Source organism: Panthera tigris, chromosome B2 (genome assembly GCF_018350195.1).
Source record: "Panthera tigris isolate Pti1 chromosome B2, P.tigris_Pti1_mat1.1, whole genome shotgun sequence".
Taxonomy (NCBI): Eukaryota; Metazoa; Chordata; class Mammalia; order Carnivora; family Felidae; genus Panthera; species Panthera tigris.
In genome coordinates, this window is record NC_056664.1 from 103705853 (window position 1) to 103850031 (window position 144179).

The 144179-nt window shown below is 37.7% G+C and overlaps 1 protein-coding gene across 1 annotated transcript; it reads right to left on the minus strand.

Annotated features, from left to right (window-relative positions):
* Positions 1 to 4104: 4104 nt before the first annotated feature.
* Positions 4105 to 107671, minus strand: FRK (fyn related Src family tyrosine kinase). Its single transcript, XM_007078706.3, has 8 exons — positions 106807 to 107671; positions 59422 to 59543; positions 23347 to 23510; positions 21498 to 21666; positions 16789 to 16947; positions 6874 to 7055; positions 5610 to 5775; positions 4105 to 5221 (listed from the first exon to the last, which is right to left on the minus strand). The coding sequence occupies exons 1-8, from the start codon at positions 107175 to 107177 to the stop codon at positions 5010 to 5012; spliced, it is 1545 nt and encodes a 514-aa protein (XP_007078768.2). The 5' UTR covers positions 107178 to 107671; the 3' UTR covers positions 4105 to 5009.
* Between the last annotated feature and the right edge of the window lie 36508 nt (positions 107672 to 144179).

Genomic DNA, 144179 nt, shown 5'->3' on the forward strand with positions numbered 1-144179 from the left:
TGTATCTTCTGGGTACAAGGATTCGATTGCCAACATGAGACCCACCAGGGCTCTCATTTCCACTGCCAGTACAGCTGACAGCGTCAGAGCTGGGGGCCTCTCCGTCAGCCTGAGTCTCTGACAAAGGTCACATGAAGCAGCTGACCTGCAGTGAGTATGTGGCATAAGCAAGGTCTATTTCCTAGATTCATAGACTTACTTTCCCCATCATATAAACGTAAGCTCTTTTAATGCAGCCGACTGAGGAAACATTTTAAATACTATAAAACACATTAAATTTATGTCATGGGTCCACAACCAGCTTGACCTCTGAAACAGTGAAGTCAATTTTTAAAAGTCAAGTTAAAAATAATCAGTTACAGGGGTGCATGGGTGGTTCAGTCGGTAAGCTTCCCACTCTCCATTTTGGCTCAGGTCTTGATCTCACAGTTGGTGAGTTCAAGCCCCACGTGAGGCTCTGCACTGACAGCCTAGAGCCTTCTTGGGATTCTCTCTCACCCTCTCTCTCTGTCCTTTCCCGCTCACACTCTCTCTCTCAAAAGAAATAAAATAAACATTTTAAAAAAATAATAGTCATTTCCAGTGTAAATAAAGATAGAACACTTAGATTAAAATATATTTTCAAGAAAAGCCTTTGCCTTAATATTTTAAAGAACAGAGAAATAGAAATTTAAAAAAAATTAGTTGCATTTGAATCAAGATAAGTAACGGCATTGTAACAAGTGGCACAATTAAAAGAAGGTATTTTTTTTTTAATTTTTCTTTTCTTTTTAAATAGGTTCCATGCCCAATGTGGGGGTTGAACTCATGACCCTGAGGTCAAGAGTTGCATGCTCTACTGACTCAACCAGTCAGGCACTGCTAAAAGAAGTCTTTTTTATCCTTCTTGTTGCATACATAAATGAATCATGTATAAATACACTCACATGTAATTGTGCAATATAAGTATTATTAAAGGGTATAATGTAGAAATACTCATTTCTTTAGAGACAAATACCTCACAGTGGCACCTTCAAAGTATAGAATCGGGCTAATCGGCTTTGTTTACCACTTTCTGAATCTATTATTAAATGCAGATTTTGAAAAACAATTAAAAGCCATAATATCCTTTGCTCTGAAATTGTGTGGACCATAAAAGTTAAATGTGATTTGGTTAATATCAAACAACTTTACCTTTCACATATAGTACAATATAAGCTCTGTTCTAAAATCTCAGAGAATTATTACAAGACAACGTTTAGCTTCTTCCAAGCCAAGCAATTTTAGTTGCTTTTAACCATTTTTCCCTAACATATGATTTCAGGGCTATTATGTTATATGACTTGAATCCCCTGCACAGAAATATACATAACTAGATCCTTAGCGTATGTTTGAGATTTGTTACCCTTTTCTGGAAGAGCCAATTATTTTCCATGAGGATGAAAAAGATGTTACATTGAAGTCTGTTACTTCAGATGACTAACAGATAAACTACCCAGGCAAGAAGAGAAAATGGAAATAATTGGGTGTTTCTTTCCTTATAACTTAATCTTATAACTCCTATGTAGACAGTACCATATGAGTGCAGACTGAAGTTAAACTTGTAACAGGCTCTGATATTCAGAATTTGTGTGCTATTTTTATTCTTCAATTTATGTCTAAATATAATAAATAATTTAAGAGATTTACCACCACTTCCTTAATATAAAAAAGGAAGAATCTTAAGGAGTTTAATGGGGCAGTGTAGGCAGTAAAAAGATGACACTATGAAAATTAAAATATTGCTGGAGCCACGGATTTAAAAGATTTATAAGTATTCTCTCTTCACCAAGCTTCCCACCAGCTTTTTTTTTTTTTAATCCTACAACACTAAAATTTTGGATCATGTTGGAGACTATAGACCGGAACTTCTCCATAATGATGCCAAGGAAATACAAAAACATCTCCAGATGAGCCCACAGGCAATTCCAATATCCAGGTATAAACCTCATTTATTATTTTTTTTAAGAGTGGACTTTTCCAACAGGAGAACACAATAACACAATTTGAGTAAGTACCTACATTATCACCATTCCAGTTCACATAATGTGTCTTTGCAAAGAGTCCTAAAAAGTCATCACAAACACACTATAAGACAGGCTTTTGGTCCAGAAACCATATGCTCAACCAGACTATGAGAAACCTTATTGCAGATAGGGCATATGTTTGACAAAGCCATGGATCACCAGCTGGGCCCTGCTTCCTCAAGGAAGCTCTAGCTGTGTGACATTATGGCATCCTTCCAAGGGCAAGGGTTCCCTCTGGGCCATCAGAGAATCAAAAGAGTGTAGGCCCCTTGTGGTTGAGTTGACCCATGTAGTCCCATGCAGACATGTGTTGTGAGTACATGTTGTGAGTTGGCCTAGCCTGATAACTTCCCCACACTTGTTCTTCAGTGTCCTTTAAGACTCCCCCACAGCCCAGTTTGTAGATTGCTGGTCACTTTGATTTTACTTTTTTTTGATGATACAATATTCAGGTTCCACAACTATTAGGAATCCATTCTGTGCCTCTTTTGACCTAAGGTAATGTAAACCTATTTCCTTTCTAACCTTCTTAAAAGACGTTTAATGGAATTTTGAATTTTTCCTATTGCAAAAATTCTTAGGCTTTTGTCAAAGGAGATTTGAAATACCACATGAAATGATGTACTCACATCCCTCACCACCACCTCCAAATAACTGAATTACATAAATAAAACATTACATAGAAAGTGCTTTGCTACAATTTATGGGAGGTAAATTTAACAAGAACTGGCTCATTGTAGGAAAATTCAACTTATCTTTTCCTGATCTTTTTATTCTATACAGGAAAAGAAATTTATGTCAGCTTAAAAAAAATCTATTACTGCTTCTCATAACTGAATCCGTTATTTTTCTCTATGATCCATCAGGCAAAAACAAGAATAATAGATTGCTTTGACAGAACCTTGAACATAAATGTCTCTAAGAATCAAATGTAGTAAGTAAAATGGGTTTCAGGTGTTATTAAAACGAGAGGATAACCTTCTTTATATGTTTCAAAATCAGATCTTACTTAGAAATTTATATAAGACAAATTATATAGTAGTTGAATTTTCACAATTAGACTCTGACTTTAAATAAAGTTGTCTTATACATAGTCAATTGATTTAAATAATTAGTGCTGACCTTAGCTTACAACTATTTTCTATTTATAAAAAAGTCAAAAGTCTCTATTATTGTTAGCTCTACATGACCCATTTTAGTCAGAGAAGTTTGAATGTCTGTATATACACCTACTTAAATCTCTGGGGATTTTCTCCTTAATGGATACCTACCCAGCATCTAATTTTATTCAGATAAGTCAACCTCCCAACTTGTCTCCAGAAAAAATGGTCACATTCCCAGCTTGAGTGGCACAACTTCTGCCAAGCCAATCAGCACATAACATTTACGTTAAGTCTATCATTCATCCAGGGAAGGGCATATGACCCCGATTTGCCTGAACATAAAAAGAATGGTTTTTATGCACGCTAAAAATGCATAGAGAGATATTTCCCATTTTCTGGATGAGGAGAAAAGAGCAGGGAGCCCCAGCTGCTACCAAGCCATCTGTGACTATGAGAATGAGGACAACGCTGGTGACACAGGAGAGGATGGGAATAACATGAGTCCTGTCAACATCGCTAAAGTGCTAGCGGTCAGGTACCTAGAGCCCTCTCTACCTCCAGCCTTCCAGTCGGAGCTCACACATAGTGCTTCATCCACTTTGAATGTGGGTTTCTGTGATGGTTTAAATATGCTCCTCTTCTGCTTTAAAGATGAGAAAATATACTCGAAATCTTCTGTTTCCTCATGGCTTGTTTCATTCATATTACTTTATGGCAGAAGATCTTTGTATATCTCCTTGATTTTGAAACTACCTTTGAGAACCCTCCCTCATCATCTAATGAAGCACAAAATTTGATACACCCATTGCTTAAGAAGACAGTAACATTCTTACAAAGGTTAATGCCATTTAAGATGAGTAAAAACCCATTTGTCTTACCAGACAAAAATACAGTTTCATAACCAAGGTCAGACATTATTTCTAGCCTCTAGATCTAAAACCAAGCTTGACCTATATTGTAGTTAATTTAAAACTCCAGCCTATATGTCATAGGCCCATTTTTTAAAAATTATTCAGAAACCCAAGCTATAGCAATCCTACTACTCTCTTCTCATTTTCCTAAACTATTTTATACTCATTTCTCGATTTCGCGGGCTATTAGATGTTTTTCACCTATTTCCAGAGATAATAACTCATCTGCCTTGCAATCTGATTCTTAACATTAGGAGATTAAAACTAATGTAGATGATTCTCAGATGACACATACTGAGGTAAAGAAAAATCCCATGATTTCCTTCTACAAAATGTGAGAAATTTTAATTCTTTTTCTCAACAGCTGCTTCATTATTTTATGCATAGGAAAAAAAAAATATGTGCAATTACTCCAAGTACAATCAAGTCATCTAACATGGCTTTACCATCATTGTAGTTACAGGATATTTTAAAAGAGAAAAAAAAAATCTCAAAGCACAGGTCCTGCTGTGCAGCAAAGCAATCAGATTCCTTCATAATAACATCCTGATGGGATTCAGCAAACCGAGGAATAATGAATAACCACTTTAATCAGTAAACAGGAAAATGCTACAACAGTCACTGAGTAAAAATTGACTATCATCTGTTGATCCTCTTGATAGGTGATTCAAACAATAAATACAAATGTAAGTATTTTTAAAAAAGAAAAATAACTGGATTTAGTGTGCTTGATTTTGCCAGACAGTGATAAAATATCATCATAGACTGTCCAGCAGTGTGGGCCAGTCGATAAAATGAACATATAATCTTTTTCATAATACATGGCCAAGTTGACCCTATCACTTGAATGTGTCAAGGTAAGCTCTTTTCACAGTTGATTAATAAGCTTTATTTCTGGACTGATTATTGAACTTTTTTGCTACTTCATTATTTAATGTTCCTTTCCGTGTTCATCTTACGAAGTTATTTGCCTCTGAATATGAAAATTCTGTTTCATAATAGTCTTCAAGTTTCCATTGCAATGTCTCAAAGGTTGGCCGTTCTTTAGGCTCTGCATTCCAGCATTCCAACATGATGTTGTAGAATTCTTGTGGACAGTTAGGTGGTTGAGGGAGTCTGTAGTTTTGACCCAACAACTGGATTACCTGAGCACCTGTCATGCCTAAATAATACAGAATGGGACCAACAAAAGACAAGTTAAAGATCAGGGTCTTAAATTCAGAGATAATTATACTCCAGATTACAAAGCAAACTGATTTCCTTGGTGAGACTATGAGGTCTACCATCCCCTTCCCAGACTGCAGAGATTAAACTAAATCTTGCAGCAAATAATGTCTATAAGACTGCAATTTAAGAGCAAAGGATACAGAGGCAATAAACCACCTCATTAATGCAAATCATCATCATCAAATTTTATCTATTATGCTCCCACAGGCACATGGTGTGGTCAGCCTCATAACTCTGCCCGCTAAGCCTGGCCAAAACAGTTAAAGTCACACCTAAGTAAGTGACCTGCAGCAGAAAGGCCCATTTCAGGATTAATTACTCACCACTATAAGGTATTTTGCCATAAGTAATGATTTCATAAAGAAGGATTCCAAATGACCACACATCGGACTTAATGCTGAATTTATTAGCACGAATGGCTTCAGGTGCAGTCCACTTCACTGGCAGCTTTACTTCGTGTTTGGATTCATAGATGTCTTCGTTATCTACCTGTTAATGCATTTAGGAATCAAGCCACATTCCAGTGATATATATATATTTTTTTTTTTTCTACCCTCATTGATCTGTAACCTGCTTCACATTAAAATTTAGCGGGAAAAGATTCAAAATGAGCTTAGGTCAATTGATGATTACAGTAGCAAATTCCAAATCTGGCTTATAAGACTGAGGAATCTATGAGAAGTTATTAATGCAATGTCATATAAGGGCCTACTATGTGCTAAAAATAGCATTGGCAGGAGCACTCTACTACACTTGAGAGAATTCATGTGTGATGGTATTTAGCAACTGGTCTTCAGCAAATAAAAAAAGAACAACAAAAAAATAATGAAAGCAAAGCCTGTCTGTTTTCAAACTTACTGCTGGTATTGAAGAGCCGAGTTTAATAATTACCACATTACCACTTTCTAATACTGAAAAGTAGGATCCAAATGATTTAAATTAATATATCAACTCACTGGGGTTCTAATTAATTTATCAAAAAAAGAGATGATGAATTCATGAAGATCAAAAAAGAATCACTTATATGTTGTGTTTCATGTTCCACATCCATATTTTTAGGGCACAATGTAGAAATTGAAAATGAGGAGAAAAACACCTAATACTATATCTCTTATATAAGTTTCTTTTGGCCTGATGTCATGAAATGAGGGGAGGGGCGGAATTAAAAAGCCAATGATTACTGAAGAATTCTGGCAGCATGAAATTTTAGTTGGCATAAAGTAAGCAAAGGGGGATGGGGTAACTATAGAAAATGTGATGCCTTTTGTAAGGAAAACAGAGACAGCCAGCCAGAGGCTTACTGGTACTGAAAAATGGATCATTACTTCAGCCACAAACTTAATCACATACTTTCCCATCTGGGTGGGCATCATTTTCTCTGTTTTTTTCTCCTTGGTGAAGAAATAGAAACAGCAGGTAGTTTATCTGTAAGGCTTTAGGCTACCACACAACTGTGGACAAAGATTGTGGACCACACAACTTGGACAAAGATTATTTTGAAGAATAACAGCAAATCTATTAGACTACTAGTATGTTGTTAGTCTTTTAACCCATGACAAAACCTAAATAGAACAAAACAAAATTCACCTTAAAAACCCTTGCAAGTCCAAAATCTGCAACTTTGTAGATATTATGTTCACCAACAAGGACATTTCTGGCAGCCAGATCTCTATGGATGTAGTTCTGGGACTCCAAATAAGCCATTCCAGAGGCAACCTGTGCTGCCATGTCTACCTGCTGGGTCAGGTGGATTTTTGTTCCAGCATCATCTGAGCAATAAGAGAAAGTCAAAGGTTTACTTTGGAGAACATTTGAATTATTAAAGTGAATTCTGAGAATGACGATGAATGAGCTACCAGTGGGCTTAAGTGCCATAGCACCGATCTGTTGAGCAAGAAACATAATACAAACTATTCATTTCCTGTGAAGGGCAACAATTTTCAAAGTCCAAACACATTCCAAGGCTGTGGCCCTCCCTCCCCTAAAGGAACACTACACTGAGAAAGAAACAGCAGTATCACATGATTCAAACACAGCTATAAATACCTGAAAGAGTCCAGGTATTGTCATTTTCCATAGCACGCACCACTGACTCATCTCTTCATGGAAATTATTTACTTGGTTGCCTCTAGATTTCCTTCAAACATTGCACAGTTTGTTTTAGTCCTTGACGCTATAAAATAATGCTAATTTGCATGGCTGAGCCAATGAAAATTTCTCATTCTTCCATCATATTGTTCTTAGAAATCAGTTCAGTAACAAAAATGAAGACTCTATCAGTAGTTATAAAATGTGTGTGTTACATTTGTACTTCATTAAGCTTGATGCACTTTTTTCGTTTCCCTTTTTAAGCCTGTTAATCCTAGAGATGGTTTGCTCATCTCTCCAGGCATGGACATGCCTTTGATAGACACAGTTTCTCCCACTACTCATAATCAGAAAATTATGCAGGAGAGTCAGTTTGGCCATTAGTAGAGAGGTTAGTTTTACTATGTGGGGACTTTGTGCAATGCGGTCAGCCATCCTGGATACTGTTTAGCTGCTCTACTGGTTAGTAGATGTCTTCAGATTTCTGGAGAATTAAAAGGTCTCATATAAATCCAAACTGTCATCATCCCTGACCGAATAAGCCAAATATTACCAAAAGTGCGTTGGATTCATGGTCAAGAGTCTTAGGCACAACTTCTGACTTGAGAGGCAACTATAGCTCAGGTGTTGGAAAACTGGCTTGAAGTTAGAGTACCAGAATCTGGATCAGGGCTTTCACAGGGCTCACATTTCTTCCTAACCTTAGGCAAGCCGCTTAACACTCCTGTGCCTCAGTGTTTCCATCTATGTTGTGGTAATTGTAATTACCTTATGGTATTGGTTGTTAAAATGAGTTAATATATGTAAGGCACTTAAAGCAGAGCCGGGCACCTAGAAAGAACCAGGTAAACCCTACCTGTTTTTATTCTCATTGCTGCTGCCTAACTGGAATTAAACAGTTTAAGCTTTGTCACGGTAGAGATACATATGGATTACTCAAACGGAAATGTCTAAATGAAGACATGCACAAGGGTCTGGAGCTCAGGAGAGAGCACGCAGCTAAAGATGTCAACTTAACAATCACAGTTGATGAGTAGGAGTTAAACATTAAACGTGGGCGAGACTGCTGGGAAGTGACAGAATCATGAGAAACATCAACATTTAGGGTGGGCAGAGGAAGATAAATCTGCACGAAAACTGAGAGGAATCAGTTAAAAGAATGAAAGAAGAACCAGAAGAGAACACCCTAACAGTCAAAGGTTTTGAGAAGGTCACCACCGTTGCCAAATTCCACAAGTAAGCCCAGCAAGGTAAGAACTGAATGCCTTAGTGGCAGGATGAACAACTTCACTGGAGATGGGGGACAAGGGGTTGAGGGCAGAACGGAAGCTGAGGACATGGAGACAGCAGGAGGAGATGTCAACTTCCAAACCCTAGTCAAGAAAGGAAGACAACAAAAGAGTTGGCAGTTGGCAGAGGAAAGTGTGAATCATGGGAAAGTGATTATCAAGAAATTCATGACTGTGAACGGCTGTCAATGATATGGGACTTAGGGAGTTTCTGGAGTGCTAGCCATGTTCTCACTCTTGATTTATGCAGTGGCTATACCATTATTTACTTGCTCACTCTTAAGTAATGATAAATTATGCCCTATGATGTGTGCTCTTTCCATAATGTATGCTATCTTTTCAATAAAAAATGAAATAAACAGAGTTGAGGAGATTTTTTTTTAACGGTGAAGACCTAAGCACAGTGTGTGTATGTGTATGTGTCGGTAAATACATGTTTATTTTTTAATGCAAGCAGCATATTTTTTTTATTTATTTTTATTTTATTTTATTTTTTAGAGAGAGAGAGAGAGAGAGCACGCGCAAATGAGAGAGAGGGGTAGAGGAAGACAGAGAGAGAATCTTAAGCAGGCTCCACACTCACCATGGAGCCCAACGTGGGGCTCAATTCCACAACCATGAGATCACGACCTGGGCTGAAATCAAGAGTCAGATGCTTAAATAAATGAGCCACCCAGGCACCCCTGCAAGCAGTATATTTAAATAGGATATGCGGTGAAACTAACTTCTCACTGATCCATTTGTCCTCTTCTTCCTGGGCAAACACAGAGGACTATATTCCCCATCTTCCCTAGCAGTTAAATTGGATCGTGCCACTAGTTCCGTGCACTGCAATGCGTGCAAGAGAGGATGTCCGTCACTTACAGGCCTAATCCTTAAAATCTCCCGCAGTTTTGTAGCTAGAAGAAATACATTTTGAAATGGCAGAGCCACATGATGAAAGGAGTCTAAATCCCTACGTCACCATCTAAGGAGTGCCACTCAGAAGAGCAGTGTGATGCATATCAAAAATGCATATTTTTACGGCAATGTGCAGAATGAACCTGGACCACTTTCTTACACCACACACACAAATAAACTCAAAATGGATGAAAGACCTAACCATAAGACAGGAAGCCATCAAAACCCTAGAGGAGGCAGGCGCCTGGGTGGCTCCATCAGTTTAATGTCCGACTTTAGTTCAGGTCATGATCTCATGGTTCATGGGCTCAAGCCCTGTGTCAGGTTCTGTGCTGACAGCTCAGAGCCTGGAGCCTGCTTCAGATTCTGTGTCTCCCTCTCTGCCCCTCCCCCCATGTATGCTCTGTCACTTTCTGTCTCTCTCAAAAAAAGAAAAAAAAATTTTTTTATTTTTTAAATCCTAGAGGACAAAACAGGCAACAGCCTCCTTGATCTCGGCCACAGCAACTTCTTACTTGACGTGTCTCCAGAGGCAAGGGAAACAAAAGCAAAAATGAACTACTGGGACCTCATCAAGATAAAAAAAATTCTACACAGCAAAGGAAACAATCAGCAAAACTAAAAGGCAACCAACGGAATAGAAGATATTTGCAAATGACATATCAGATTAAGGGCTAGTATCCGAAATCTATAAAGAACTTATCAAGCTCAACACCCAAAAAACAAAGAGTGCAGTGAAAAAATGGACAAAAGAGATGGACACTTTTCCAAAGAAGACATCCAGATGGCCAACTGACACATGAAAAAATGCTCAACATCACTCATCATCAGGGAAATACAAATCTAAACTACAATGAGATACCATCTCACACCTGTCAGGATGGCTAAAATTAACAACTCAAGAAACAACAGATGCTGGTGAGGATGCAGAGAAAGAGGAACCCTTTTGCACTGCTGGTGAGAATGTAAACTGGTGCAGCCACTCTGGAAAACAGTATGGGCGTTCCTCAAAAAATTAAAAATAGAACTACCCTATGACCCAGCAATTGCACTACTAGGCATTTATCCAAGGGATACAGGTGTGCTGTTTCGAAGGGGCACATGCACCCCCATGTTTATAGCAGCACTATCAACAATAGCCAAATTACAGGGAGAGCCCAAATGTCCATTGACTGATGAATGGATAAAGAAGATGTGGCAGGGGCGCCTGGGTGGCGCAGTCAGTTAAGCGTCCGACTTCAGCCAGGTCACGATCTCGCGGTCCGTGAGTTCGAGCCCCGAGTCAGGCTCTGGGCTGATGGCTCAGAGCCTGGAGCCTGTTTCCGATTCTGTGTCTCCCTCTCTCTCTGCCCCTCCCCCGTTCATGCTCTGTCTCTCTCTGTCCCAAAAATAAATAAAAAACGTTGGGAAAAAAAAAAAAAAGAAGATGTGGCATATATATATATATATATATATATATATATATAATGAAATATTAGTTGGTGATCAAAAAGAATGAAATCTTGCCATTTGCAATGACGTGGATGGAACTAGAGGGTATTACGCTAAGCAAGTCAGAGCAAGACAAATATAGGATTTCACTCATGTGGAATTTAAGAAACAAAACAGATGAACACAGGGGAAAGGAAGCAAAAACAAGATACAAACAGAGAGGGAGACAAACCATAAGAGAACAAACAGGGTTGCTGGCGGGGTGTTGGGTAGGGGGATGGGCTAAATGGGTAATGGGCATTAAAGAGGCCACTTGTTGGGATGAACGCTGGGTGTTATATGTAAATAATGGATCCCTGAATTCTATTCCTGAAACCATTATTATACTATATGTTTACCAACTTGGATTTAAATTTTTTTAAATGCATATCTTTGTCACATCACTAAATTTTTTGAATTGTATGTTATAGCAGCTAACATTGATTCTTCAGTGTAAAATGAGATGTAAGCAAAACAACAAAACATAACTTAGTGTGCAGCATAATGGCAAAGCATTGCTGCCATGACAGCCAAAATAGCTATGCCTTTTGATATCAAATTAACTCGATACAAAAAGAAATGTGAAAAAGCCAAGATAAACTGGTGACTAGTCCTAGGCCAAGTGGTAGACAGTTTCTAAAATGGCCCCTAATATTCTCTGCCTCCTGGTATTTGGGCTTTTGTGACATTCCCTTCCGTTTAATGTGGTCTGGACTACTGAGTCACTTTTAACAAATAAAATATGACCAAAATGATGGGGTATTACTTCCAAGATAAGTTATAAAAGACTATGGCTTCATCTTGCAAGAACTCTCCTCTCTCTTGCTCTCTCACTTGCTCAGCCTGATGAAGCCAACTGTCATGGCGAAAGTTGCCCTATGGAGAGGTCCATGTACCAAGGAACATAGGGTAGCTTCCTGCCAACAACCAGCAAGGAACTGACTTCCTCAATCCAACAGCCCTGGAGAAGCCAACTCCTGCCAACAATCACCTGAGTGAGCCTGGAAATAGATCAACTTCCCCTAGAGCCTTCAGATAACTGAAGCACCTGCCAAGACCTTGACTGCAGCCTTGTAAGAAACCCTGAGGTAGAAGACCCAGCTCAGCTGCACCTGGATTCCTGACCACAGAAAATGTAAGATAATAAATGCTTGCTGACTTAAGCCACTAAGTTTTGGGTAATTTTTTGTGCACGATAGATAACGAATACAGATTCATGTTAAGAAAATAATGTCAGTGCTATGCACACGGTTAAAAGCATGGACTACGGAGCCAGATTTCCTGGGTTTGAATTCTGGTTCAACCACCTTGGATAAGTTATAAACTTGTCCAACCTTCAGTTTCTTCCACTATCAAATAGAAATGATAATAATAATAATACTCATTTCATCAGGTCGTTAGAGGAAAGAACGAAGTTAATATTTGTACAACATTTACAAAAATGCCTGGCATATAGTAAGTACTACACAGTGTGGGTTTTTTTTAGAAAAATAAATTGTAAATATATGCACCTCTCCTACCACTATCTCATTTGGTTTTTTAGTACATCACCTCATTTTATACTCACAGCTACATGAAGTAAGTGTTATTACTATTTGCCCCCTTTCATAGGAGTTTCTGCTACTTAGAAGAACAGGTAATAAGTTGTAGAGTGGCGATTCAAGTTCAGGCATGTTTGAGGTTGAAATCTCATGCTCTTAAAAACTATTCTGTACTCCTCCCTAAAACCTACGTTACACATGATTCCTGAGGACCTGAATGTTGGGGCTACAGTTGTAGCCAGCTGAAGGGGATCTTAGTAAAAACGCTCCTGTCTACCTCAGTCCACTTTAGTGAACGGTCCATGAGAATGATGAACAACATGCTGGAGCTTGATTTATTTTAAACAGTATGTATGTATGCAAAAAAAAAATGCAGATATTTATTCTCTTTAAATTTCAGCAGGAAATACTGGACATCAATTACCCTCAATGCTAAAGTTTTTTGGTAAGCCTCTTCTATTTTGGAGAAATTTATTACAAAAAAAATATTCAGCCAAGCTTAGGGTCTACAAAGATGGTTCCATAGAAAACTATGTATGCCATTTCAGCTATCAAATTCAACATCTAATTCTATTACAGTGGATATAAAGTTTTCACTGACCAGCACAATAGTGAAGGAAATCGAGTACTAACATATTTTCTACCCTGAAAGAGTAGAATGGCCTAGGAACTGCCCAGGGGAACCTCAGAACACACTTCTAATGCAACAGTCAGCTGTCAAAACTGATATAAAGGTTCACAATTCTGTGACAATTTACATCCGCAACAAGAAAGTATTTTCAACTATGTTCCATCACTTGAGTCTTTCAGCTTATAATATGTATCATGATGGGCTGTTTAAACGTGGCAGATTCATTTTAAGATCACTTTGTTGAATTTAAGCCCTCTTGATTGGGAAGGGATTGTCTGTAATGAGCATCTCTTCATTATTTCTCATGGCTACTAAGTATCTTAGCAAATGAAGGCCTTGGTAAACTTGACCCTGATAGCCCAATCCAGAATATGACAGGGTTTGTGCTCACCCCTGAGTAAAACACATTAACAAACCACAAAAATTCTCAGTGCCAGAGGAGTTCGTAATTAATAAGTGGATCTTGTCAAGCTGACACCAAGAGTCTCAAGACAAGCTCAACCCCAAGTCCTGATCATATTAGGTTTAGAATAGCCCCAGTTAATCTATCCATTATTTTTTTTTTCATTTATTCGGTCAACACATAATTAGAGCACACTTTCTATGTGCCTGACACTCTTCTATCATTAAAATAAAGAAAAATCTCTGTCTTCAGGGAGTTGTATTTGAGAAGATGCTGACAATAAGCCATATTAAAAAGTCATGCATTGGGATGCCTGGGTGACTCAGTTCAGCATCTGGCTCTTTTTTTTTTTTAAGTTTATTTATTTTGAGAGAGAGGAGGAGAAAGAAAATCCCAAGCACACTCTGCAGTGCAGAGCCCGATGTGAGGCTCAAACCCATGAATTGTGAGATCATGACCTGAGCTGAAGTTGGATGCTTAATCAATTGAGCCACCCAGGTGCCCCAATCATCTGGCTCTTGACTTCGGCTTAGGTCATGATCTCACAGTTTGTGAGTTCAAACCCCACATTATGCTCTACGCTGGCAGTGAAGAGCCTACTTGGGATTCTCTTTCTCTCCCTCTCTCTCTCTGCCCCTCCCCAACTCGTGCACTGTTTCTCTCTCTCTCAAAATAAATAAATAAACTTCTTTAAAAAAGCAATGCACTATATGATGATTAACAGCTAAGAAAAAGGAAAACAAAAAAGCAGAAAAGAGGAATACAAAGAGACAGAAGAGGGAGATTAAATTTTAGAATTCAGAGGTTGACCATTGAAAGACTCACTGTAATGGGAATGTCTGAGGAAAGACTTTTCAGAAGTGAGGAAATGAGTACATGGGTAAGTAATGGGAGGGGGGTGGAATTCAGATAGAGGATGGAAAAAGCACGAAGGGCCTGAAGCAAAGCGCACCTGGAAGATATGAAGAGCAGCAAAGGACAGTGCAGCTGACACAGACTGAACAAGGGAGACACTGGGAGAGATGTGGTCAGTGAGGTAATGGAAAGCTGGGCCATGTAGGACCTTATGGGTTATATAGAGAAAACCAGTGAGTCACAGAAGGCTTTGAGCTGAGGGGGGAACACAATCTGATTTACCTTTTAACAGGCTCTCTCCACCTCCTGTGTTGAGTGGAGACTGAAGGGAGCAAGAACTAAACAAGGGAGACCATTTAAGAGACTGTTGCCTAATCCAGGAAGGAGTTGATGTCAGCTTAGACCAGGGTAGGAGTGCTGAGAGGTGACAAAATCCTGGATATATTTGGAAAGAAGCCAATGGGGTTTTCAGATTAGTTAGATAGAAACTGTGAGAAGTACAGATGATCAAGAGATTAGGCCTGAGTGTTGACATTGTCAAAGACGGGAAGACCACAAGAGTAGCAGATTACTGGGGATACATAAGATCAGTTTTGGACATGGCTGTTTTGAGACTTTTTAATAGACACCTGGAGTAGAAAATTCCAGCTGTTCACAAACATTTTTTTTCCTCCTTGCAACCACTTTAAAGAATTGTACTTCCCTATTCCTTTTGACTTGATTCGACCAAATGAAAAAGGCACAGAAGTTATCTCTGCATCTCCTGGTTGGAACTCGAAGAGCCAGAATGGGATTAGTCCCATCCCTTTCCCTGCCAAGGTGATCAAAACACCTGAGCGACCAACCAATCTATTTTGCACACATAGCATGAGCAAGAAATAAGTGCCTCTGGGATTTGGGAGAGGGGAGTGTTGCTGCATCATACCTATGTTATCCAGAGAACGGTTCAAGTAGAGTAGTCAAGAAAGCAGTTGGATTTATGATTCTGAAGTAATGGAGGGATGTAGTTTCAGGAGTCTTTGATACATAAATATTATTTAACATTGAAACTGACTGTGCTTAGCAAGTAACTGGTGATGTTACAAAATTCCAAGAGGTCTGAGAGATAAGAGAAATCACACAGATGGGAGAAGAACCAAAAAAAAAAAAAAAAAAGATAGGAGGAAAAGCCATTGAGTGAAGTGTCCTGGAGGCCAAATGAAGAGGTATTTCCAAAGGGAAAGAGTGTCCATTGAAATAAATGCTAACAGGTCTGAAGACTGAGAATTGAGTATTAGACTTGAAACTGTGCCCTTGACAAATCATTTTTGTTAAAGATGGACCCAAGATAATGACTGTACTTTTGTCCCAGGGAATAAGGCAAAGGGGGCAATGGCTGAGGTTAGTTTTTCCACGGTGGCTAACATATTCTGATACTGTTAAATTTGAAATCCTTATGCAAAGGAGCTAGGCATAATTTTTAACAGCATTTAACAGGCCCAGGTCCTTTGTTCTTCCCCAGTTTTGCAATTTAATACCGCCAGCTTCACAAGTCACCCTGAAATCAGAGAATACTCTTATCTTTCTAATATCTTTGTTACATTATTCTCACCTCCCTTTACCTCTGCACGTTCTATCAATCCCACTCTGACATTTCAGGAAAGCAATAGAAAAAGTCTCTTTTTTTAAGCATGAATTATTCTCTCAGTACTTGATCTCCACTACTTTGAACATCTCATTTTAATACTCATTATATTGTTGCTTATTAAATTATTCATTTGCAATAAACATCAAAATTTCACAATGCCCTTAAGTCTTCTCTGACTACAGGAAGCAGATGTAGAAATAAAGCAATTGTATATTTCTGCTTTTTAGTCTGAAATTTCTAATGCTGCCTAGCAGTGGAAGTATATTAAACACCAACAAGTATGATGTTAACACTGGCAAAGGAAAAAGAATGAGGGTACCTCTCCCTCTCTTTCCCCAAAAGTATCCCATGTTCCCTAATTCTGAGCCATAGAACAAATTGGCCCGTGACTGATAATGTTCCATTAGTTATTGCAGGAAACAAAGCATCACGCCAAACACCTATTCTTCAATTTTCTACATTACATTTACGTACTCTGATATGTCTGTTGCGAACAATTTGTTCTTCACTACATAAATATTTTCCCTCCCTTTGAGCACACGGTATATATCCTATTAAAAACTAGTTGAGCCATTCATTCTCACAGATATACACATAGTAAATATCCTTTGGGTTATAGAAGGCTTGCTAAATTGACATTTATAGGACTAGTTAAACTAAATCCCTCCTTTCTTCCTTTTATTAAGTCTTTAGCTTACTTTGGAGATATTCCTGCAGACTTCCATGTCTCATCAACTCTGTAATAATATAAATTGGATCTTCTAAAGTGCAAACAGCATAAAGCTGGATAAGCTTTGGATGTCTTAGGTTCTTCATTATCTGTGCCTCCCTCAGGAAGTCATTTGGATCCATTGAACCTGAAACAAGAAGAGGAGGAAATCACTTTCTGTTATTGAGGCATTCCTATCCTCACAGCAGTCTGGTGGGAATCACCAAGATTGCTTCCTGCTTCTCAGTAAAATAAGAGCATTGGTGTCACAAATCTTCAGATTTATCAAAGAAGAGAATCAGTCCACCCAGGGCAACCTAATAACTGATGTGTTGGTGCATCAAGGGTGTGTAATTTATGTGTTATGACCTGTAGGTGAGGAGAGGTTGATTCAGGTCCATATGAGAAATGAAGGAAAAAGGAGAGACTGGCAGTCTAACTGATAAAACAAGGCAAGCAAGTTAAGAGCACGAAAAGAAGGCATTCTATTAACATGAATGCTGGAGGACACTGAATGGTTAATTACTGCAGCCAGAGCTTTTTGGTCCAGGATCCAGGGAAGACTGATAGTTGCCCTGTCCTTGGTACCCACTGTGGGAACAGCTGGATAACAATCCTGAAGCCATGACATTCTGCCATATTTATGTCCTTAATTCTGTAGGGACATATGGTATAGGCCAAATAGAAAATATCCAAGGGCTACACCCAAAACTGAGTGTTTTTTTGCACTAGTCTTTTATGTCTGACTTGAAATTGATCTTCAACATTTTCTCCTATGTTAATACTTCCATAAGTCAGACTCTTAATAGATTAACCAAATGATAAGGGAGAAGTATTGGGACCTATTTTGAAGACTCACCTACAATTAAATTGTATTTTAATGGTTCAACTCTTACCTTGCAAAGTGCCGCGTAGTTAATAACAAAATCTAAGAAGAGGAAGGATACCTGGAGTTTACACTTTACTGATAATTTTCAAAAATCTTTCATTATTTTTAAAGATATGATGTATCAGAAGTATTGCTGTAATTGAAGGAATACTGTCATTTCATATCTCAGTATTCACTATGGATAGTGCAAATATCATTTCCACTGATGCTCAAAGAGACTGTCCCATTCATCAGTATCTCATGATGAAGACTTCACAACTGATATTTGAACCCAGGCATGGATAAGCTTTGACATTCTAAAATAGCAGTCTGACTTATTTATTAATACGAAGTCAAGACGAGTTCCATGTGACTTGCAGATCATTTCACATAAACCATTTAGGCAGTCTAGCCTTTGGTGTTCCCTTGAGAGTCTAGAAGTTCAGAACACAGGCTTGATTAAACTCCAGATTCTGGTCAAATCCTAGCTCACTGGGTAATCTTCAGCGAGTTACCAAACATCTCCAAACTTCACTTCTTCATCTGTATAACATGGCTAATAACCCTACTGATACCATAAAATCATTATCAGGAAATTGCAATAACAGGAACATATATGTTCAATGACTGTAGGCCATTATTTGTATTATTATTAATAAGCATATTCTAGGAAAAACCAAATAGATCAACTGTATTTTTTTCACAGACTGAGGAGAGGAAGGGGCAAGGACTTACTGAGGAAGAATAGAGAAAAATGACCTATTCTCATTTCCATCATGATCTTCTGTACTTCCTCAATTCCATCCCTATCATTGGAATTGGAATTATCTACATAATCAAAGAGGATTAAAATTTCGAATCATAGTGGCAAAATGGAGCTGAGAATAAAAGAGGCACCCAAACCATAATGAAGGACTTTCTTCTTGTTAAATTTAGTTTGGCCTATGGCCAAATATGGATATAGTGGGATTCTTCCCACCACACTCTCAACATAATCTGATTCATTAAGTTTCCAGTGATAATAGTCGCCATTCAGGCAATTTATATACACAATATGTTTCTACTCTAATGCTTTGGTAGCCATCAGATTTGTGAAATGCAGGACACTCGAATCATTGCCAAATCAGACTACCCACAAGACCTGAAAAACCACGGTACATCAGGAGCCTCTGCAGGTGAAGGATGCTTAGAGCACTCCATGGCTACGCTGGTTGCAGCTGACCAGCTACACAGCAGAGACCCAATTTCAAGTCAGCTAGTAATGCAGCATTAAATATTAATTTTTGCCTGTCAAAGCTACTATGGGAGTTGATTTCAGGCTCGTCTTTATTGCGTGGTAGTCTGCTAAGCAATAAATAGCTGCTAAGATTGATTAATGGCCCCAGTGAAGTGAAGACATTTAACCAATCACCAAAGCTGTTTGCTGCTATTACACTGTAAATCAATAATAATTATTCCTGTTGGAGAGAAAACTATCGTGGCGCTTTTTTTTAATATAAGAAAAGTGATTTTTTTTTTTTGTTCTTTTTTGACCTCCAGAAGGCCTTCCTTGGAGAGCAGTGTTAGGATGAATAGCTAGCTACTTCGTTTTGAGAAAAGAATGATTAGATTGAACAATAAAGTTTAGGCTCAAGTGTCAATGAGATTACGATTCAAAATAATATATATGCAGTGATTGTGAAAATCTCGGGTGCTGGAATAGATCATTCTCACCTGGAGTGCTCACACGGCATCAGCCACTTAAAAGTGCTTCTCCATCACTTCATGAGGCAGGTGTAAATGCCTGACAGACGTCCTGCACTAGCGAATCTGCACTTCCGTGGACATCTGTCAGCATCCCCATTGAAGCTAACATTCATTAAGAACTCACTGCATATATTTTATGTACGTTGACTCAATTTGTCCTCATAAAACTCCATGAAGTAGGAACTATTATAATCCCCACTTCCAGATGAGGAGATTCAAAAGATTAATACATTGTCCAGTGTCCCAGAGGGCAGAGGCAAGGTTGAACTCAGTTCTATTTTATACTAAACTTTATGCTCTTACTATTACACCAGAGGGGCCCAGACTTTCTTGGTTCATGGCATCCTCATTGTCTCAGTAACTTTTTTCATGATATGCCCTTAAGCCAAAATGAATACCTAAGAGTTCTATTGATTATTTGGTTACATCAAAGCAACTTTAAAAGTATTTGTGTTCTAACAACTTAATACCCATTTAAAAAAGTAATACAGAGAAATTTTTGTGTGGCTCTTGAATGTGATCCCAGTCACCACCACAAACCCAGTTTCACAAAGATATGATGTCACCAAAGGAATGGTGCTATCCAGCAGCAGCCAGGTGCTCAAGTTCTGCCATCAGGAGGCTTTCAAAACCCTTAAGAATTCTGGTTAAGTAAAGAATGAAGGTCCCCTAGAGAACTAATTTCTAGCCTCTAGTTATTATTCTTACCTATGTTATTAGATGTAGATATGAGGCGACTACAGTAACGCGGTACTTTCTCCCCTGGGGTGTGATGCAATAGTGATAGATGTGAGTTCAGATCCTAGCTCTTCCATTTACTGACCTTATAATAGTAATAATAACAGTAATAACAAAAATTAAAATAAAAAGTTTTTCTTGGTCACTTACTATGAACCAGACATTATTCAAAGCATTTCCACTAATGACCCAGTTTAATCTTCATAATAATCCTGCTGGGTTGGCCTTATTAGTATCCCTTTTTTGCAAATGATAGAACTGAGGCACAGAGCAGTTTAAAATTTACTCAAGATCATATGACTAGTACATTTCAGGAAAGTTACTTAATCTTTTTAAATTTTCTTATCTCACTTTTAAAATGGAAGAGATAATGCCTGCCTGAATAAATATTATTTTAGTACACTCACTCTTAATTTCCACGATAGGAAAAAGGAAGATGGAAGAAAAAATAGTTCCTACATTTCCAAATATGAGGTCTTTTAGATGGACCATTTTACCTTTTAACCATAAACAATTAGTATTTAATAAAATTGTTTCTCCCTGAAGATCTCCAAGGTTCTATTGATTTAAGTATTGTTCTAAGTACTTCCAGTAAAGTCACCTTTTTAAGAGTTTATTTTATTTATTTTAAGAGAGAGAGAGAGAGAAACACGTGTATGCGTGGGGGAGGGGCAGAGAGAGAGGGAGAGAGAATTTTAAGCGGGTTCTGCACTGTCAGCATGAAGCCCGATGCGGGGCTCGAGAACCGTGAGATCATGACCTGAACTAAAATCAAGAGTTGGACACTTAAGCGACTGAGGCACTCAGGCACCCCTAAAGTTAGCATTTTTAACGAAGGCTAGGAAAAAATGTGGAGAGGGACAATCCTAACTCCAGAGAAGAGATGCCTGGTTGAAATCTTGCATTGGGGATATTTTAAGACTTAGCTGATTCCAGGCACATGCTCTTGCCTTTAGAATCTGAAGCATGTTATGCTTTATGGTCACCTGGGCCAGAAAACATGATTACAGTACTTGCTTGGTGCCTGCATTGGCTGTCCCGTGACCTTGCAGACATTCACAGTGGCAAGTTGAGCTTATAAAAATTAACAAATGCTAGGGCATCTGGGTAGCTTAGTCGGTTAAGCATCTGACTCTTGGTTTCAGCTCAGGTCATGATCTCACAGTTTGTGAGTTCGAACCTCACATCAAGCTCTGTGCTGTTAGCACAGAGCCTGGTTGGGATTCTCTCTCCCTTTCTCTCTCCCCCACTCACACTGTCTCTGTCTCTCTCAAAATGAATAAACTTCAAAATAATTTTTTTAATTAACATATGCCATTTAACCTTTGACATTCTCATTCTCATACCTGGTTTTAATGTTTTTACTGCTACTGGAGTGGTGTTGTTCCATAGACCTTCCCATACTTCACCAAACTGACCAGATCCTAATCGCTTCAGAAGCTGTATGGAGTTGCGGTCTATCTCCCACTGGTCCACGGTTTTGTAAGACAAATCAAAAGGCGCTGGTACTTGTACCTATTTCACAGAATAATTAGAAAAACTATAAGAAAAAGATTTAACAATTTTTTGGTTGAAAATAATAGTCTAGGCACTTTTAAAAAGAGAAACCATTTTTAAAACCAAAATATTGTAAATTTTATTCTAATTACATTAAAATGGAAAGCAATTATGGCAGAATCTGTATCATTACCTCTTTGAGCTGATCTCCTCCCTAAATCTTGCTACACGAGGCACCTTGCTGTCCATCTGCCCCACCCCACACCCAATGCCATCCCTGCCTGGGTCTGGCATGGTCTTCCTCTGCCTCTTTGCCTTCCTCAGCCAAGCTAAATCCTCCCAATGTTAAGACCCATTTGAAGTTCCACTTCATCCACAATTACTTCCCAAATTCTTTGGCCTATAGCATTTACCATATGTATCATATACTTTTGCATAATTAAATTTTTCATCTTATTTTGAATTCATTTATTTATTTGTTCATTCATTCATGTACTTGTTCATTTAATAAATAATAATTTTTCAAGCACCAACAAAGTGCCATTCTGTAAACAAAGTAGGCAAGACCCCTGCCCTCCGAGAGTTCATAATCTACTTTACTATCTACCAGAGGAAATTCTTAGCCCCTCCGCCAAGTCATTAGCATTTTGAGTACACAGAAGGTCATTTATGCTTCTTTGTGAACACTTTTCAACAATATTGGTTAAACAGAGTATTTTCTAAGCCATACTTTTGTATCAGGTAAGCTATTCTTAGCATGAGCTTAACCATTCTTGTGGGGTCATTCATACCTATTCCATCCAACATGTAATACTTACACCAAAGTTGCATGTTCACTGGGCAGGATTTAAGTCAATGAATTCCCTACATACTGGACAAAAGTCTTCAGCTTCTAATTGTCCATAATATTTTGGTCAGGCATCACCAGGAAGCTTTCAGTGGACACCCAGGCATAAACCATAGGGCTGGCTGTCCCATGGACAGTACATGAGACCTGAACTCAGACGAGGAGCTGAGGTTTTGCCCCCCTACCATGTAAGTCCACTACATAACTTTAAATCAACTTAGGTAAAACATGCAATAATTGAATACTGATAGATTTAATAAACTCTATAAATGTTGTTCGGCCTGGCCAAACTATTATAACAGTTACTTAAATGATATTTCTATATAGATATTTCAGCCAGATAATGAGCCTAGCAATTTCATATTGATATCCTTGAAGACAGAGCTAAATAAGAATTATATTCCAGCACTTTTTTTCCCTCCAGCCATATGAGTAAGTGCTCCAGTGTCAAGATACCAGATTAATTTCTTGGAGCAAAGGATGAATATTTTCTGGCTTCAATGAGTGCCTAAGGTCAGGAGTTGGCAAACTTTTTCTGAAAAGAACGAGATAGTAAATATTTAGGTCTTTGTGGGCCATAAGGTTTCTGTTGCAACTATTAAATGCTGTTCATACAGAGAAAAATCAAAGGCAATTTTTAAATAAATAAGCATGCTTATGTTCCAGTAAAACTTAATATTTAAAATGTAAGTGTGGGACAGTATTGGCTCATAGGCCATGGTTTCTCTATCCATGCCATAGGTAATCAAATGACTTTTTTTTTCCTGAACGGACATATCACATGACTAATACTCCAGTATCTGAAGGGAAAGAGTTAACCTCAAAATCAACACAGCTTGAAAGCATTTTACCTTTAAGCATGGTTTTCCCAGCCGGACACACAGGCCATCCCTTGTCTTGGTGTAATGGCTCACAAATTCATTCAGTGTTGAAAAGATTCTTCTCTGGGTAAGGAAAAACCCCCCTTCATCCAGTCTTCTGATCCTGTAGTGTTTCACAATCCCTTCATCTAAAACTGGAACCCAAAATAAGTCCTATTAATATACTTCTTGCCAAAACCAAGCAAATCTACTTACTTTGTGGTGATAGTTTCAATGCATGGAATAAAATTTTCATAAATTCTGTTCATTTCTCAACTTTGTTTCAGAAAAGACTTCAGAAAGTTTATAAAGGATATATAGCAAAATAAAAAGGGAAAAGAAATGGGAAACCACATTAAAGGAAATAGAAGATAAAAATAACGGAGTGAGGTCACCACTAAAAATCTAGGCTTTGAGGCCTATTGAACTTGATTAAAACAAGCCATAAAATTGACTTTATCATTCTAAGGGTTCCTGCCTGACTCGGTCAGTAGAGCATGTGTTTCCTGATCTTGGGGTCGTGAGTTCAAGTCCCACTTATAAAAAAAAATTTGACTCTATCATTCTGGCAATGCAAAGAGGGAAATATTGTCAGTTTCAGAAATCACAGCGTTCATAAGATAAAATCACAAAAGTTGTTTAAAAATAGTTCAACTCTTCCTGGCACAGAGACCAGGGAGAATTTTCTCCCATGAGATCCTATGAAGGGGACACTGAAATAGAATAAAACGGTGTCCTCAGGACTATCCGACAATAGCATCAGGAATTCTGCAGGGTCGCTTATTATTCTGTCTCTTAATGCAGGGGTGATAACAGAATGTCCAAGCACAGTTCAATAAAAGCTATTCTACAGGGCCCAAAATAATGCAATCCATGTATACAACATCCCAGCACTATTGCTTGATCCAAGGGCAAGTCTCGTAACAGCCAGTGGAATGAACGGATTGCATACCCTTTTTCAAATCATCTGACTATAGCAGATTTCTTGCTTTTGCCTGCCACCAACAATTCTCCCTTCTTCTTGTAATAGCACCCCAATTTTTTTCAGAGAATCGTTGCTCCTCTGAGAGCATGTGGTCCAGAGATTATCATTGCCAACCTTAAGCCAAGGAATGTACAATCAGAGCCAAGAAGACTCAATTCCAGGACTTGTGCTACAGAGCTGCAGGAAAACAGGAAGAAGTTGTTATGATTGTTGTTTTGGTTTTGTTTCTGTTTAACTGCTAGGAGATTGGACCTACAGGCAAAATCTTGCCCCAGGCAGGGAGAAAGCTTTGCCTGGGAAGTTCTTTCCTTGATATGGAAAGTGAAGCTTAGACCCTGGAGCCAATCACACTGGCTTTTCAGCCTGAAGACTCAGTCACCTTTTTTACTTAAACTAGTAAATTTTTTACTTAAACTTTACTTAAAACTTTTTTACTTAAACTAGTTTTTGCACTTGCATTCAAAAATATTGACTAATACATTTCATAAGCTATTCTTTCACTTAGCCAAGTTATTGGTAAGTATTGAGCAGCATTTACCAGGATACAGATATTCTTAATTCCTTGCTAAATATAAAAATTATACTTTAATAATGGATCATGCTAGAGCAATGCTCTCTTGAAAGAAAAGAAGACTAAGAAAACAGCTCAATCCTAGTTTGGAAGTTTACTGAGGGCATGCCAATAACTAGGGCAAAGTTTTTCTCACAAGAGAATTGGCGCACATCACAATAGCTCAAATAAAAAACAGGCAATATCACACGTTGCCAAGGAAGTCGAGTAAATGGAACTCTCACACACAGATGATAGAAGTGTAATTTTTACAATCACTTTAGAAAACCGTCATGCTCTACTAAAACTGAACACAGTCATACCTATAGTTTAGTAATTCCACTCCAACATATAACCAACAAAATGTACAATACATATACCAAAACACATGTATAAGAATGCTTTTAGCAGTATTATTTCTAAGAGTCTAAACCTGGAAACAATCCAAATGTCCATCAACCATAGAATAGACTAATAAATTATTTTATGTTTGTCTAGGGAATCCTATGCAGATTTGTAAATAAACAAACCATAAATAATAAATGCTCATAAATACCTCATAAATGCTCATCAAACCAAACTTTTATAAATTGTGTATTTTTATTACACATGTCATACATCAATTTAAAATAATTTTAGGGGCACCTGGGTGGCTCAGTCGGTTAAGTGTCTGACTTCGGCTCAGGTCATGATCTCACAGTTCGTGAGTTCAAGCCCCACATCGGGCTCTGTGCTGACAGCCCAGAGCCTGGAGCTTGCTTCAGATTGTCTCCCTCTCTTTCTGCTCCTCCCCCACTCATGCTCTCTCTTGCTCTCTCTCTCTCTCTCTCAAAAATGAATAAACACACAAAAAAATTTTTAAAGAATTTTTTAATGGTTATTTGCTCTAGTTCATGGACAAATAGAACATCAAGTCCCCAAAGTGCTACTTCATGGCACATGCTGAATTATTTCAGTCTAGAAAGTTTTTAAGGTAAATGCTACCTAATTCTCATTTTGGATATCAAATTTTCTCAGTAAAGTATTCAAAGAACACTAATTTTAAGCAAAATAACTTTCTGATAAGCATTGTGAAAAACCTGGTTACAAAAATGTCCTCCTATATAACTGAGTTAATTTTTGATATAAGAATATAGGTTATAAGCCAGAAAGATACAGAGGAATATCAAACATAAATGAAAATTTTTTTGAGTGTGTGATGCTGAATTTGAAGGTAGCCTTTCTATTACATCAACAATACTAATAATGTAACCAACACACCACACAAGCACAACTAATAATGTAATATCTTTTGTTCAATGCTTTTTGAATAATATTGAATAAGAAAGACAGTTCCCTGCACCTAGATGAAAGCTCCAACAGAGCTTTTCTGATCACACTTAATTATAGGTTCAGCTTTCACTTAAAATCACAAATGCAGTCTCAACTCAAGCTTAGATTGCCCAGTCCAAGATATTAATCAAAACACTCTGCTATTCAGTTTAATAGCTAATCTGTCTGTTCAGGTGTACATCAGGCTGAAAGGCAGCAGTGGGAAAGGTAGGTGTGGGTGGCTGTCTTTCTTTCTCTGCCTACAGGTGTTCTTTCCTCATGGCCTTGCCAGCCAGGATTTGAGTATCTAGGGTAAGAGCATAGAGAGGAGGAGATAAAGAATGAGGAAGTTCTTATTGGACTGGCAGAGTCTAAATCAGCTTCAACTCTCAGCCTGGCAGACGTTCAAGCTGATTCTTTTGTCAAGAACACTTATGTAGCCCCCTCCCTCCTAAGAGGCAGGTGTCTGCTAAGCCACCTCTGCCCTAATTGCTTTTCAGCTTCTGCTTCTTTAGCAGTTTACCCTCCACTCCAACGCTTACAGGTCCCCCCTCATTTTCTGGCAGAAGTCCTCTTGAGCAGAACCCAAAACTCCTCCAGACCATTTATCTACAGCTCCCTGGCACTTTTGCTCATGTACAAGGTCCACTTATGGTCTAAGATAACACTCACACATCCTTTACCCCGACAGTTGCTGGGGACTGACTGATGCCACGTGGCACCTCCATCCTACTACTACAGGCTGCTTTAGCCTAGTCAGCCATTGGAGTCAGGCTCGAGTGTTGTATCTGACCAACTGGAGAGAGCAGAGAATAAACTCTCACAGTGGACTTCTCGCTAGGTTTGGGGTTCCACTCATCTCCCTGGGAAGATCAGAGGGACTCATAGCTTTTTCCAAAAGCAAAATGCCTTGATCAAAGCATTCCTCCCTCTTACTATTAGCACCCTTTTAAGATCACTAACAAGCTGAAGGATCCAATAGCTGCAATACCTGTCTTTGACCAACTTCTTGGTAAACTCTGGGTACGGTGATTTGGCATTGGATTTTACTTCCATTGTATCTTCACAGCTATAGTCAAAAATTCCATCTAGCATTCTGTAATACTCACATTCATTGAACCAAATGCTATGCTAAGCACTATAGTACATTATCTCTTTTTACCCTCATAATAGCCATACAAGGTAGACATTAATAGGCCTGTTTTGTAACTCGTAAAAGCAAGTAGTGATATTGCCAGGATTCAAACATGGGGACTTGTGATTCTAAGATTCCTTATAACTGGAGAGTTTCAGATAGTAGATCTAGTTGTCAAATAAGACACATCCAGTTCATGACCGTAAAATCATGTCATCTGTTATGTTAGTATTACATATAACAAATCTAAAGACTCCACCAAAAAATTGTTAGAACTAATGAACAACTATAGTACAGATGCAAGATACAAGTCAATATAAAAAAAAAACCTGTTGTTTTTCTATACACTGATAATAAACTATCAAAAAGAGAAATTAAAATAAAAATCCCCTGGGGCACCTAGGTAGTTCACTTGGTTAAGTGTCCAACTTCAGCTCAGGTCCATGATCTCACAGTTCATGGGTTCGAGCCCCGCTTCAGACTCTGTGCTGACAGTTCAGAGCCTGAAGCCTGCTTTGGATTCTGTGTCCCTCTCTCTCTGCCCCTTCCCCGCTTGCACTCTGTCTCTCTCTGTCTCTCAACAATAAATAAATGTTAATAAATAAATAAATAACATAAAATAAAAATCCCGTTTACAATGGCATCAGCAAGAATAAACTACTTAGAAATAAATTTACCCAAGAAGGTGAAAGATCTGGACTCCAAAAACTGTAAAATATTGATGATGAAATTTGAACATACACATAAGTGGAAGGATATTTCATGCTCATGGATTGGAAGAATTAATACTATTAAAATGTCCATACTACCCAAAGTCTTCCACAGATTCAATGCAATCCCTATCAAAATTCCAGCTGCATTTTTCAGAAATAGAACACACAATCCTAAAATTTGTAGGGAACCATAAAAAACCCTGAATAGCCGAAGCAATTGAGAAAGAACAAAGCTGGACTCATCACACTTCCTGATTTCTTTTTTTTTTTAATATAACATTCTTTTCTATTTTATTTTATTTTTTATTTTTTAAAATTTACATCCAAGTTAGTTAGCATATAGTGCAACAATGACTTCAGGAGTAGATTCCTTAGTGCCCCTTACACATTTAGCCCATTTAGCCCTCCCACGACCCCTCCAGTAACCCTCAGTTTGTTCTCCATATTTATGAGTCTCTTCAGTTTTGTTCCCCTCCCTGTTTTTATATTATTTTTGTTTCCCTTCCCTTATGTTAATCTGTTTTGTCTCTTAAAGTCCTTATATGAGTGAAGTCAAATGATTTTTTGTCTTTCTCTGACTGACTAATTTCACTTAGCATAATACCTTTCAGTTCCATCCACATAGTTGCAAATGGCAAGATTTCATTCTTTTTGATTGCCGACTAATACTCCATTGTATATATATACTACTTCTTCTTTATCCATTCATCTATCGATGGACATTTGGGCTCTTTGCATACTTTGGCTTTTGTTGATAGTGCTGCTATAAACATGGGGGTGCATGTGTCCCTTCGAAACAGCACACCTGTATCCCTTGGATAAATGCCTAGTAGTACAATTGCTGGGTCGTAGGGTAGTTCTATTTCTAATTTTTTGAAGAACCTCCATATTGTTTTCCAGAGTGGCTGCACCAGTTTGCATTCCCACCAACAATGCAAAAGAGACCCTCTTTCTCCGCATCCTCACCAACATCTGTTGTTGCCTGAGTTGTTAATGTTAGCCATTCTGACAGGTGTAAGGTGGTATCTCATTATGGTTTTGATTTGTATTTCCCTGATGATGAGTGAAGTTAAGCATTTTTTCATGTGTCAGTTGGCCACCTGGATGTCTTCTTTGGAGAAGTGTCTATTCGTGTCTTTTGCCCATTTCTTCACTGGATTATTTGTTTTTCGGGTGTTGAGATTGATAAATTCTTTATAGATTTTGGATACTAACCCTTTATCTCATATGTCATTTGCAAATATCTTCTCCCATTCTGTCGGTTGCCTTTTAGTTTTGCTGATTGTTTCCCTCGCTGTGCAGAAGCTTTTTATTTTGATGAGTAAAATAGTAGTTCATTTTTGCTTTTGTTTCCCTTGCCTTCGGAGACGTGTTGAGTAAGAACTTGCTGTGGCCAAGATCAAAGAGGTTTTTGCCTGCTTTCTCCTCGAGGATTTCGATGGCTTCTTTCATCCATTTTGAGTTTATTTTTGTGTCTGGTGTAAGAAAGTGGTCCAGGTTCATTCTTCTGCATGTCACTGTCCAATTTTGCCAGCACCACTTGCTGAAGAGACTGTCTTTATTCGATTGGATATTCTTTCCTGCTTTGTCAAAGATTAGTTGGCCATACATTTGTGGGTCCACTTCTGGGTTCTCTATTCTGTTCCATTGATCTGAGTGTCTGTTCTTGTGCCAGCACCATACTGTCCTAATGATTACAGCTTTGTAGTATAGCTTGAAGTCTGGGATTATGATGCCTCCTGCTTTGGTTTTCTTTTTCAAGATTGCTTTGGCTTTTCAGGGTCTTTTCTGTTTCCATACAAATTTTAGGATTATTTGTTCTAGCTCTGTGAAGAATGCTGGTGTTATTTTGATAGGGATTGCATTGAATATATGTAGATTGCTTTGGGTAGTATCGACATTTTTTTTAAATCTTTTTTTATTTTTGAGACAGAGAGAGACAGAGCATGAGCAGGGGAGGGACAGAGAGAGAGGGAGACACAGAATCTGAAGCAGGCTCCAGGCTCTGAGCTGCCAGCACTGAGCCCTATATGGGGCTGGAACCCACGAACCGCGAGATCATGACCTGAGCCAAAGCTGGACACCCAACCAACTGAGTGAGCCACCCAGGCGCCCTGGGTAGTATCGACATTTTAACAATATTTGTTCTTCCTATCCAGGAGCATGGAACCTTTTTCCATTTTTTTGTGTGTCTTCTTCAATTTCTTTCATAAGCTTTCTATAGTTTTCAGCATATAGATTTTTCACCTCTTTGGTTAGATTTATTCCTAGGTATTTGATGGGTTTTGGTGCAACTGTAAATGGGATCGATTCCTTGATTTCTCTTTCTGTCGCTTCATTGTTGGTGTATAGGAATGCAACCGATTTCTGTGCATTGATTTTATATCCTGCAACTTTGCTGAATTCATGAATCAATTCTAGCAGTTTTTTGGTGAAATCTTTTGGGTTTTCCATATAGAGTATCATGTCATCTTTGAAGAGTGAAAGTTTGACCTCCTCCTGGCCGATTTGGATGCCTTTTATTTCTTTGTGTTGTCTTATTGCAGAGGCTAAGACTTCCAATACTCTGTTGAATAACAGTGGCAAGAGTGGACATCCCTGTCTTCTTCCTGACCTTAGGGGGAAAGCTCTCAGTTTTTCCCCATTGAGGATGATATTAGCATTGGGTCGTTCATATATGGCTTTTATGATCTCGAGGTATGATCCTTCTATCCCTACTTTCTTGAGGGTTTTTATCAAGAAAGGATGCTGTATTTTGTCAAATGCTTTCTCTGCATCTATTGAGAGGATCATTTGGTTCTTGTCCTTTCTTTTATTGATGTGATGAATCACGTTAATTGTTTTGCGGATATTGAACCAGCCCTGCATCCCAGGCATAAATCCCACTTGGTCATGGTGAATAATTTTTTTAATGTATTGTTGGAGCTGGTTGGCTAATATCTTGTTGAGGATTTTTGCATCCATGCTCATCAGGGAAATTGGTCTATAGTTTTCCTTTTTTTTTTTTTTTAAATGTTTATTTGTTTTTGAGAGAGAGAGAGCCAGAGCATGAACAAGGGAGGAGCAGAGAGAGAGGGAGATACAGAATCCGAAGCAGGCTCCAGGCTCTGAGCTGTCAGCACAGAGCCCGACGAGGGGCTCGAACTCACAAACCATGAGATCATGACCTGAGCTGAAGTCAGACGCTTAACTGACTGAGCCACCCAGGCCCCTATAGTTCTCCTTTTTAGTGGGGTCTCTGTCTGGTTTTGGAATCAAGGTAATGCTGGCTTCATAGAAAGAGTTTGGAAGTTTTCCTTCCATTTCTGTTTTTTGGAACACCTTCGAGAGAATAGGTGTGAACGTTTCCTTAAATGTTTGGTAGAATTCCCCTGGAAAGCCATCTGGCCCTGGACTCTTGTTTTTTGGCAGATTGTTAATTACTAATTTGATTTCCTTACTGGTTATGGGTCTGTTCAAATTTTCTATTTCTTCCTGTTTCAGTTTTGGTAGTGTATATGTTTCTAGGAATTTGTCCATTTCTTCCAGATTGCCCATTTTATGGGCATATAATTGCTCATAATATTCTCTTATTATTGTTTGTATTTCTGCTGTGTTGGTTGTGATCTCTCCTCTTTCATTCTTGATTTTATTTATTTGGGTCCTTAACTTTTTCTTTTTGATCAAACGGACTACGGGTTTATCAATTTTGTTAATTCTTTCAAAGAACCAGCTTCTGGTTTCATTGATCTGTTCTATTGTTTTTTTGTTTTGTTTTGTTTTGTTTTTGGTTTCAATAGCATTAATTTCTGCTCTAATCTTTATTATTTCCTGTCTTCTGCTGGTTTTGGATTTTATTTGCTGTTCTTTTTCCAGCTCCTTAAGGCGTAAGGTTAGGTTGTGTATCTGAGATCTTTCTTCCTTCTTTAGGAAGGCCTGGATTGCTATATACTTTCCTCTTATGACCACCTTTGCTGTATCCGAGAGGTTTTGGGTTGTGATGTTACCATTTTCATTGACTTCAATATACTTTTTAATTTCCTCTTTAACTGCTTGGTTAGCCCATTCATCCTTTAGTAGGATGTTCTTCAGTCTCCAAGTATTTGTTACCTTTCCAAATTTTTTCTTGTGGCTGATTTTGAGTTTCATAGCATTGTGGTCTGAAAATATGCACGGTAGGATCTCAATCTTTTTGTACTCACTTAGGGCTGATTTGTGTCCCAGTATATGGTCTATTCTGGAGAACATTCCATGTGCACTGGAGCACACTTCCTGATTTCTAACTATACTACAAGGCTATGGCAATCAAAACAGTATGGCATTTGCATAAAAATAGACACAAGGATCCATGAAACAGAAAAGAGAGCCCAGAAGTAAACCCATGCAGAAATGGTCAACTAGCTTATGACAGACAAAGAAGCCAAAAATATACAATGAGGAAAGTTCTCTTTAATAAATGATGCTAGGAAAATGAACAGGCACATGCAAAGAATGAAACTGGACCCCTACCTTACACCATAGCAAAAATTAATTCAAAAATGGCTGAAAGACTTGAATGTAAGACCAGACACCATAAAACTAGAAGAAAACATACAGGGTAGCCTTGTTGGCATCAGTCTTGGTGATGATTTTTTGGATTTGTCACCAAAAGCAAGGCAACAAAAGCATAAATAAACAAGTGGGACTATATCAAACTAAAAAGCTGTAGAGAAAAGGAAATTAATAACAAAATTAAAAGGTAGCCTATAAAACAGGAAAAATATTTGCAAACTACATATTCAGAATGCATAATGAATTCTTACAAAGCCACATCAAAACAAAACAAAGCCAGTTTAAAAATGGGCAAAGGACCTGCACAGACATTTATCCAAAAAAAAAAAAAAAAAAAAAAAAAAAAAGACAAACAGGGGTCCCTGGGTGGCTCAGTTGGTTAAGCCTCTGACTTCAGCTCAGGTCATGATCTCATGGTCCATGAGTTCAAGCCCTGCATCAGGCTCTGCACTGGCAGCTCAGAGCATGGAGCCTGCTTCAGATTCTGTGTCTCCCTCTCTCTCTGCACCTCCATTGCTTGCATTCTCTGTCTCTCTCAAAAATAAACAAACATTTAAAAAAAAAAAAACTATTTAAAGAAAAAAATGGCTAACAGGTACCAGAAAAGGTGTTCAGCATCATGAATCATCAGGAAAATACAGATCAAAATGACAATGAGACATCACCTCTCAACTGTTAGAATGCTACTATCCAAAAGATAAGAGATACTAAACACTGGGGGGTGTGGAGAAAGAGAACTCTTGTGTTGTGCACTGTTGGTGGGAATGTTAAATGGTGCAGCCACTATGGAGTTTCCTCAAGAAATTAAAAATAGAACTACCCTATGATCCATCAATCCCACTTCTGGGTATATATCCAAAAGAAACACAATCATTATCTCAATGTTCACTGCAGCATTATTCACAATAGACAAGGTATGGAAACAACCTAAATGCATTGACAAATGAATGGATAAAGAAAATGTATACAGCATTAAAAAACAAGGAAATCCTGTCATTTGCAACAACATGGATGAACCTGGAGGGCATGTGCTAAGTGAAATAAGCCAAACAGAGAAAGACAAATACTGAATGGTCACATTCAACATGTGGAAATTTTTTTTTAAAGTTGAACTCATAGAAACAAAGAGGAGAAAAATGGTTGCCAGGAACTGGGGGACAGGGAGAAATAGGGAAGAGGTTGGTAAAGTGTACAGACTTTTAGTTATAAGATAAATAAAGTGTGAGGATCCAAAGTATAACGTGGTCAATATAATTGATAACACTGCATTGTGTAATTGAAATTTGCTGGGACAGTAGAACTTCAACGTTCTCTTACAAAACCAGAAAAGGTAAATATGTGAGGTGATGGATGTATTAATTAACTCAGTGGGAGTAATCCTTTCACAAAGTATATGTATATCAAATCATCATATTGTTCACTTTAATAAATATCTTACAGTTTTGTCAATTTTTCTTCAATAAAACTGAAAAAGAATCCTGTCATCTGCATATACAAAAATCTTGTAGTTTTAGTTTTTTTTTATATAATACAGAGTACATTTAGGTCCTCCCAAAGCCATGTAAGTTTTCCTCCATTTCAATTTTTGAAGTTTCTGCGACACATTCTTGTACCCTCTGCTCTGTCAAGTTACCATTCCCACTGAACATGACTCTTGGGACAATGTTAGTTACCCTGTATAATCATCACCAAGTAGAAGGGTTTTATTAGGATATACAGCAAGGCTCATAACAATTCTTATTAATGGATTAAAAGGTTAACAAAAAAACTCAAAGAGAGCTGTCAACAATATTTGTCCAATTCATTTCTCCACAAAGTAATAAAAATATTAGAAGTAGAAGGGTAGCTAAATATAAAGCATACCTGAAATTTATATAAATGATTGGCCTCAAAAATTCAAGCTTTGCCATTTATCAAAAAGAAAAGTACACAAATTATAGCTGAGACCTCTAGCAAGCCAATAAGTCTATAACGGGAAATGATTGGAAGCAATAAAAAAATTCCCCTCTTCTGAACAAGACAGACAATATCTAGTTTCAAACTGAAGTGGACTATGTGGAAATTAAACGTAAACAGGAATTTCTTCTTAATGCACAACAAAAAATCTAAAAGATCTCCAAGCTAGAGGCTAAAGTCAATAAATGACTGAAGAGTTAAAGTACTCCTTGTGATTTTCTTAATAAGGATGCAAATCACAACGATTGCTATGTGTTTGGCAATTGTTATTGATTATAAAGAAAGCCTAAATAAATGTTTGCCAACTCTGTAAAGGTTTCAACTTGAAGCTGTAAAAGCCAATACTTGAGAGATCCAACACAACAAAAGTAATTTTGTTTAATAGAAAAAGCAATAGAGGGGCGCCTGGGTGGCTTAGTTAGTTAAGCATCCGACTTCAACTCAGGTCATGATCTCATGGTTCAGGAGTTCGAGAACCATGTCGGGCTCTCTGCTATCATCACAGAGCCTACTTCAGATCCTCTGTCTCCCTCTCTCTCTGCCCCTCCCCTATTTTCTCTCTCTCTCTCTCTCTCTCTCAAAAATAAATAAACTTTAAAAAATATTTTGGGGCACCTGGGTGACTCAGTCGGTTGAGCGTCCGACTTCGGCTCAGGTCACGATCTCACAGTTTGTGGGTTTGAGCCCCGCGTCGGGCTCTGTGCTGACCGCTTGCTCAGAGCCTGGAGGCTGTTTCTGATTCTGTGTCTCCTTCTCTCTCTGCCCCTCCCCTGTTCACACTTTGTCTCATTCTGTTTCTCAAAAATAAATAAATGTAAAAAAAAATTTTTTTTAAATAATAAAATAAAAATATTTTAAAAAAGAAAAAAGAAAAAGCAATAAATTGGGAGATGGGAGACCCAGGTCACAATTGAACTTGAAAATGACCAAAAACACCTCAATCTTACCTGGCCTCGGTTTTTCCATCATTAAAATAAAAAAGCTGGCTTTAAGAAATCTCCAAATTTCCAATTGTTTCCACCTTAGTGATCAAACATATCTGACTGTTGATTTCTCTCCTTAAATTCCCATTCTCCTTGATTTCTCTCCTTGAATTCCCATTACTTTTTGTAGCCCTTTGATAAAACAAGTAATTCTCACCTCAGAGCCCTTAACACCACCTTGGATGCTTTTCCTACTAATCTTCTTGTAGCCCACCTCTTCCTTCAGATCTCAGTTTAAATCCTCAGAACCACCTTTGTCCCCCGACCCTATTGAATGTACCTCTCCCAGATCCCTCTAATCACCTTGTTTAATCGTAATAGTATTTATTTAGAATAGATCCATGATGGCAGGGACTCTGCCGTTTTGATCCAAAACCTAACCAGAGCTTGGCACAGAGGAACAACTAACATAAACATCTGCTAAATGAACGAAAAATGATTCACTAACTCTTGAATTTGAAGTGAAATATAAGCTTCTGAAATGTCTGCTGCAAAATTAAATAGGTAATTATACAAATATTTCAAGATAAGACTTCCCTGGAATTTTCTTTTTAAAGGGAGGAAAACACACTTGGCCCCAGAATATACATACTGTTAGAGGACAGACATTCATATTTATATCCATTTTTTTTTGTACATAACACAGAAATAACTGTTCCATCCCCCATATCCAGAATGGATATTTATATAAGGTTCATTCAAGTTTTCAACCTAAATAAGATTAAGAGACCATATATATATATATACATATATATATGTATATATGTATATGTATATATATGTGTGTATATATATATATGTATATATATATACATATATATATACATATATATATATGGTTATGAATATATATATAATATACCTGATTTACAAATTAGACCACAGAAGCTACATCAGAAAAATTCAATACATTTTAGTCTGGATGAAGGCACTTTTCATATTGTATTTTTGAGTAATCAAATCCAAAATATATGATTGTTTTTTAAAAGTGGTTTTAATGTGTTAGGTGAGCCCCAAGTCATCATTTCCAATAAAGATTGAATTCACAGGGTCTCAGAACTAGGGAGAAATGAATTTTCTATTCTTTTTCTGGTTTGCTGTGATCTTTATTATTGAGCCAAACCTATTTCAAATTCCAGAGACTATAAGTGAATGATAATGTTTGTGCCATTCTTACTGTGAATGACGGAGTTCAGACTAGTTAAGCATTCTAAGTAGTTCATCTGCAAAAACCATAAGGCTAACTATAAAATATAATGAAGCCATCAATCAACAAACTCAGGAGCATCATGACTGAATGAATTTAGCTAAAAGGCCAGGCATCCTGAGTTTACATCTTGACTCTCATGTACGCTGTTTGACCTAGGGGAAAATGTTTCACCTGTCAACAGATTAATCTACCAGAACATGTCCAAGAATTAGGATATATTGCAGAGATGTAGGTAAGCATGTAGGAGGAACAGACTAAAGGATTGTTGAATGTTGAAAGAATTCAACTCTTTCTTCCCACTAACTTCTGTAAGGACTGTGGCATAGGTCACGTGATTATTTGGCCACCTTCACATCCAGAGTAACTAATTGTGGGGGGATATGTGTGATATAGATGGAATCTTATGATTTCAGTCCTATTTGCCAGACTCAAATGCTTTTCTTTTTTTTTTTTTTAAGATTATTTACTTTGAGAGAGAGAGAGAGAAGGAGAGAGAGAGAGAGAGAGAGAGGGAGAGAAAACCAGCAGGGGAGGGGCAGAGAGAGAGGAGAAAGAATCGCAAGCAGGTTCTGTGCTGTCAGTGCAGAGCTGGATGTGGGGCTCGAACTAACAAACCGTGAGATCATGGCCTGAGCTGAAATCAAGAGCGATGCTTAACCAGCTGAGTCACCCAAGCGCCCTAAAATGCTTTTCTAAGTGGTGGATGGCAGATACAGAAGTCCAGCTTTCTCCTAATGGCGAGATCCTAGTTGATAGGGCCTCTGATGGTAGAAAAGTGTTTGCTGCTACACAAAGCAGTGCTGCAAGCTTTCATCTAAAAGCACTTTCAGGGAGTTCTGTCCCCGTTCTACCACACCACTAACACATGATTCAGTACATATTACATCATTATGAAATCCAAGATATTCCAAAATTAGGTTTTTTAAAAGACACAACCTCCAGAAATGAGCTTCAGAATGCAATATGAACGTGAAGTTAGAGACTGTCTGCAACACACGAAGACAACCTAGAAGCCCAGTGAAAAATACCAGTAAGATGAGTAGTTTGGCATCTTAACAGGCAAACAAATGGTTGATTGAGCAGATTTTCATTTTTCAGCTGATCTTCTGGCATCATCTGGGCACAGCCTTATTCCTCTTGACTGATAATAATCTGTTCCCATACTGAGTAAAACAATATGACTTAGTTGATTGAACAAAGGATCGAAAATCAAGAACTCACTGCCCTAATCTTATTCCACCAGTGATTTGTTCTTTGACCTTAGGCAAGGAATTTCATTTCAGTTTCCTTATCTAGAAAATGAGAATAATGATCTTATCTATAGACCCCCCCAGGGACCGTTTGAGTGTCATTATTCACAAGGGATGATAGATATATCTAAATGTGCAATGTGTGAGTACTATATTAGAATATCAGTACTATCAAATAGCTTTGTCAACAAAAGAGAGCCACTTAGAAAGTAAAATTTTCCACTCCTTGCACAATAATGATTATGTTACACAGTGACCACCAAACATATTAAGTGAAGAAATTGTTATTAAATCTGTGTGAGAGAGCTCCCGTACTTGCAAACTCCTGCTTATTAGTACTTTTCAAAACTATTATGAAGATAATCACAATAACTCCTCCTATACCATTGCCTCAGAAATCATGCTGACATTGGTCTACACCAATAAGTAAATAGCATTCAATTGACTTATTATATCGTATCCCTATTAAAACAGAATTCAAGACACACACTCATTGTGCACTCTATTTTGTTCTACAGCAGATACAGTAGGATCCCAGTATGAACAGTTTTGAAAGGAGAAAGTACATCTATCTTAAAAGATTTTAAAAAGTATCATGCAGAAGAGTTGTTATCTTCTTTTCTTGGAAAATAAAACACACACAATACAACCAAAGGGAATAAATGGAACTACTTTTTACGCATATGACTCAACTAGTGCGTCCCCAAGGACTTTTGCCTTCCAGCCAGGCATATTTCAGAGTGCTGTGGACATTGGTCAGTAAGTCTATTAAACTGGTAGGTTGAGCTAAGTGAAGACCCATGAAGAAAATGTCTTCATTAGCCGACTCAGAAAAATTTACTACAAGTGCTATTTGAAGATACACCCCAATACTAGGTACCTTTGTAAGTCAAAGGCTACATAATCCGTTACCCTAAACCGTATGTCTGTCCAAATACTTATGACATTTTTGAGGAAAATGTTGGTCTTATCCACAAGACCCTTATGATCCTTCTAAAAGTAAGCCAAACTCCCTTTCAAAGCTGGCTCTTAAATTTTCAGAACAGAACACTAATTTTATTGTTTACACATCTTAAGAAGATGAATATCTGGGGGCGCCTGGCTGGCTCAGTTGGTAGAGCATATGGCTCTTGAGCTCAGGGTTGTGTGTTCAAGCCCCACATTGCACATGGAGCCTACTTGAAAAACCTAACTAACTAACTAACTAAAATAAAAATTAAAAAAAGATGAGTATCTCTTTAAATTAGTAGTACATAATTGTAACATTGAATATGTTGCCAGATGACTGGGAAGTATCTCCCACAGTTTCACGTGAAAATGGCTTTTTGCAGCATCTGATATTGCAGAGAAAGTCTCCAGGAAACGACTCTTTATTCCTCTCGGGACTCTAATGTCTCACTCAATATTATATCTGCAATAAATCACCAGGAATTTACATGCTCGGATTATATTATCTCAGTTTCCTACAGAAAATCTTTCACTGGGTAAGATTTAATATGACATGTGAGCCAGTGCTTCCACTTTTCAAAACTTACCCTAAGGAAATAATCCAAATATTGACATGCATGTATTTAACTGTATCCCTGCTTTGTTCCAGAAAGACTCAAAGGCTTGCATAAATTATCAAAATAAAATAAAATTTAGAATAAGTGGATGAAGGAAATAGGACAAAAGGTGAAGGAAAGGACGATACTCTAGGAACAAGGTTGGTATGCTTTATGTAAGAGGTGCTTTTTACATTCCAATCCATGTTTGCTAGATACGCACCGAAGATTCAACTCTGCATTTCTGGCAGCTCACAGCCATGAGGGAAACAATTCAGTTACCTGATTCCCTGAAGAAAATAGTAACTGTTACTCAAAAACAAAAACAGAAAAACAAAGCCAAAAAAACCACAACCATTCCTGGAATCGAAATGAGAAATTTCTCATTTGGTCCTCACAAAGAAAACACAGAAGATGAAAAAAACAAACAAACAAAACAAAACAAAAGAAACAAATAAACAAAACACAGAAACTGTCATGAGTAACAACAGCAGCAGCATTCTTAATATAAATGCACCAACGCATTGCAAAGGGGTGGCTCTGACAGTGTCCGTTAATGGGGGTCCATTTTCAACCTGAAATTCAACGAAAGCATTTATATGGGAAACCAAATGCAGTTAATCATCCAAAATAGGAAAAGCTATATGTATAAGGATGCTCACTGCAGCATGTTTATAGCACTAAATGACTACTAAATTGTAATAGCTCTGAAAATTGAGAGTTAAAAATATAATCACAAAAATTATGAAGGAACAAGAAGAAATATAATGTGCGAAGGAAATAAGCGGGGTACAAAATTAAGAGAATAGTACAATTGCAAACAGGAGGATACATCTGGCAGCTTACATATCCTGGGGCCTTTAGCGCTAAAGGAACCCTACTGAGGTCCCTGTGAAAACCATAATTGCATATGGGAAAAGATGATTAAATTTGCCAACATGAAAAGATTGCCAGATTTGTGAGTATTTTACACCCTCTGTTTTCCAAACCAACGGAAATAAAGGTACAGTGACTTTAAAATAAAAATGCATACATAATGTTTCCAGCTTTTTTAGAGAGGCAATATAAGAATTAACCCTGTAAGTCAAGACTTAGCTCAAGACTGTCTATTCTGATACTTGATAGTCTTTATATAAAGACCCCCGTGAATTCATTTCTCTTTGAACTTAACGCTTAAAATCATAATGCATCTCTTCCTACATTAAGCCAGTGAGAAACACAATGTGTTCCCCTTTTTGCCTTATCTGCCAGAAAACCCGTGGCTAAACTGACTTCTAAACTGTGATAATTATCTCCCATTAGAGGCTCAGCAAATTCTATTTCTCTGTTCTTTTTCATTGGTTTTGTCTTTTTTATGTTTTGCTGTGTTTGACACTGTGTTTTGGTAGTGTAAGCCAACCTAAAACCTTTTGTAGAAGGAAGCAAACATGCACAAATGAAATGATAATCAAATGAAATGGTGCATCTACTAAACATAAGAAGGAACTTCTAATGGAAAAAAACTGTCCAACAATGGAATAGGCTAATTCTCTAGCTTTCTGATCACGGGAAGTTGGAAGCTCCTTTACAAATTATAAAAAACTCCTCAGGGGCACCTCAGTCGGTTAAATGGTTAAGCATCCGACTTCAGCTCAGGTCATGATCTCACAGCTCATGGGTTCAAACCCCACGTGGGGCTCTGAGCTGACAGCTCGGAGCCTGGAGCCTGCTTTGGATTCTGCCTCTCCCCCTCTCTCTGCCCCTCCCCCACATGCACTCTGTCTCTTTCTCTCTCTCTCAAGACTAAATTTAAATAAATAAATAAATAATAAAAGACTCCTCAGAAAGAACAGTATTAGACTAGTCTTTGCAAATTCTACTAGTCTGTCAACAAAAAGAGAATGTGATATGGGAAAGACAAGACATTTTAAAATTGATTTAGTCTAAATCCCTCTTGTACTGATTGGGCAAAGTCCAAGGTTCCAAAATAAAATCGCTACTTGTTTGCAGGGCTGGAAGCCAAGTCTAGTCATCTGGGGTGCCGGCAAATGACAGTAGAACAGCAAAGCTTTCAACCACTTATTTCCTGTTTCCTGGCTTGTTTGTTTAACAGAGTAGTAATTTACTAATTTCTCAGGAGAATGTTTTAGATCTCAAAGGTTTCTGAATGGTATCTTTCCTTCTCTTCCTTGTGAAAATTCTCTCAAAACCCTCAGGAATCTTTCCCCATGCTGGAGAACTCCTCTTCTCCCTGCTTTCAGTAAGTAGCAGATGTATTAATCTGAGTGAACATCTAAGTCACTGTGGAATGTAGTGAATGATAATTAAAATACCCTGAAATCAATTTGTATCTTCTTGTGAAAATGGGAAGGACTTCTTGTGTATTAGCTGATTTATTTATTCTCATAGCAGAATATGATCTCCTTCCACTTTTTTCATGGTGCTTAGATATGCATGACAACTACTGGTACTTTGCTCATTATTCCTTCACATTTCCAAGAGACAATAGCTCTCATTCTTGGAAATTTCTTCATATTGAATGAGGACCCAGGATATAGGATATGTGCCTGCTGTGCACTTCAGATAAGTATTTGATGATAGTTACACAAGGATCTGTCTGGTTACATTGCACTTGTCATCCTTCGGTGCATACATACTTCAGGTCACGTTAAGGTAAACACTCCACAATACAGACACACCATCCCCTAGTCACAGGCTGCACTTGGAAGGCTGGTCAGTCATCTTCCTAATGACTCACCAGCTCAGGGGTGAAGCAGGTGAACAACTGTGAACACTCAGCATGATCCATCGCTACTCCCAGAAAAAGTTCAAAGCGCATGATCCGGGCCAGGTGCGCCAATGCCTCCATCTTTCCGTGCAAAAGGCAGCGCTTTTTGTGCATAATAAAAAGAGCAATTGGATTTTTATTGAGCATCTGCCTTAAGCAAGCAGTGTGCTCAGTGCTTTTTTTATGTAATATTTTATTTAATCCTCCTAACAACCCTGTGGGATATGGATATTATTTTCATCACATTACTGAGGAGAAACTAAAGTGTACGAAGAGATTAAGTAATTTGCCCCTGGATACAAAGCAGGTAAATATTAGTGCCATGATTCAGAAGCAGGTGATAAAACCCTGAACGCCACTCTCTTACACCAACTGATCCTTACACCAACTGTCTCCCTTGATGGCCAGGCAGCTCTCGAAAGGCAACGCTCACTTTACTTGCTCTGGAAGCAAGTGAATTTGTTGCTACTTCTTAATCATGAGATGATGATAATGCTGCAGATAAGGCCTATTTCTGCAATTGACATCTTTTAAAGGGAAACATAGCTTGAACATTCCCTCCTGGAAACATTGCACTCCATCTAATACCATGATTATTTCTCATTTTTACTGCTTCTCAGGCTTCTGCCCCTCCATCTGCTCCTTCGGCATTGCTCTGACCCAGGACATCGCATAATCTGTCACAACTTGTTCTTTTAATTTTTTTTTTTTAACGTTTGTTTATTTTTGAGACAGAGAGAGACAGAGCATGAACGGGGGAAGGTCAGAGAGAGGGAGACACAGAATCTGAAACAGGCTCCAGGCTCTGAGCTGTCAGCACAGAGCCCGACGCGGGGCTCAAACTCATGGACCCCGAGATCATGACCTGAGCCGAAGTCGGCCGCTTAACCGACTGAGCCACCCAGGCTCCCCTGTCACAACTTGTTCTTGATGTTACTGCAGACATTCAGCTTCCAATGACTATAATGAATATGCAGTGACTCCCAGTCTCTCTCTGCAATGCTGCCTTCACTCTTGCCTTCTAGATCCCTCAGGCACCTCAAATGTACCAAGTCAAAATTTTAACTCCCATTATCTTGCTTCCCAAGTTTCCACCCCAGCTTGAATACTCTGTCTCAGTGAATGGTACTGCCATCCTGAAACCCAGATGGTTAAACTAGAGATGTGGGGGTTACCCTTGTACCCCCTCTCTTCCTGACTTCTCATCTCTGACTGAGCATTGCACCCACCACCACCACCTCGTGGACTGCCCCTCGATTTCTCTCTCCTGGACTATTGGAGCAAGCTCCAACACTGCCCTCCCTGTCTCCAGCCTCACTGTCCATCTGCCACAGTCACCCAAGTAGCCTTCTAAAACCTGAATCTGAACTTGCCATTCTCCTTTTTAAAGCTCTTCAAGTGTTTCCTATTGCTAAGTTCAAATGCCTCAGGAGAGCTTTCTGCTGCACTCTATCTTCAAGGTTTAAATACGTATCTATAGTTTCCTGAATGCACCATACTGTTTCCTTTTTTTTCTCCCCACCCTCCCCAACCATGCTGGTTCCTTTGTTTGTTTGTTTTTTCCTCCCTGCCCCCCTCCAACCATGTTGGCTCCTGTCTGTGCATTTGCACAAACTGTTAACTCCAACTAGAATGCTATTCTATTTATATATTAGACCTAAATTCATGTTTCAAGGCCCTGCCCAGGCATCTCCTACTCCGTTAAGCCTCTGGCCTAAGCAAGCAGAGCAGCTCCCTTGGCCCTTTGTATCTCACTTCTGTTATTGAATTCATTCCACACTATTGTTCCTGTATATTGTTGGGGAGCAAGAATTCCTGTCCCCTCAAATGTCCTTCTAGCTGGACTAAGAATCAAGTTGATATGAGACAGATTAACAGGAGAAAATCAAATTTAAAATAAGCGTGCATATGGGGAGGGGAATCCACACAGACAGGGAAATTCCAAACACAGTCAAGCGAAATCAAGTACATACGTCATTCTGAACTGAAGAGAAGGGGATTGGGGTCTGGGATTGCAGAGGAAAGAAATGCATTTGACAGGGTGATAAGAAGAGCAGATGTTTGGTAATTAGATGTTTGCCCTGCCATACAGATGGGTCACTCAGATAAAATGTGTCTTTGTTAATAACCCTTATTCTGGAAAGGCCCTAATTTAGATTCTTCTGTATGCTTAAAGGAGGGACAAAAGTTTCTCTTGAGCCCACAGGGTCTAAAGTGCCTTCAGCTCAAATAATCCGTATGCCAAAGTGGCACACTCAGTGAGGGGGAGGGAAGCTGTCCTGAATGCTTCAATATTTACACTGTACCTCTTCTACTGGATCTCGAGCCTTTAGGCTGCATTTATTGATACGAGGCATGTCAATGAATCATTCTCTCTTGGCCCTTGCAATGGCTTCCAATAGGTGCAACATACTTCCCCATCACACTGGCTTAGGATGCAGCTATGTGATTCCTTTGGAGTGGGGGCAAACACAACATATGGCACTTCCTAGCAGAAGCTTTAAACAGTCTGAATAGTTTGCCCTCCTCTTCTTTGCTCCACCCCATTTTCTGCTCTCCACCCTGAGAGTGTCATACCCAGACTGCCCCTGCTCCCTCGGCCTGAGTCCCAGAATGAAAGATACATGGAGTTGAACCCAGGTCTGGTACCTCTGACAGAGCCTCACCCACCAACAACCCTCTCGCAAATGAGTAAACCACTGAGTTTAAGGACAAAAACTGACTAACAGAAGACATTTTAAAGAAAGCAGCATGATTTCTGAACAATATTTAAAAGATGTCAAAAGATCCAATTTTGTAGCTAGCCACCCTCACACCAACTTGTGTTGCCTTGGACAAGTAACTTACCCTACTGGTCATCTAATCCCTTCAATTGTACAATGCGTATTTTGACTGGATGATCTGAAAATCCTTTCCTGTCCGAATTCTAACTCTACTATTCTAGCAAGGGACTTTACAGAAATACATATAGTCATCACAACATTGGAATGTGGTGGAGAAAAATGATGATTTCTACCTTCTGAAAGAGAAAAACTAAAACCCAAATTTAAACAGATGGAACCTAAGAATTCTGGAGGTTGATCATTGTGACAAAGGCCCATTCAGGGCAACATGGTGGGTTATACGTGGTCATATGTGATGATAAATGTGCTTGACTTTTGAGGCTCTGCCCTGTTCACTGGGCATCCCTCCCACCCTGATAGCAGCTCCATTATCACACCTAATCCTTGCTTTTTACAACCTAAATTACCAAAGCTAACAAAACAAAATGCTGAAACTACACTGCAAATTTCAAAGAGATGAGAGCAAAACTAGTGTCTTCTTAGGTCCATCCCACCTAGCAATTAGCATACTTTCATGGTCCTGTTGTTATATCACAACATGCTAAATAGTCTGAAGGCTCATTATTGCTTAGGTTTGAATGCTAACGACAATGGCAGATATATATATTGCTTGCCTGGTACCAGGCAGTGTCTTAAGTACCTTACATGTATTGTAGTAACTCATCTAATCCAAAGGACACCACCAAGAGGTAGATGCTATTTTTAATTTCCGTTTTGCTGAACAAGGAACAGAGGCACAGAGAGGTTGAGTGATTTGCCAAAAGCCACCCGGTATAAGAGGAAGAACCCAAACCAAACAACCAGGCTAGAGAGCTCATAATCATAAACCGTAATACCTTTAATGGGAGAATCCAACTGAAGCTCTGATGACCTCATCTTCCCAGCCTAGATATTCTTAGTGTAAAATTATGCTTCCATATTTCTTTCAAATTGTCAGTGTTAGAAGGCAATTTTCATTTCTACTCCAATCCATCATTATTCTGTATAGGAAAACAAAGTGTTTTCCTTGATTTCAACTGTTTGCTTCCTCTTATAGAAACCAGAGTAACACAACAAATATATAGATATCTTTCCGCATCTCCCTTCCACTGCCAACTAGAATGTATGCTTCATGAGGGCAGAGACAATCTTGTTTGCCATTGTAGCTCAGCCTTCTGAATACTAAATGCACACAGTGGGCATTAAGTAAGTATTGAATGAATGAATGAATGAATGAATGAATGAATGAAAAGTTCCTGAAGGCCTGGGTCATCATTTTGTTCAGGATTATACACAGAAGAGATATACAGAAAATGATGCTTACTAAAATTATATAATAATAGGAATATAATTTTTGTTTTTCTCCCTTTACATTTTGCCTCTTCCATATTTAACTTCCAGAAAAATATTTTTAACAGCATCTGCAGGTGATAAGGAGCTAACTCTGCAGAGAGAAGGGATTTAAGAAAGTCTCTGCCCCACTAACACAAATAGGAAAATAAATTTAGTACCTGCCATGCATAGGCTTTTAAGACAACAGAATACTTTCTCAGATTGTAGCTCCTGTGCCAAAATTTCTAACAACTTAATGCAAAGCACGTTTCTCAAATGCATTAGAAATGACTTCATGATTGATGTGATGCTGATAAATAGTTATAAAGTAGCTAAAATACATATATCATTTTAAATATGTAGTTTAAAATTAAAGCTACTAACTTATTAAATTGGATTGTATTTATTTCATTCACTTATTACATCATGAACACATTTTGTGTAACTATCACCACATAGTAACTAGATACCTGAATCATTAAGAAAATTTAAACCTTGGTCAATTTTTTGAAATTAATAAAGTAAAATTATTGCCAGTCGGGGGTGTTTTCATTTATAGCATAGATTGCTAAAGATATTTTAAAGTTGTAAACTTGTTTTCAACTAAAATCAGGTATTCTTTCCTACCCTATAAATTAATGAGTCTTGAAAACTAAAAACAAAACAAAACAAAAATCTCTTGTATTGTTTCCATAATGACATGTTATTTCCTGATGTGCCACAAGAGGGAGCAAAGCCCCAAAGCAAGGGGCTTTGACTGAAAGCCCTCCAATGGCCCAATGTTGTAAAGAGTATAAGCAGACAATAGAAGCCGGCATCGTGTTTTGGTTTTAAAATAAAGGCAGAGGTATAGCCTTCAGCACTGTAGACAGAAGTCTTTGTTTGTATAAACACCATATGAAATACATTGGTTGGGCTTAATTCTACAGGATTTTTTCAAATATTTTTTTGTCACTTAAGAGTAACTAGAAGAAATTGATTACATGCTTAATTTGATTTAAGAATCAGGCAGCCTTGAGATGCAAGCATTTATTTAGTTATTATTTCCCTGAAGTATAAACTGGAAGCAAATGCTCAAGACAAGTGGAAAAGAGAAAGAATTAGAAGGCCTGTGGGTCACAGACTCATTTCCGAAGCCAAGATTCATTTCCTATTCAATCCAGAACTCAACACCATCTCTTCTCAAATGTTCTTCTCTTTGCTTCCTGCTGTCTTCCACTGCTCGACTTTTCTTTTAATCTTTCCTCTTTTTCCCACTTTGAGATCATTAAGTTTATATGTTATCTGGGCCCAAGATCCAGAGAGACCTAGGTTTAAATCTCAGTTCTGGCACTATCATGCTATTCAAAAATAAAACTCATATTGAATTTATCATGATCAAATTTATAATATATACAGTCTACTACCTTGATAGTTATTCAAGCATATGGGTAGTAATGGATGAATAATTTACAGATCTCTACCTTTTTTGTCAAAGGGTTCAAATAATTCCTATCTCAATCTAATGAGCATAATCTGATTTTTTTCAGAGTAGGAAGGTTCTTAACAATGCGCATTATCTGAACAAAAAAAATAATTTTGTGCATAGTATTTTCCATTTACTTCTACTCACTATTGGGTAGTGTTGACTGTTGTCTCATTTCCCTGTAATGCCCTCCCTTATTTATTTATTTATTTATTTATTTACTTACTTACTTATGAGAGAGAGAGAGCATGCATGCATGTACAAGCAGGAGTGGGGGAGAGAGAGAGGGAGAGAATCTCAAGCAGTCTCCACATTCTGCATGGAGCCTTGACTCAGGGTTTGATCCCTCAACCACAGGATCATGACCTGAGCCAAAATCAAGAGTTGGACACTCAACCAACTGAGCCACCCAAGCGTCCCTGCCCTCCTTTATTAATCCAGGAAATAACTGTTCTCTTCTCTTGGTTCTAAAAGTATTTTGCATATAACCGCTTTCTATGCATAATAATCAAATGCTTGTGATAGTGTGAGCTAGCTGTCTGTACAATTATGCCACATAGCATACACAAATTAAAGTTTTATGGTGAATGAATCAATGAATAAATGATTTTTTAAAATTCAAAATATTCCTCCCAATATTTTTTAAATTTGCTTTTCTACATAAAGAAAAGGTGAGGTGAGAAAAAAATTTGTAGCAAACTATTAAAACAATTCAACCTTTAGTAAACATTTATCAAAAAAAATTTTCTACATGCAAGACACTATGCTAAGTCCGAGTACCTTGCTTACAGAAAGTTAAAAAAAAAAAAAAAGGGTTAGGAAGAGAGGAAGTGCAAGGCATGGTCATGTAATAGCTGGTGTTCATCTTGCAGGAAGCACAGTTTGACTAAAAAGAGTATGAAAGATTAGGCTGGGAGACAGCCTTGAGCAGTACTATGAAGGGCTGAAATGTCAAGGTAGATAAGAATTTATGGGCTATGCAAAGGAGAGTTATCAAAGGCTTTGACTCTGCTAGATAAAAGAAACTAATGAGATACAATAACCAAATGCAATGCATAATCCTTTATTGCATCAAAACGCAAATAAATAAAGACGTAGCAAGGACATTTGGAGAGATTTGAGTATATACACTATAATAGATATTGTTCTATCACTGTGAAATTTCTCAAGTTTAATGGTATTATAGTAATGTAAAAGAGTGTCCTTATTCCTAAGACATACATATTGATACTAAAGTTTTTAAAGGGAAGGGATATGATCTCTGTAATTTCTATATATATGTCTATATAAAGAGACATATGAATGGGCGCCTGGGTGGCTCAGTTGGTTAAGTGTCCAACTTCAGCTCAGGTCATGATCTCATGGTTCATGAGTTCGAGCCCCACATTGGGCTCTCTGCTATCCATGCAAAACCCGCTTTAGATCCTCTCTCTCTCTCTCCCTTTTCTCTCTCAAAAATAAATAAACATTTAAAAAGAAAAAGAGGGATATGAGTGATGGGAGAGAAAATAAATGTCACAAAATATTAAAACTGGTGAATTTAGGTAAATATACACAGTTATCTTTTCAACTTTATTGGTAAAGTTGGTGGGGGAAAGAAGGAATACTTTATATGGTGGAGGTTTTCTTTTTCTTTCTGTCTTTCTTTCTTTCTTTCTTTTTTTTTTTTTTTTGGTCTTTTATCAGTGGTTAAATTTTGTTTCTTTTTTTCTTTTTAATTTTTATGTTGATTTTTAGTGCAGAGAAAGAATTCTTAACTCAATTTTCATTCTTTTGAAATTGTTTTTTTCCTGGATGCTGGCAGAATTCTTTGTTTATCTCTGATACTAAATTATTTTGAAAAGATACACTAGGTAGGGATCTTTTTGCGGCAACAATGTGAGTCCTCTTAATTTACAAGCACAGATTTTTTTTTCTTCACCTCAGGAAAATTTTCTTCTACCACATATTTAACTGTTGCTTGCATTTCATTATCCTTATAAATTTCAAGAAATGTCTCCAGTTTGTGCATTATCGTCCCTCACAAATTTTCATCTGTTTTTCTTCTCTGTCCAAGAGCACCTCAACTTTCTCCTTACATTCCTAAAGTGGCAATTTTGTTGTTTGCTATCTCCGATCTATTACCTTTTCATGCTGCTTTTTATGGCTAATTTCATGGAATTTTTATTTGCTTGAATTTTATAACTGCAAATCAAATGCTTTCAAAAAATTTTTCTGTTCCTTTTAGTGAATATCTCATGAGTATGAGTTTTCTCTACATCTTCTGATTACTGTTTATCATCTCTTATACTATCATTTTTTCCTAAACCATGTTTTATAGAAAAAGAAATGGTTCTCTAATCAAGTGATTTTTGGAAACTCTGGGTTGAAAAGTTAAATTTCTTTGCTGTAGAGCTTCTAAGACTTTTACGTGCTTTGTCGAGTCAGGGCTGAGGGAATGTTTTTCAAATGCATTTAACTCCTAAATCTTCTGTTCTATGGACCACTTCTGGCCTATCAAAGACCTCACATTCTGGAACATAAGTTGGGAAAGGTTGTTATTGCATATACAGAATCTCATTACTTCTATTTATTTTTCCCATTATACTCATCGTTGAAAGAAAAAAAAGCTTGGCATTTCAGCAGAAAACATATGCACTGGTCTTCCTCTCCATCCAATTCAATGAGTGTACATTTCTTTCTCTTAGAGCACACACAGGAAGGCTGCTAAAGCACCAAGCCTGTGAACATATTGCCAGTGTTTATCAATTGTTCAGTCCTCGTGGCTTTGCTGGAAGAAAGGTGGATCTCCTCTTGCCCCCTTGCCATTCCTGCTGACAAAGAACAGAATTCAGTCCTTTGTGATCATTACGGACTGATGCTTGTCTCCTCTTCAAATTCGTACATTGGAGCCCTAATCCCCAATTGTGGTGGTGTTAGGAAATGGGCCTTTGAGAGGTGATTAGGTATAGGTGAGGCCATGAAGGTAGAATCCTCATGAAGGGATAGCGCCCTTATAAAGGAGAGGAAGAGACGAGAGCTCACATGCAAAGCCTCTCTCCCTTTCTCTCTCCCCACCATGTGAGAATATAGCAAGAAAGCAGCCGGCTACAAACCAGGAACACTCATCAGACATCGAATCTGCTGGCAGCCTGATCTCGGACGTCCAGCCTCCACAACTGTGAGAAATCAATGCTTGCTGTTTTAAACCACCCAGTCTATGGTAATTTGTGATAGCACACAAAACCGACTAAGACAGTAATGCTGAGTTGTTTGTTTAACCAGAAGAATGCGTGAAAAACACAATCACGAGAGAGCAAAGTTCTCGTTTCTTTCTTTCTATGAGGTTAAATTCACTCAGTTTGCAACACGCTATCATTGTCATCTTCCATCTGTACAACATTTGCTGTGCTGCAAGCAGCTGTCCCATTTGGATGCAGAAAAGGAGGGAACTACACATGGTTGCCAAGGGACAGCCCGAATCCCCTGTCATTCTACTCAGGAGGGCAATGGCTGCCTGGTTTCCTGGTAGCTGCATGTCCTGGCTCTCTAAGACAGAAACACACACTGAGCACAGGTCAAATCATCCCCCCTCCTCCTTCGTCGCTAGCCCTGATCTGATGTGAAAGTCAAAATCTGCTCCTGCCACTTATGTCAGATCATCTACAGTCACACTGAAGTCGGGAGAATATCTACCCAGAGTCTGACAAATTATCGATTGATAGACTCAGTTTCCAGAGCCGCTCTGATTCTGGCTTATGTATGTTCTTGAATAGAAAACAGGAGGATGCTAACTCAAATAATTCTTACCTAGCCACTACCTCCATCTAGAAGTATAAAAATGGGACAAAATATAAATAAGAATACATTTAATGTGGCAACTAATAAAATGAAAAAAAAAAATAACGGAATGGAAGACTTCATGAATTACAAAAAGGAAACAATTTCACCGACCTCCACATGACTTATCAACTTCCTACTTATTTATTTAATATCTGAAATGTATTATTATAAGGTTACATTCAAAAAGCAATAATATGCATCATTTCTTTTATTGTGTTTTCCTCCAAATAGCTCAAAATATTCATACAGAGAGGGTTTTTTTAAATAAATAAAACAAGGTAAGCAAAACCAGAAAAGAAAATGTAGATAAGTTAGTATGTAGTATTCACAGACAAGTGAAAGAAGAATGCTAAAGAACTGTGACTTCTAGAAATGTTAGTCATAGATTTTCAATAGACAAGATTTTTCCATGAGCCAGTGCTCTAGAGAAAAGATTCTTTGTCTATGCATCTCTTTGTGTCTGTATATGTACAGACATAAACACAGATATATGCACTAGATAATAAAATGTTAATTTAACTTTATAGAGTATTTAAAACATTTGAAATATAATTTATCAGTAGTAGTGTTAAGAAAAGGAAATGTTAAGAAATATCATAACTCACAAAAAAAGCCACTTGCTACTACAGGCAATGATATTTGCAATTAAGCTGGATACAACTAAATTATGACTTTAATTAAAAGGCATTTTCTAAGATGGCACCAACATGTTTAAAATTTAATATATTTTATATGAGATACTGGAGTTATTAACATAAAAATTTCTTTCTGCAGCATGTGCACTTTTTAAAAAGCAAAACATCTTTAACCAATATCAAAATGCTCCCAGAATCCATAGAAGTTTCATTGCATAATAAATTCAAGGAGCAATCTTTTCTAACCATTTAATATGGGCTCCTACTTGGGAGATACAATTGTATTTACATTCATGGTTAATAGTAATAGAACTGTTGACACACTCTTGTGGCCACTATGTCCACATTAATTTTAAATGAAGAATGTATGGATAGCTCAGGGGACTGGTAACAAAACACACAGCCTTTTGCCATTGGGCCAGCAACACATTAGAACGAGTCAGCAGATCTCAAAAAGTTTGGGTGCAATAATGGCATCTCAGTGGTCAATGGAAGTGAGTTTGGGTCTGACCCCTATGCCAGCAGAGAGACAGAGGCCACAATAGAAGTGATGTCCTTTTCCAATTTTGTCTGCTCTACAAAAGTCTTATTACCTGGAAACAACTAACCTGTCAAGGTTAGAAATAGTCTGTCTAAAATAAGCCTGAAGCACAGCAAATAAGAGGATTATTTGTGATCTTGCGTGGTCCAGATTTTAGAAGTTTAAGAAAGTGACAATGGTCTTGCTTGTCTTTGTTCCTGGTAGACTATAGCGTAAAGAGGTAAGTATTTGAGCCTCTACTGGCTTTACAAAGTATGTGGCAACTATGGAGATAGAGGAGAAGAATGTACCAAAAGCAAAAAAAAAGTGTCTGTCTTCTGCCCAACGAGTTTATAATCTAGTGTGAGAAGCACATATTTACCTACAGTGTAAGAGTTACTCATAAATATAGATGAATCTTTGAATACGTAAGTTCAATGTGAAGGATACACGCAAGGTCAACATGAAAGGGTACGCATCTTCCCTAATGATGCCACTGTTGTTCTCATTACCTTTTGAATTACCATCAGAATTAATTTATAAGACATGCAGAAATATTGAAAAAGTTACAGCACTTTGTATCCATGGTATCACTCAGGTTACTCATCCATATTATTCAGAAAGTTGCTTGAGATAATTCTGGCCACTTTCAAGTATCAAAGTTGCCCTCAGTGAATGAACACAGAGTTGCCCCAGCTAAGGGCCTTTAACGAAAGTGATACCCTTTCTGTAAGACACTTTTACCATCTGTGCAATACTTTAAGCAATGGCATTCTATTACTTTGAAGAGTGGGGCACCTGGGTGGCTTAGCTGGTCAAGCCTCTGACTGTTGATCTCCACTCAGGTCAGAATCTGACCGTTCATGAGTTCAAGAGTCCCATCAGGCTCTGCACTGACAATGCAGAGCCTGCTGAACATTCTTTCTCTCTCTGCCCCATCTTGCTCTCTCTCTCTCTCTCTCTCTCAAAATAAATAAATAAATTCTAAAAAATGTATTACTTTGAAAGGCAAAACATGTATTTGGTCTAAGTATTTCAGTATATTTACTTTAAAATTAAAATATATCCCAGGGTGCCTGGGTGACTCAGTCAGTTGAGAGTCAGACTCTTGATTTCAGCTCAGGTCACGATCTCCCAGTTCGTGAGTTTGAACCCTGCGTCGGGCTCCACACTGACAGTGCAGAGCCTGCTTGGGATATTTTCTCTCTCTCTTTCTCAAAACAAATAAATAAAACTTTAAATAAATAAATAAAATTAAAAATATGTCCCTACAGAGGCCTATTTTATATTCTGAAGAAGGGACTTCATAGTAATCACAAAGTATCATAAAAGTCATGCATATTCCATGGGACTTACATGTTCACTGTAATGGAAATTTATCCTAGAAGCACTCTGCTCAAATTCAAAAACAAGTCAAAAAAGAGATAGTGGCTACTTGTATGTCCACCATATGTCCATTGCTTCAAACATCTCTAAGCTTTCTTCCCTTGGTCTTCTCCCCTCTCTCCCTGTAAGCCATCTCCTCCTATATACCTCATTTTGACTAAAGTCACATTGTTCCCCCATTACTCAAGTCAGAGGTACAAGAGTCATCCTAATTTTCTGCATCCTGATTGTACCCTACTTCTGATCAACTACCAACTCCCGTCCGTTCCATCTTCTAAATATTTCTCACTTCCGTTTCCTACTCTCCATTCGCCATACCTCTGCCCCGCTTCAGGCTGTCATCGTTGGAGATAAGCAGGACTCTCTAGTAAAGAACCCTAGGAGCTGTTTCTTGATTGTGTGGTGAGGGCCCAATGAGTCGGTTTCACTATCACCCCCTATGGCCAGCAAGAGGGACTGCACCCGACCACAACTTGCAACAGGCCCCATGGTTTCCTCAGACAAAAAATGAGCTGCAGTTTCCCACAGTGCCCAAAGCCCATACGTGCTGGGATTTCCAAATAGCCCTGCAAGTAGTTGATACCCACACTCAGATTGCTTAGCACCAAAGCAAAGACTGCTGTTGTGAGTCCTCAGTGATTCCCACACTTGCCTCATAAGAAAAGGAGAGCAACAGAGGGGCCCTGTGGTTTCTGGGGATACCCTGTGCCAGGGCAGAACCTTGGTGTGACCAGCTGAGCTTGGGTTCCATCGGTCCTCTGTGTCGAATGCTGATGAACTCTGCTGCCTTGCACCTGTGATTGCAAACAGCTGCAAGGGATGCCACCGTATTTGCCCTTACACTCCTCAGACTATCACCTGCAAACCTCATCCCTGGTCAGAAAGGTCAGACCAGGTCACGTTCTGTCTAAAATTTCCCTCTGTAGAATAAGATCCAAATTCTTCACGTGGTCTACAAGGCCCTGAACAGTCTAGCTCCAACCTTCCTTTCCAGGTTCATTTTCTGCCATTCCTTCTCTCCTCTTCTCCATCCCTGCTACACACACACACACACACACACACACACACACACACACACACCAGACATACAACTCCATTCACTTGCCTTGCCAGGAATAATCATTCCCACACTGCTACCTGGTAACAATCATTGGTCCAGAACACACATGCTTCCTCCTCTGTGAAACCTTCTTGCTCCCCCTCAGAGACTGGGCCCCTGTCTCCACTCCTCTCACTAGACAGCTGTACCTTCCTGAAGACTAGGTCCAGGGACTGTGCCTTGCTGCCTTTGCTGCCTTCACCTAGCAGAGGCCTGGCACATGGTAGGCACTCGAATGTTGTTGAAGAAATAAGCAAATGTATAAATAAATGATATCAACTTCTAAATGCATCTCCCTGAATATTGCTGATGAGGTTTTTTTGCCTCGTGTCCTCAATGTAGTCATTTTTCAACTATCTCCAATCTGTTATTGTTTGCTCTTAAAAGGGTTTCATTGACAATGAATCTGGAATTCTCTCTACAACTTTAGAGGTTTTTATATGCAGAGTTGCCTAAGGTAAAATTACAATGTGCAATGCAGAATCTCTTCTGAAAAACCCACCTGCAGCTCAATTTTAGCCTTCAAAGTGTATTTTCCTTAAAGTGTACTTTAAACAGTAATATAAATGCTTACAGAACTCCAAACAGCAAATTAATATTAATGGTAATAACAATAATAATTCCTCTGAAGTACTTGATTGAAGTCAAAAGATAGCCCAACAAGTTGACATGCAATCGAAAATTTATATTTTTCATCAGAAAAACAATTCACTACCAATGACAAATAACAGTAGGGCTACTAAAACTACCTGTCATGCATCTAATGAAGACAGATTCTCTGGCTACCACATATAATATGTAATATCCAAAAGTGCAGCTGTAATTCACAGCTAATTAGTGCCTTGCTGTTAGGAGAAGTGTCATGGCCCTAACTCTCTTTCCAGATCTACTCAGACCTCATCAGAGCCGACAGCCATGCAAGGATCACAACAAACCAATTAGCACCCACCCCAACCTTGGGCCGCTGCTTCAAGCCCGCCCCAGCATCAATAAATCATGCTTCTTCATGAAGCTCTTCTCTGACAGCTGCAAGCCATTGCCGCCCAAGGAATAAAGACAATACTTCTAAGGAAAACTCACGCAGGAAAGACAGAGATAGAAAAGGGGTATTATTGGCCCTCCTTTGGCAGCATAGCAGTCAGCAAAATTGAAGACCATCAATTCAGGCTGATTAAGGGGACAACTGCACTAGAAAATAAATCTATGACGGGTATATCTGAAGGTCCTTAGTGGTAATCAACAGTCAGTAGTTGGGTTGTTTGTTTGTTTGTTTGTTTGTTTTAATGTAGACATATTGAAGACCTTTTCTTTCCATTTTTCTCTTGGATAGCCCTTCTTCTGGCTAATAAGAAAATTTTCCTTTCAGTAGAATATAATGGCCTGCATTTCCTTTGTCCCCCAGTGAATACACAGCAATCAGATAATTCATTTGAAAGACTCTAAATTGTTTGACTTCATTCAAAAAGAATCCATAATGATATGCTGGTTTCCGAGCAAGGCCTACAAAGCTTCCTAAATCCATAAGCAAGCGCTAGAGTATTCTCAGCACATAACAGCCAATATCCTTGTAATTTTGTTCTAAGCCTGTAAAGCTGTTTTGTTCCATAATATTCTACTTAGAAAGTGTTCAGAATAGTCACTGTAGTCTGGGCATTATTCAAAGATATGACTCAGGCAATTCTACTTTTAGTTTGTTTTCCTCATAGAAATATTCTTCTTCTCTGTGTTTAATGCTAATCTAAAACATTTAATCTCGCTTTTAGCCAAATAATGATTACCTAATTTTACATATAAGTATTGGGAAAGCCAAATAAACAAACATGGATACATTTAAATGAGAAATCCTCTTATATCTCTTCTTATCATTAAGCACAGAGATTTCCAAAAGACATGTTTTTCTTCCTCTGAGTAAATATTCTCATGGAAATTTTCAAATATTTATCTATAAGGATGTCCACTATATCGTATTTCATAACAGCAAAATAACTAAAAATAATGAAAATATACAAAATATGAAATAGATTAATACCCATTCAATAGATACCCATTCGATGGAAGATTGCAGGGTTTCTAAAAATAATGATATAGACAAATATTAAAGGACATGCAAAAAATATTCAAGGATACTGAAAGAATAAGAAAAATGGAGCCTAGAACCATTGTGTGCGTTCGTACACATACAAATAGGTGTGTATATACACACACATATTTATATTTATACATATTTTTCTGTACAAGATGATCTCAATTTATTTTCTGAATATGAGTGTGTGTTTGTTTAAATAAATATGTTTAAAGGTTAAGCACAGAAAAAAGCTTGCCAGAAAAGCTATTCAAATATTAAAAATATATCTTCAGAAAGTGATATTTTAGATTATGATATCTTAGATTATTTTAGATAGTTCATATAAAAGTGTTTATACTGCTTTCATGATCAGAAAAAAGTTATTATACCTAGGGGCGCCTGGGTGGCTCAGTCGGTTAAGCGGCCGACTTCGGCTCAGGTCATGATCTCACGGTCTGTGAGTTCGAGCCCCGCGTCAGGCTCTGTGCTGACAGCTCAGAGCCTGGAGCCTGTTTCAGATTCTGTGTCTCCCTCTCTCTCTGCCCCTCCCCTGTTCACGCTCTGTCTCTCTCTGTCTCAAAAATAAATAAACATTAAAAAAAAAAAAAAAGAAAAAGAAAAAAGTTATTATACCTAATAAAATATTCACTTATGTCACCTGGGTATATATAGGTGTGCACTGGTAAGAAGTCACAGGCTGATAGGGCATCAATTCTGAGTGGCTAATGCCCAACCTATATCAGTCATTAAATTCTTTGATTATTACCTTAGATATAAGCAAGATTGGAAAGGTCAGAGGCTCATCCTACTTGGGTACATTTCAAAAATAGTAACCAGAAGAGCATCCTCTAACTAAGTAGGGGTGGAGCTGGAACCAAACGATTTGAGAACACCATATTAACTTGATCCTGGTATAGGCAGGGGCTGAAGGATGGAGCCTCTGAAAAAAAAACTGCCTCAACACCACTGTCCTTAATCCTTTCCAGCTCCAATCCATCTGCCCTAATATTTGGGACTTCCTGGTGTGAGGAAGAAAACTGGGGACCAAACACATATAGTCTGGCCTGAGTTCAGGTCCAATCAAAGTTCCTGGGACACGTGGGCTCAGGGCCTGCTTCACTACTGCACCACGAAGGCCATGCTGACTTCCAGCTCAGTGAGCCAGGCAGGCACAATAAGATATGATAAACATTTACCACAGGGCCGACAGGGATAAAGGAAGGCAAAATCTCTTCCCCCAAAAGGTCTATGTCTAGCTGGAGAAATAGAGTACACACTTTAAAGGGGATAATAACATACAATGGGCCCGGACAATACAGAGGTCAGAGCACAGCAAGGAGAGAAAAAGTCTCATGTGACAGATGAGTCTAAATGGTCTTTAAGAAAGGACATTCAATAGCTTTGCAACCTACACTGAGAGACAGATTCATGAAAGCAGAAACATGCATATTAGCACCTGTAACTATTAAAGATAATTCTCAGGCCTTTCCTCCTTCCTAAGACAATGTAAAGTCAACATGTATTTGACTCTTTAGCTGAAAAACTACATTTGACCAAATTTTACAAGTCAAGGGATTAACCAAATGCATTTGTATCCAACATTTCAATTCATTTTCTATCGACCAGGCAAAGGCAAATGAAATACAAAAATTGAAACTGTATTGTGGAAAGATCAAATTTGACAACAATGTAGTTTCTACTTTTTGCTTATCATTTCCCTAGAAGGAGAAACCCCTAGATAATACAAAAGTGAGAAAATGCAGCCAGACCTATTTAATCTTCATTTCATATGGAAACTTCTAACCATAGTTAGAAACTGTTTGTTAATTTCTATATTGCTCTTGGGTAGTTCAGATTTAATTTTGGTACTTACTATGAAAATAAGAAATAAGGCAAATTTCAAATTAACCTGTCCATGTTCACACAGCAGGTTCATGACTACAGACTCTCAAACCCATATTTAGATCACACAAACAATGCCCATACCTGAAAGGGCAAAATCTCCTTTCTGGCTTTCACTCTCTCTGATTAGAAAGGCACCAGTCTGGTTTTCTGAATATAATAGTTGTTTTTCTGCATCTGTTCTCTTGATTGCTCCAAAGAACCACCTAAAAAGAAACAGATGGAAACTTTAGTTAACCAGTCAACCATTATTTTTTAAAGAACAGGAAGTTTGGCAAGAAGTATTCTAACATCAGAAATGTTTACTCTTCTTTAGTGAAACTATCACAGGTATAAATGGTAGCTTTTGACACTTGAGATGATTTTTCTGGATCTCTGTAACCCTCACCAGGACTCTTTTAAAAATTATAAAATAGGAATTTGGCTGATGCCTGCTACCATGTCCCTACTCACATCTGCATTCTGTCTGAGAGGTTGTGTGTCCTCCTTCTGTCAAATCCAAAGCCTCCAGGGTGGGCCTGCCATCTGAGCCCGCTGGGTTCCATGCTCTACAATTACTCATCATCACCATCAAACTGTTCGCTGCCTCACCCAACACTTTCTAGGTGTTAGGAGGCAAACATTCCAATCAAAGGATTCATACACTTCATATTAAGGTGTAGACAATTAAAAATGTAGTTTTCTGGACATTAATTCCCTCCCCTCATCCATTACTACCTAAACCTACCATAAGATGCAATGATTTTGCATGTTTAGGAGGAATTTATCAAATATAAAGGAAATTTTCATTGGTGGAGAGATTATGTGAAAAAGATACTTCCATCTGGGAAGTGTCTTCTTAGTGCCACCCCCACTTCTTATCTTTACCCTCCTATCCTGAACATTCCAGAAATATGAGTCCGATACTGAACACACAAATGTGTGAATGTGAGCAACCCTGGCAAAGAATTATGGATTTTAACATGAGAGCCAGTCTAAGATGTATGTCAAGTCGGTAGACACCAAGGTGATACTAAGAGGAAGCTGAGAAAATATGCTTTTCACTAATGACCTCCCACTCTAGGGTCAAAAAGTTGAACTTTATCATCTCAGATTTTAGATAAAACATTTATCTGTTCAGGTATCATCTTCTTATTTTTGTTAATGTTTATTTTTGAGAGAGAGAGAGACAGAGTGCAAGTGGGGGAGGAGCAGAAAGAGAGACACAGAATCTGAAGCAGGCTCCAGGCTCTGAGCTGTCAGCACAGACCCCGAGGCAGGGCTCAAACCCACAAACTGTGAGATCATGACCTGAGCCAAAACCGGACACCCAACCGACTAAGCCACCCGGGCACCCCTTCAGGTACCATCTTCTAAAATGTAGACACTCAAAGAGAGAAAATATAGGCTTGAAGGAAGAAATGCAGGCTGTGTGAGGAACTGTAGGCTGTTAGAGGATATACAGGCCATCAGAAATTGGCTCCAATTGGTTTGACATGTCATGGATATTGGGGAGTATCAGTGCACTGAGGGTGATACAATTGGAAGGAAGAGGGGAAAGGAAGTGAAAAGAGAGACCTTAAACTATAATCATTACCTGACAAAGCCAAGGTATTTGTTTACCATTTTGCCAATCAAGTTTCTAATTACACAGTATTAATTATATCAGTCAGGATATACCGGGCTTCATAGGAGTAATGAACAATGCCAAAACATCTCCATGGCTTAAGATGACAAAGATCTGTTTTTCATTCAGCTGCATGTCTACCAAAGGTCACTTGGGGCTCTACTCTGTGTCTATCTCTATGTCTACCAGGGCATTTCCATCTCCATGCTTCCACGATTGCTGAGGCAGGAGATAAAACATGTGGCAAATCACAGGCTGGTTCCTGGAGCTTCTATTTAAAGCTTCTACATAAGAATGAAGCCATTGCAAATAAGTCATATGTTTGTGCCCAAATGCAAAGAGAGTAGGAAATGCAATCCCACTGTTTCCCAGAAGGCAAGAGAGCTGGAATCATTTGGTAGACTACACTAATGACTGGCACACTGATTCAACAGCAAGGACCAAATTGATGTCCACAGACTATTGTTTACCTGACTGAAATTATAGAAGGCATGGAAACATTCCAAGGGGCTATGTAATGAATTCATAGAAAAATTAAAAAATGCACGCTTTTCTACAACTGCAGAAATAAGTCAATAGAATAATGGAATAACAACAACAAAATTAATTAATTAATTAATTTAAAAAAATTTGAACAGACCCAAACACACAAATTAGAGGTAAAAGAATGGATAATTCAGGGGCACCTGGGTGGCTCAGTCGGCTAAGCGTCCGACTTCGGCTCAGGTCATGATCTCACCACTCATGAGTTCAAGCCCCACATCGAGCTATGTGCTGACAGCTCAGAGCCTGGAGCCTGTTTTGGATTCTGTGTCTCCCTCTCTCTCTGACCCTTCCTGGCTCGCAGTGTCTCTCTCTCAAAAATTAAAATAAACATTAAAAAAATTTTTTTTAAGAATGGATTATTCAATAACAAATGCCAGTGCCACAAATAATCCATATGGAAAAAATTAATTGATGCTACCTACAACATACAACATAGTCCTACATAAAGACCTAGTGTAAAAAGCAATCTTTAAAACTCTCTGAGGACACCAGACTAAGGAAGTTTTCTTAGATAAGAGAAAAAGAAAAAGACATAAAAACCTTAAGGGAAAAGATTGATAATATTTCTTACACTACAAAAACTTCAACAACTGAAAGATTACCATGAAACAAAATTAAAATACAAGCCACAGACCTGGAGAAAATATTTGCAAAGTATATAACCAAGAACAGGGATAGTGGTCAGATTACATAGAGACTTATAATCAGTATTTTTAAAAAAAGAGACAAAACAGTAGAAAAATTGGCGTAGCATAATTGTACAGTTCACAGAAAAGGAAAACCCAATTACTAATAAAAATAAGAAAAGAAGCACAGTCTCTATCGGTGCCAATAATTAGGAATATTAGGAATATTAAATATTAAAACAATGAAATGTCACACTTCGAGCTGGACAAAATTTAAAACTTTTACATTCAGGTATTGGAAAAAATGTGAAGCAAGAACCTTCATACAGTACTAGACGCAATATCATCTGGTACAACTACTCCAGAGAGCAATTTGACAATATCTAATAAGGCTACATATTCATATACTATTCAATTTCACTTCTAGATTACACACCATATGTGCTCAAGGAAATAAATCATGACAGCATCACTGAAGAATTCTAGCATTGAAAAATTGGAAACAATCTAAATGTCCACTGTAAGGGAATAGAAAAACAAACTTGGTTATAGATATAAGACAGAATACCACACAGTAATTAAAACAAGTAAATTGTTCAGGGACAAAAGGGAGTTGAAGAATGATACATACTCTTACAATGCCATTTACATAAAGTTTAAGTCAACACATAAAAAACACTACATATTTTTATGGACAGTTGAATGCTTAATGAAAGCTAATAGTTAATAAGTAATAGTATTTTTTTAGTCCATTTCCAGAAATGGCGATGTTTCTTCGCAACAAATATCTTAAGCACATTAGCAACATAGGTCAAATATACTGATCAACCCCAATGCATTTTCCTGATTCTGAGTGCATTAATTATGGCGTCAACATTAAAATGTTTGCTCTAAATGTAAATATTTAAACCTTTACAAGAATTATAATTTATCTAGCAGATTAAATTCTTAGAAGTATGATTATGTCTCATATATCTCATTATTTTCAAGAATAAATATTCCATTATATGTTTTAGATACATACATTACATTTGTATTTTGGATAATTAATTCTGTAAATGATGTATTTTCTCTGCCCAATATATGTATAAACATAAGGAATCTACTCCTGAAACCATTGTTTCACTATATGCTAACTAATTTGGATGTAAATTTTTAAAAATAAAAAATAAAAATAAAAAATATATGTACAAATAAGCAGTTTTTGTAAATCAAATGGTTAAAGATATAGTAATTTTACACCATTTATAGAAAGGAACTCTGCAGTAATTTTTTTTTGAAAAATCCTTTTATATGTCACCAATTTTAGATTCTTGAATAATAGTTCGGTACACTCATTTTACAAGGCAAATCACACAAGCACTGAATCCACAGTAACAATGAAATGCATGTAAATATTTGATTGGATGCATCAACTCAGTTAATACCTGGAATTTTACTTGGCCGGCTACCATCAGGAAGTGAATATAAATAAAACAATTGTTTTCTGCATGTAGTTGCATTACAATGCCACCTTTCATACTCAGTGGTGACGCAACCACTATAAACTGAATCATAAGAGCATGTGCTGCAGCACAGACTAATGGGAAAACGATAGTTCTTTCCACCATCTGCACATGGGAGAATTGTTCCTTAATTTGTGGTTTGAGCCCATGGCAGAACTGTCATTCTCCGTTCTGCACATTAGAGTCCCTGTTGGCCCCATCCTGGAAGGTCACGCACACCCCAGCCCTGCGTGTCCGCCACAGCCACTTTCAGCGCTTTCAGCTGTAGTTCTTGTGTGCAGTAAACAGTGAGTGCAGAGAAGGGATCAGGATACCCTAGGACGGATCAGGGAGAGTCTTACAAATCAGCGATCCTCCAAGTGTGGTCCCTGGATCGGGAGCATCAGCATGCAAACTTGTTAGAAAAGGAAATTTGCAAGCACGTCCCTTATCTACTGATTCAGAGACTGTGGGATGTTGCCCAGCAATCTGGGTTTTAATAGATCCCCAGGTGCAGCTGATGCACAGTAAAATTTGAGAACTACTGAGTTATAGGAATAGTAAAAAAAATTAAAAATTTATATGAGACAGCTGAAAATAATAAGTTAGAGTTTGGTTTACATGGGGAAAATTACCCAATAAAATGACACTACACACAGTCAGGCACACACATTTCATTGATCTTTAATGCAACTAACGTGTATTGCTATGCCATACTTGCCATGAAAGAGACCTTGATTAAGAATAACCAAAAAGGGGAAGGAAATGCTTCAACGAGACGAAAATGGAGCGAAAAGCATGATGTCTATTTTGGATGAAAGGAGTATGTGATTGAAGTCTAAGGTTTATTTTGTAAACATTTATCCAGTGTCTATGGTGTGTAAATTCTGTAGCACAGACACAGAAAGATCTGCAAGGCATACTACTGGGTGGAAAAGGGTAAACTGCAGAGTAATCAAAATATTAGTTTTATTTATATCTTAAAAACCAGGGGCGCCTGGGTGGCTCAGTCGGTTAAGCGTCCGACTTCGGCTCAGGTCACGATCTCGCGGTATGCGAGTTCGAGCCCCGCGTCGGGCTATGTGCTAACCGCCCAGAGCCTGGAGCCTGTTTCAGATTCTGTGTCTCCCTCTCTCTCTGCCCCTCCCCCGTTCATGCTCTGTCTCTCTCTGTCTCAAAAATAAATAAACGTTAAAAAAAAAAAATTAAAAAAAAAAACAAAAACAAAAATTACATGTGCTTACTGCTCTGGAGATGAGTGAACAATAACAAAAGTGATGGCAAAAAAAAAGAAAAAAACTTTCACTTTTTACTCTGCATTCTTCTCCATAATTTGGATATTTGCAATAATATATTGTTTTATATTATTTTGTAATTCACTTTAAAAATTTAAGAAAGTCATTCAGGAACATGCTATAAAAACTACATACTATAAAAGATCTGAAGCAGAAACTTTGGCAGTTAGAACTGATAGCAGAAAAATCTCAAATCGGTATGAGACAAGTGCTTACGGATGAACAGTGAGACCAACGGAGGAGCAAACATGACCCCAGGGTTCCAAATATGGATGGCTGAAGAACAATGCGCCCAGCAACACATTAAAGGCACAAGACGATAATGATTAAGAGCTACAGCATCTCACTGGGAACGTTAACTTCCCTATGCCTGGATTTCTTCATTTGTTAGTGAGAATAATAGTAACTGCCCTGTAGGTTTGTTTTGAAAGTAAGAAAAACGATGTATGTAGAGTGTTTGATGCCTGGACGCATTCTTGCTTGATAAACAGCACCCATTTTAAGAAAACTAATTTAAGGGAGAAATTATTTATTTGGCTTTAGACATGTTAGGTTTGAGGTCATGATGAAACATGAGTAAATATGGGAACGTGATCTCACTTCTCTAGATGTGTTTGTATCGGAAGTTTCCTCCCAAGTGATTTTTCTGTCCTGCTTGTCCTCTCTGGACTAGGACACGCTGCCACCAGGTGGCAGTAGGCCATTTTACTAAGTCAAAAAGGCTACAGCTATAGTGTGATAACTGGAGGTTCTTTATTTTACAAAAAAAAAAAGACAAAATTAGGCTTAAAAAAACAGAATTTATGCATTGTTACTTAATATCAACATATTAGATAATGTAGATGTCAATCAAAATTTAAGAAAATCAACATGTAAACAGATGTGGTGCCTCCGTCAATATTTCTTCATTTCCTCTAGTAGTCTTATTCTGTCCACTCTGCTGCCTTAGTGACTAGCACAAAGTAGGTATCTAGCACACTCATAATTCCAATCAAATGGTGATAGTTTCCTCCTACATTTTTTAAGTAAGCTCTATGCCCAGTGTGGGGCTTGAAATCATGACCCCAAGATCCACAGTCACATACTCTACAGACTCAGCCTGTCAGGCACCACTCTTCCTATATTTGGAAAAAGAGAAAACCTATTCCCAATAACTGCTGGCTAACATTTACAAAATTTAACATATAATTTCTTTTCCCAATGCCTCCCTTACAGCCAAGACAGCTGGCCTCACACCACAGTAAACAGACCCTGAAAAAAACAAGTTTGTAAAACCAGCCCCAGACTACTACTGGTATCCTCCCAGAAACTGCAGAAAAGGAAATGGGTAGATCAGCTTGGCCTATCCACCCATGAGGAAAGTCACCTGGAAGGACTGCCCAGGTGGGAAGTCGTGGTTAGGTCTGTCTTTTTGTTGTCCTCACAGTTACACATGTGACAATGGAGAAAACCAGCAATCATCTTCACCAGTGTGGCTTGGGGGACATCAGTGACACTGACATTTTTGCAAAACACCTACAGTTTCCAGGGTATAATCATAATCACATTTATTCATTTATTGTGTCTAAACGTAAGGCTTGGATCCATGGTCCCTTGAGTTATGGCAGTTCCATAGGACTCACCTGCATCTATCTGGGTTTCAGCAACACTGCCAGGAAAGCCTCTGTGCGGTTCCTTCCTCTCCAGGTAGTCACATCCCTCCCCTTCCTTAGGCTCAGCATCCCGCTTGGCTCACAGCAAGTGAGCCCTGACACTCTCTTCCCACTCACAAGCATGAGAAGGGCAAAGAAAAACATAAATAATGCTCATATGTATTTTGTTATTCATTCCTTCCTTTTCATTTCCCTCATCACAACCTTTGTCCAATTTGTCATCACCACTTAGATTACGGCAATATTTTACTATTTGTTCTCTTTAATATTAACAGCTTTTGCTTATTGATCAAGTACAGGGAGCCAGGAACTGCTGCTACAGTGTTGCATGCATTATCTCAGACTCTTCCCCCTTGCTCACGCCCCCACCACTAGATTAATCATTTGATAATATGACCTGGTACATTTCACCAATGCATACACATTAATAAGTTGTTGGGGCGGGGGGGGGGGGGTGCCTGGGTGGCTCAGTTGGTTGAGTGTCTGACTTTGGCTCAGGTCATGATCTCATGGTTTGTGGGTTCGAGCCCTGTATTGGGCTCCACACTCACGGCGCAGAGCCTGCTTGGGATTCCCTCTCCCTCCTCTCTCTCTGTCCCTCCCCAACTTGCACATGCAGGTGTGCTCTCTCTCTCTTTCTCTCAGAATAAATAAATTTTAAAAATTAAAAAAAAAAAATAATAAGTTTTAAGGGTTCCCTTTGCTTCTGGAACAAAATCCTTACTGATTTGGAATTTCAGTCTGTCATCAGGACACCAGCCATTTCCTGCACAGTATCTTCCCCACCATCAATTCTTTAGATCTAGCTAAACTTCTACTCTTACGGTTATTTGTACTGGCATCACTTAAATTTGCCTGCCCAGAATCCCCACAGTATTCACTGACTACCCTTCTGGTGGTTTTACATGTAGCATACAAAAGCTATAGCTCCTTTTTTTTTTTTTTTTTAAGATTATTCTGTGTTCACTTGAGGCTGACGACCTCCTGGGCACAAAGCCTAACTGAGAACATCACATACGCCTTTTAGAATAGTTAAATAAATGCCTGTTGATGAAACAATTAATACATTGTACCTCGATGTGGGGATTTATATGTCTTTCGGTTTATACTGAATGTTGAACTAGATAAAGCCTGTGTGTTCATGTAATCTTTTATTTGTGCTTGCCACATAGTTCTGGAGTGTTAAGTGCTTAGGGGAGAAGCCTTATCTGCTCTGGGCCAGATTCGAATGTTAATTGGCCACACACCACAAATTCCAATCTGATCACAGTCTTCTCCAAAAGAAAACATTTGCCTATGAACCTAAAGATCGAAAATGAAGCTTATTTTTCTGTCCTCCGGAACACAAGCCTATCAGGGCTGCACACATGTAAAGAATGCGTGGCAAAGTGATAATGCCGCCTCCAATATCTGAGGTAGGACTTGCGGTCACATGGAAACCAGGAAGCTCCTTGCGTGGATCATATGAGAAAGCTTTGTTGTTGTTGTTGTTGCTATTGTTCACCTGTGTAGTCATCATAAAAGGGGAATTTTGAAGGAACTCTTTAGAGAGGAAGTAAGATGGACTAATTGGTACTTTCACCAGTGGGGAAAGTGTAGTGCTATGTGTTTGTAAGGATATGATTATAACCTGAACCCACTTCCTAGTACTAGTAATCAAAAACTTTTAATGACTCACTTGAATTTTTATAAAGAACATAACAAAAGTTCAAATAGGGAGTCAATCTCAAGGTACTGCTTTGGTTTCACAACCGTCTTCTATTTGTGTGAAAGGAAATGGAAGCTGACATTGATTTCTCTTTTAAAATAAAAAATAAAGTGTGGGCATATATAATGATATTTCCAATCATCAAGCCTGAAATGTAAGTGTAAATTTTAACCCGTCTGCTTTGTTTTTGTACAACATTTGTGATAGTTTGTCCTAGAAACTAGAGAAATATGGATTAGAGTCAAAAAAAACATTAGTCATGGGGCGCCTGGGTGGCTCACTTGGTTAAGTGTCTGACTCCTGAATTCAGTTCAGGTCATGATCTCCTGGTTGGTGAGTTCAAGCCCCGTGTCAGGCTCCGTGCTGACAGCACAGAGCCTGCTTGGGATTTTTTCTCTTTTTTCTCTCTGTCTCTCTTTCTCTGTCTCTCTCAAAATAAATAAATAAACTTCAAACAAAAAAGCATTAATCATTAAGAAGTTTCCATCTTTGTCACATCCAAAGAAAGTAAATGCAATTGATTTTATAATGCTTAGGAAAATGCCTTACTTCACAAAACACCACAAATGTTCACTGCAATTCTTTATTTGAATAAGCTTTTGGGTAGGAGTATGACTTTTGAATAGTTACAGGGAGGACTGATTTCACAGGTGACTGCTCCACTTAGTTACCTAACAAAAAAACCCCACTAGTTATCTCCTCTCATGAAACACTTCCTTTCTCACTTCCAAGATAAAAAAAAATGAAAGGAACTTTTTAATTCACTTAATTTTAAAGAATTTATTTCCCAGTGTCATGAATGATATTCTCTCATCCCACTTCATTTAAACCACTGAGTATTCTTGACAGATCTACAAAATATGGGGCACCTGGCTGGTTCACATGCCAATACCGTATGTGACTGTTGATCTCGGGGTAGTGTTTTCAAGCCCACGTTGGGCATAGTGCTTATTTTAAAAAATAAAAAATAAAGATCTATAAAATAACTTGCTCTTTGGGATTTTTCATAGAACAAACAAGATCAAATGTTGAGTCTAGTAAGCCAATAGTTCATGTGCCTACCTTGTTCATGATTGGTTAATAATGATATACTCTAGGAACTAGAGGGTATTATGCTAAGTGAAATTAGTCAGAGAAAGACAAATATCTTATGACCTCACTCATAAGACTTTAAGACACAGAACAGATGAACACAAGGGAAGAGAAGCAAAAATAATATAAAAACATGGATGGGGACAAAACATAAGAGACTCTTAAATATGGAGAACAGAGGGTTACTGGAGGGGTTGTGGGAGGGGGGATAGGCTAAATGGGTAAGGGACATTAAGAGGCATTCAGGAATAAATGATCCTGAAATCATTTTTGCACTATATGGTAACTAATTTGGATGTAAATTAAAAAAATAAAATTAAAATTAAAAAAAATTATATACTCTATATCATCATGTACTTCCATTAAATCCTTTACTCCAAATAAGATAGTAAACATCTTGAAGGTATCTTAACCTTCTTATTACCCTACAAAGTGATATTAATATAGTTTTCTAAATGCTTCATATGCTAAAATATGTCATTAACATTCATTTCATACTAACTGTATGGAGAACAGATGAAGAATCATAAAAACAAAAGAAGGGTATATTTCTTTTCCTTTGAAAATTTTAGAGTATCAAGGGAGGGATAAAAGATCATTTCAACTAAGTAATAAATAAAAAAGAAAGTGACAGAAACAAAAGCATTTAAATGCTAAGGGAACTACAATCCAAGAAATAAACAACCAACAGTGTGTCAATAATGGAAGACATCTTAAAGAAAATAAGGATTCAGAAAAGATGAGAAATCCAAAGAAATGAAGGGCAAGGGTATGTCACAGGTGAAGAACCAGCAACATGTTCGCGAGTAGATTGGCTTGAAGGGCAATGAGGGTGAGGAGGGTCAATTAAATGAAGAAGAAACAAAACCAGTTCTTTAATGTTTATAGGCAATTCCATGTAGAAACAACCAACTCTATGTGGGAATTAGATCTTCAGCAAGATAAGATAGTCCATCGAAGATTTAACAGTAAAGAATTTTGAGTTCTGGGCACACCTGCAAAAATGACAGGAAAATCTGACCTCTTCTTTAAAAAATTGTTTAGTGAACAAATTTAAGAGGTGAAAATGTGGAAGGTGAGGAAGGGAGAGCAAGAAAGAATTATTCTATGGAAGGAACATAAGAGAGGTGATCAGAATTTTAGAGCTAGAAATAAATTTTTATGAGGGTCCCTGGGTAAGCCTCTGAAACTTATTGTAAATGTGTTTTAGTGAGCATGTGCATTCTCTGGGAAGAGTCGTGTTTCATTAAATTCTCAGTGACGCCTGTGACAGAAACTACCCATCTCCTTCAATAAGGCTAAGTGGTTTTTTTGCTGGTTCACGAAAGAGCTGGTAACAAAGCTATAACCACAGCCTACCACCGTAAAATCCCTCCACTCATTCATTTTTCATTCAACAATTATTTATTGAACACTTACTATGTGCCAGGCATGGTTCCAGTTAGTAGAAATATAGCAGTGAATGGAACAAACAAAAAGTCCTGTTTTTATGGAGCTCAGATACTAATGGGGAAACATAGACAATGAATTAAAAACATGCATAATTATACAGTGTGTTTGAAGGTGATAAGTGCAAAAGAGAAAAACAATGAAGCAAAGTAAGAAGAAAAGAGACTATATTTTAAAGCTCACTCTTAGTCAGCAGCAATATGTGGCAGGGGGAATTCCAGAGGGTTTTTCTGTGTGTTCCTAAAGTCAAAGTAATCAGGATAGATTCAGCTGTGGAGAAAAATTGGATAGAATCTTTGAAAGGAGTAGACAAGTGAGGATAGTAATCCACTCTAGGATTGAGACAATATTCAGATTTCCCAACTGCAGCTTGGCCAATATCTATTAGCATTTTTTTCTAGTTAAGAAATAAACAATATCCATCAATTTCACTGATTATCTCTGATGTTCATGGAAATGCAAAACACCAGAAGCTACAAGTATCCTCCAAGGCTCTCCTTGGGTGTGATGGCTCTTTAGCCAAAGAAAAGTGAGCAATCTGTTTAACGGGAAGAGCATTCTTTTCTTAAAAATAACTATACATAGAATAGAAATAATATTTCTGATTATAAAGGAATAGTTGAGGTAGGATTTCTTTATAGATATATCTTAAGTCCATACAAAAATCAAAATGCTTAAATGAAATTGTCTTCCACGTTTGGCAAACGTACAATGAAAAACAAAATCTCTATTGTCTTAACTCATACATGGCACAGAGACATACACATATATGTGGATGAGGATGTATGGGGGTGTGTGTGTGTGTGTGTGTGTGTGTGTGTGTGTGTGTCCGTCCATAGCTACCATCACAGATGTGCACTAGTCCCACTGACTTTTTAGGGGTTTAAATGAAGCAGGTGTCCCAAGACAGACAAGAGGTGGGACAGGGTCCACAAAGATCAGAATGGGCACACACATTTTCTTTTTCTTTCCTTTTCTTTTTAATAATTTACTCCTGGGCACCCAGCTACCAACTAAACATTGCTATAATTAATAATTACCAATAATAACCCTAGTATTAATAACTGAAGGTTGTTTATAAGCCACATAAATGCCACCCAGTGGACTTAGAAATGGTAGAAGCTGAACATATCCACAAAGCGGCTTGTTCTTAACAAAAGGAGAGCCAGAAATGGTGCCAGAAAAATACACCTTTTGTTTTCAGTGTCAACAAGCTATTTGTCAGGAAACAAACGGAAGGCTCTGCCAGTACTGGTGGATTTTTCTGAAACCTAAAAATTAGTTTCCGACTTGTTTTTACTTAAAATTAGAGGAAAGAGCAATTGCCCAAGTACATCCCCCACTCCTCAGAAGTACACGGGGAAAGGCTGCCCAAGAGAAAGGAAACAGTCCCTCCCCACCCACCCTGCCACACACATCCCATCACTTCTCAACCTCCTCTGGGGCCTGTTTCTCAAACTTTGTTAAGAAAGCACAGGAAGAGTGCATACAAGGCAATGCTCTCAGGTCTGAGGTGGAGCTCTGGGTGCCGTAGCTTTTCAAGTGCCTCACAATTCTCTGGGAACCTGGTACTGCGTTTGAAAAGCACAGCTCTTCTTTGAAAGGAAAGACATTCTCTCATGACTGCCATGTCTCCCACCCAAAACCTTTGTTCTCTCTGGTCCCTTCTGCCCCACACTGGACCCCACTCTCTTATTTTCAACCTGACCAAAATATTATAAATTCAGTCCAAACTTTGTGTAAAATTTGTGAAGTGTAAAGCTTTCAGTACAGTTTAGAGTGGAAAACAAGTTCAAAAACATCAAAAATCTCTCTTCCTAGAAATTTAGTATCACTTACCCTGAAGAGGGAATTTCCCCAAATCTTCTTTTCCCTCAGGTCCAGAGCTCCCTGTGTTGTTGCCAAGTCTACTTTCCCTTCCTCTCTCCTCTGGACCAGGCTTTTACAACAAAACATCCCTGGTTTTATATGCAAAGCAATTGAGTTCCTTATCCCACTCAGACTCCAAACTAGCATTCTCAGAATCCTTCTGTGTATATACTCTAACAGACATTAAATTGTTCTGCTCCATAAAGGCCCATCCACTCCAAGTCATGATTCTCAACAGCACAAACAACCAGAGCTTTGAAAATAAAATTTTCTCTAGCAAATTAAATCCTTAGGCAGAGCACCTCTCAAACCACTCCCCACAGCAGAGGGTAGCAAAAGAAATTATGCATATTCTTGCTGTCAAGAACAAGTACACATCTGAGGATAAGGGTGAAGGGGCAGAGTGTTTTTCTTTTTTTTTCAGTTATATTTATGTTTTAAAGAATGCAGTTTTGGGGCACCTGGGTGGCTCAGTCAGTTAAGCGTCCGACTTCGGCTCAGGTCATGATCTCACGGTCTGTGAGTTCGAGCCCCACGTCGGGCTATGTGCTGACAGCTCAGAGCCTGGAGCCTGTTTCAGATTCTGTGTCCCCCTCTCTCTCTCTGCCCCTCCCCTGCTCATGCTCTGTCTCTCTCTCTCTCTCTCTCTCAAAAATAAATAAAAAACATCAAAATTTTTTTAAAAAAAGAATGCAGTTTTATTAAAATTATGAATTTCTTGAACTAGGTTGAAATATTTGCTCTCTCAAAGTGTCTTCATAAGAGGATAAACTCTAATGATATACAAGGTAAATATCATTTGTAAATAGCACATAAACTATTTGTATGCAAATTTGTGTTCAAAGAAACTGAAGTAAGTCCTGCCCAGATGGCCACCTTACTAATTAGCAAATTGCAATTAAGTAAGGTTTTGTTCCATAATTTTGGTGATACAAAAAATTATCCAGTTAGGAAAGCACAAAAGCATCATGCTAATTTCTTTGCCTGGGATTAACTGAAGAAAGAATTCAATGAAATACATAGAGTATAGTAAATTCTGACTTGTCAAGTTGTGACTCAGAGATTTTTTTTAAATCTTATAGATTTGAAAAGACTGCTTTTGGAATGAGAGCCCAGGACAGGAACACCCTAGAGCCTTGGAATTGGGACCCCTCCAAGCAGGCCTGAGAAGCAGGTTTTCCTAAGATGAGTGATGACAGATTCATTACATAACAGAGCTTCCCTTCCCTTAGTGGCACCTGGGTGGCTCAGTCTTTTGAGTGTCCGACTTCAGCTCAGATCATGATCTCATGGTTTGTGGGTTCGAGCCCATCGTTGGGTTCTGTGCTGTCAGCACAGAGCCTGGAGCCTGCTTCCAATTCTGTGTCTCCCTCTCTCGGCCCCTCCCCCACTAGCGTTCTGTCTGTCTGTCTCTCTCTCTTTCTCTCAAAAATAAAAATAAACATTAAACAAAAAGTCTTGTGCCAGGAAATCCTGGTCTGCATAACAGGTGAGATGAATACCCCATTCCTTTCCTTCACATGTCTTTCCTTGGTTTCTTATTTTTGGCATTATTTGATTAATTCCTACTTTCCCACTATACTTGCAAGCTCCAAGAGAGCAAAACCCTATCTTTTTGCTCATTACCGTAATTCTCAGAGTCTAGTATGGTACCTGGTATTAATATGCTCTCAACAAATACCCTTGAATGAATGCATGAACAAATGAACAAATGATTGCTTGGGGATGTGAGTCTTAAACATTAAGGCTGACCAAATAACTTCAAAAAATAGGACAAGATTGTAAAGAGAATCATCTGAAGGTTTGAAACAGAGCAAAAGAATAAGTCAGATTTTATCAGTCATGAATATCCTCATAGCCAATCAAACGATCACAGTCCTATAAGGAAAGTGACAATAACAATCACAGTGAGAATAACATTTGGATTCCACTTTATAATTCACAGGGTCATCATCTACATTACGGCACTCATTCTCAGGGCAAATCTTAAGGCAATCAGAGCAGGTGCTTCAATATCTCCATCTCTGGAGTTAGAAACTAGAGCTGAGAGAACAGAACAAGCAGTGCCAGTGCGCAAATGTGCAAAGCAGTTACGTGTGACCTCTCCAAAATTGTGCAGAATATGCAGTGGGAAATATGGACTTGTCCTCACATTGTAATTCCACTCCACAGAGCGGGTCAGAAATATAAAGAAACCATTGCAGAAAAAGGAACACCAGGGTGAAAACATTATAAACAGGTATCAAAAATAGTTTCACCTAACTTCATAGAAACCACCCCACAATGTGACCATAAGAAAAAAATAGGATTTGGGGGGCCTACCCCTTTCACTGTGAGTAGATAAGCTCTCTTTTATAATATCTCTCAGAGAGAATGCTAAACAGAGCAAACCATTGGTTTGCGCTAGTGTAACAAGTCATATATTTTCATTTCTCATTTTTAAATTTCTCTTCAACTTCATTGATTTTCATGAAAAAAAGAAAATCACACAGAAGATTTGCCTTTATTCTTTTTAGCATTTTGTCTGAAAAGATTTTATGTAAAACACAAAGGATGGATCGCTTTCAATACATAGTAAGAGCCTAATTTGTTTCTAAAACTGTTCCCATAGAAAAACAAAATATACTTTTATGAAGTTAAACACTAGTTACTGTTTGTTATTTAGATATAGGCTTAGTTGCATAAGGATCAAAATTTGAAAATTAAAAGCAAAATAAGATTCAAATAAATATTTAAATAAGTAAAACAATCTTAGAGTTGTAGATGATATTACAAATAATGAATTATGAAGCTTAAAGTAGTTTTTCTAAACTGCAACAAAAAAATGTGATCAGACATTTCAAAAGTAGATCAAATTATCATTTATTCTTTCTACAGAAAATGGTGTTACTAAATCAGTGTCACATGGGGAGCCAATCAAAGAAAATGAGTCAGAAATATAGAGGACAAATTATAAAAGGTAGTTCTTCAATATTTCACAATTGTGTTTATTTTTTGTCACCTTCTTTAAATAATTGTTAATGATTTCTTCTTCTGTTCTAAGTATTCCCTTTCTTACCAAATTCTGTCCATATAGTTTTGTACTTATTTTCTTAAAGAGAACCTTCTCCTCCAAACCATATTAGCTGTAGACTCATGAAACCTAGATCCATCCATGTTTCGAAATATTTTCTTAGAAAATCTCAATAAGACAGAATTTTTCCATCTGCTTGAGTTTCAATATGTGCACTTGGCAATAGACATGTTGAAACTTTCCATTCATATTCCAAAGTGGAGAGAATAGCATAATGACCAACTTTTGTGCAACACACACTCAACTTCAGTAATTACCCACATTTTTCTGATCTTATTTCTTAGTATATATTTAACTGGTCAGAATTCAAATGATTTCCAAAATTTAGTTGGAAAGGTGGAGTGAAAAAAAAAAAATAACGACTAAATAGTTTCATGTTCGTTTTTTAAAATACTTTATGCTCAGTTTTTTTGTTCAATTAATTTTTAACCTCAGATCCTCATTCTTTAGAAATTAAAAGGATGGGGGCGCCTGGGTGGCTCAGTCGGTTAAGCGTCCGACTTCAGCTCAGGTCACGATCTCATGGTCCGTGAGTTCGAGCCCCGTGTGGGACTCTGGGCTGATGGCTCAGAGCCTGGAGCCTGCTCTGATTCTGTGTCTCCCTCTCTCTTTGCCCCTCCCCCATTCATGCTCTATCTCTCTTTGTCTCAAAAATAAATAAACGTTAAAAAAAAATTTTTAGAAATTAAAAGGATGGATTTTAAAATGTTTCAAATGTTGAGAAACATCACACCTAAAAGGGAAAACACTAAAATAAACATTTACTGAAGTCTACAATAAGCTATAGGAATAATAATAAAAAAAGACTATTTGATTAAAGTTTATATTAAAATTGGAAAAACACACATATAGGCTAATATAAAAAGAAAAAAAGCCAAAAGTCAAAAAATATAAGCTACCTATCCCTACCATACATCATTTTGATGTCAGACACCTGAAGAAACATATTTTAAAAGAAATGTGAGGAAATGTTTTATAATTGACATTACGATCAATATGTCAATGGTGCAAACTTTCACATATAATGTCTGATAAGGCAGAAACTATCAAAAAAAAAGGCCTATGCAGTGTAATTACCTGAAATATTTAACTATGCTCCACATTAAAGTGCTAAAGGATTTTCTGCCTCATGATTTCTCTATGCTGACTCAATCTTCATGCCCCTTATATGTAATTAATTGAGATTAAATTTACAACAATTGTCCTTTAACTTTTTTTAAAAAACTCCCTTCATAATAAAACTAAGATTGCAGAATCTGTATACAATAATGCAAATCTTCCTATTGCTTTCCAAAGCAATTCCCTCTAAGAGGATAGAAAAAAAAAAAGAACAAATTAAACCTAAAAGACATGAAGAAAACAAACAATAAAAACAACAGTGGAAATCGCTCAAATAAAAAACAAAAAATAGAAAAATTCCACAAGGACAAAAAATTGATTTTTTGAAAAGATTAATAAGAGGTATAAGCCTCTAGCAACATTATTTAAGGAAAAAAAAAAGTGATCAATATCTTCAATTAAAGAGGGGACCATCACAGATTCTCATAGACATTAAAGTAACAATAAAGGAATGTTGTTAAAAACTATATGCCAATAATTTTGACAACTTGGATGAAATAGACATGTCCCTTGATAAATACGTCTTACACAAACTAACACAAGGAGAAATAGAAAATCTTAATAACCTTAAAGAAGGTTGTTGAAGAAATTGTATCCACTATTTAAAACCTTCCCAGAAAGAAAACCTCACATCTCTGTGCTTCATCGATGAATTCTACCAACTTTTAAGGAAAAAAAAAATCAATCTTATACCCAAGCTTTCCCAGAAAATTCAAGAAAAAGAATATGTTCTAATTTATATTACGCCAGAGTTACTCTGGTATCAAAAGCAAAGACATTTCAAGAAAACTACAGATGAATATCTCTCATGAACACTGATATAAACATCCTTAAAATGTATTGTAAATCAAATCTAAGGATCCATAAAATAAAAATATATCCTAACCAAATGATGTTTATCCTAGAAAGAAAGTTGATTTATATTTTAAAATGAATGTAATTAACCATGTTAATAGATCAAAAATAAAAACTACATAATCAAATCAATAGATGCAAAAGATGCTCTTGAAAAATTCAACATCTATTTGCTATTAAAAACAAAAACACTTAGCAAATTTGCAGTAGAAGAAAAACTTCCTCAATCTGAAAAAGTGCAACAATGAAAAACCTTCACCTAAAGTCACACTCAGAGGCAAAATAAAAATAGAACAAAGATAACTAGCAGTTATATATCCTAAAGGAGACAAAGTTTGCTTTTAGACTCCAGGCTACTATCTACTAAACTATCTACAAAAACAGAAAGCCAGTAATTCTCAGAAGAATGTAATAGAATTGAGGATAGCTACAACAATGCCCTGCACACAACCAAAAATTAGCAGTATTGCAAAGAAACAGGGAGGTATGACCCAAACCCAAGAAAAAATACAGCCAATAGAAAATAACTCCAAATAGGCCCAGATGTTGGATTTTTAAAATGGGCAGAAGACTTGAGCAAACACTTCACAAAAAGAGACCTAGGATTGGCCAATATGCACAGGAAACGGGGCTGAACATCATCAGTCATTAAGGAAGTGCAGATTAAAATTACAGTGAGATATATCATTCCTAAGAGAATAACTAAAATAAAAGACTGAGAACATTAAGCATTGACAAGTTGTAAAGCTTCTCTCGTATGTTATTGTAAGAGTGCAAGATAGTACAAACCCTTTGGAGAACTATGTGGCAATATTTTACACAGTTAAACACACATTAACCCTATGACAAAACAATTCCACTCGGGTATTTACTTAAGAAAAATGAAAACATATGTCCACAAATAGACTCGCACAAAAATGTTGATAGCAGCTTTACTCATAATGGGCAAAAACATCAAACAGCCCAAATGCCTATCAAGAAGATGCAAAAACAAATTTTGATATGGTCATAAAATAAACTAGTACTCAGCGCTAAAGGGCAAACTAATGATAAGACTCGACAACAAAGCTAAATCTCAAAACCATTACATTGAGCAAAAGCAGCAAGACAGAAAAGTAAATGTTGTAAGACTGCATTTATATTAAGTGTCAGGATAGGCAAAGCTACAGTCCAGGGGCAGGAAAAGGGGGAGTGTCTGGAAAGGGACTATGAGGGAACTTTCTGAGGTGATGGAACGTTCTACATCTTAATTGCTGTGTTCAATATATGGGCATAAATATTTATCCCATATTCCCAAATTTCATCAAAATGTAAGCTTAAGATCTGCATATTTTACAGTATGTAAACTGTACTTCATAAAATTAATTTTTAAAAAACTATACTATGTGGCTTTTATAGCCCCACTATCTCCTTAGTTAGACTTGAAAATAACTAGATTGGCATTTGCAAAAAACATTCAATTGGAAGATCTAACCTCAGAAATCTTCCTTTCATAAAGTTTGTGTCTGTGCTGTCAGGGGGCACCTGAAAATGTCCTCCAATCCTTTCCCCCGTTATTAGACTGCTGCATTTGAATATAACTGCTTCCTTTAGGTCCTATTCTCACTTAAGGAGTGGGTGTGGAAATGTGAGTCACCTGAGGATATGAATATTTGCTTCCCAGTAAGATATTTACCTCTTTAGAAAGATCTTCTGAAGAGAAGACTTTCACTCGAAGGACAGCAAAAATTTTACAGGAGAAATTGAAGTTAGTGAGGCCCCGGAACATCTGTCAAATGATACCACACAGACTGCCACTGCTTCATTTTTTTAAAAAGATATAGACTGACATAATTTTCAGATGACTAGCTAAAGCTCAAAGCCTGGAGTAGAGAATGTAAATATCTAATCTGCAATACATTACGTAAATTTAACTTATAGTTAACTTATAAGTTTGACCTTTAAAAAGACCAGACTCATTAGAAGACCCCAATACCCGAGGTATGTGGTTACATCTTTCCTTATTATTGTCTATTTCTCAAAAGTGTCCTCACCTATTACTAACCTTTCATGTGTTATAATCCTTTGTTAATATGAGTCATCTACCATTGGTTCCATCCAGGATGGTAAACACTCTTATGAGAATAAGCTACAGTTCTGTTTATACTTGACTCCAAAGTATGCCAATTATTCACTGTACATGAGTATGTTTCACATGTCACAAGACCTCTGGCCTCCATTTCCTCCTTGACATTTCTGTTGGATGCCCCTCATTCTAGTAATCTACCAATAACGCTCCAAGTCATGGAGAACAGGAGTCCTATCTTTCCATGCTCTGCCTTCCTTCGTGAAAGTACCTACAGAAGAGGCACTTTGTGCTTTTCTATAATGCTAGAGCCATCAAAAAATACTTTTTAAAGATCCCAGCTATTGAGACTATGGCTAATTCATCCATGTATTTATTTACATAGTTTTTAACATTGAAATGAAGACAACTGATTTCAGTTGAGAAGTGTGCAGCAAGCAATTCCTAAGTAAAATGCACTATTGTAAAAAAAACAAGGAGAAAATCTTCAGGATCTAGAGCTAGGCAAAGAAATCTAAACTTTTTACCAAAAGTATGATTCATAATAGGAAAACATGTTAAACTGAACATCAGCAAAATTCAAAACTTGTGCTCTGTGAAAACTCCTATTAAGAGGACACAATAAGAGGACACAAAAGCAATCTACAGACAGAGAAAAATACGTCAAGTATCTGGAAACCACATATGTAGGGCTGTTGTCTAAATAAATAAAGAATTTTCAAAAGTCAACAGTAGAAAAACAAATCCATTAAGGAAATGGGCAAGGGTGACTGGGTGGCTCAGTTGGTTAAGCATCTGATTCTTTTTTTTTATTTTATTTTAATGTTTTTAATTATTTTTGAGAGAGACAAAGTGTAAGTGGAGGAGGGGTAGAGAGAGAGGGAGAAACAAAATCTAAAGCAGGCTCCAGGCTAGCAGCAAAGAACCCGATTAAGCTTTTGATTCTTGATTTCTGCTCAGGTCATGATCTCATGAATCGTGAGATCGAGCCCTGCATTGGGCTCTGTGCTGACAGCGTGGAAACTGCGTGAGATTCTCTCTCTCCCTCTCGCTCAGCCCTTCTCCTGCTCATGCTCTCTCTCAAAATAAATCAACTTAAAAAAGAAATAAAATGGGCAAAATACATAAAGAGATTTCAGGGCAGAGGATATGCAAAGGATAAAGAAACACATGAAAAGATGTTCAACATCATGAGCCATTTAGGGAAATGCAAATGAAAATCATGAGATATTATTACCACTTATCAGAATGGCTAAAATAAAAAAGAAGGTCAAAACCAAATGTTGGTGAGGATGCAGAGAAGCTGGATTGCTCATACATTGCTGGTAGGAATATAAAATGGTGTAGCCACTCTGGAGAACAGTTTGGCAGATTTATAAAACTAAACGTGCAGCCACCATATGCTCAGCAGTTGCACTCTTGGGCATTCATCTCAGAGAAATGAAAACTTAGATTGACACAAAAACCTGTATAAGAATGTTCACAGAAGCTTTATTTGTAATAGCCAAAAATACAGAAATGACTCAGAGGCCCTTCAAGGGGAAAATGGTAAAAAAAAATGTGTAATCCATATCATGGAATACTACTCCATGCAATAAATAAACAGCAATAACAATAAAAAGGAACATATTGATACATGCACAATTTTAATGAATTGCCAGGAAATTAATTATACTGAGTGGGGGGGAAAAAACAATCCCAAAATGTCTGATTCTATTTAGAACGTTTCTGTATAGAACGTTCTATATAAGGTTCTTGTAAAAAAAAAAAAATTAAAGTAGCAATTAGTAATTGTCAGGGGTCAGGGCCAGGACTGGAGGGGTTGGGGTAATGGGGTGGTGAGAAGCAGGGTGGTGGTTAACTATAAAAGAGTAAAACGGAAAAAAAGTAAAAAGAGAGATCCTTGTGGTAATAGACTGCCTACAGTATCTTTACTATTAAGAACAACATACTGGTTCTGATATTGCAGGATAGTTTTAAAAGATGCTATCATAAGGCAAAAGGGTAAAGGGTATACCAAAACTTTCTGTATTATTTCTATCAACTGCATGTGAATCTACCATTATCTCATAATTAAAAGTTTAATTTTAAAAAAGGCACTAATGTCTACAAATTGCTCACTCTCTTAAAACTCAGAGCGGAATCAGTTATCCCACTTGATTATATTTCAATGTGCTTTTTTGTTTGAGAAATAAAAGAGGAAGAAAGAAGAAATTAGGTTTATTTTATCTATGCTGCAAGCATTAATGGTTGTAGCGATTACAAATTAGTATGGCACCAGATGCCAAAATGTCAATTGTGGCTTATTTAAAAGTAATCAGGGACACCTGTGTGGCTCAGTCGGTTGAGTTTCTGACTTCAGCTCAGGTCATGATCTCACCATCCATGAGTTTGAGACCTGTGTCAGGCTCTGTGCTGACAGCTCAGAGCCTGGAGCCTGCCTTGGATTCTGTGTCTCCCTCTCTCTCTGCCCCTCCCCTGCTCACATTCTGCCTCTCTCTCTCTCAAAAATAAACATTCAAAAAAATTTTTTAATAAATAAATAAACATTTAAAAACAAGAAATTAAAAGTAATCAAATTATTAGTTGTAACTGAGCTCCTCCTAATCTCAAGGAACATAACCTCAATAGCAAGCAAAAATAACATATATTGGCAAAGTAAAAAAAGAAAGAGAAGATAAGAGGCAATAAGTCTCATGACAATAAGTCATGTGAAATGCATGGTGTCACCACTTTAAATAGGATAGTCAGAGAAGACCCCACAGAGCTGGTGACATTGGAGCAGAGAATTGAAGGAAGGGAAGGAGCAAGCTCAACAGACATCCAGTCAAAGAATATTCCAGGCAGAGGAAAAAGAAAATGCAAAGTCCCTAAGGAAGAAACATGCCCAATGTGCCCCAAAACATGCAGGAGACCATTGCAAAGTCGGTAAAACAGAGAGTAGTAGGGTCCACATCTAAACTTTCAGCTCCATGAGGGCAGGAACTATATCTTTCATCTCTACTTGCAATGATTAGCCTAAGGCTTAACATAGCAGGAATCACTACATAAACGCACTTGCCTAAATTATCAATAAATACTATCAATAAATATATTGATAAGTGAATTACTGAACGTTATGAGTTGAATTCTATCCCCCTAACTTTCATATGTTGAAGTCCTAATTGCCTGTACCTCAGAATGTGACTTTATTTGCAAACAGGGTCATTTCTGATATAATTAAAATGTCATATGGAGCAGGATAATGTTGGTTAATATTAGAAATCCTGTTAACCCCAATCTGATAAGACTATTGTTTTTATAAAAAATGAAAATGTGGAGACTCAGACACACACACAGGGAGAATACCATCTGAATATGAAGATAGAGATGGGGGTGATGATTCTACAAGTCAAACCAAAGATCGCCAGCAAGCCCCCAAAAGCTAGGAGAGGGGCATAAAACATACTCTCCCTGATAACTGTCAGAAGGAACCAACCTGCCAAGATATCCATCGCAGTCTTGAGAACTGTGAGACAATACTACATTTCTGCTGGTTAAACCAATCACTTGGAGGTACTTGGTCACAGCAGCCCCAGCAAGCAAATACACTGAATTAACGTTTTTTTCTGACAGAGCCCGTACACTATGTCAAGGAAAACAAAAGAGATCCAATTTTTAAATGGTCAAAGGACTGAAAATTCATGAGGAAAATATAATTCATAAAAATAAAATAAAAATTTGTTACTGTAGAAAAAAGTTTTTTTTAATTGTGATTTCTGGTTACTAGAAAAGATGATACTAAGTAGTGACTATGGTTTTAAGAGAGTATAAGCACTCTGTGTTGTGTCAGTGGAATCCTTTGAATCCTTTTGAAAGAAATTTGGTAGTAAACACGAACAGTCTTAAAACTGTTCATTACCTTTGGCTCCATGATTTGATTCTGGGAATCTATCCAAAAGAAATGACACAAAATCTGGAAAAACCTTTATATAGAAAAATACTTATTGCTATGCTATTCAAAACACTATAAAAATTTAAAATGGAACAAAACCTAAGTGCTATTAAGAGAAGAGTTAAATTGGGATGCCTGGGTGCCTCAGTCAGTTGGGCATCTGACTTTGGCTCAGGTCATGATCCCATGTTTTGTGAGTTTGAGCCCTGCATCAGGCTCCCTGCTGACAGCTCAGAGCTCAGAGCCTGCTTCAGATTCTGTGTCTCCCTCTCTCTCTGCCCCCTCCCCCACTTCATACTCTGCCTCTCTCTAAAAAAATAAATAAACATTAAAAAAACTTTTTAAAAAGAGAAGAGTTAAATAAATTATGGTACATTCATTGACAAGAATATTACAGAAATTTGAAAAATTAATATAAAGACTAAATAGTACCTTAAAATGCATAGTACTAAAAAAGCAGAATATATACACTATTACTTTTAAAAACAAAAGACCTGTGCATATGAAAACTTAAAAGATATTTTGATATTTGTTATATATGTATATCACTTGGTAAATGTTTTTAATAATATTCAAGATTACCAGCATAAGACAAAACATGATTAAGTGCCAAAAATCCTTAGGAGAATTTCCAAGAAGAGAAAAATCACATCTAGCTGTACTGGTTAAGAGGAGATGTAATATAGCAAGTGGATTTGTATAGATATATACAGACATAGAATATAGCTAGAGAGAGAGAGAAAGAAGAGAGAGAATTCCTAAAAGACTGATATGGAACAAAGGAAAAATTTCTAAAAGAAGATCCACATCAAAAATGTGGAGAGTTACTATCTCTGGATGTTTAGATGAGAGGAAATTTTTCTTCACATTTTTCATCATTGTCTGAAAAATTTTGCAGTGAGCATTTATTAGTTCCCATAGGAGAAAAAAAAAATCCCACAATCAGAAAAAAAGTAAACCTATGTCCATTTTGAAAAAAAAAACAATACTAACATAACCAAACAAAAACCAGAAGGCAAAAAACAAAACAAAAACAAAACAAAACAAAATCCCAAAAACCAGAAGGCAGTTTTGCTTCTCCCAGAACCACATCTCTAATCAACCTCTCTCCCTGGGGTGGTACTGTCTCAATCCTGCTGACTCAGACCATGGAGCCAATTCTCAATACCACCATATTTTAAGGAAGAACTAGTATCTACAGAACAAGTACAGCAGAAAACTCGAAATTCATGGCAGTAGGCATAATAAACTTGTTTAATGATGCAGCATTCAAAAAGAAATCTTTAATAGGCATGAGGTGTATTGATGAATATGCCGAACCTACTCAGCATTGTTATTACATCCCATGTTTAAGCACTTTACATTGTTAATTAATGTTGGTTAATATTAGAAATCCTGTTAATTACAACTAAAATGTCAAGTAGCATTACAGCAAACACATATTCATTTATATTTCACGCCTGTGTTTAATTTCTTAGGGGAGGGGGAAACATTTGAGGTGCAGAGGGTAATTTTACATGATGACAATACAGAGTTAACTCATTTGTGCGTGTGTGTGTGTTTAGAGCTATTTTTAGATGTGCATATACTTCATTGAATTCATTAAGAAAAATATTCTTTAAAAATATAAATAAAAGAAACAGAAATGCAATGTCAAGGATTTTGAAATGTCTAGAACTGAAATCTAGATACCTGTCTATTAATAATACAGACTTTTGTTGATGTTATTAGAAGTACCAGAGGCTATTTTGTTCAACTCCCAGATTTTCCCTTCTTGCACTCAACATCCTTGAGCAAGAACGACTATGTTCTCAAGACCATGCAATGGAACACAGGCTACCACTTACTAATGACAATGCGTTTGAAATGCCAGACACAGATGAAACATCAACACAAGCTAATTAAAAGGCTACTTTTCAATTCCAAAGTCTAAGTGAAAATAGTTTTAAAAAGTTCTGTGGCAGAAGTAGAAGCCAAGGAGAGACAATTGAGGAATGAAGTCATTAAAGTAATAATGGAAATAGGGGATCCCTCTCAATGAGATAGGAAGCTGCTGGAGAATTTTGAGCAGAGAAGTAATTTTAATATTTTGGCATTTAAACAAAATGCAGCATTTGCCTGCTGGGTTAAGCACAGACTATATTTAGAGCAATAGTCAAATCAGAAAGGCCAGTTAGAAGACTCTCACACTAACCCAGATTGAAAGATTAAGGTGGGTTGGACTAGGTGGTGGCAAGAGTTGGTGAGTGATGGTTGACTCATGGATATATATTAAAAGTAGAGACAAAATGATGTGCTGATTGACTAGAAGTGAAGTATGAAGGGAAAATGGGAGTCAGGGTAAATCCAAGATATTTGGCCTGAGCAAATGGAGGCAATTGACAGAGCAGGGGAAGGCTTTATGGGGCAGGTTCATCAATGGAATGCAGGAGCTCAGTCTTGGAGGTGTTAGAAATGGCTAGAATTTGGAGAGTCACATTTAGATACAGTGATATCAACTAGACCATTGAATGCATGTCTCTCAAATTGAATGAGATGACTAAGAAAGTCAGGACAGACAGGGAGGAGGAGTAAAGGTTAGAGGACTTGGCATTCTTAGTGTTCAGGGAGAAGAGAAGGAACCAGCAGAAATGTTTCAGTTGAGCTCTTTGATAAGAGCAGCTTCCCAGAGTGGAAAGAGTAAAAGTCTAATTGCAGTCAGTTCAAGAGATGGTCAGCAAAATTCAGATTGTGGGGAACTCTACAGGCAAAGGAAATAAATTTCAAGGAAATAAACACAGAGGAGGGATCCATGTTAAAAGAGATTAAGTAAGACAAATTAACCAACTATAATGGATGGATGTTGTTTGGATTCATAAACAAACCATAAAATAAATCCACAAAAATTTAGATTCAAACAAAGGATCAAAAAAGGTTTATAAGAGTAAGGGAAATTTCACAGTGACTGAATATTTGATGATATTAGGATTTTTTTTTTTTAGGAGTGATCATTATATTGTAATTAAGTTCATTTGTTAAGAGTTTTTCATGTCATTTACAGGTATCTACAAGAAGAATTTATAGAAATAACTATATGACGTTTAGGATTTGCTTCAAAACGACCCAGTGGTGGGGTGGGAGTAGGGGTAGGAAAAAGGAATATAAGGATGAGATAAAACTGCCATGTGTTGGTAATTGCTGAAGCTGAGTGATGAGACATGGGTGGGAAGAGGGGAAGGGGATACTGTTTTTTTATACTTCTGTAAATGTTTGAAAATTTTCATAGTAAAAACATTAAAGGGGCACCTGGGTGGTTCAGTTGCTTAGGTGTCCAACTTCGGCTCAGGTCATGATCTCATGGTTCATGACTTCCAGCCCCGATTTGGGCTCTGTGTTGATAGCTCAGAGCCTGGAGCCTGCTTCTGATTCTGTGTCTCCCTCTCTCTCTGCCCCTCCACCACTCTGTCTCTCTCCATCTCTCAAAAATGAATAAGCATTAAAATTTTTTTTTAATTAAAAAAAAATTAAAAATGGGAGATAGAGAAAAGAAAAAAAGAGACCTAAGTACAGGCAACTTTTTCAAAGGTCGGCTGTACAGAAGAGATTAAAGTACAACAGCCAGAGTGGAAGAGGAGTTAAGCGTTGTTTTGGGGCACCTGGATGGCTCAGTCAGTTAAGCGTCTGACTTTGGCTCAGGTCATGATCTCGCAATTTGTGGGTTCAAGCCCTGCGTAGGCCTCTGTGCTAATGGCTCAGAGCCTGGAGCCTGCTTTGGATTCTGTGTCTCCCTCTCTCTCTGCCTCTCTCTCTCTCTCTCTCTCAAAAATAACATTAAAAAGTTTTTAAAAAGTTAAAAAAAATTTTTTAAGTTGTTTTCAGGAGTTAAGAATGTTAATTTTGTTTGCTGCTACATAGCTTTTCAAGAAGAAATCATTTAATTCTTTACTAACTAGAATTTAAATTATATTGGTGAATTTAAGAGAGGTCAATAATTTTTATAAGAAATCAATACCCATTATTCAATTTCAGTTGAACCCACAGCATGCTTAAGAATCAGGCACGTTCTTACTGGGACCTTATGAAGATAAAAAGCTTCTGCACAGCAAAGGAAACAACCAACAAAACTAAAAGGCAACCAACGGAATGGGAAAAGATATTTGCAAATGACATATTGGACAAAGGGCTAGTATCCAAAATCTATAAAGAGCTCACCAAACTCCACACCCAAAAAACAAATAACCCAGTGAAGAAATGGGCAGAAAACATGAATAGACACTTCTCTAAAGAAGACATCCGGATGGCCAACAGGCACATGAAAAGATGCTCAACGTCGCTCCTCATCAGGGAAATACAAATCAAAACCACACTCAGATATGACCTCACGCCAGTCAGAGTGGCCAAAATGAACAAATCAGGAGACTATAGATGCTGGAGAGGATGTGGAGAAACAGGAACCCTCTTGCACTGTTGGTGGGAATGCAAACTGGTGCAGCCACTCTGGAAACAGTGTGGAGGTTCCTCAAAAAATTAAAAATAGACCTACCCTATGACCCAGCAGTAGCACTGCTAGGAATTTACCCAAGGGATACAGGAGAACTGATGCATAGGGGCACTTGTACCCCAATGTTTATAGCAGCACTCTCAACAATAGCCAAATTATGGAAAGAGCCTAAATGTCCACCAACTGATGAATGGATAAAGAAATTGTGGTTTATATACACAATGGAGTACTACGTGGCAATGAGAAAGAATGAAATATGGCCCTTTGTAGCAACGTGGATAGAACTGGACAGTGTGATGCTAAGTGAAATAAGCCATACAGAGAAAGACAGATACCATGTTTTCACTCTTATGTGGATCCTGAGAAACTTAACAGAAACCCATGGGGGAGGGGAAGGAAAAAAAGAAAAGAGGTTAGAGTGGGAGAGAGCCAAAGCATAAGAGACTCTTAAAACTGAGAACTAACTGAGGGTTGATGGGGGGTGGGAGGGAGGGGAGGCTGGGTGATGGGTATTGAGGAGGGCACCTTTTGGGATGAGCACTGGGTGTTGTATGGAAACCAATTTGACAATAAATTTCATATATTAAAAAAAATAAAAATAAAAAAATTTAAAAAACCTAGGAAAAAAAAAAAAGAATCAGGCACGTTCTTGGGAATGCAAGCTGGTGCAGCCACTCTGGAAAACAGTATGGAGGGTCCTCAAAAAAATAAAAATAGAACTACCCTAAGACCCAGCAATTGCACTACTAGGTATTTATCCAAGGGATACAGGTGTGCTGTTTCGAAGGGACACATGCACCCCCACGTTTATAGCAACACTATCGACAATAGCCAAAGTATGGAAAGAGCCCAAATGTCCATCGATGGATGAATGGATAAAGAAGATGTGGTATATATATATACTATGGGGTATTCCTCGCCAATCAAAAGGAATGAAATCTTGCCATTTGCAACTACGTGGATGGAACTGGAGGGTATTCTGCTAAGTGAAATTAGTCAGAGAAAGACAAAAATCATATGACTTCACTCATATGAGGACTTTAAGAGACAAAACAGATGAACATAAGGGAAGGGAAACAATAATAATATAAAAAGGGGGAGGGGGACAAAGCATAAGAGACTCATAAATATGGAAAACAAACAGAGGGCTACTGGAGGGGGTGTGGGAGGGGGGATGGACTAAATGGGTAAGGGGCATTAAGGAATCTACTCCTGAAATCATTGTTGCATTATATGCTAATTTAGATGTAAATTTTAAAAAATTAAATTAACAAAAAAAGTTAAAACTTAAAAAAAATGAGTCTTTTGAAATAAAAGTAAATAAAAATAAAAAACAAAAACAAAACAAAAAAGAAGAATCAGGCATGTTCTACACTTGCTAATGTTTTCATTCTTTTCTAATATGACCACAGTCATTACTCAGTCCTACACACCCATCAAAAGAACTTACAAAAAACTTCTACCTAATAATATTGATTGAAAATTCTGCTTCAAAGTTATAATCTGATAGCATTTTATTAGCAAACTATTGTGCGTAATAGTTAATAAACTTGAATTAAATGTAACAAATGTCTAAATCAAAAAAAGGAAGAAACAGGGAAAACTGTCATATAATTCATGTAGCTACTCCTTAAAATCAAATTTTCTGACTCACCGACCTTTAAATAGAATTATTGTTAAATGTCTTCCTTAATTTTCCACTCTACTGATTATTTTTTTCCAATATTGGTGGTTAAGCTAACAGGTACTGAGTTTTTGTGTTGCAACAACTAGTGAATAAAGAGTGAGCAGGTGAATATCTGTTTCTATGGTTTCTGTTTACAGTAGAGAACATTCACATTGATCTTTGACACTTGTTACTTTGCTTTGTAATAGAAATTTAAATATTGTCTTCTCCTCCCTTATTCATATCCTAAGTTTTCTCCATCTTGTCCTCAATTGAACTATTCTTTCCTTTTTTCTGGCTCTCTTTCTCAAGGATCATTACCTCTAAGTTTCATCACACATGATTCCATTTCAGTTTTCCATTCTAGGAAGTGTCTGGATAGAAAAGGAACATGCAGGAGATCTATCTGCTCTTTTTTAATAAGTTTGTCTGAACAAATACTGAGTTTCTGGAAATAGATCAGCAATTTAAGAAGAAATAACAAAGTTTCCTTTTTTGCTGGGACAAAGCCTCTTTCCATGACAAATCCTAGAGGAACAGGGATAGTTTTCTTCCCTCTTTCAACAGTGGCTAAGATCCCATTAGATAAGGTAAGCTCCAGGAACGCAGTGAACCTTGCCAATTCCTTGGGTTGCCCTCTGCAAATATACTTACTTTCTGCTGGATCAAACTAAACCATTCATTACTTATACTCGTACTTCTCTACAATGGCACAAAATTATAGCAACCAAAAGTTGCTAAAATTAATGTCAAATGGATAAAAACATAGGTTTCAAAAACAGGTTGAGATCATTTTTCTCATAATACCCACTGCACTAAACTGAATCATGAAGTGTGCTGACTGATCTCTGTCAGGTATGACAATGTGTTTAAAATGTTAAACCAAAATGCTTATTGACATATTTTATATTCCCAGAACCATTGAGCAAAGATTCCTGGGAGATACTCCTTCTTTGCATTTGAAGATTAATTTTTGTCAAATTACTTTCAAAAATCAAATAAACTGAAAATATTCCTTTGAAAAAGATTTTTTTAAACAGTACTTTGTCCATTAAATAAATGAAATAGTTTCACTAGATAAATACCAGTCTACTTAACTGTAAATGTAAATGTATAGATCAGGTGAACAAAATAAAGTGAGCTCTGTCCTAGGAAAAGTCATCACAGGAACTCTGCAGGAGTTTATGTAAGCCTTCTCAGTATGTGTTCACCTATTTATTTTTTTTAGCTCCTCAAAAGCGATTTCATATTCTGCCTGTGAACACGTCATCAGAAAAAAAAAAGTTGTTTTTATTATTATGAACACAGCATTTTTTAAAAACTATTAAATCAGCAAATAACAAAGCAAGCCTTCAGGTTTCCCTAAGGGGGAATGTCAGACACACCCAAATGTGTCAGTACTTTTCTTTGTGAGACTTTCTAAATCACTGGGGGCCAAGGAAGGCTACTAACTTCTTTTAATTCCCTACAAAAGCCTTGTTTTACCACCTTGCCTATACAGTTAATTTTCCATTACTGAATGTTAAAGCCTTCTTATATCACTGTGAAGTTGCTTTAACCCAATTTGTCCACAGTACAGGAGGTCAATTCATTTTTAGGTCCCAGAAGTCGTGTACTTGGTTTTATTTTTTGTACAATAAATGTATGTATTTTTGTCAGTTGTTTTCTTTTTGCCTTGTGAAAGATAATCAACACTGAAGTGTACTATATCACTGGATGGCAAAAAGAGGGTAGAATGAAGAAAAGGGTTTAAGTCACTTTGGTTGGCAGTAATTGGCATTTTATTTTTCTCACTGTGGACCCAAAAGTAAAGCCTGAGTTGAAAAACCTCATCTTATTATATAGTCTCCTCAGTATAAATGTTTATGTAACACAAATGTAAAAGCACAGGGATAATTTTTTAAACACAGTTAAAATAACATAAGCCTAGAATCATGAACTTTCCTACGTGCCCACATTTGTCCAACTTATTTCCATTCTCAGCAAGGTATCTGTATCTAGTCTTCCCTCAACTACAAACCAGGCCATGCTATTATCGACCTGCTCACCAATTTCCTTTCTCCTACTTTCTCACAGTCTCACTTCATTTAATTTCCTTAAACACCAGCTTTATACTGGTGTTTATCTTTGCTCATTTTTGCTCATGGGATCTTCTGTTTGTTCCTTACATCTTCTTTTGCGATGTTTATTAAAAATTCATCTGCTCTTTTTACCCACATTTTAAACCACTGAGTCCCCTCCTTCCCTTTGTTTCAATTCTTCTCTTTGTTCCTTGTGTGTTTCTCCTCAAATGCATGTGGGTCTCACACAGGTTTGAAGCCCCTATTGAGGGCACTTTCCTGCCTCACTCTGCAGATCAAGACATAACCAGATTGAATTACATGTGCACAAACACACACTGACTACAATTCTGGAAACAAGTAGAAAGGGCGGGGAAATTGTGTGAAATTCTCCAGCAAACAAAGATGTATGCCTGGTTGAAACAGAGAAGGAAACAAACAAGGTAAGAGGCAGGAGAGACACCACCAACTAGTGTTAGAATGAGGGCGGAAAAATTGGGAGCAAGATAAAGGAGTGGCTAGGTAGAGTTTCGGCCAATAGTTGTTCATTGTAATCTACCCAACAACCTGTCATGTTGCCTTAGAATTAGTCTCTCAACTAAACTCAGAAAGACCATTTAAAAATGTATTCTTAATTAGTATATAAAGATACAAAATTACTTTTTCTTTATAAGTTAAGGTTTTAAAATATAAAACATGTCTAGAATGATAATTATTATTTATGTAATAAAGTAGGTTATAATAACAGACCCCTACAAAACTCAGTACTTGTTCTATAGTATAAGAACCAAAGGATTCTAAAAAAAAGGAGAGAGAGAAAAAGAAGGAAGAAAATAAGCCAGACTTAAGGTCAAATATGGTTATTGTGAACAAGCATTTAACTGGACTCTGAGCTTCATGGTACTTAATTAAAAAAAAATGTGATATGTAATAAAATTCTTATCTGCTATAAGGAAGTAAATCAATTTTTCAAGAGGAACAAACAAACTGTGCCTTTGCTAACTTTATAATACAGATTTGTATGCTTTTTTAACATGGTTCCTTTTAGAACATTATAAAACCTATAACCCCTTATCCTAGAAAATGTACAAATATATATCACATAAATTTCTTTTCTTTTTAAGACAGAGAGAGATCATGAACAGGGGGAGGGCCAAAGGGAGAGGGAGAGAAAGAATCTTAAGGAGTCTCCATGCCCAATGTGGAGCCCAATGAAGGATTGATCTCATGACACTGAAATCATGACCTAAGCCGAAATCAAGAGTTGGATGCTTAACCAACTGAGCCATCCAGGTGCCCCTACATCACACAAATATTACACAGCGTTTCAGAGGATTCATGATTGTCTTAAGCCTATCTCTAAGAGTCTATAGTCTACAAGTTAAGGATTCTTGTCATTGAAATTTGAGGGAAGAGTATCTTCAAAATCATAGTGTATAATGACAACAGAAATTGCAAAAGCTATATGTTTTTATATCTTTCTTATTTCTGTTAGGGGGGTAATATTAAAGGATAATTCAGTGAAAGTAGTTTTATGAGGAAGGTAAATCATGAACTATATATGTTCAATCACAATATTTGTATGTGGCCTTTTGGCCAGCATATTTGCTACCCTTTATGTCTCATGACCTAAGTGACTTCTAAGCATTTAAGTGTTTTGCAGAAGTATGGAATTTATAATACTCAGATGAGAAAATACAATAGCTACTGTTTATCATTCCCTTACTTTATTTTATACTTTACTAACCTGCATGCCTACCCAAACAATATATTATTTGTTTTTCCTTATTTGTAGACTTTATAAAATAGAATCTTATTATATGCAATCTCTTGAAATTTTCTTTTCACTCAACATTATGCTTCCAAAATTCATCCATGCTGTTACATGCCACTTAATTCATTATTTTCACTATTGTCTAATACTCTACTGAATAAATAAACCACAAATTATCCCCTCTTATTAATAGGCATTTGGGGGCACATTGGTGGCTCAGTCAGTAGGTAAAGCGTCCAACTTCAGCTCAGGTCATGACCTCAAGGTTGGTGGGTTCAAGCCCTGCATCAGGCTCTGTGCTGACAGCTCAGAGCCTGGAACCTGCTTTGGATTCTGTGTTTCCTTCTCTATTTGCCCCTCTAGTTGTGCTCTGTCTCTCTGTCTCTCTCAAAATAGAGACAGAGCGCAAACGGGGGAGGGTCAGAGAGAGAAGAAGACACAGAATCCAAAGCAGCCTCCAGGCTCTGAGCTGCCAGCACAGAACCCAACGCGGGGCTCAAACTCACGGACTATGAGATCATGACCTGAGCCCAAGTCGGCCGCTCAACCAACTGACCACCCAGGCACCCCTTAAGTTAGGATTGTAATGAGAGAGAGCACAGAGTTCAAAGTGATTCAGGAGCAAACCCAGTATCTACCTGTTTTCCTATAAACTATTGCATAATACAGATAAAAGACATTGAGTCACTTTTGTATTGCTTTTATCTGAAACATCACTGTATTCACTGTACTATAATAGCCTGAAGCTAAACAGAGGACTATCCTACAACTGTAATATACAATAGAAGACAGTCAGGGCTTACCTAACACAATCCCCATCTGTCTTCTAGAAAAATGCAAAGAGGACCACGTATTGCTTTTTATATATAAAACATTACTGGAATAAATGGATCTGAGTCATTCTTTTTATTTTGTAAAATAGTACTACTACTATGCCATAGAAAGTGAGTATTAAAAATGTAGATGCAAAAATAAAATAAAAATGTAGATGTAAAGTATATAATTAAGTATTGAAGCATTTTTAAGGAGCTGTTAAATTGACTCAGTATTTCCAAGTAGGTTCTTCTCATTAGGCCTCCTTAACACACTATTCTGTATCTCTCCTTTCCTTCACAAACTTCTTTAAAAGTTACATATATTTGCTGCCTCTACTTTAAGACCTAGAATTAGTTCAATCTTCCCACATGACCCAAAAACTTTAGGTGTGTGGCACCAAAGAGAAAAACTCATTAATTTTTCCAACAATTTTGAGAAGGCCAAACCAACCACACTAAAGATGAACCCTCAGCCTATGCCCACTCTACCCTACCCTCCAAATGCCAAATATCCAAACCCACCAGAGGATGTTGAAAAGCTACCACTAACTTTGATGCCCTATGGAGGGTGAAACCTTCGGTAAGTCCCAGCCAATCAGACACAGTCCTTAGGACCATACATGCTCTGTTCAGAGATGTAGGCAGCTGGGTTCCACTGCCTCTTTTGATTTTGTTTTCCCTTCGCTGAATTTCAGGATGTACCCAAGTCACGTGTATAGAGCCATATAATATAATACTCTTTCCTATGGCTCAGCCCAGCCTAACCCTCCCAGAGCAGAGTCCTAGACAGAACATGAAGTTCCTCATTAAACTCTCTTTATCTCATGACATCATCCATGATTACTTTATAAAACTTCGTGTTAGTGTTATCAGTAATCTCCAAGCAATTCTAATAGTTTTTACCCCTTTCTTGTTACTCTGATCTTTCTTTAGAATTTGGCCGCAAATCTCTTTCTTGACATTCTATCTCCCTGTTTTGAAAAATATGCCCTTTGTTTTTTTTTTCTACTTTCATGAATTCTTGGCTGCTTCTTTCAGGGGCTCTTCTTCCTTGGATTAGTTAGGTTTTGCTTCAAAACAACTGTATAGTTAACTCACAAATCTAATTTGGGAGTGATTTGGAACAGGCTCGGCTGATCTTAGCTAGGCTTGACCATGAGTCTCCAGTCAGCTAGAAAGTCAGGTGGGACAAATAAGGCCTCTCTTCACCTGGTCTCTCACCCTCCAGGGTTTTTGCCTGGGATTTTCTCAAGGTAGCCGCAGAACTCCAAGGGCAATAAGAAAGCAAGTCCCAACAAGCAAGCACTTTTCAATCTCCAACAAGCAAGCACTTTTCAATCTCTGTATTTGTCACATTTCCTATTGTTCTATTGACCAAAACAAGTTAATTGGCCAAATTGAGAGCTTGTGTGGGAGGAGACTTCCCAAGAATGTGGATGCAAGAGGGTGTGAACAAATGGAACCATTACTGTAATCTATACACTCACCGCACTTAACCAAAACCATGAGCATTTCTAAAGAATTGATCTTCAGCCCATTCTCCTGTTAGTTAGATTCTCACTGTCTGGTTCTTATAACCCTTGTGAAGTCTATAATACTCTGCGATTCTTATTCCTGTCACATCTATAACACCTCTTATAATGCCTGCAAAATTCCATCTTTACATCCATTATTCTACTAACAAGAAATACAAAATTATAGGAAGAACAAATTATGAATTCTTCCTATGAAGGTAGGAAAAATTAGGAAAGGGTCTTATCAGCTAAACCCTAAAAGAATGGTGTGATTTTTTTTTCCCAAAGCAGTACTGATCCACGTATTTGCTTCTTCATTCCATTAAATAATTATTTTTTGAAGTGCAAGCTACATGACAGTCTGTGCTGCCCTTATGGCATGTATCAGCATCTGTCTTATACTAGCTGAGAAAGAGAAATAAAAGCCCCCTGACATCCAAGAGCCGGCCTGGCACTTATAACTAGGCCTTGGTGTTCTTCTGTTGAACATAAACAGTCTCACAGAACATCAACATCAGACGAGGCCGCCCTGTAACCATGATGGATCAAGTCAAAAACAAGATCAGATCACTCTTAATCACATCTGAATACCCACAAAAGCATGGACATTGTCCAACCACAAAAATGACCAAATATCTACCTATCTTGGCTAATACAAATAACTATTGTTTCTTTACCAATTGTAGCCTTAAGGTTGAACTAGTCTCCCTCCTTCTCAACAAAATTTATTAAAATACCCAACCATATAGTTATCCTTACCTCCTGACAGCAGTCAATCCAGAGCAAAGCCCTGCTTCTTTAAACTCTCTCCAAAATTACACCCCAGACTCTATAATGTATCCTTCCTAACATGCTCTTACTGAGATGCTCCACTGGTGTCCATGCTGTGTTCTCCTTCCCTGCAATGAGTAATAAACCAGTACAGGTGTATTCCTGGTGGTCTTTGGCTGACGGGCACTATACATTCTTGATTTATTTGTCTTACCTCCAGAGACTGTTAAAATTCTGTGGAAAATGAGCACTGTCTTATCCATTTTGGTATCTCCCACTGTATAAAAAGAATGCCTTTAATAAAATAAATACACACAAGATGTTTATATTTTGTGAATGGATACATGAATCCCATAGACTCCATCTTTCTCAATCACTAGAAATGCTGAGAAGATTTTGGAGAAAATGTTCTGAGTCCTACTTCACAGAAATGACACAGGCATCCCCCAGAGATGACTTCCTGGAAGCGACTTTGCAAGCAGGACAATTCTGGAGCTTGCAGGATGATGTCCCTCTTGCAATGAGAATCTTGGTATGTCGTAATTGATTAATATTCATAAATAGAAAAAAGATATATGTGAGATTGGAAGAGCATTAAAGTGACTTTAAATCTACCAACAATACTGGCTTTCCATAGGAACCATATGGGATTCTTCCGAATCGCCCAAATCATGCTGCCAATGTGGTATGCAACATTTGTGTTAATGGAAATACTTATTTTGATATAACATTTTAAACGCCTTTCAAAATAGATACCTAATATAAAGTTTAAAAGCTCTTAGTATTAGCATTTCTTGAATTACAAAAGTTTTTAGTTACAGCACTTCTTGAATTGCATTCTCATTTTACCCTTCAAAAAGCAAATAATTCATAAAAAAATCTCCAACTGAGAAATTTAGTTTGAATTTAAAGGTACTACAAGATATTCCGTATAAATAAAAAAGGAGACATAAGTAAAAACATTAAAGAATTTGGGGCATCTGGGTGGCTCAGTCAGTTAAGTGCCAAACTCTTGATTTCCGCTCAGGTCATAATCTCACGGTTTGTGAGATCAAGCCCCACAAGGGGCTCTGTGCTGACAACATGGAGCCTGCTTGGGATTTTCTCTCCCCCTTTCTCTCTGCCCCTCCCTCGCTTGACTCTCTCTGTGTCTTAAAATAAATAAATATTTTTTAAAAACACTAAATAATCTAACACTAAAATTAATTCAATTTTTAAATAGCAAATAAATCTAATTGAGAACCTTTGGAGAATAAAATGAAATCATGACAACAAGATCACACACAAGAGACAGTCCATATGGAATCTGAAATTAGTCAAAAAAGCAAGAAGGGGTATAATACAGATCACATGATCTACATTTATATCTATAAGTTTAGCAAAATTCTTGTCAGGTTGATCTTCAAAAAAAATCCACATAAACTAATACTAAAGTTATGGGCTTCAGGAAAATAGCTCCATAAGGAGTTCTAAAATAGCATTCAAGCTACTATCAATCTGCATAACTATCTTCCCCCAGAAAAATTGGTCCAATCTTTCCAGTACTAACAAGTGTTAAGAACTCCCATTAAAAACGGGAATCAGAAAATGCTGCAGAGAAATCAGCAGTTAATTAGTAAGAAAACCAGTAAAAAGAACATATAATTATTGCGTTTGATAATGTTTTAGAATGTGACAGAGAAAATCTATTAATATTCAGTAAAAGCATCAAACTTTCAGCATGCACAAACTGAAAAATATTTCATATACATAATAATTTGAAATTATGTATGTTAAGCATAAAAACTGAAATTATAAGTCTGGCCCTACAACATTAATTTTGTAAATTGGGTTTTGGTTTTCTATCCATTTAAGAGCTCAGGCCAATAATTCCTTTACTCTAAATATAACCACAGTATAGTTTAATATGCATGTCTGTGATTTTAAAATACCATTTCAATGAGATTCATAATCTGTTTCTGGTTTGATAGTCATTCTACACTATGGACAATATTCAAATCAATTTGTGACCCCTAAGTATTTTTCCCCCAGAAGTAGATTAGAGTCATTAATTTCTGGGACCTGGAAATTATACTCTTATGACTATGAGTCTAACCAAAAATTGAGACATGAAAAATTCATTGAGAAAAGAAAGCAAAATGCCCAATGCATGAGTGAGGAAACTCATTAGATATTTCTGGTAGGTAAAAAAACAACTCAGAGAGCAACTGTTAAGAAAAAAAGTTGGCTTTGTCAGCTGCTCTTTAAAAGATCTGAGATTTATAGATAAGCAAACATTCATTTAATTATTCATTTACCCAGCCAATGTTCATGAGTGCTTATTGTGCACAGGTACCACACTAAGCTCTGGGACCCAGGGCAATGGCTCCTTTCTCCACCTCCCATACCCAAAGTGCATAGTCTCGCAGAAAATGGATAAGCAATGATGATAAATGTTAAAGGCTCTAAGCAGGAACACCAAACCTAGTTCAACACGTCAAGAAAGGCTTCAGGGAGAGAAGGACAAACAGAGTGAGACTGAGGATGAGTGAAAGTTGCTCAGGACAAGAGGAGGGAGAGGTTTGCAGGCAGGACAAGTCTGACCATGTGGATGAAGCCCAAGATTGCAGGTGATAGAAAGTATGGAAAAAAGACTAAAAGATGTTCAGCATATGAAACCTGTTCTAGGGAAAGAATATTGTGAGCTGAGGCTAGAGTGGAGATGCACAAAGTATGATCTATTTAGACAGAAGTAAATGGGGAGCCATGCAATTCGATAATAGGTAACATTTATGAAGCCCTTATTATATGTCAGGTTCTCTGTGGTGTATGCTTTTTGCACAAATAATCTCATTTATGTTACATAATGACCTTACAAGATAGATGTCATTTTCATTCCTATTTTACAAATCTGAGGCAGAAGGGTCAAATAATTTGCTCAAGTCATGACAGAGCCAAACTCCAATCTAGATCAACTGGTTGCACAGCCTGTGTTCTTAAGCACATAAAAAGGGCAATTAACATTATATTTCAGTTGAAACTCTGTGCCACTAACATTTGGACCTAGTTAAAATATCCAGCAGAAAAGTCCAAAGATTGCTCTGATTTTTATTTGTGACATAGTGGTATCTCATTGTGGTACTGAGAGTTGGAAAACCCAAAGGGAATTTTCTGAGCTGATAATCAGGCAGAGTTAGTTGAAGTAAAACCTTGTTTGTTTGTTTGTTTGTTTGTTTGTTTTCTCTTGGGAGCCTCAAGACCTAGGGGACAAGACATAATAGCAGCTTAACAAAAGTTAGCCCTACTTTACTATATAGAAGTTTGTATCTACCTTGACAATGTCAATTTGGTGAGAAGCTTGACCTTCATTTATCAAAAAAATAATACCAGGAAGGGCACCTAAGTGGCTCAGTTGGTTAAACACCCTACTTCAGCTCAGGTCATGATCTCATGGTTCATGGGTTTGAGCCCCACATCAGGCTCTGTGATGACAGCTCAGAGCCTGCTTTGGATTCTGTGTCTCCTTCTCTCTCTGCCCCTCCCCCACTCACTCTCTCTCTCTCTCTCTCTCTCTCTCTCTCCCTCTCTCAAAAGTAAATAAACATTAAAAATAAAATAAAATAAAAACAACATCAGGATGTATCTACAGAGACAAACTAAACATTTGAAGAAATTCTCTTGAACAAAAACCAATTTGAAAAACCAATAGAATATTTTTCTTTCAAAAAATGAATTTGATTAAGTTGAAATCTAGGTTCTAATCTTTAGGATTGAAGCATAGCAGCTTATGCGTTATTTCACTCACATAAAATTTTTTCCATCATTATTAACTTGTTGAAAACCTGAAAAGAAAAATCAATACTGTTACTAGAAAAGAGTTTGAATGGCATATTGCAATTGAAACTTTCAAAGTATTATTAATTTTCTTAGAAAGGATTAAGGAGCGCCTGGGTGGCTCAGTAGGTTAAGGGTCCGACTTCAGTTCTGGTAAAGACCTCATGGTTCGTGGGTTCAAGCCTCACATGGGGCTCTGTGCTAACAGCTTAGAGCCTGGAGCCTGCTTTGGACTCTGTGTCTCCCTCTCTCTCTGCCCCTCCCCCGCTTGCACTCTGTCTCTCTGTCTCTCAAAAATGAATAAACATTAAAAAAAATTTTAATATATATATTATATAAAAGAAAAGATTAAGAATTGGGTGCCTAGGTGGCTCAGTTAGTTAAGCCTCCAACTCAATCTTAGTTCAGGTCTTGATCTCAGGGTGATGAGTCTAAGCCCCACACTGGGCTCCAGGCTGGGCAAAAAGCTTACTTGAAAAAAAAAATAATAATAATAAATAAAATAAATTAAAAGAAACTAAAAGATTAAGAATTATTCCTATTAACTTTAATGATTCCATACCATGTCACTTGATTACTTCTCAAAGATAACTTGAAATACTGTAATCAAATATTACTATCAATTACTTTAAACTATTAATTACACTTAAATTTTGTGATTTTAATGCAGTTTAGTTGGATCCTCTTTTCCTCACTTCTATAACTTTGCCATTATTCTTATAAAATTTATTTTAATTTAGCAGTTACCTATCATTCATCCCCGAAATGGTGACAATGTACATAAAAATTTGTTACATAACAAATTATGAGAAACACAGTTATGTTAACATAAACATAATAGTTATACTAACATGAAAAACCATATTATATCTGAGATGTAATGTTTTATAAATTAATTATTTTGGCACCATATTTTTATTTCACAATAAAGGATTAGGAGAGAAAACATCATAATTCTATTGGTAATACAGTCACTTAGTAATACATTTTTCTAATTAACTTAAATTATTTGTCCTAAAATTCTTATTTTGGATTTATCTGAAACACTTACTTTGATAAACAGCTATATGTATTCTTATAATACATTTTACTTTTATATGGAAACCTCTTTTTCACTTAGCTTCTAAAAGGATGGTATTTAAATATATTTTGTCTTATTGGGGAGAAACTGAAAATGAATAATTTTCATTTTCCACATATATCCATTTAGTCTTCCCTGAAAACTATCACAAAGGGAAAGAAATAAATGATCTGGAAAAAAGAACAATTATAGGATGAATTGCCTGTCAGTGATTTTCTAGTGATTTAAACTACTCAAAGTAGATATGTCAGATTGGTTTGTGAATATTACGATGCCTTTGGTATAGCCACTGTGGAAAATAGTATGGAAGTTCCTCAAAAAATTAAAATATAAATATTGTATTATCAAAAAATTCCACTAATGGGTATTTACCCAAAGAAAATGAAAACACTAATTTGAAAAGATATGCACCCCTATGTTTATTGCAGTATTATTTATAATAACCAAGATATGGAAGCAATCTAAGTGTCCATCAATAGATGAACAGAGAAGAATTATGGGGTGTGTGTGTGTGTGTGTGTGTGTGTATATATATATATATATATATAATGAAATATTATGCAGTCATAAAAAGATGAGATCCTGCCATCTGAGACAACATGGATGGACCTAGAAGGTATTATGCTAAGTGAAATAAGTCAGACTAAGCAGACAAATACCACATGATTTCACTCATAAGTGAAATCTAAACAAAACAAAATGAAAAACAAATGAAAAAATAAAAAAACAGAATCAGACCTATAAGTACAGAAAACACACTGATGGCTGCCAGAGGGGAGGAAGATAGGGGTTGGGCAAAATGGGTGCAGGGGAGTGGGAGATACAGGTTTCCGGTGATGAAATGAATAAATAACGGGGATAAAAGACACAGCATAAAAATATAGTAAATGGTATTAAAATGGGGACATATGGGGACAGATGGTAGCTACACCTGTGGTCAACAGAACATAATATATAAACTTGTCCAATCACTATCTTGTACACCTGCAACTAATGTTACATTGTATGCCAAATTATACTCAAAATCTATATATTCTGATGCCTTTATGTATGTATGTATGTATATATGTATGTATGTATGTATGTATGTATTTATTTATAATAATTTTAATTTTTTTTTTTTTTAATTTTTTTTTTTCAACGTTTTTTTTTTTTTTATTTTATTTTTGGGACAGAGAGAGACAGAGCATGAACGGGGGAGGGGCAGAGAGAGAGGGAGACACAGAATCTGAAACAGGCTCCAGGCTCCGAGCCATCAGCCCAGAGCCTGACGCGGGGCTCGAACTCACGGACCGCGAGATCGTGACCTGGCTGAAGTCGGACGCTTAACCGACTGCGCCACCCAGGCGCCCCAATAATTTTAATTTTTAAACCACATTGTTACTCTACCTTTAACTAACAAGATCAAAAGGTGGCTTCATTTCTCAGCTGAGAAAGAAGTCTACGGATACCTAGTTTGAAAATAACTAGGAACACTATGTACAACTTGTATTGGATAGTTATTAAATTTAGCAGTATTCAAATAACCAAATAATGAGGCTCCAATTCTATTTTTAAATGGTGGGGTAAAAGAATTCTCTTCCTAAGAACATACCATTTTATTTCTTAGTATTTTCTTCAAGCCAAACAATGGCAATGACCATAAGTTAGATGAAATTTTGACATAACTCTAGTTGACACATTAAAAAGGAGCACAATTAGGAAAATATGTCCTAAATGGATAGAAAGAAGTTCTCTTACCTTTATACTTCATAAAATTCTAACACTTTTATTTCATAGCATAAACTACCAACAAAATTATAAATTACAAATATTTTTTTTTCAAAGCAGTTCATAACACGATGAATAGGGGAGGAACTGGAAATAATCTGCCTTTACATGGCAATAATAGAAGGAGAAGAAACTTTTCACTAAATGCTTTCCCACACTTTTATATACGCTTAACAATCAGGCAAACAACTTTTTAAACCCCCTGTAGATAAATGATGCTACGTGTAAATTACACAATTGCTGATTATTTTGCTTTTCATCACTATATTGCATTAGTTAAACTTTTTTACAATAAACTCATAGAACTTAAAGCCATTGTTCTTGGCTTGAAGATTTATGTGTAATTTCCATACCATTATTTTCTGGATGAACTTTATATCTCTAAAAACACTGCGAATAAAAAAATATAAAGGGAGTTCTGAGTAATCAGACACTAAGAGTAAGGGTTTTGAGAAATTCCATGTTGAAAGGTTGAAGAAAAACACTCATCTATGAAAGAATCTAGGAATTCAAATTGAAGATGAGGTAAATACAATGATTCTTTCTAGAGACAAAATAAGTCATTAAGAACGGGTTTATTATATCACTTAACGTAAGATATTCAGAAAAGGTAAAACACTTCAAAGTTGAATAACAACCAAGTATTAAATTGGTTTATCTTTTAACAATACTATAGTTCTTTTTTTAACATCTCTACTTCTTAGTATTAAAAAAAAAAAAAAGCCAAATGCTAAAACTTTCAACTGGTTTGCCCTGACACTAATAACTCCAAAAGTATTTGCATTGTTTTCTTATTATGACAACTCAAGAATAAAGACACAAACAAATGAATACTAATAGGCATTGCGTTTAACTAATCTAATTAGAAATTAGATGACTTAATTCTCACTGGTTTCCCATTGCCTCTAATCTCACATATGTAAATGTAAATAATAATCTTAATACTATATTCTGAGCTCATCGTAAAAAAAAACAGATGGCCCACAGACACATGAAAAGATGCTCAACATCACTCATCATCAGGAAAATGCAAATCAAAACTACAATGAGATATTACCTCATACCTGTCAGAATGGATAAAACCAAAAACTCAAGAAACAACAAATGTTGGCCTAGTTGTAGAGAAAAAGGAACTCTCTTGCAGAGCTGGTGGGAATGCAAACTGGTGAAGCCACTGTGGAAAACAGTATGGAGCTTCCTCAAATAACTAAAAATAAAACTATCCTACAATGTAGTAATCATACTACTGTGTACTTACCCAAAAAATACAAAAACACTAATTCAAAGGGATACATGCACTCCTTTATTTATTGCAGCATTATTTATAATAGCCAAACTATGGAAGCAGCCCAAGTATCCATCAATAAATGAATGGATAAAGATATGATATATGTATCTGAGATATATGTATATATATACATATATATACATATACATGTATATGCATATATATACATATGTACATGTACATATGTATATATACATATATCTCATACATTTATATAATGGCATATTATTCACCCATGAAAAGAATGAAATCTTGCCATTTGCAACATGGATAGAGCTAGAGAGTATAATGTAAGTGCAATCAGTCAGAGGAAGACAGGTACCATATGATCTCATTCATATGAAATTTATGAAACAGAAGAGAAAAGCAAAGAAAAAAAGAGAAAGACAAACCAAGAAACAGACTCTTAACTATAGAGAACAAACTGGTTGTTACCAGAGGGGAGGTGGATGGGGAGATGGGGGAAATAGGAGATGGGAATTAAAGAGTCCACTTATCATGATGAAAAAAATAAACAAATAGAATGATAAAAATATTAGATTATGAATTCAAGGCTCTAGTATTAATATTCTAGTATTTATTTGTCTAGTATGCATATGTTTTGCTGAATTTAAAACATACATAATACCATACATTATCATACCATATCCATAAATCATATAGTAGTGAAAACATAAATGCACATAAGCAAGCATTTGGTGAATAAATAAAGATATTTCCTATAGATTATCACAGAAAATACATGTTCAAACAGATGATTTTCTCATTTGAGAATTGATCAATTCCATTCATCAAAAGTCTAGATTTCAATTCATTTCTATTTAGGCATAAAATAAGACCCCCCCCTTTTTTTTTTAACACATATAGGTTCCTAGTGTTGGAAAGAATCTCAAAAATTACCAACCTTCCTTTTGTATTTGTATTTGAGTTTGGAATGCAGCAATACTGCCTGATTGGCACTTCCTTGCCATTTTATTCCTTAGGTCAGTCAAGGATGCTGCAATTCCCATAAAAAAGAGAAACATATGAGAAAATAAGTGCATCCTCAGTGGTTCCTCTACCAAGATACATTCCATAAAATAAGTCCTGGGAGACATTCCCAGTCTTGGGTTTCACTGGAACCAGGCAGTAACAAAGTTAGGGCCAGTAATAGTCCCCAATTGCTTCTCAACCCACCAAACCTCAAGTATCCATTGTCAAGACTGTGCTTTATCTACTTTATGTTCAACCACCACTAGCATAACCTACCCCTCCTCCACTTACCATGCCTCTGCTGTGCCTGGCACTTGCATGGATGGATGGATGGGTGTATATAAAATTTTCCTCTGTGGGTCCACCATAATCATAGAATTTTTTTTCCAAATATCAGATTAGTCATTATCTCCTCCTCTGGGGAAATACAGCCATTATATTTTTTTTGTTGTTGTTAAAACTTACTAAATATCTATAGCTGGTCAGTTTCTAATCATAATAAAACCCCAAACTATCACAATTTGGGTAGCCTAAGTCCATATCTGGAACTCAAAGAAAAACGTCTAGTCATTATTTCACTGGGAAAATGCAGTGAAAAATTACCATCTTCTAAATGCTACCCTGATGTTAATTGGCTCTCTGTGTGTCTAACAGAATGAAAAGGGATTAAAATTAGAGTTAGAGTTGGGCGTTGATGCTTCAAAAGTTTTAAAAGAGAGAGAGCTGAACTTTAGATTTGAAGGTGTGATTTATATATATGATATACCTACAAATGAAATGCAGTTCTCTTTTTAAAGTCAGACATATTTTACAGCCAAAGAAAAGGTAGAGTATTAGATGCACCGTTTGTTAATGTTGATGAACACCCAGGGCCCACGGGTATACATATGGTAATAGAAGTCATTTCAACAACAATTACCTGCCAGTTTCACTCTTAACAGTAGAGGTGTGTTTCAATTAAAAGGTTCTTGCCAGTACTTCCTCATACTTTCTGGGTAGCTCTTTGGAAATTAGGGGGTTGCAGATAAGAAGGAAAACTCATTACCCGCCCTCAGAGAGTTGAGAAATAAAGTATGGGTTTGTACTACTCACGGCTCTGCCTGCAGGCTCCTGTCCTCAGCCACATAGTTAGAAGGAATATAGCCCTGCAGCAGCTGGCCAGAGCTATCTACCCTTTTCTCCAAGTGCCTGGCGAACCACCAGCCCTCCTGGGAAGTGTCCAGGACTTGGAGCTTGTCGCCCGCGCGGAAGCTCAGGTCCTCTGCAGTCCGAGCCTGGTAATCAAACAGAGCCACAAAGTAGTGACCACCGCTTCTCCTGAGCTCCTGACTCTGTGACCTGCAAGCATCAGGGGAGCAGCGGGCCACTGGGTTCTCAATCACCACCGGCTTGTCGGCCTCCTGGAACAGGCATGGGAGACAGGGCTTCAAGTACGTCAAGAACCTCACACAAATGTTGCCCATGGTGCCCTGGGAGGGAGGAGAGGAGAGGGGCTTCTCCCTCTCCTTTCAGTCTCTGCAGATCCACTTTCTCTTCTTCCACGGGGCAACTTGGAAGTCAGCACCAATTCCCCTGGCTGCGGAGAGCGTGCAAAGCCCTGTTGCACAACAATGGGGCAGATCTGCCTGCGGCGAGCCCCGCTTGGGGACACTCACCTGCTTGCTTTTTGTGGCCAGAGCGGCTGCCCTAGAGCAAAACTGAGCAGGAGCTGGGCAGCCGCTCAGGGAAGATGTCTTTTCTTCTGGTCTGCTTAGGAATCCCACAGCAAAAACAAAATTAAGAGGGCTTTATTTAGACAAATGTCTGGGAACAGAAAAGAGTCATCTTGCTTTACGTCCCAAGGAAAAGTTAATACGAGAAAGAGGTTAACACCAGGTAAGATCACATCTTGCCTCTTCCAGGAGCTCTCTCCCTGCTTCAAGTCCGTCTCTGTGGTTTGGCCAGTCCTGACCTCCGCTGCTCTTTCCTTTTTGCTAATGATTAACCAACCAGCTGAGGTTACTGCCTTTAACATCCTGAGCTATGAGCAGACTGAAATAATTTCTCCTTACTTCCTGGTTTCCTTTCGTCTGTGATTTAAAAGAGATTCCCGGCCTCTCTACCTCTCCTTTCCCACACCCAAAAGAGACCAGCGCCCTCATCAGGGAGCCCAACTCTTAAAGCAGCTGCCAAAATCCATACTCTTGGACAAACAGACTAGCCCAGGGAGGTTTTTGTCTTGCTATGTTCCCAGCACAGATTTGTTTCCCCCACATAGATGAGGAGGATTATTTTGCCGCCATAGGGGAAATAAAAAGGCTAATTAAAGTGTTTAGGTATTTGTTATTGGACAAATAGCAATTGGGAAAGAACCATTGAGTTCCTACCTTTTTTCATCACTATGAATAGATTTTAATAGCTTCAAAATACATTTACAGTCTGGAAAAATATGACAGCAGCTGACTAAAATGCTGAGAACCTGAAACACTGCTTTTTCCCACAGAGACATTTAATTTCCCATCTCTTATGTACTATTTCTGAAACACACACACACACACACACACACACACACACACACACACAGACTAGGGGACAAGGAGAAAGGAGGAGAAGAAGGGCCACATGTGTGCTACTGCAGGGGCTCTTTCTGCTCAACTGTGGCCTCCAGGTCTACATGAGTTCTTACTAACTTCTTTGGCAGGACCTCAGGAGCTAGTGAAGCTGAGATCAGGACAGCCATCCTGACAGGCAGTGGGGTTTGCTCTACTTCCCCTTATCTGGGAGAGCCGTCTCACAGATGTGTGTCCTGGATCCCAAGTACAACTGGGCAAAGAGTTTGCATGGATCAACCCTCCGCCATTTTCACTAGTAGAGAGCACTCTCAACTCATTTATGATGTGTCACTTGTTTTCATATAAGGCACTTATTAAAAAGGTACACTCTAGGGGTGCCTGGGTGGCTCAGTGGGATAAGCGTCCGACTTGGGCTCAGGTCATGATCTCACAATTTGTGGGTTTGAGTTCTGCATCAGGCTCTGAGCTGACAGCTCAGAGCCTGGAGCCTGCTTCAGATTCTGTGTCTCCCTCTCTCTCTCTGCCCCTCCTCTGCTTGTTCTCTCTCTCTCTCTCTCTCTCTCAAAAATAAATAAATAAACATTTTTTAAAAAGTTCCATTCTAAAAAACAATCTCTCTAAATGTTGGCAGAGCCTTGAACCTGGCTAACCTAGCCCCAGAGCAATCTCAAAATTCCTGTTCTTTGTCAAACAGCAAGGCATTTTTAGTAATCAGAATAATCAAACTCAAGAAAAAAGGAAAACAACAACAGGGAACCATGGTTTCAGCTTCATCTGCTCTAGGCTTGTACTAAAATCAGGCATTCATGGTGGACAGATCACTTGGTTAAGAACAAGATCTCAGGTCACATTCCCAGGTTTCTCTGTCTTCAGAGTTAAAGTAGAAGTACCATTTTAGCAGGAAAAGAAGAGCCAAAAGCTGAGCCAGTTTTGGTTGTCTGTTGGTGATATGAGACCCAAAATATTATTCTGTATATAAAAAGAAGAGAAAGTGGCAATTACATAATATTGAGAAGCCATAAGAATGTTTGGTTTCAAACACAACATTAATCGTAAAAGTGAAGGATTCTATCAATGCCCCTAAACAGAGGCATAGGATGCTACAGTCTTTCCAGAGACATCTACATGACCCACAAATAAAATGAGATTTGGAAACAACCAGAGAGAGGTATTTAGAACCAATTTGTAAGTGGCATTTGAGACTTCAAAAATTTGAAGTTTTTAAATTTGAATATGCCTCCATTGTGGTTATGACAAGGCATTCTGGAAAAAGTCAAAGTGGCAGATGTGCACACACAGTCACTGAGCTAATGAATGAAATTGGAAGAGCGGCTGACCATCCAAAGATGTCAGGTGAGCAATGGTCTGAGAAAGCAGAGCCAGGGGTGGTTTCCTTGTGTCAACAGAACCAGAACTCTGCAGCCCCCCAAGCATGAAGCCTTAAAGTCATCTTTTACTGTCCCCCTGGTTTCCCTAAGCTAATCAATCACTAAATTCTGCTCAGTCTTCCTTTTCATTTATTCCATAAACGTTTTTTTATTCCTTTTGAATGACAGCTGGGTACTGGACCAAAAACAAATAATAAAAATAGAATATTCTTCCTTAGATTATTCCAAAGGTATCCTAAGCAGTGTCCCTTACTCCAGCTTGTCCCCTACCTCTGACTCACCTTGCATACAACTCCCAGAGCAATTTTTACAACAGTAATAATGCTGGAGGTGATATGTGTGCTAGTAAAAAGCAGCTATCAGGTTTAGAGGGCTTTCTATGTACCAGGCACTGTGCTAAGAATGTGACAAATGGTATTCATTTAATTCTCAGAAAATAAAACAATAATACCTATAAGAAAGGTAGTTTTGTTGTTGCTGTGGTAGTGGTGATGGTTGTTTTTCAATTTCAAAGAAGAAACTGAGGCTTAGGGAGATTAGGTAACTTTCCCAAGCTCACATAGCCACCAAGCGACTGCACCATTAATAACATCCTGGTCTCCATCTGTTTCCAAACCCTGAGATTGTAACTTCTCACTTTTGATGACTCCAAAAAGAAGCTAATGTCATTCTTCTGTGTAAAATCCTTCTGGACCCTCCAATGTGTTTGGAATAAAGCCTAAATTCTTTAGCAGGACACACACAAACGGGACAATTCTTGTTTACTTCTCCAATTTCATGGCCCTTCACTGTTGCACTCAAACCCTGTGATGCAGGTTCCCCAAGCAGCTAGCTCCTGAAGCCCTCTTTCCTGCACTTTTATTTCCCCCTTTCCCTACTCCCTCCCCCATCATGATTTCCTTGTGATTTTCCCAGGCTGGATTCCATTGATACCTCTCTCCCACAATAGAATAGAGTCTCCTACTCTGTGTACCCCCAAAACCTGACACACACTTCTACTTGGTTGAACTGTTGAATTCCACTTGGTTCTCTTACTTGTGTGCTTTTCCCCATGAGAATAATGTTTCCTTCTATGAATCTTCAGTGCCTTGTACAGCATCCAGTATGTAAGCAGTAAATACTATGCAAGTATTTGAGAAAGAAAGAAAGAAAGAAAGAAAGAAAGAAAGAAAGAAAGAAAGAAAGAAAGAAGAAAGAGGAAGGACAAAGGAACACAGAAGGGAGAAAGGGAAGGAAGAAGGGAGGGAAAGAAAGAAGAAAACAAAAGGAAGGAAGAAAAGAAGGGAGGGTGGGAGGAAAGAAGACAGAGAAAGAAAGAAAAGAAAAAAGAGACACCCCATTGGAGTCCCACTGGGGTGAGAGCAACATTGTGCAAGTATTCACAACTGAGAGCAAAAATTCCTTAGTGTGAGAAGGGCTGGGAGCCCAGAGGAGAGTGTGACTTTCTGTCCTTTGACTCTATCCCTCTTTCCTCTCTTATAGTTTCCTGAATGCCAGATTCCTTTGCTAGCCTCCTACACCAGTTTTCTTTCCTTCAGCCAATCTCCCTCCCATCCTTGGAACAAACCGCTGCCATGATTATCTTCTTAAATTACTCTCCTGCACAATAACCTTCATCAGATCTCCACTGCCTGGAGGATATGACTTGGAATTTGAGGCTAAAGAATTTGTATTTTACCTGATTTTTATCAGATGTGCCCTTTACATACCCTTCTTCCATGACAGCCTTCCTGTAGCCCTCCCACTCAACCACATTGCTTTACTGTGTCTCCTAACATGTCTTGTCCATTCCCACCTCTTCCTACCTCCTGTGTCATTCTTCTGCTTAATATTCCTTTCCCTCCCAATAGACTCCTGCCTGCATTTTGAGATCTTAATAAAAGTCCCACACCTCCTCTAGCCCTTCTGTGTCCATTTCTGCCAACATAATTTTCCCTTCCCTCAAGTTTTTCTAGCTTATGCAACCCCCATACCCAGCACCCATACAACATGAAATGAATTTCACCATGCTCCTGTATCCTATTTGCTGAACACTGCAACAGAAAATCCCACAGCTATTCAATTTTGTGCCAGGAGAAATTAATGATCTCCAACTCCTGCTAAGCCCTTAATGCTGCTCAACATTCTTTTATATGCTAGTCTGGTCAGCTGCTGTTCCCTTCATTTTCCTCTAAAACTACTGTAAATTGTCCACCATTCTTCTCAGGGTCTCTGTGGATACCCTCTTTCTCTGATGATGACCTTGCTGCAGACATTCACAGAAATCCCCAATATATTCAGCATTAACCAATTCAATTTCCTTTTCTTGCATCAAAAAAATGTATCTACATCTGTAAATCCTTGCACTTTCTTTCCTCCTCAGACAAAAGCTTCTACTGCCCTACCCAATTTCCAGTTTATTTTTCCTTACTAATAGAACCTTACTTTTACAGAAGCAAAAGCTAGAGACTACATTTCTCAGCCCTCCTCACAGCTAGGAGTGGCCAGTAAAAAAGTAAGCAGAAGTCCTCAAGTGGGGTTTCAGGAAAGTGCCTTAAAGGAGCTGGACTTAGCTAGGAGGTCAATTCTTTTCCCCTTTCCTCTTTTCTCTTTCTGCTTGCCTGGAACTCAGATGAGATGGCTGGGCCTCCAGCAGACATCTTGGACCATAAGGTGACCTTAAAAATGTAAAGAGCAAAAAGATAAAAAAAAGTTGTATCTTAGGAGTACCTACCTTCAGACTTGTTTGCAATATGGGAGACAAATTATCTATTATCTACGTAGGAGATCATTCTTTTGACTCTTTATTATATGTACCTAAGACTGATTCCAATCAATATGCTTTCAGTGACAGAAAAGATGGTTAAATCTCCTGTCCTGTGCTCTTGGTATTATTTCTTTGTAGTATCTGATCCATCAATTAGCTCTCTTCTTGCCTTTCTTAGTTGGTGCCTTCCTCAAAGCCTATAATCAAGCTTAAGCCTCTCAAGCATTAAAAAGAAAAGAATAAAAGAAAAAGAAAACAAAAGAAAGGGGGGGGGGAGGAGAAAAAAGAAAACAATTGTTAAATCCTTTCTCCCACTGTAGGTTCCACCCTGCCTCTCTCCTTTCTTCAGCCACATTTCTCAGAGAATAGTGAATGTTCCCTCTTTCCCATTTTTCTCTTCCTTTCCCCCTTGGACTGCAATCTGGCTTCACCTCACGCCACATCAATGAACTTGGTCCACTTGATGTCACCAACACCTTGCGTTTGCCAAATCAAATCACTCCTTTTCCATCCTCATTCCATTTGACCACTCTTCAATGACAAAGATTGCTGTTTTAAGCCTCTTACAACACTGTTTTCTTGATTTTCTCCTTTATTTGACAATTCTTTTCAGTACCTTGCTGGTTGGTCTTCCTCCACCTATCCCTCAGAATGAATGTTAACTGGGAGCCTTGGCTAGAAACCTTCACTGGGTATACATACCACTGTGTGGCCTTGCCCTCTGCATTTATGGCTCTAATTGCTGATAACTCTCAAACCTCCACCTCCATCCCAATTTGATCTGTTGAGATACTAAACAGTATAATTATGGTCGATACAGAGTGCAAAGGCATTTCGATTCCAAATTAAACAGATCCAAAATAACATTCATTATGATTCTCTCAAAACCTTCTATTTTTATATTTTCTCTGCCTCAGTCAAAATCATCTCAAATTAGAATCTTAAGAAGCACCCTAAACTCCTCTTTTTTCCTTACCCCCTTAGCTGATCAATGAACAAATCCTAAGAATTAAAACTGTTTAGCATCTGCTCTCATTATCTACTTCCTCTCTCCCCTGCTGATACTACCTGAACTTAACACATGTTTGGTTCTTTCTGACTCTCTAATAATCTTCCTCTTTCCAATCCTGTGCTTCTCCAACCATCCTTCACTCTGTAGGTAGAGTGTTGCACCCTTTTAAAAATGCTTTGATGAAAAGAAGAATAAAGTAGGAGTAATCAGTCTTCCTGGTATCCAAGATATTACATAGCTACGGCAATCAGGATGGCAATCAGAATCGTCAGAAGAACAGACAAATAGACCAGTGAAATAGAATAGAGAACCCAGAAAGAGACCCACACAAATATGCCCAACTGATTTTGGACCAAGGTGGAAAAGTAATTCAATTGAGAAAAGGTAATTTTTTCAAGATGGCGCTTGACCAATTGGACATGCATAGACAAAAACAAATGAACTTCAACCTAAGTCTTATATCTTACATAAAAATTAACTCAAACTATATAATGAACTTGAATATAAATTGTACAACGATAAAACTTTTAGAAAAAACATTTAAAAGAAAATCTTCAGGATCTAGGGTTACACAAAACGTTCTTAGACTTAACACCTGAAGTACTATCCATAAAAAGAAAATTCATAAATTGTATTTACCAAAAGTAAAATTTTTGTTCTCAAAGGACCCTGTTAAGGGGAGGAAAATATAAGCTACAGACTGAGAGGAGGTATATAAAATATTTGCAAATCATGTATCTGACAGAAGACTAATATCTAGTCTACAAAGAGCTCCTCAAATTCAACAGTAATAAAACAAACACTCCAATTTGAAAATGGGTACAAGATATGAACAGACATTTAACCAAAGAAAATATACAGATGGAAAATAAGCATATAAAAAGATGTTCAGCATCATCAGCCCTCAGGAAAGGCAAATTAAAACCACGATGAGATTATCACTACACACCTATCAGAATGGCTAAAATAAAAAATAAGACAACCAAATGAGGATGGATGGTAAGGATATGGAGAAACTAGATCACTCACATACTGCTGGTGGAAATGTAAAACGGTACAGTCACTCTGGCTAACAGTTTGTCAGTTTCTTAGAAAACTAAACATGTAACCACTGTATGAAATAGCTGTTATACAATTAGACATTTATCCCTGAGAAATGAAAATTCATGTTCATACAAAAACTTGTACACAAATGTTTCTAGCAGCTTTATTCATAACAGCTCCAAACTGAAAACAACCCAACCGTCCTTCAGTGAGTGAAAGGTTAAACAAACAGGGCTATGTACATACTGTGGAATACTGTACAACAATTAAATGGGCCAACTACTGATATACACAGCAACTTGGATCAACTGCAGGAAATTATGTTAAGTGAAAAAAAGCTGATCTCAAAAGGTTACTTATTGTATGATTCCATTTATGTAACAACATAAGACATCTTGAAATGGCAAAATTATAAAAATGGAGATTCCATTAGTAGTTGCCAGGGGTGAAGGAGCAGGTGGAGGTGAGAAGGGAGTGGATAGGACTATAAAAGGACAACAGGAGGATTTTCATGATGATGGAAATAGTCTGTGTCTTGGTAGTATCTATGCAATATCAGAGTTGAGATACAGTACTGTGGTTTTGTAAGATATCATTACTGAGGGAAGCAAGGCAAAGGATCCACAAGATCTCTATTATTTCTATCAAATACAAATCCACAATTATGTCAAAATTAAAAGCTTAATTTAGGGGCACCTGGGTGGGTTGGTCTGTTAAATATCCAACTCTTGGTTTCGGCTCAGGTCATGATCTCATGGTTTCATGGGTTCCAGCCCTGCATCAGGCTCTGTGTGGAGCCTGCTTGGGATTCTCTCTCTCATCCTCTCTCTCTGTCCCTCCCCCATTCATGCTGTTTCTGTCCCTCTCAAAATAAATAAACTTAAAAAAATAAAAATAAATAAAAGCTTAATTTAAAAAGTACTTAATTTTTAAAAAGGCCTCTCATTACCTTGAGGATAAAGGCTATATTTTACAAGGCATGCAAGGCCCAACATCACCTCACTCCTGCCCAACTCATTCTATTCCACTCTATATCACTCAGAGTTCTTAGCAAACCAACTCTAGCTAAGTTTTGCTGAAAAAGAACCTACTGAAATAATTCAAGTGGTTCTGAGTCAACAGTAAATTTGAAGGACAAGGCTTGTAGAAGCTAGCAGAAATAAAGCTGTGTGGCCATGCCCAGACTCTGGCTACAAGGATATCAGGTCAGTGAGGGACTACTGCCATTAAGGATACCGGGCACTGCCACTGGCTCCACACTGTCAGCTCCACTACCACTGGATATTAGATGGCACTGTCCCCTCCAAAGCATCTCACCCCAGCTCCAATTGTTAGGGTTCAGAGAGACCTTTCAAAATGGAAGACAGGACTTTACCTTCTCAACTCATACAGTGGAAGATTCTCCACACATAGAAAAGAGACATCCTAGAAAGCCATACAAAATTAAAATTAAAATCTTCACCCCATATAGTTTTCTTCCAAACTCTTGCTGTGGGCTCATATAAGTCTTAAAGTCTCCAAATGTGCCTTGCTTCATCACACATTTACCTTTGTCCAATCCTCCCTTTTTGCCTGGTATGGCTTCCCCCCATTCCTCTCCCTTTTTGTACCCTAGTGTCTTCCAACTTATTGGCCAGATAAATATAGGTACTTGTATAAGAGTCAGAGAAAGTGTCTCCCTCCTTCATTCTTTTCTGACCTGTTTATTAAACAGAATTGACCACTTCCTCGTTCATGTTCCCCACCAGATGCGATAACCATTTCTACCTTCAGCTCATACTTGTCTCACCCAATAGATTCTAACACACTTATTGTAGCCTTCATTAGTTCCCAATAACCAACACAGTGCCTAACATCTAATAGGTACTCAATAACGCATGCTGAGAGTGAACATCATTCATCTAAAACACAGACTATAATATCTTAAGTCATTTAATATCTGTTTATGTGTAATTGTGTTGTTTCCCCCAAGCACATTGCTCTGACCTTGAAGATAAGTGTGTGTCTCGCATTTCTTTGCATCTCAATCTAGAAAGCCATGCTATACAGAGGACCTCCCGACTTCCACTCTTGCTCTGCCACAATCTACTCTCCAAATGGCAGCCAAAATAATCTTTAAAGTATAACTCAGGGGTGCCTGGCTAGTTCAGCCAGAAGAGCATGCAACCCTTGATCTCAGGATTGTGAGTTTGAGCCCCATGTTGGGTGTAGAGATTACTTACATAAATAAATAAACTTAAATATATATGTCAGATCTGTGTTTTTCAATAGCTTCCTATTCACTGGAAATAAATTCTAAACTCCATAACTTTAGGAAAATGCCCTGCCAGCCTATCTCCTGCCTATACCTTCCAATGTCATCTCCCCTTTCTCCTTCCTTGGCTCTTTGTGGTCCATCCACAGTGGCCATATTTTTGTTCTCTGAGGAAACAGCCAAGGCCTTTTTCTGACCAGTGACCTTTTTTACGCGCCATTCTCCCAGCCAAGAACACTCTTGTTCAGACCCTTCATGCAAATCTACCTTTTAGTTCTTAGCCTAGATAATACAGCCTCAAAGAAGGGTAACCCCTCTTACCCCCTTAGGTACCCCTCTTAGGTACCCCTAACGACTGAACCCAGCTTCTCTTTTTGAGTGTGCTATTGGTTGAATTGTGTCTCTCCAAAGAGGTATATTGAAGTCCTACCTCCCAATATGTCAGAGTATGACCTCATTTGGAAATAGCATCTTCTTGGCAAAACTCAGGTTCTTCCTTTGGCTCAAATATAGCCTGGTGCCCTGGGATCTTTGATATGTTTGATCTTAGTCTCCATCAGTCTCTCATTTAGTTATCTTCAGTGGGACCAGACACTGGCCCGACACAGGGCAAAACAACAAGAATCTGTTAGAATGAACTAAAGAATATGAAATAGATTATGGAGAGCTCAGTCTATATATGAAGAAAATGATGAGGAGGAGAAGGGACAACATTAATATTTGAAGCACATGGTGACAACTTAATTGTAAATTTATCCCAGTTTTCTCAGCCAAAGAGTAGAAATGTTCAGATTAGAGAAAGAGGATCAGACATATTTGCCTTGAAATCTAAGAGAAAGCTATGATTATCATTAGAAGCCAAAATGGACTCAAAAAAAAAAAAAAAAAAAGAATGGGTGCCAAAACTTCAATTTCTTTCTTCATATAGAACTGCTATTATAAGGGAAAATCTTTCACGTGCAGCAGCATTTAGGAGATATCAAAGCAAACGCTGTATCTTATTTTATTGCAAGTGGTGGTAACCCGCTAAAACTATTGAAGGACATGAACTGTGAGCAGCCCAGCATGCCGTAACTGAAGCATCTTTCCTGACCAACGACAATGGACTACTTTAGGCATCAGCCAGCACTGAACACTGGACTCATTCTGTTCTTTCTAGAAAGTGTGTTTTCAATTTTAAAGAGCATAACCAGGAAATGCTATTTCTCACAGTTCAGAAACCATGCCTTTTTCCTTCAGTGAAATACTCGGGTGAATTTCTTTACTGATATGAGTTCCCTTGCTTGCAAGAAAATTAACTCAGCTTTGGAAAAGAAAAAAAAATTCTTTAAAGCTCTTTGTTTCATTCTTTGGCACTATAAAAGACATGAAATGGGCATAGTACATCTAGATTTCATAAGATATGGAAAAAATATTCTAAAGAGATCTGCAAAGGGGATTAGATAAAGAACTTGCTTTCCAAAAGAACTGAATATTCTTATATACACAATCTCCTAGGAACAGCTGATAAGCCTTTTGTAAAATGGAGATAGGTATCCATGGTTCACCCAGGTGGTTTGTCCTTGCCTGATACTTCATTAATCAAAGTTCTCATCTATCCAGCAGCAAAATTATTGTAGCACAGGCACAGCTTCAAGATACTGCACCGCAATAAATAAATATTACAATAAAGCAAGTCAAATTATTTTTTTTGATTTCTCAATGTATATAAAAGTTGCATTTACACTATACTGAACTCTGTTAAGTGTGCAAGAACATTATCTCTAAAACAAAAAACTTAATTTGAAAACTGTATTGCTAAAAAATGCTAACCATTATCTGAGCTTTCAGCAAATCATGATCACTGATCACAGATCACCATAACAAATATAATAATAATGAAAAGTTTGAAATAGTGTGAGAGTTACCAAGATGTGATACAGAGACACAAAATGAGCAAATGCTGTTAGAAAAATGGTGCCGATAGACTTGGTTCATGCAAAGGTGTCACAGACCTTCAATTTTTAAAAAAGGTGCTATATCTGCAAAGCACAATAAAGCGAAGCATAATAAAATGCCTGTATCTGCAAAATTCCAATAGCATTAATAAAATCCTAACCCGGGGTGGGGGGGGGGAGAATATTGTCATATGTCCAATCAGCATTTTCCAAATAAAAAAGATATGTAAGAGGTTTATTTCTGTTACTCAAGGTTGTAATTTTTTTTTTAATTTTATTTTAGAGAGAGAGACAGCTTGAGCAGGGTAGAGGAACAGCGGCGGGGGAGGGGCGGGGGGAGAGAGAGAGAGAGAGAGAGAGAGAGAGAGAGAAAGAGAAAGAGAGAGAATCTGAGAATCCTAAGCAGGCTTCATGCTCAGCACAAAGCCCGACATAGGGCTTGATCCCACGACCCTAGGATCATGACTTGAGCTGAAATCAAAAGTTGGACGCTCAACTGAGAGCCACCCAGGCGCCCCCAAGGCTGTAAAAATTTTAATCATTACCAAAAACAACAAATGTACTGGCTCTGACTTCTGACTTATATGTACATGATTTTATATAGAAACAAAAAGATTCTTATAATAAACTTCCCAGATTTAGAATTTTCCAATGTTCATGCCAAGTAATTGGGCAGAACTTCAAGAATTTCCTGTTCATCTGGGCTTTTTTTTTTCTTTTTTTCTTTTCTTTCTTTTTTTTTTTTTTTGTCTCTTGATAAATAAGTGGTATACTTTGCTTTTTTTGTATATATATATATATATATATATATATATATATATATATATATATATATGGGACTATCCCTAAATAACCTAATACTTTGCTTTTTTTGTATATATATATATATATATATATATATATATATATATATATATGGGACTATCCCTAAATAACCACAATCAGGTTTCTACTATTCACATTAATGGTTATTGTTTAATTGTCCTCATGTTTTTAAGCATTTCTTTTCACTTGTTTCTTAATTTAAAAAAATCTACTATCCCCATAAATTCCTACTGTTTAAAGTCAAGGTTAAAGAAATATTTTGGTTAACTTCAAACAAAACCCTCCAACAAATTTTCAAAAATAATGAAAGACACTTTAGGAAAGTTAGTTATTTTTTTCCAAATACTTGGCATTTTAACAACTAAGTTCATAATAATTATGTTTTAGCAATGTTTATATTGAAAATCCCCCGTTAAATCATTTATATGTATAGCTGTATATGGCATGGCAATTTACAGACATGTAATTGGTGTCATTGGTGTCTGGGGCCTTGAAATATAATTTCAGAAATGTAAGCAAGTCTCAGGGGCTTAATGTTCCTTGGAGAACCATCAACGTAAATATGTTTAGAATATAATAAAAGCCCATTAGAAGGTGGTTTTCATGTCCTCAGTTGAGGTTAAACCAAGTGACACCCTGTCCCTCACATACAGAATGATATATAGGTATTTGGTTTACTGTCATACCAAAAGCCTATAATCTGTGTGCTATACTCATCTTCAGAAAGGAGCATTCATTACAGTATGGTTAACTGTACATATTTTTACATCTCCTCGGTTAATGGAAATGTCAGAATATTATATGCTCATATATAAAGAGTGTATATGAATGGAGTTACAAATCCATTCTACAAGCCTAGCCCCAAATGTACAGAATGTGAGACAAACTTCCCTCTTTTTATTCTCTGCTTGGGCTCCCGGCATAAGGTCTGTTTCCAGCTACTGTAGGTCATCAGCTAAAACTCTATTGCCCAGTTCGTGTCAGATGCAATCAGAATTTTGTCCAATTATAAAACCACTCATCCGCTAGTCTATCAAAAACAGCTGTGTAGAACACTCACGTTTTAGAAGATTAAACCATATGTTATTAATGTACCTGTTGATGGAAGCACACTTTAGTGACTTACAAAACGGTGGTCTTTTAGCAGTTATTTATTTTAGTGGTCCTTGGAGCTTACCTCTTTTGCTTCACTGAGTCAAGTATTTACTGAGCTCCTACCGTGTGTCAGGCACTGGGCTAGTGCTTGGGGATGTAAAATTAAATAAAATAAGCATAGTCTCTCCTGTGTAAGGACATTATTGCAAATCAAAACTGTGACCGCATAAATACTGTCAGTGCTGAGGGAGTTACAGATGTAAATAAGATATAAATTTGTTTGGAAGGAATGTCTCCATCTTTGACTTCCACTATAGTTTCCTTCTTCTATAATTTATTCAACACATGATCATCGAACATTGCCTACAGGCATGGTGGTTGCTGTTGAGAATGTTGACATGAAAATAGATACAGCCTGTATCCTATATAAAATTTATAAACTAGCAGAGGAAACAGTATTAGATAAATGCTTACAGAAATAATTAATAACCACTTCCTAAGAGCTATGAAGCAGAAATATCAAGTGCTAAGGGCGCCTGGGTAGCTCAGTTGGTTTAGTGTCCCAACTCTTGGTTTTGGCTCAGATCATGATCTCACAGTTCGTGAGTATGAGCCCCTCATCGGGCTCTGCACTGACAGCATGGAGCCTGCCTGGGACTCTCCCTCTCCCTCTCTCTTTCAAAATAAATAAATAAATAAAAACTTAAAAAAAATACCAAGTGCTATAAGAGGGCTAGTATACTCTATTGTAGAAAAGAGTCTTTAGATCTATACTTGTTTCATCTTTGTATCACCCACAGAGCTTAGAAAAGCATATTGAAAAACTTGACACTTAAATGAACATTTGTTGAGTGATTGAGCCCTGAATTTGAGAACTAGGTCAGAAAATATCACTCTTGAGAAGTTAAAATATTAATCAAAATGACTAGATGTGGTATTTATTATTGTTGTTCAAGGATATTTCCGGTTCTCCTCTTTCAAGCACATGGTAGAATTGTGCTTTCCTATTCCTTTGAGGATAAGCATGACCATATGACTTGCTTTAACCAATGAAATGTTATTAGAATTGATGCATATCACTTTCAAATGAAAGCCTTTAAGAGGAAGTGTGCAATTAGATGCATTTCCTTCCCTTACCAGGACAATAGTGTTCCAGATGAGGGGTGATCTATTAGCCTACTTCTCTGGCTGAACAAAACTGGGAGCAGAGCCTAACGAACAAGACAGGTACCTATAAGCTAATTGAGAAATAACCTTTGTTGTTTTAGACCTCAGAGATTTTAAGGACTGTTAAGGATCACAGCACTTAACCCCTAAGTGACTGATAACCTAGATAAAGTTAGACATCTATGGAAAGTGTAATGGGAGGAAGAGGAGGGAGGAGACACATCTAGAAGAATACAAAATAAACCGCTGGTAAGATTAGATTGCTTCCCAAATCTCAGTAAAACACTTACAGGGCTCCTTGAAAAAGGAAGTATTCCTTTCAGATGGATCCTAGAAAATATGTTTATCATGAGAAAGTTTATTATGTAATATAGAAGGATTTGTGTGTATATGACTGATAAGTATTGAAAGAGAAGAGTGGATAAAAAGAATGTATCTCTACCATACTCTGATTTTAATCACTTTTTTTAATGTACTTATTTATTTTTAAATTTACACCCAAGTTCGTTAGCATATAATGCGATAATGATTTCAGGAGTAGATTCCAGTGATTCATCCCCTATGTATTACACCCAGTGCTTATCCCAACAAGTGTCTTCCTTAATGCCCCTTACCCATTCACCCCATCCACCCGCCCACAACCCCACCAGCAACCTTCAGTTTGTTCTCTGTATTTAAGTCTCTTATATTTTGTCCCCCTCCTTGTTTTTGGTTCCCTTCTCTTACGCTCATCTGTTTTGTGTTTTAAATTCCACATATGAGTGAAGTCATACGATATTTGTCTTTCTCTGACTAATTTCGCTTAGCATAATACCCTCTAGTCCCATCCATGTAGTTGCAAATGGCAAGATTTTATTCTTTTTGATTGCCAAATAATACTCCATCGTGTATATGTACCACATCTTCTTTATCCACTCATCTGTCAATGGACATTTGGGCTCTTTCCATTCTTTGGCTATTGTCGATAGCACTGCTATAAACATTGGGGTGTATGTGCCCCTTTGAAACAGCACACCTGTTTCCCTTGGATAAAACCTAGCAATGCAATTGCTGGGTCATAGGGTAGCTCTGTTTTTAATTTTTTGAGGAACCTCCAAACTGTTTTCCAGAGTGGCTGCACCAGCTTGCATTCCCACCAACAGTGCAAAAGAGATCCTCTTTCTCCACTAATCACCACTTATTGTCACAGAATTTTTGTAAGCATGAAAAAGGCTCCCACTCTAGAACATATTAGATGAAGTTATCATCCACTTGGTAACACTCAATTTCCTTGTCCAGATTCTGTATTCACTAAGCAACTTTCTCTGTTTGGGATTCCTGAATATATCTTATTATCTCTGCCAAATATACCTGTTATTAGGAATTAACAATTTGGCATATATTTAATAAATCATTCTCCTGTGAATATAACTAGAATATTTTTAATAAAATTAGCCATTTGGGAATAACCTGTTTTTTTTTAAGTTTCTAAATATGCATTATTGAGAACCAGGCCCTGCATCAGTGTTGATTCCACTAAGGCATCGATGCTCCAAAACACTCAGTCTAAAATGGCTGTCAGCCTTATGTGACACAACATTTAGTGCTGAAAGACAACATTGTCATTGTCTTAAATAGCAAGCATGACTGGAAAGAGCTATATAGGCTGAAGTTATGAGAAATAAGAAACATTTACAATACTAATCTTGAGTTTAAACTTAGACATGATACAGACTTTAAACAAATAAATGATAAATTGTTAAATGACTGCTGTCACATGTGAGGCAGAATTTTTAAAAATAATCTTTCCAAACTAGACTATCTTCTAAGATTTAATGTATTTATTTTTTGACATTTGTAAAATATTACCATTATGAATATTTTGAGAATTGCTAGTTATGTATTTTATGAGAAAAACATTATTTCTGCATTTTATATGGTTTATAAGCTTAACCAAATATGTAAGTATAATTTTATTATACTCAAGATCTTATTTTCTTCCAGTTCAATATATTTTTAATTTTATACATAGAAATATAATAATGGGGCAAGAATTCATGTAACAGAAATTTGATGTGCAATGAACTTGACCACAGAAATATCTATTCTCTTAAGCAATGGGTTTCAATAATTATTCTCAAGTAATCCCATATGTCCTCACTATACTGGACAAAGTCCAATGGAAGAAAATCATAGTCAATGATTTAGAAAACGTTAACTGGAAACAGAGAGATGTATTGAATTTAACATGAAACAAAATGCATCAATACAATAAAAAAATTAAAAAATCAAGTTAGCACAAATCACCGTTGAAAACATTAAATAACAAAAGCACTAAACTTATTAAAGATGAAAGGGTAAGTGGCAGTTAACTGATCATTATTTTAAAACTGTTCCAACAAGACCCTACAGTCTATGGCTTATTTCCCTTTGTGCATAATATTATGTAGGAAGCAATTTTTCAATTCATGCAATAATATTTATACTGCACTTTTCCATATAAATGTGTTCATAAATATTAATCAATTCCCACAACAACACTGTGAGAAAGCTAAGAATTATCCAGAGTTGACAGACTGAGAGCTTAAAATGATGTTTGGCTATGTTGCCAAGGACTGCTGAGGGAATTAATAAAAGAGCTGACAACAGAGTCAAAAATCCTGGCTCCTGGCTGCTGCCAGGGTGAAGGAAACTGTCACAGAGCTATCTTGTCCTGTCCTGACTCCTGTGCTCCACAGTGACATGAAGTCACAAGCACCCCTGCAAGGGCAGTGAAGCTATCACAGATTCTTCTTCTAACCTGACTCTCGGTGTTTCAGAGTTAGCTATCTCACTTCTTCCTTATAAAACCTTTAAGAACATTTTCAAATCCATAATTCAGAGACCCGCTTTGAGAAGTCCTCCATAAGTCCAAATGACAGAATCTACCTTAGAGCTTAAGAAGGAATATCACAGCATTCTGCAAAGCTACAACCAGGATACTGGGACTGATTTATCTGAACTCTTAGTGACTAACATCTTTGTCTGTGTGCTTTTAATGTGAGGGAGCTTGCAGTTTGTATGTGGTATGCTGGTGACTAACTGTCCCTGTTACCCTGCAACTGAAGGTCTTACGGTACAGAGGACTTTCTTTCTGTGTTAAAACTAGGGAAGTCCCAGGCAAACCCAAATGTTGCTTATCTTACCTCTGGGTAATGAAATATGCTGATGCGTCTTTCTTTATTTTATATGACTGCGGAAATGAACGTAACCAGTTGTCTTATTTCTGCAGGTAATTAGATATGTACTGGGTAAAATTAAATTTGAGCAAAAATTTTCGAAGTATTTTTAAATGTATCTTTTAGTGAATTATGGCCAAATTTTCATAGGTAGTAAAATTTCATATACAGTTGTCAAACTGCCATGGAGTAGGACCGTTGGTATACATAAAAATCCGTACTGAAAATTTGTCTTAAGATTCTTTTCTTGCATAGGAGTCAGACTGGAGAGATCTAATCCCCTTGTCCATCCCAAGGACTCTACTCATCTGTGGCCTCTTAGCTAACATTCTATTTTAGAGCCCTATTCAGGGACATAGGAAACTTCCTAAGGTTCTCCAGGACACAAAAGAATCTGAATGGCTGCCCTGTTTTATCTGCCATGTCTCCTCCACCCTGATGAGCCATGTTAGATGAGATCCTCTCTTCGAGATTACAATCTGGTTGGTTATAACCTTGGAAGCCAGAGACACTCCCTGCTCTGGGGTCTCCCCATTATCCCCTCCTTTGTGAGTGCTCAGCCAGAAGTACAGAAGTAGAAATCAGGCTTATTTCAATCATCCAAGGAAGCCTCAGTTCTCACTTAGGCCCCTCTGATTCTCTTCCCACATGTTTGTTAACTTCTCTTCTTTTGGGAGAGAAACCAGCTGTTATGTCATCATCTATTCATTTCTCCACCTTGGATGGAATAGACTGCTAGGTCCCCCAGGTTTTGGCTCTTCTTACGGCTACTTATTTCCTGTGTGACTATGAGTAAGTTTTGTTTTGTTCTGTTTTGTTTTTTTAGCAAAGATTATTATTTTTTTTTAAGTAGGCTTTTTTTTTGAGAGAGAGAGAGAGAGGGTGGGAGTGAGTGAGGGAAAGAGAGACGGAATCCTACAAGGGGCAGAGAGAGAGAATCCCATGCAGGGGCAGAGAGAGAATCCCATGCAGGCTCTGCACTGTCAGCACAGAGCTCAAAGCAGGGCTCAAGCTCACCCAATGTTGGGCTTAAAGTCACAAACCATGAGATCATGACCTGAGCCAAAGTTGGATGCTTAACCAACTAAGCCACCCAGGTGCCCCTAAGGTTTTTTTTAATCTTGTTTTTTCAACTTTGTTTCTCTTACTTATTCATTTATTTATTTATTCATTCATTCATTTTAATTATTATTTTTAAATGTTTATTTTTTTTTAATTTTTTTTTAACGTTTATTTATTTTTGAGACAGAGAGAGACAGAGCATGAACGGGGGACGGTCAGAGAGAGGGAGACACAGAATCTGAAACAGGCTCCAGGCTCTGAGCTGTCAGCACAGAGCCTGACGCGGGGCTCGAACTCACAGACCGCGAGATCATGACCTGAGCCGAAGTCGGCCGCTTAACCGACTGAGCCACCCAGGCGCCCCAATGTTTATTTATTTTTGACAGAGAGAGAGAGAGAGAGAGAGAGAGAGAGAGACAGAACGTGAGCAAGGGAGGGGCAGAGAGGGAGAGGGAGACACAAAATCCAAAGCAGGCTCCAGGCTCCTAGCTGTCAGCACAGAGCCCGACATGAGGGCTTGAACCCATGAATGGTGAGATCATGATCTGAGTAGAAATTGGATTCTCAACCGACTAAGCCACCCAGGCACCCCTATCTATTTATTTTTAAAAAGACCCTATCAATCTCTTTTTTTTTAATGTTTTATTTATTTTTGAAAGAGAGAGAGAGAACGTAAGCAGAGGAAAGGCAGAGAGAGGGGGACAGGGGATGTGAAGCTGGCTGCATACTGACAGCAGAGAGCTGGATGTGGGACTCAAACTCACGAACCATGAGATCATGACCTGAGATGAAGTCATACACTTAACCAGCTGAGCCACCCAGGTACCCCTTGGTTTTCTTTTTAAAACCTTGTTTCCTCATCTGTAAAAATTGGGGGTTATTATAGTATTTACAGCATATGGATTGTCATGAAGATTAAATAAATTAATAAATGAATGTGAAATGCTTATAAAAACTTTGACACAAAGTAACCCTTCCATAAGAGTTACTAATATTTTCAATTTTGTTGTGATTATTTAAATACAAACTTTAAATTATAAATACAATAACTTTTTTTTTCCTCTCAGAAGCTTGTTCCTACTATAGAATGCCTTTCTTTTAACACTGTTGTTTCTGGTAAAGACTCAAAAGTCTACTTTGAAACTCAGGAGAGAAATTAACTCTTGGGGTGCCTGGGTGGCTCAGTCAGTTAAGTGTCCGACTTCGGCTCAGGTCATGATCTCACCATTCCTGAGTTTAAGCCCTGCGTTGGGCTCTGTGCTGACAGCTCAGAGCCTGGAGCCTCCTTCAGATTTTGTGTCTCCCTCTCCTTCTGCATCTGCCCCACTCACACTCTTTTTCTCTCAAAAATAAATAAACATTAAAGAAAAATTAACGCTTGATTTTGAGTTCTTTTCTGTCCTCTTCTCCCTGGGGACCTAGATCTCAGTCTTTTTCTCCACTTCTATGAAAGGAATGTCCCTCAGCACCAAATTAAGGAGTGAAGAGAAGAAAAATCACTAGATGATATTACTGCCCTTTTCCAGCTATATTACTTTGGAAAGTGGCTTAAATTCTGAGCCTCAAGCTTCCTCATCTATGAAATCATCAACGAATATATATTGAGTACCATATGCCAGACTGCTTATCTGGTCCTGGAGATAAAACTTGAACTTCACTGAGTTTAGAGCCTACCGTGAAAGTGATTAAACTAATAATTACAGACAAATCTAGTAAATTCAATTATGATGAAAGTGATAAAGGGACCTCAATCTGGTCAGGGTGTCTTTCTGTGGAAGGGACATGTAAGCTAAGACCAAAAGTGGGGAGTAAGATGAGCTGGGGTAGAGGGCAGAAGAATTACAAGGTGAACTTAACCAGCTGTCTTTGTTCTTTCTTTTTTTTTTTAAGTTTATTCATTTTTGAGACAGAGACAGCATGAGTGGGGAAGGAGCTGAGAGAGACAGAGGGAGAGAATCCCAGGCAGGCAAGCAGGCTCCATGCTGCCAGCACAAAGCCCCATGTGGGGCTCAAGCTCAAGAAACCATGAGATTATGACCTGAGCCAAAACCAAAAGTCAGATGCCTAACAGACTGAGCCTCCCATGTGCCCCCAGATGTCTTATTCCTGTAGGTAATCATATACACATGGGGCAAAGATAAATTTTAGTGAAAAATTTTTAATTTGTCATAATAAAGTAATGACATGTGCAAAGTTGTGACCTAGTAAGGAATCTTACACTTTCTGGATGCTTAAAGAGGGCCATTGTGGCTGGAATGAACAAAGGGAGGAGAGTGGCAAGAGGTAAAATCAAAGTATAGAGGGGCCAGATTTGCAGGACCCTACAGACTCCAGAATGTGAAGATGTAATGAAATAATAAATATAAAATTTTGGTCCATAACAACTCTTCACTTAACATTGATTCCTCCCTGCAAATTCCTTCTGCAATGTAGAGTTTCTCACCTTCATTATCGTTTTTCTTAGTCCTCTTCATCTTTTAGTATTTTAAATTAAGCCGAGTCACTTCACTTATATATTCCCATCTCCTGTTTCTATTATGAATATTCTCATCAAAAGTTTATGACTACTGCCAAATAATGCAAGATATTTTTGAAATTATTCATTTTTTCCTTACAGTACGTTATGATGGGTGTCACACATATGAATATATGCAGATTTGTGTACTACTTATACATGCAAATTTATAAATATTAAATAGCAAAGGTCAAAATTACTTACATTTTAAATTATTCTAAAGCAGTCTGTTCTATTCCAAAGCACTGTGTCACCTTTCATTCCACACTTCACATGTTTTATTTTCAACTGTTTTGTCTTTTTATAGATTTTAAAAATGATTCCACTATTAGATTTTTTGCTTTTTTTTTTAAAACAAATGAGAATATGGGGTTTTTTAATCTTCGTACAGCTACAACGATGAAGAGGCAAAAGGTATGAAACTGAAAACAAGTGAACTTAACTGCTCAAAAGGATTCTTAGCTTGTCAGAGAAAGGTGTTGATCAGAGCAAAAAAGTAGGAAGAAAATATTACAAATTGTTTTAATTATATACTTCTGCATTCTCTTGAAAAATTCATCTCCCAACTGGTAAACATATTTCAGGTATCCAAAAATAATTCTACATGATCCATATATCAGATTGATTCTCCAAAAAATATAAAGAATGAAACCTAAAAAGTTTTAATGCTTACCACATTAAATTAATGAAGTAATTCATACAAAACTAGAGGCATGTTACGCATTGTATTTTATGTGTTTTTGTGTTTATGTGTTTTTTACTTTCATTACAAAATAGAAAGCTAAGACTCAGAGGAGTTAAGTAACTCAATTTAGGTCACACGGTATGGGCCAAGCATGAATTAGTTGCCAAGGCATCTAACACTGAAGTCCTGATTCCTTTCCTAGCAGTGCAAGGATCATTTCCCACAGGACTCACCTGACGGTGAAAATGCAACCCTAAAACTCCAGTCCTTCCTGCTGCGGAGCCCAAGGTGGCCTGCCTTTCCTTTTACAAAAATTCCTGTGGACTTCAACCTCCTCCTCAGGCAAAGTGGTCTTTAAATCCCAGGGCTTCCTTGCCAGCCCATTCAAAGTTGTAATTTGATCTTTGTAGGTAGGCTCACAGTACTGATTCAATTTGATCTTTCTCTAAATTTTGGCTGCTCTCCCTTCTCAATTAAACTGTAATTACCCTTTGACATCTTCCCTGATCATTGTATTCATGTACACATTCCCTTGCTCATTGAACAAACATTTCCCGACTACCTACATGCCAGGGACTATGCAGAGCACTGGAGAAAGCCTGTGCTTCTTTCAGAGAAGATGGGGAGTCACCTTTGCTTGGCCACACATCTCCATGCAAACACACCCCCATGACCAGATGCTTTCATTCATTCCACCCCTATCAAATCAACTCCTACTCATACAGCAGCTACACAAAGTTAACACTGGTGTGTCTTACCAGATAGTGTACATCAGACAATGAAACCTGCAGGAAAATGGCTTTCTGGCCCAGGAGGAGAGTGTCACATCTTCTGGATACCCTCAGTCTTTTAGCAGTTATGAACATGGCATCCTAGGCTTCGTTAGTCAAAGGTATTTAACTTATTGGATAACATTACTGTTTATTCCCAAGTTCAAAGACAATAGAACACTCCCATAAGGACAGTCCTGTTCCATTTCTAAAGCCCCTTAACAACAACAACAACAAAGATTCTAACCAGCCTAGAGTTCGGTTATTGTATATTAGAGGACCCTAAAGAGTTGGGATGGATTCGTAATAACTAACGTTGGTTATGGGGAAGGGGTATGGTGCCAGGCTTTCAGTTAGGCATTTTAATCTTCACAACACCCCATGAATAAATACCTTATTTTGTTAAACTTACAAAATTGTGAAATAGAACAAACAGAAAAAAGTGCGTAAGACTTAAATTTACAGCTTAACAAACTGTTGTAAAAAGAATACTCATGTAACACCTACTCAGAAAAATAAACAGATTACCGGTGCAATGACAGAAACTCTGCAAGAGCTTTCCATATCATAGCCCCATCCATTCCTCAGAGCCAAACACTTTTATGGAATTCAACTTCCTTCCATTTTCTCATGGTTTCACACCCAATTAACCATCTCTAAAAACATCATTTAATTTTGCCTATTCTGGGGGCCATACAGTAATTGTTCTGTTGTGCCTGGCCTCTTTTGCTTAACATTATGTCATTAAGAGTCATCCATTTTATAACAAACATCAGAAGGCCATTCACTTTGATTGCTGCATGGAATAAATTTGTTTGGAAACACCACAACTGTGTGCTCTTCTGGGATGGAACTTTAAGGTTGTTCTCAGGTTGGAGTCATTTTGAACAATACTGTGAACCTATATGCATATGTCCCCTGGTATACAAGTGGACACTACACATTAATCTCTCTAGTAGTGAGGTTCCTGGGTTGTGGGTTGTGGGTATGCTCAACTTCACTAGATATTGCCAAAGAGGTTGTGTTGATCTGTACTTCTGCCAGCAGTCCATGAGTGCTGCACTTCCTCATCTGACTTTCATTGTTATGCTTTTAACTGTTGCCAGTCTGATGAAATGTATGTCACTGAGGTTTCAGTGTTCATTTTTCTGGTTTCCAATGACACTGAACATCTTTACTTACATTCCATTTCTTTGCCCTCTTTTCTGAAGTGTCTTCTCAGCTATTTTGCCCAGTTAAGAAGAAATAAGCGTTCCTACAAGCTAAGGAAAAAAATGTTCACCTTAAAGAGGGAGTGATCAATGTGACGAATGATGTTCATAGGTAAAATAAAATGAGGACTTAAGATTGACCATTGGGTTTAGCAAATGGGCATCCTTGGCAAACTTAATCAGAGAGTTGGAGTGTTGGAGGAAAAAGTTTGTGTGCTTAAGAGAGCAGGGAGAGGAGGGATTGCAGGCAGTGAAACTGACAACTATTTCAATCAGTTTTCATGAAAGGGGAACAAAGAAATGGGAAGAACTTGTTTGAAGATGAGAAAAATAACAGCATGTTTTTATGATTGTGAAATGATTTAGTAGAAATGAAAATGTTACAGGAAAGAGAAAGCACTATTTTTGAGAGGATGAGCTGTGGTGCCCAAGTGGAGGGCAGGCCTTACATGTGTGCAGCTAATCCATAGCAGTTCTTCCCAAACTTCAGTGAGCATCAGAATCACGTGGAAGTTTTGTTAAAATACAGATTGCTGAGCCCTACCTGAGTTTCTGATTCAGTCATTCTCCAGTGGGGTTCAAGAATTTCTGTTTCTTGGGGCGCCTGGGTGGCTCAGTCGGTTAAGCGTCCGACTTCAGCTCAGGTCACGATCTCGCGGTCCGTGAGTTCGAGCCCCGCGTCAGGCTCTGGGCTGATGGCTCAGAGCCTGGAGCCTGTTTCCGATTCTGTGTCTCCCTCTCTCTCTGCCCCTCCCCCGTTCATGCTTTGTCTCTCTCGGTCTCAAAAATAAATAAACGTTAAAAAAATTTTTTTTAAAGAATTTCTGTTTCTAGCAAGTTCCTAAGTGCTGCTGCTGATCTAGGAACCACAACATAAGAACCACTGCTCTATAGTAAGTAATAGGAGGTAAGGTAGAGTACCTGAGTATGTATGCTAGTTGGTAGTAGGTATTTTTCCAGGAAAATAGAAGTTTGGTCAATACTTGAGAGTAAAGATGAGGGGACATGGTAGCAATATGAAAAGAGGAAAAGCATAAAATAATTATCTAGGACAGCAGTAGAGTGAATGCACCAGGGCAATAAAGTATTATTGTGCAGTAGCATTAAGTACTCATTGAAATACATGTGCAATGGTTGTGTATATTTTCTTCAGCCAGGATTAGCTGCTCATGCATACAGATAACAAAGAGTTGAATTTAACCTGTGTGTGTTAGCTACTGTTGTGTAATAAGTAACCCCAGAACTCAGTGGCTTAAACGGTATTTATGATTGTTTAGGAACCTACAGTCAGCTGGGTAGTCTTGTTGATATGAACCAGGCTTGGTTGATTGTGGCTAGGCTCACACATGATTTAAGGTCAGCTCATAGATCACTGGAGACTGATTTTGGATGGCCTTGCTCACATGTCTGGTAGTTCACTGACTATAGGCTGAGATGACTTGAGTGAATGACACAATGATTCATCATCCATCAGGGCAACCCAACCTTATTCGCATGGCAGTAGCAGAATTCCCAAAATGAGGGTGGAACCCCTCAACACCTCTTGTGACTCAGGCTCAAAATTGACAAAATGTCTTCCACTTGAATGCTGTTGACCAAAGCAAGTCACAAGCTAGACCAAATTCAAGAGGGAATAGATTCTATTCCTTATGGGAGGGTTTGCAGAGCCCTAATGCAAAAGGCATAGACAGATACTGGGGAAAATGAATTATGTTGTTTTTTGATATCTACCACTACCAGGGTATGATTTTTAACTAGTTTGAAGAGGTGAAAAAGTAACACAGGATTAAAGATGTATCAATTAAGTGATTATAATGATTCTCCATGAATATTCAGCTGGGGGAAAAAATGAGAACACAATAGCAGTGAAAGAGAGTGAAAAGGAAGTGACAATTATTGAGTTGCAAATACCAGTGGACTCAAAGAGTTAAGAGTTGGAAATGAGGACATGAGCTGGAAAAACAGAAGAGGGTAGGAATAATGTGAGTAAGAAGATCATCATAGAAGAGGAATTAAAGGAATTAAGGGGCTAGAGTATTATAATCATTAAAAATTAAACAGGGGAGATGGAAAAATTACAATGAACTAGGAGCTAATACCAAGACATGGGAAATGTGAAGGGGGAGCTGATGTAGGTTGGTAAATATATATAAAGATGTAAATACAAATATCTTTGTAAATATTTTTAGAAATCCTATACATATATTTTGCTATGTTGGGATAGGCCCACAGGAACATTCGTCCAATTTATAGTAGTTACTTCTGGGAACAGAAACGATAATGTATTGAGTAATGGTGAAAGGAAATTTTTGCTTTCATTCTATTTGCTTTTTTGTTGTTCCATAACACACATGCATTATGGATCAATAACTTTGGTCTGAAGGAAAACTTCAGATAGAAAAGTGAGATAGAGCCTTAGGAAAAGCAGACGTGGTTCGCTTCCTGTCACATAGACCTGGATTTGAATTTCATCTGTAAAAGGAGTATACTCTTACCTACTTCTGTGTTTTGATGATTAAGTGAGATCACTATTTAATGCTATTTATACAGTATCTGGCCTATGGAAGAAGCTCAATGATGCTTGCTATTTCTCCACTCACTGACAAGTCCCCCCACCTATATGCAAATGCACTCTCTGTCCATGTGCATGCATGCTCACGAGAGAGAGAGAGAGAGAGAGAGAGAGAGAGAGAGAGAGAGAGAGATTGAGAGGACATGCATGGATGCAGAGATTCTGTAGTACCTGTGTGCTCTCCTTGTAGTACTCTCATTTTGCAGGGTGAAAAGGAAGAAAGATAAAAGGAGGAAATGGACATGCTGTTTATGCTGCTTACCTGGCTAATTTCCAGAAGAGACTAATAATAAATTATGCATATGTTGACACTTTCACTATCAGCAGCATTTATTCAAACATTCTCATTAAGAACTGTTTACATGCCCAAATGATATTTTTAAAATACAGCTTTAAAAACAAGAATAAATCACAGCAAATAATCCTTTCCAAGGGTCAAGAGTCACAATGAAGAGAGTTTGGTAGGCAGTATTATCTCAATATAGTCAGAATCTATTAATAGAAACTGGGAGGATTCTGTGAACCTCATGATAAAACACCAAAGTGTTTAAAATAAGTATTTTTCTAAATGATGTACTATTAAAAATTAAGTGCTGCTGGGTACGTTAATTCTTAGGTTCCCAAAATGTTGGCTTAGGCCATTTTTACCCTGTGATCAATACAGCTTGCATGTGAGCTCTTGGTGTGGAAAGTGAAAAGTCTACCAAAGGTCAAATTGAAAATTAGTGCCTCATACACTTACACTAGTATTTGACAGAATTAAAAATTAATGGTTGTCAGAACACTGCCTGAAATTGTCGCTCTAAGTGATTAAAATCTGTATTATAGGCCTGTGAAATGTAAATCCTGATTTATTGATTACTGAGAACATGGAATTCAGAGTGAAACACAATGCCTCCTGCCTACAAATAAAATGTTCCTTGCATTCATTCAAAATTTCACAGCGGATAAATATGTAGAAATTAGGAAATGGAAATTCATTCATTCAATGGCCATTATGTGCCAGGTTGTGTGCTAGGAACTGAGATGCAAAGATGAACAAGACACAGTGCCCAGTGTGAAATAACTTACAACTAGTTGAAAAGCCTGAGACAAAAACAGATACTAATAAAACAATCAGGAAGAAAAGAGATCTCCAGGTTCCTGCAGCTAAATGTTATTTCCAAGGGTGCTGTGGGAGGTAGCATGCATGGGAATGGAAAGCAGCAAATAAAAGGGGGTATGATGGTTAATTTAATGTGTCAGGTTGACTGGGCTAAGGGATGCCCAGATAGCCAGTAAAACACTTCTGCATGTGTCTTTGAGGGTGTTTCTGGAAGAGACTGACATTTGAATTTTTTTTTAACGCTTATTCATTTTTGAGACAAAGAGAGACAGAGCATGAATGGGGGAAGGTCAGAGAGAGAGGGAGACACAGAATCTGAAACAGGCTGCAGGCTCTGAGCCGTCAGCACAGAGCCCGAAACGGGGCTCAAACTCACGGACCGCGAGATTATGACCTGAGCCGAAGTCGGACGCCCAACAGACTGAGCCATCCAGGCGCCCTGAGACTGCCATTTGAATCAGCAGACTGAGTAAAGAAGATCCCCCTCATCCATGAGGCTGGATGTCATCCAATCTGTTAGGACCTGAACAGGGGGGAAAAAAAAAAAAAAAGGTGGAGAAAGGACAGATTTGTTCTCTCTGCTTGAGCTGGGACATCCACTTTCTCCTGCCCTCAGACATCAGGGCTCCTGGTTCTTGGGCCTTTGGACTTGGACTGAATTATCCCACTGGTTTCCGTACTTTTCTACCTTGCAAACAGCAGGTCTCAGCTTCCATGATTGCATAAGCCAATTCATACAATAAAACTCTATGTACACACACACTCTGTTTCCCTGGAAAACCCTGACTGATACAGGAGGAAAGAATATATTGGGCATGAGTAGACAGCATGAGGTGAAGAAGCCATGCCAGACTAGCTTCTCTTTGTATTTTATGTACAGTATTATATTGTAGTTATTAGATTGTATGTCATTTCCCTCTCTAAACTGCAAGCCCCTCTAGGGAAGGTACTACTGTTTGTATTCTGGTATCTATCATAGTGCCTGACATATAGTAGACTCTCAATAAACATGTGGCAAGCTAAACTAAGAAGCCAAGAGTTTACTACTATTTAAAACTAAAACCCTGAATGGGGCACCTGGGTGGCTTAGTCAGTTAGGCACCCGACTTCAGCTCAGGTCATGATCTCACCGTTCCTGAGTTCGAGTCCTGTGTCAGACTCTGTGTTGACAGCTCAGAGCCTGGAACCTGTTTCAGATTCTGTATCTCCCTCTCTCTCTGCCCCTCCCCTGCTCACACTCTGTCTCTCTCTCTCTTTCTTAAAAATAAACACTAAAAAAATTGTTAATAAAAACCCTGATTCAATATAGTATTTCAACCAACAGAGTGCACAGAACACACTTAGTTCTATTTATCCTAAGATATTAATCAGGTCCACCCTGTCAACTTTGGAGGAGTCTCAGAACTTCAAGAGCCCAGGCTGCCCCACCTATCTGGGCCAGATTCTTCTGTTTGCTCCAATGTGCTAAGTAAACATTACTATTTTCTACGTGAGCCATGATGTGAACAAATTCAGGAAGCAGTGGACTAAAACATTTGTGGGAGTTTCCATAGAGTTTTATTAGTTTGAATTAGGGCAGAGAATACACAGGGTAGATCACAGATGGAATAGAAAGAGAAGGTACTGAATGAACAGTGGATTGGAGACAGACTGACCAACAGAGTGACACCATGCCCAGATAAATCCTTATAGAGTAGAATAAATTTCATTGACTACACTGAAATGGGTAAGCTTTTACAATAGCCACTGTAGCAGATGGCACTGGTGCTCTGTGTCACGACTCTTTAGTCCACTTCCGATTTTAGTCACATCTCACATGAGAGCTCACACTAACAGTGTCCCACCTCGATAAAGCTATGCAAAGTCTTCCTTTGCGTTTGATGGTCTTCTCTGGGGTTAGAGGAGCTCAAACTCAAACACAGCCTGAAAGTCAGGTGGTGGGTAACCCTCAAGCATAAGAGAACAGAGCCAAGAGAACAGCTCCTTTTGGTGGACAATTCTGGGAGAGATCCTCTGTGTTTCAAGGGACATGCCAGTGGAATTAAGCCACTATTGCCTACAAGAGTGACCTTGATGTTACCCTTTTGTATTGTTATTGGCTCTTACTCTCTTATTTCACTGCTGATTTCTGGGACTGTCTCTTAATAAACCACCTGCAGCCAAGTTTTTGTCTCAGGCTCTGCGCTGAGGACAACCTATCCATGAGAAAGACATGGTACCCATACTAACTTTTGAGGAATTATGAATTTTCTGCAAATAGTAATAAGGGAACAGACCTGAGAACTCAACATCTCAGTGCACACTGGAGTAGAACAAGGATCATAAAACAAGCTACATCTGGAAGAGGAAGCTTGACCTAAGAGCATTATCTTACCATAACAACAACAACAAAACTCTGATAACTTCTTAAGGACAAGGAAGCTAGAAATGAATGTCACACATCACTATATGACATCTCTGTTGCATAAGTTCATGTGTACAATTGTGCACCATACCAATTGTGCACTTAACCATGGGTTAAGTCATTTTCAGCTAAAATGGTTTGGTAGCTTCCTAAAGACCCTAGTTCAAGACTTCCTCTCAGGTATTGTTATAGTTCAATTTCTGAAATCTAGCTAATATTGTCGATGGGATTCTGGTGCACAGAACAGGCAAAGCCGAGGACATCTGACATACTCAATAAGAGTTTATAAATGAATGACTGATTGATCCTTTAATAAGGTCATTGTTCCATGAGTGCAAACTCATTACCTGAGCTAAACTCACTGTTGGGCTAAACAGTGTCAGGAGATGTGCATCTTACAGAAGTGAGAGGATTTCTTATCATCCAACTCCATTTCTAACTAGTGTTTCTAACATGAGGCAGAACTAGCTAATGTGGCCGAAATCAAAAGAACTTTCCTTTATCTCACTGAAAATGGTGAAAGGGTTAAGAAGCAGCAACCAAAGAATGACCAGACAATTGGTCCTTGTACTGCCCACCCCAGGTCCTGACATACCCAGCCACATTTTTGAAGGACTGTGAGCCACCTGTGAGTGGGAACTGTGGGATGGAGAAAGGGACAGATGTGGCCTAGTTGGGGACCATCTATCCTGTGGAAACCCACATTGGCCAACCAGAATATGTTTGTGGCTGTGGCTTTCCACAAATCCCAATATGTTTCAGTGGGTAGGTAAGTGAGAATAAAGGAGAAAGGAGCTTTAAAAGCAACTTTAAACCAAAGAGAGACAATACATGACTTTCATTTTGCTTCCTAACAAGTCTTTTGACCACTAAACTGATTTTGTTAGATGAAAAGATCCAACACTACACAAATTTAGAAATTTAGCTCTTTGTTTATATCTTTTTGTATTTTTAAGATTTAAATAGCAATCATCTTAAAGAAAATAAAATAAATCACTATATTAAAGTTTTTGATAGCAAATACCTTATAATGCATCTCAAATTTTTTTCAGATGGTATTTATATCTTCATGTGTAAAGTAGGTTTCTTTAAATGGCATATACTTGGATCTTGTTTTGGTTAAGTCTGACAATCTCTTTTTTAAAAACTAGTATGTTTTCATTGTTATTTATTTATTTATTTTTGAGAAAGAGAGTAAGCAGGGGAGGGGCAGAGAGAGAGGGTGACAGAGAATCACAAGCAGGCTCTGTGCTGTCAGCAAAGAGCCTGACACAGGGCTTGAACTCGCGAACCAGGAGATCATGACCTGAGCCGAAATCAAGAGTCAGATGCTTAACTGACCAAGCCACCCAGGCACCCCTAACAATCTCTTTTAATTTGAGTCTTTAGATCATTTACCACTTAGTATAATTACCCATATGCTTGTGTTAAAAAAATTTTTTTTTTTAATCTTGATTTATTTTTGAGAGACAGCGTGTGAGCAGGGAGGAGCAGAGAGAGAGGGAGATACAGAATCTGAAGCAGGCTCCAGGGTCTGAGCTGTCAGCACAGAGCCTGACATGGGGCTTGAACTCACAAACTGTGAGATCACGACCTGAGCCGAAGTCGGATGCTTAACCAACTGAGCCACCCAGGCGCCCCAATATGCTTGTGTTTAAATCTACCATATTGGAGACCTTGTTATCTGCTTTCTACTGCTCTTGTCTGTTCAGTATTCCTTTCTTCTTTCTGCCTTCTTTTGTATTAATTGGATGTTTTTCAAACCCATTGTAGAGGAAATGATGGTCGGAATGTTTGGCTGAAAGACAGGAGCAGGGCAAACTATGGAAAAGTGTGTTAGTACCACTTCTGAACACATAGATTTCTCACAGGACCATAACACATTCCATTATTTTACATTTTCTTTTGAGAGAGAATGTTTAGAGTCTCACAGTAAGTATACCCTGTCTGTTAGGTACAGCAATAATTTATTAACCCTTTCACTTTGCCAAGAGAAGAAAAACTGGTACATAGTCAATGTCCAGCAGTTACTCTATTACCTGAGATTCTTAACAGAAATCCTAGATGCCTAGAATTAGATTATATATGTCAACACATAATAAATCATATCTAAGACTACAGATACTCATTTACACATTGCTTTTCTAAACGGTTGGTGTGGAATATTTTTGTTAAGGGGAGACAAAAAAACAATAGTGGAGAAGGGTAGATGAGCATGAGATACTCAATTTTCATGCCTTTTTCAAATATTAAATAAATATAATTATTTTAAAGAAAAGTTTCAAATATCTGATTTTACAGATAAGAAAACTGGGACAAAGTAATTAAAGAATCAAAAATATCAAGTTAGGAGAGGTGTTTGTTATTCATTTAATGGTTCTCTTGTACAGAATCAAAAATATCAAGTTAGGAGAGGTGTTTGTTATTCATTTAATGGTTCTCTTGTACATCATGAGAAATACACGATTGGAGAAAGATCAAAGATGAAAATACACAGGTCAGGTGCATTCAGTCATTCAAGTCATAAAAGTAAACATGCTGCTCAAGAGGTTTGGAGATAAAGAATTTACAGATTCTTACCTGAGTCACAGGAACTCCACATTGAGTGAATCACAGTTTATAAGGCATGCCTGAAATATGTTCATATTTGGATGCCCGTGAAGACTCAAAACTTTAACATACTTAAATATTTGAAAATTTGGAATCAAAACATAAATGGAAAAAGATGAAAGGGCCATGGATGTAACAACCATTTCATTGTGCTCACATATTCTTTGCTATTGTCACCAAAAATGCTAACCAGCCTGCAAAAATATCTCTTAAGTTTCCCATAATCCCTTAGGAATACCAAACCCTAGATAAGAAGGCCTGACTTAAATGTATCCATCATTATTTGTTTACAGATTTTGCCCACACTAGTACAATATTAAAATATTTGTCAAAAAATTTTTAATGTTTATTTATTCTGGAGAGAGAGCACACGTGAGCAGGGGGAGGGGCAGAAAGAGAGGGAGACACAAAATCCGAAGTAGGCTCCAGGCTCTGAGCGGTCAGCATAGAATCTGAAGAGGGGCTCAAACTCAAGACTGGTGAGATTATGAACTGAGCCAAAGTCAGATGCTCAACCGACGGAGCCACCTAGGTGTCCCAAACTGAGATTTCTTCATTTCAAAATTTCCCCACCGTTTAGAAAAGTAGTAATCGTTTTCTCCAGGCCCAGCCCTCACAAGAAGATTTTCTGTAGCAGACAAGAGAGACAATTTCCTGGTTTTGTGTTCCAGCATGGACTCCAGACTGTTACAGTAGAAAAATAGTCTTGAACGCTGCATTAGTTTTCTACAGCTGCCATAACAAAACACTGCAGACTGAGTGGCTTAAACAACACAAATTTGTCTCACACAGTTCTGGACGGTAAGAAGTCCAAGATTAAGATGTTAACATGTTTGGTTTCTTTTGAGGCCTTTCTCCTTGGCTTACAGATGGCCGCCTTCTTGGTGTGTTCTCACATGGTCTTTCTTCTTCTGTGCTTGGTGACTCTGGTATCTCTTTGTGTGTCGAAATTTCTTTTTCTTATAAGGACATCAATCAAAATGGCTCGGCCCAACCTAGAGCTTCTTTTTAATTTGATCATCACTTTAAAGGCCCTATCGCCAAATATAGCCACTTTCTGAGGTACTGGGGGGTTAGAACTTTAACATATTAGTTTGGGGGGCACAACTCAGCCCATAACAAATGCCAGGACACATCTTTTTTCAAGTTCTGGGCTTTCTGCAAGAAAAAGTTAATTATAAAAAAGTTTTGTGTTTTTTTTTTTTTAAGTTGGTTTCATCCAACAACTTCTGTCAATTCTGAGAGAAAACAGCTTTGCAGAGTATCCTGTGATAACAGGGAGCAATCACTAGGATAGAAATGGTGGGCCACATCTAGATAGAGGGCATCTGAGGTAGCCACCCCACCTTCCCACACTGTAACACATGCCTCCCTTTTCTGTGGCTCCAAAGCCAAAAGTTTTCTGTGAAGGTTTCCTGGGACTGCTCAAGAGAGGAGCAGAGGCTGGCTGAATGTGGAATGGCCAGCCTGAAATGGTCTCATGGCTTGGATCAAAACTAAACCGTTTTCTGTTGACACTGTAACAAGAGGTGTTTCAGAGTTTATGCTGCAGGACTGGTTGCTGACAGTGCGGCCAATGTGGCCAGAGGTAACCAAATGCTGACAGGGATGGAGAAGCTGTTGTATGGATGCCGTTAGCCAAGGGCCAGAGTCTGTTCCCAGACTCCTTGGCAATATGTTAAGCCCTTCTGCAATTTAGAACTCCCAAACCTCCCAGAAAAACAGTGAAGAAAAAGGGAAGACTGAAGTGATAATCCATCAAAGAGAAACTGAGTTTAAACTGGAACTAGCTGAGTTCACCTTGACTTTATCCACACTTTATTTCCAACTTACCTGCTGGTAAATCAAGATTCCCCATAACATGCTGTTAAAGTAGATTATTTGAACCTGATCCCAAAACTCAACCTTTGTCCTAATTAATTACATTTCAATCTATTGCTACATCATTAGAGATCATTCTGAATTACATTCCTGTCAGTATTTTAGCTAAAATAGGAGCTCATTTCATACTTTAAACATTTAGTTATTTATGAGAACATTTACTTTAAACATTTAGTTATTTAATGGGAAGTTTCCTACTAAAGGACTTCATCCCATCGCATTCTCTCCCTCCGTCAAAAATAAATATATATGCACACGCAACAATGAAATAAATGCATACACACACAAACCACAATAAAATTTCTAAGGAGGCATCTCTTTTTGTAGCAAGAGCAGAAAGGGAGAGTATAAAATAACCTTTTTTTTTTTTAATTAAGAAACTTAAGTATTTTAAGATTACTAAAGCAATCAAATGAAAAATATTCCTAATGCAGAACTACTGCCATCTTATGGCCACAGCCCAGTATTACAAATCAGTTTTTGGTTCTATTTCGCTCAATGACTTAATATTTAAGTGCTACAGAGATGAACTTTTAGGCATTATTACGTTTTTAGGCCTTCTCTTTTGTTTTTTTTCCAAATTACTGAATAAAATTTTTTGTTTCCCAAAGCAAATTATATGATCCAGGGAAGATGTCTAGATTAGTTTAGATTATATAAAAAGTCAAACATTACAATGTTTACTTTGGGGTATTTAGAAAAACCAATTAAACTGATGAAACAATAAACAGGTCTCCCCCCCACTCCCCAACCAAAATAACAGTTTGGTAAATAACATTTACAATGTAGATATTAAATGGCAGTATTTTAAATCCACAAAAGGTCACTTAGTGAGTTATTTTAGAGTCTGAAACAAGCGAGCTAATCACTAAGTTACTTTTAGGTAAACAACAAGTAAAAGGCATATCTAAAGTTAAAGTTGCTAAATTATAGTATTAACGGTAGGTTAAAATGTACGTCAGTACGTCAGTGTTAACAATGAAATTCAATTTTAGAAAATAAGCAACAAATGTAATTTCTTACTTCTGAGTATTGCTGAATTATTTCATAACTTTCTGGTTATAGGAAAAAAATTCAGTACACAGAATACTAAACAATTCCTAAAACTTCACAGCAAAGTACTAACATTATACACAAATAAACGTACCAAAATTCTGAAAACCAACAAATAACCTAAGGAAAAAAACTGAAGCATAAGTTCATGTCATTTAGGGATCCTGCAAATGCAAATATTATTTTCGGCATTTGACACAACATGGATTAGAGTCAAATCTCCTTATTGACCGTAATAGTCTGCTGAGACTGCCCTAACAGTATACCACAGACTTCGGGGCTTAAACAACAGGAAATTATTTTCTCACAGTTTTGAAGGCTGAAGTCCAATATCAAAGTGCCAGTTGGGTTGGTTTCTGGTGAAACCTTTTTTTTGCTTGCAGACTGAATCTTCTCCTTATGTCCTCACAGGGCATTCCCTCGATGCATGTGTATATCTGGTATCTCTTCCTCTTTTTATAACGACACCATCATATTAAATTAGGGCCTTACAACCTCATTTAACCATACTTAAAGTCCCTATCTCCAAATATAATTACATTGGGGCTTAGGGCTTCAACACATGAATTTGTTGGGGGTGGGGGGAGACACAATTCAGTCCACAACACTGACATATTTAATATATCACTCAAAGAAACAGAAATTAACTGGTTTAAATAGAACACTGAACTCTTGCTTGATAATAGAACAGCTGTGGTATTTTATCAGTACATGTGATAAAAGTTTAGGGGAATCATCTCACATGTCCTTAAAGGAGGCAGACTGAGGTTTGAGGTAGAGGCCAGGAAAGGTGAACAGGGCTCAAAGGAGGAGTAAGATCTCTCAGGATGATTGGAGTGCACTGTTTGCTAAATTCTCCCACAATATGTAAATATCGTAGACTCTAGCAGAGAGCTTTTTGAATGGACAGGAGGAATGTAAGAAATGTAACAGTTGACACTCAGCAAGTAGATAGGTCCAGGTTTAAGGGTCAACTCCAGTCCCAGGGCCACTTACATCTTGAAAAACAATCCTTCGGTACACTTCCCTCTGGCAATGAATGCACTTGTGCATTTACATTACTAAGGGAAGTCCCTATCCTACATTAAAACAAGGTAACTTTCAAGGAAACTTGTGGCTTTCAAGGTGTCCTCTACCAGGTAGCTTGACCTTGGCAGGCATTTGGCAGGGGGCAAAAAGGAATGCTGAAGTCAATGCTCCAGGGACAACAGAGTCATAAAAGGGAAATAAGTACAAGCTGTAAATCAATCCAGCTTTTTTTCTCTTTTGATTCACAGACATTAAAAACATGGTTGTTGAGCTCTCATCAGTGAACAGCTCCATCTTCATGAGCATTCTTTCCTCTTCCTATTCCAGAGAGATTTGTTTGGGGCTTTTAAG

Excerpts from the sequence above, each read along its gene's own strand:
- FRK (XM_007078706.3), bottom strand. The coding sequence starts at position 107,177 with ATGGGCAACATTTGTGTGAGGTTCTTGACGTACTTGAAGCCCTGTCTC. Across the intron at positions 16,948-21,497 it reads AGTAAAAACATTAAAACCAG|GTTCAATGGATCCAAATGAC; the intron begins GTATGAGAATGA and ends TTCTTGTTTCAG. Across the intron at positions 7,056-16,788 it reads TCTGCAGGAATATCTCCAAA|ATGATGCTGGAACAAAAATC; the intron begins GTAAGCTAAAGA and ends CTTATTGCTCAG.